General features: G+C 31.3%; 10 protein-coding genes, 5 non-coding genes and 3 pseudogenes across 18 annotated transcripts; 10 read left to right on the forward strand and 8 right to left on the reverse strand.

Annotated features, from left to right (window-relative positions):
• Window positions 1-9400: 9400 nt before the first annotated feature.
• On the forward strand, window positions 9401-13042 carry SCL13 (SCARECROW-like 13). The gene is made up of 2 exons (XM_088116681.1): window positions 9401-9597; window positions 11076-13042. The coding sequence occupies exon 2, from the start codon at window positions 11284-11286 to the stop codon at window positions 12943-12945; it is 1662 nt and encodes a 553-aa protein (XP_087972807.1). The 5' UTR covers window positions 9401-9597; window positions 11076-11283; the 3' UTR covers window positions 12946-13042.
• Window positions 13043-14960: 1918 nt separating this feature from the next.
• LOC124839424 (uncharacterized) lies at window positions 14961-15819 on the forward strand. The gene is made up of 3 exons (XM_047315243.2): window positions 14961-15333; window positions 15425-15601; window positions 15677-15819. The coding sequence occupies exons 1-3, from the start codon at window positions 14961-14963 to the stop codon at window positions 15817-15819; spliced, it is 693 nt and encodes a 230-aa protein (XP_047171199.1).
• Window positions 15820-18979: 3160 nt separating this feature from the next.
• LOC124839459 (small nucleolar RNA SNORD96 family) lies at window positions 18980-19068 on the forward strand. Its single transcript, XR_007028939.1, has one exon. It is a non-coding gene; the product is annotated as a small nucleolar RNA SNORD96 family (small nucleolar RNA).
• A 205-nt stretch (window positions 19069-19273) lies between these two features.
• On the forward strand, window positions 19274-19378 carry LOC124839458 (small nucleolar RNA snoR109). The gene has a single exon (XR_007028938.1). It is a non-coding gene; the product is annotated as a small nucleolar RNA snoR109 (small nucleolar RNA).
• A 341-nt stretch (window positions 19379-19719) lies between these two features.
• LOC124839460 (small nucleolar RNA SNORD96 family) lies at window positions 19720-19808 on the forward strand. The gene has a single exon (XR_007028940.2). It is a non-coding gene; the product is annotated as a small nucleolar RNA SNORD96 family (small nucleolar RNA).
• Window positions 19809-20106: 298 nt separating this feature from the next.
• On the forward strand, window positions 20107-20232 carry LOC124839461 (small nucleolar RNA snoR86). The gene has a single exon (XR_007028941.1). It is a non-coding gene; the product is annotated as a small nucleolar RNA snoR86 (small nucleolar RNA).
• Window positions 20233-21586: 1354 nt separating this feature from the next.
• Window positions 21587-25622, reverse strand: LOC124839439 (thymidine kinase a-like). The gene is made up of 4 exons (XM_047315264.2): window positions 25184-25622; window positions 23170-23314; window positions 22831-22952; window positions 21587-22147 (listed from the first exon to the last, which is right to left on the reverse strand). Exons 1-4 carry the CDS (start codon window positions 25498-25500, stop codon window positions 21892-21894), a joined length of 840 nt encoding a protein of 279 aa, XP_047171220.2. The 5' UTR covers window positions 25501-25622; the 3' UTR covers window positions 21587-21891.
• A 1643-nt stretch (window positions 25623-27265) lies between these two features.
• Window positions 27266-27346, forward strand: TRNAL-CAG (transfer RNA leucine (anticodon CAG)). Its single transcript has one exon. It is a non-coding gene; the product is annotated as a tRNA-Leu (tRNA).
• Window positions 27347-29558: 2212 nt separating this feature from the next.
• On the reverse strand, window positions 29559-32213 carry LOC124839444 (uncharacterized). Its single transcript, XM_047315270.2, has 2 exons — window positions 30662-32213; window positions 29559-30185 (listed from the first exon to the last, which is right to left on the reverse strand). Exons 1-2 carry the CDS (start codon window positions 31970-31972, stop codon window positions 30123-30125), a joined length of 1374 nt encoding a protein of 457 aa, XP_047171226.2. The 5' UTR covers window positions 31973-32213; the 3' UTR covers window positions 29559-30122.
• Window positions 32214-43833: 11620 nt separating this feature from the next.
• Window positions 43834-45289, forward strand: LOC124839437 (cytochrome b561 and DOMON domain-containing protein At5g47530 pseudogene; annotated as a pseudogene). Its single transcript, XR_015786972.1, has 2 exons — window positions 43834-44688; window positions 45067-45289. The product of XR_015786972.1 is annotated as a cytochrome b561 and DOMON domain-containing protein At5g47530 pseudogene (transcript).
• A 9342-nt stretch (window positions 45290-54631) lies between these two features.
• LOC124839436 (cytochrome b561 and DOMON domain-containing protein At4g17280-like) lies at window positions 54632-56552 on the forward strand. The gene is made up of 3 exons (XM_047315260.2): window positions 54632-55458; window positions 55588-55842; window positions 55934-56552. Exons 1-3 carry the CDS (start codon window positions 54826-54828, stop codon window positions 56267-56269), a joined length of 1224 nt encoding a protein of 407 aa, XP_047171216.1. The 5' UTR covers window positions 54632-54825; the 3' UTR covers window positions 56270-56552.
• Window positions 56553-59100: 2548 nt separating this feature from the next.
• On the reverse strand, window positions 59101-65268 carry LOC124839448 (inositol-phosphate phosphatase-like). Its single transcript, XM_047315275.2, has 12 exons — window positions 65068-65268; window positions 64924-64979; window positions 64759-64809; window positions 61686-61766; window positions 61477-61580; window positions 61302-61386; window positions 60849-60903; window positions 60731-60774; window positions 60326-60394; window positions 60146-60246; window positions 60015-60071; window positions 59101-59367 (listed from the first exon to the last, which is right to left on the reverse strand). Exons 1-12 carry the CDS (start codon window positions 65084-65086, stop codon window positions 59271-59273), a joined length of 819 nt encoding a protein of 272 aa, XP_047171231.1. The 5' UTR covers window positions 65087-65268; the 3' UTR covers window positions 59101-59270.
• Window positions 65269-66917: 1649 nt separating this feature from the next.
• Window positions 66918-71437, reverse strand: LOC124839440 (putative MO25-like protein At5g47540). Of its 2 annotated transcripts, none has more exons than XM_088092006.1 (11): window positions 71004-71437; window positions 70271-70435; window positions 69984-70102; window positions 69637-69711; window positions 69274-69367; window positions 69117-69176; window positions 68341-68409; window positions 67845-67943; window positions 67495-67539; window positions 67350-67410; window positions 66918-67235 (listed from the first exon to the last, which is right to left on the reverse strand). In XM_088092006.1, exons 1-11 carry the CDS (start codon window positions 71121-71123, stop codon window positions 67177-67179), a joined length of 966 nt encoding a protein of 321 aa, XP_087948132.1. In that variant the 5' UTR covers window positions 71124-71437; the 3' UTR covers window positions 66918-67176. The 2 variants fall into 2 exon arrangements, with proteins under 2 accessions (XP_087948132.1, XP_047171221.1); XM_047315265.2 differs by having other exon boundaries at window positions 67308-67410; window positions 71004-71432.
• A 7654-nt stretch (window positions 71438-79091) lies between these two features.
• Window positions 79092-79714, reverse strand: LOC124839434 (cysteine proteinase inhibitor 5 pseudogene; annotated as a pseudogene).
• A 2609-nt stretch (window positions 79715-82323) lies between these two features.
• Window positions 82324-84840, reverse strand: LOC124839433 (tonoplast dicarboxylate transporter-like). Its single transcript, XM_047315258.2, has 6 exons — window positions 84225-84840; window positions 83663-84137; window positions 83483-83526; window positions 83277-83372; window positions 82652-83165; window positions 82324-82572 (listed from the first exon to the last, which is right to left on the reverse strand). Exons 1-6 carry the CDS (start codon window positions 84657-84659, stop codon window positions 82520-82522), a joined length of 1617 nt encoding a protein of 538 aa, XP_047171214.1. The 5' UTR covers window positions 84660-84840; the 3' UTR covers window positions 82324-82519.
• Window positions 84841-86810: 1970 nt separating this feature from the next.
• On the reverse strand, window positions 86811-91088 carry LOC124839446 (tonoplast dicarboxylate transporter-like). The gene is made up of 6 exons (XM_047315273.2): window positions 90380-91088; window positions 89277-89754; window positions 88157-88200; window positions 87956-88051; window positions 87371-87884; window positions 86811-87276 (listed from the first exon to the last, which is right to left on the reverse strand). Exons 1-6 carry the CDS (start codon window positions 90815-90817, stop codon window positions 87248-87250), a joined length of 1599 nt encoding a protein of 532 aa, XP_047171229.1. The 5' UTR covers window positions 90818-91088; the 3' UTR covers window positions 86811-87247.
• An 11018-nt stretch (window positions 91089-102106) lies between these two features.
• LOC124832970 (E3 ubiquitin-protein ligase UPL5-like) lies at window positions 102107-108102 on the forward strand (annotated as a pseudogene). The gene is made up of 3 exons (XR_015786632.1): window positions 102107-103775; window positions 105449-106035; window positions 107655-108102. The product of XR_015786632.1 is annotated as an E3 ubiquitin-protein ligase UPL5-like (transcript).
• A 654-nt stretch (window positions 108103-108756) lies between these two features.
• On the reverse strand, window positions 108757-110694 carry LOC124832982 (Vacuolar calcium-binding protein-like protein). The gene is made up of 2 exons (XM_047307337.2): window positions 110536-110694; window positions 108757-109571 (listed from the first exon to the last, which is right to left on the reverse strand). Exons 1-2 carry the CDS (start codon window positions 110548-110550, stop codon window positions 109089-109091), a joined length of 498 nt encoding a protein of 165 aa, XP_047163293.1. The 5' UTR covers window positions 110551-110694; the 3' UTR covers window positions 108757-109088.
• Between the last annotated feature and the right edge of the window lie 3921 nt (window positions 110695-114615).

The raw sequence follows: 114615 nt of genomic DNA on the forward strand, positions 1-114615 counted from the left end.
CCTTTTTAGAGAAGGGAAGGCTATCCTGCGTTGACGAATATAAACAGACAAAAGAGTATTCCTAATTGTCTATTGTGCTATCTGCACTCTGTTTCTCCATGCGCACAATTCTATATTGTCTGTGTGTTCTAATGAACATATTATTTGCATTAATAAAGGAGTACCTTTCTAAGAACTTGTTTTCAAAAGTTAATGAATTTCGATCTTAAAAGTTGCAGTATTCTAATCGCAATATATAATGCAGTATCATCAACTACCATGTGTAGGTGTATTAATAATTTAGTAATTAAACGGTTTAACTGCTTGGGGAATAGAATGGGAAAGTATGTGGTCTGATTTTACTGATTTTTACATATGTAATATTTTTGTTTCTTCCTAAAAGTTAGATATTGTCTCCATGATGAACACGATATTTAGCTTGTTGATTTTTTTATGATGGTAACAGTTAACAGCGTACTATATATCTAGTTATAAATTTACTTCTGAAATGAATTTTTATATTCACAATGAAAAATGGATACAGGATTTTCAAAGTATGAAAATTTGGCAAAGGCAATAGTAGTTTATTCAAACTTAAATATTTGAGATTTTTTTGTCATGAAATTGTATATTTTTTGTAGTTTATAATATTTATTTGTATAAATGTCATAAACTACCTTATTGTCCCAACTAATAAATTTCTAGTCGGCAACTGAGAAATAGGTCCAAATTTTTAAATGTTCGTGTCAGACAAGTCATTTCCTCCATTTGTGAATGGTCAAATTTGAAATGCCCATGATGACCCATAGATAATGCATTTCCTTGTTTGTCTGTCTTTCTTCAACATCTTTATGTTTGTACTCAATGGTAAGCCAAATTAGCACACCAAAACGGCTTAGTTAAGTTAAATCGTGCCTTTGTACTTGAGAATATCCACTGTGTAGTTTGAACCTTAGATCAAAGTAATGCATTATGAATTATGGAATAATTCAAGTTGAGTATAGTGTTTCGCCAGAAGAATATGTCATAATCAGAAAAACTGGGTTGATTGTTTTTGCATGGTTACATGACATGGACTCAACTATTATGAGGTGTTTAAATTTCATTTAATATGTTCACTTTGTAAAAGTGTGACATTCACTTTGTGTTCTATCTTCTTTCTTTTCTATGTGAAACTGTGTGTGTAAATGTGAAAACTGAGAACTGAAAACTAAGTGATGTTAACATCAGTTGCTGAGTTGGCTTGAGAAAGCAGTTCACACCTGACTTGTTGACTGTGAAAGGCGGTGAAGTTTGAGTGAATATTAGCTACTATATCTTTCTAATACTGAAACTATATAATGGATTTTTTATTTAATTTTTAATTTGATATTTCTTATATGAAAAAAATTATAATAAAAATTTACAATTGATTATATACTTTCGTAAGATTTTTAACTTTTAATTAAAAAAATGTCCACTTGTTCTCTTTCAAAATATTACTGATAATTACAAGTCACCCTTTTCGCTTAAAAGAAAAAGTGTAATTTGAAGGATTGATTGGACGAATTAAAAGCAAGTGATTCCTTCACATCGACATGGATTGAATTTCCGTTTTCTTTTTTATAATACGACATGTTTAGAGTTACAAAGAAAGTGAAAACACAAAAAAAAATTCCAGCAAATTGGAAATTCAAGATAAATAAATCTTCTGACAATTACGTCAAAAAAATACGCTCGTGTTTTTGAAATAATAATTTTAGCTCGTAAGTATAAATGATGGATTTAGGTTTGAGACCAACTCCTTTTCTTAGAAAATAACTTTCAAGTCATCTTGTCTCACTAAAATTATATATAATTCTGATTTATGTGTTAATGTCTCCTTTTATATATATATATATATATATATAATTGAAATTTTACTTAAGTTTAATTTTATTGAGCATGGGAGGATTTATCTTTGGTCAAATTTGAAAGTAAATTTTCATGATAGAAAATCACTAACAATGTGTAGTCTCTTCAACATATAAACTATTAAAGAAATAATATATCTAGACTTCACTGATTTTCAAATTATGTAACATTAAAGGTGAAAAGTGAATGAAAACTCTTTCACTAGTGAATCAATTACTAGTCTTTGATAGGTGTGCATGCTCTCTTTTAATCTTAAAAAAATTGTAGAGTTGTAAATTTTAGTTAAAAATAATTAAAATTCATCATAATGATAATTTTTTATGTCATAGAAAAATATTAATTTTATTTATGATTAAATATTATGTTTAATATCTTATATCCGTCACTTACTTTGTTTATGAAGTTGAATATTTGTATATTAAACATTCAGTAAAGAAGGTTGTAAAAATATAAAACCATTATATAGATTTGCATAAATTATTTACTTTGTTTTATATACATATATAAATATGTATATATCGTATATAAATAATATAAATGGTTTATTAACTCTTTTGAAGATTGATACCTATTTTATAATTTGTATATTATTTATACTTTATCTTGTTTTACATATGATTTGGTTTAAAGTATAAAACAATTTATTATCTATTTGTAAATTTTATACAAAAAAGAAAGTTTAAACAGTAAAAATCTTGGTAACTAATATTATAAACTAATTTAGACAATAGTTTATAAATTAATTATAATTTTTTATTCATTATAAAAACTATTTTAGATATCAATAATTTTTTAATTTATAAATTAATATTTAAAATAATTATTATAGTGATTTTTTAAAAATTTTGTTATTTAATGATTTTTTTATATAAAATTAACTTTTTATGGTTTTGTTTTGTTTTTCTCTTAATTATTTTGGATTAAAATGTATCTTTGTATTTATTCAAATGTTGAATTAGTGGGAGTTTGCCTTACATAGGATAATATAATGTTGACATGAAATAAAACATTGATGAAATAGTAAAACTGTAATAAATAAACATATATAATAACAGTTCTATATCTATCAATAATATTATAATAAACATTTATGGAGTGTTCAATATAACTTTAATCCCTCAAGGAGTTATAACATTAAACCAAAATCTACTTACATTCTCAAAATACAAAAATATGATGTAAGACACATCAATTGTTTTTTCATTATATATATATATATATATATATATATATATATATATATATATATATATATATATATATATATATATATATATATATATATATATATATATTGCAAAAAATAATTGATATATAGTACATCATACTGTATATATTATTAAAGTGGTGTAAAAGATTTAAATGGTGAATAAGGAAAGTATTTTCTTAACCATAATATTGATATAACTTTTTCTATCTTTAGGTTCTATATAACAAGGTTAACACACGTGTAAACATATGATAAAAATAAATAGATGCAAACTATATCAACCTTTAATGTATGGCATCAGTATATTTATTAAAATAATACAATTAAATATATCAAAGATAAAATAGTAAAGCAACTAATATTAATGCAAGGTAAATGTTTATGTCAATTAGTGGCTCATTGAGCTCAGTGGAGTTGTGAAATTTAATAACAGATTATCAATATTTTAATGGTTTTATAATAATCATGATTAATATATGTTGCAAAATTCAAAATTGTGGCTTTAAAAGAATTTTTTTGTTGGAACTTAATACAAAAATATAATATAATCCCAATTAATTTAAAAGATATTTTCTTAAGCAGTATATTATGTAATGAGATAAAAATATTCAAAATTTATTTATATTTAAGACTAAAGTTTATTGTTTTGTATTATTGAGTTTCGAAATAATAAGGTTGTGCAACAGTTTTTAATTAAAACTTATGAAAAAGAATCACACGTGCAATTGCATATATGCGCAAAGAACGTGACGTAGATTTTCTATTATTAAAAATTGAAAATCACGTGATAATAAAAGTTCTACCTAACCGAGTAGCACAAGGTAAGTATTCATACAGCACGTATGAAACGACCAAGATGTTTCCTGTATTTCATATATTATCTTTTTCTATTTGAATAAACACAAAAAATTGATATACTAATTAATAAATAGAAAACTCTTAGCTAAAAAAATAATGACTATTTTTCTTAAAAACGTGTTAATGGAAAATGGAAAATGAAAAAATATTTTTTTTTGTTTTTTAATATTTTTATCAATAAATATCACTTTATTTTTATATTTTGTTTTTTAGAAAGAAGATGGAAAACTTCAGTAGTGATGGTTTGTTTTTATGTTTTTAAATTTCAATTAATATACTTGCAAAAATATAATTATATTCTTCATTTTTTCTATAAGGAAATAATTAAAACATTTATTTTTTTAATAATTTTTGTCACAAGTTTGAAATCAATGATACTTTTATTCCAACAAAAATGAATGACTATGAATTAAACTTGTCCATGAATCACGGCACGTGTAATCAAAGACAATCGACAATAAACATGTAAAGTAGTCAAAATAGGGAGAATTATTCAAATGTAAACATAATTATAACTAATTATTCACGTAACTATATTTTCTTTTGAAAACATATAACTAATTATACTAATTATGTAATCTAATCAAACCATATATTGTAACAGATAACATAACAATATACAAGTGCATGTGCATGTGCACTCCTAGGTGGAAATTGGTTTAGGTATCTCTTGTATTTATATATAATTTTATTCTTTTTCTATTTGCAAAAAGTAAAATACCTTTTTTCCATGCAATTTACGGAGGTCTAGAAACAAGAATGAAAAGAAAAAACACTGCAGTTTATAGTCCCCAAAATCAATAAAAAAAAATACAAACAAAAAACCATCCAAAATATGGAGTATTTGACTATTTAAAATTGTAAAAGCATTTCAAAACCACTTGATAGATGTTATAAAATATTTCTAAACAAGTTTAATTAGAAAATCATTAAGTTTTGCATATACGTGTTTCTTTATACATATATTTAGGATTGTAAGTGGATTGCACTTAAAGTTGTCAATATGTCCAATTCCACATAATCCAATCACGTTTTTTAAAAATTAAATGGAGTTATCGGGTAAGATTGTGTAACAAATAGCATTAAAAAAAATAATTGAATTGTGTACTCAATCTATAAATGTCATATATATATAAACACCTAACTCAACTACATGATAAATATATAATAAACATATTTTTGTTTAATAATTTTATTATAAAAATAATTATATTTTATCTTAATTGTATAATATGGTATCCAGTCGGTCAAAGAGTTAGGATGACTATTTTATCTAGACGTCATGTCTCGATCCGGTATGTTATGAGAGGCCGCGTCATTTTCGACAAAAGATAATTAGATAAATGACAAATAGATATATAATAAAAGTTTTATAAAGCAATTGGATTATAGTTAGACTATTCAAAAAGAAAAACTGATAGCAAATAATGTATTTATTACTATAACAACTGTAATTATTATAACCTGTAAACTTAATTGTGGAAGTACCTTATGCAGTACAACAAATCGAATTAGACTACCATTATTAAAGACTAAATCTCAAGTGTCCACCAATTTTGCATAGATATTAATATTATTTATTTACATATTATAAACATTCTGGTAGTCTTATAATTATTAAGGAATATTATGGACATACTTAGCTCTTGTAAGATAGTCCAGATACTTTCCTAATTATAATGAAGCAAAGCTAATAAACTTTCACTCTAATAAATCCATATCAGCTTAGTCAAAGAATGGTGTTTCTTTGAGCCAGGTAACGTTCTTTCTTACTTTTAAGTATATTTTTTTTCACTAAGATATTTATGTTGGATAAAAACAAAAATGAGACTCATTCACATAGTGAAAAGAAGGGTCAATGTTTTCATATACCATATATTGAGGAAGAATGTCTTTCACCTTCACTAAAACTCCGTAAATTGCTCCAATGCACCAACCATGTTTCTTGTCCTTTCTTCCTTCCTTCATTATAAAATGAATGCAAAATGTGCAGCAAAACACAACTCACCAAGAATCAAACGGTGAAGAAAGAATTCAAGAGGAGAAAGAGAGAAAGCCACGAGTACTACTGTGAAGAGAGAAACATCACCGAGAGGTGAAAGACACTGTGTAATAGATACTGTGAGTGTGCGGAAGAGAGTTTTTTTGTATACCATCCGAGAGGGTGAGATTTATTGAGAGGTCCTCAGAGAGTGAGAGAAACACTGTAATCCTACTTTCATAGTGGAGATAATTTTCTGGACTACGTCCCGTGGTTTTTTCCGAAAGTATTTTCCATGTTAAAATTTCCGATATTATTTTTTCCTACGCATACATTTTTATTTTTACGCTTCCGCATAGTGCCCATTTTAGATTAGAAGAGAAGGGAACAAATACCGCTGTTGCCCAACAATTTACTGTCCTTCAAGTAAGTCACCAATATGTTCTGTCCTATAATAAGTACTACGATGTTCTTCTTTATAAAATATTTACTTTGATATATTTTTAAATAAATGATATTTTTTTTCAAAAGTTGTTATTTGAGTACACTGTGCTAAATAAAAAAACAAAGATAAATTCAATCTAATTAAATTTAACTAGATCGAATAAACATCAAATTAAACTCAAGTTAATTAGACCGTTATTCTCTGTTATTATTCATTATATCAAATCAGTCATTAAAATTTTGAAAAATATATATAAAAATGGAGTAATAAAATAATTTATTTTATCCGTGGAGCAATAGTGGTAAATTTTTGGAGGGGCATGGTTCTTTTAAATCCAAGCACTGTTTGGAAATATCCAACAAATGCCATGCGGTGTCTATGTAACCTAATATCAATTGTAACTTTTCAATTTTGGTTTTAGGTTTTTATATTTTGAAGATGATATTTAGTTCTTTCTGGAAAGACCACATTAGTCTGATTCGTAAGCCATTGTGAATAAGATGCAAAAACAAATTAGCTATTTAAGTTCATCAGTTTGGATAAGTTTGATTTACATGCTTACTCATCCAATTTTCTAATTTTACATTAATTCTTAAACATTTCATTATATATTAAATTTTTAATATTTAATTGAAATTAAAACATTAAAAAAATCATTGTTTTTTAAGTCATGTAAACTTGCAATCGTTTGAGATAAGTCAAACTAATTAACCACATTATGCAGGTTATAACTTGCTTCATCCGATCAAACAAATATAAGATTAGCTGAAATGAAATAGATTGACTCATGCTATCATTACAAGCGACCATGTTAAACTTTTTAAATCATTAAAAAGATACTATCTACTTTATCTACATATGTAACTAAAGTTTTATATAATTATTTACTTATGGTGGTTTTATCGTAATAATTATTGAAATTGGAGTTAATTTCATAATACATATATTTTAAACCTGCTCTGTAGGACCTCGTTAAAGTATATTTATATATAATATTTTTTAAAAATATGCATAAATAAAATTAAGTTTCTAAATATTAATAAGATGTTAAATATAATTATATTAAAATTATATTACATAAGAAGTATATCTTTACAAATAAGGTATTATGAATGAATGTATACTAACTTGACATCACTTACAAATTGTTTTTATTGGAGGACTCAGATCATGCATGTTGAATGCAGATTGATAGTACCCAAATATCTTGTATCAACCTTCCTTTTATACTTCCGAAATTTGGTGCGAATATTCTTGGATAAATTATAATTAAAAGTAAAATAACATAATTCGGATAGTTTTTTTTATTAATTTGAAATTGTCAAAGAAATTCAAGTTGAACTAATCTCGTTAAACTATATCAGTTGAATTTATTAGAAACTAAATCAACACAGGCAATTTAGCTTTTAAAAACACAAGCAATTTAGCTTTTAAAATAATTCTTTCATATATTTCTTTGATTAATTTGTTCAAGCATTGGTAAAAAAATTTAAACTGGGAGGGAATAAAAAATAGTGAAGACGACTCAGATTTATATTCATCATGATCGAGATTACGCATTCAATACCCAATCGGTATCGTTGGATTACACCAATGTCTTGATGATGCCACTCAACTTAATATTAAATAAACCGATTTTTCCTCTCTTTTTTCTTCAAGTTGGGTTCGTTTATTAGATTCTTATGTTAGATTGAATCCATCATCACCTCAAATGGTATTAATTAGGGAGGCTTCTTTTATAAATATTTACATTTGTATATATTTTTATGTAAGCTTCAGCTGCATTTTATATTGATATAACAATTTTTTTAATGAAATTAATATTTTATTTTTTACAACACGTGTTTGGTTTCAGCCAATTTTAGGCACCAAATATAGGGTGGAAACTTGGACGCGTTTGAATTAGTTTGAAGAATATTTTATGATGTAATTTTTGGACAATATTTTATAAATTATTTTTCTAGTTTATGAAAAAATTGATCAGAAATCTCTTTTTTTTTTCTGAATTTTAAACTTAAAAAAAAAAATCAACAACCGTCGAAACATTAGTATTTTCGATGCACCATTCTCAACTTAATATTTTATAAAATGACAAATCACTGAAGACAGCTGTTATATAAATGGAACATTGACCTTTACTTTAGTTTCTTTTTACATTTACTTATAAAGAAATGATATCGTTGGCACAAGACGATGTATATCGATTGGTTTACATTAAAGAATAATATTGTCTATACGAGACAATATCATCATCTCGTATTACTGATGTGATTAACGAAATTATAATTGATTCATGAAAGACTAAAATGAGATTGTAATACCTTAAAAATATTTAGTATGGACCTAACCTAGTTAACCCTCAGGTGAAGAATCATGACAATAATATAAAAATATATTATTCACGAGTTATTATTACAATTATTATTATACTTAACTGTCAGAGTGTTTTTACAAACACTCATTCTTGATTGAAAAGATCTCGACGGAATCGAAAAAATGATTAGAAACAACCCGTCTATTGAAGAAAAAAAAATCATGAACACTAAAAATTAAGGAGAGTATTTGGACTCTAAAGAACATAATAATTGCAACAATGTTTTGTTATATAATATTTATTTTGAATTGTTATATTTTGATAGAATAAAAAAAATTACAAATTAAAACATTATTATGGTAAAAAAGTCAGGGACGAGATAAGGTACACATAAAGACATGCTTTAAATTCCTTTGGCTTGTAGTATGACAAGTGAGACTGTGAGAGAGAAGATTTAAAATTTTGGTGTGCTCATAATGAATTAACGAGTACCTACTTTACTCGGAGTCGGAGAAGAAGCTTCTATTAAGTTCGGTTATGTTATTTGGTAGTATCTTTTTGATGGCTGTTAGCTAAGAATGAAACCGAGTGGTACTGTGACATGCAGGTCCCACGTAAGGGTTGTCACGTAATTATACTTCATTTCTAAGGCTGATTCTCACCATACATATTTATTTATTATAAATACATGTCATATGATCATATGATGCAATTAATGAACATTAAAATCACACAAAACGCTCACTGATTACCAATCCATTGTTTTTGGACTCCACACAAGCCTCAAACCTTTCTCTCTCTTTATCTCTCTATGCAAAACCACCCTCTTCCTTACCACGCATCTCTGCCAAACAGCACGTAACTCAACATATCAACCAAAGACCTGACTCTGAATCTGAACCTTCTGTCGACAAAAGGTATGTTCTGTCTGTCTTGTCTCCATAAGGTTGATGAGATGGCATGTGGTTTTCTCTTTCTGTTTATGTTCAACTTTGATCGTGGTTTGTTTGAGGACATGTTTGACAAGGGTTAATCTGGGTTGGTGTTATAATACGCTGAAACTTCTATTTCTGTCTATTTTCAACAGTCAAATCTGATTTGTAATCTTCGGAGATGTTTCTTGTTTCTTTAGCATTTTGGTTACGTTTCTTTGACGTGGAGGTTGTGGACGCGCTTCCACCGTGTTTGTGGTGGTTTTGTTCTAACATCCGGGTTATAGAGCATTGTTATTTGTGTTAGTTGTTTTTCTTTTGCCGACTTTGTTAAAAAACTGCTTTCTCTTTATTTTGGCAGTTACTTGCCTTTTTCTCTATCCTAAAACCTGGTAGAGTTTACCACCGTTATTGGAATATATGAATTTTGTTTTATATCTACCAATATTATGCTAGTCTCTCTGTTTCTTTATACCGGTGATTTTCTTGCTGAACTAATGGCTTTCAATTTTAAGAGTCCTCTCTGCTCTGTAAAATGAATTACGTATGTGTTGAAAACTTAGTTCTATTCTAGAAGGGAAAAGGAATAAAACTTGTTTTTGTCTTGCTTTATAATCTGTGCTTTTGGTTGCTAAGATCTTCTCTGGTTTCTAATTACATAATCTATTATTAGTTTCACAAGTGGATGATTTTTTTTTTTAAAGGTAATGCAGATTTAACTGTATAAGTTATTAAGAGTTTTGACAGCTACACCTCCTTGTTACATGAAATAAATCTTATTAGAGTGCGCATCTGTTTGTCCTTATCTTTTCCCTTACTTTTGACCCTTTCTAAATTTGACTCTCTTTGAGTTTGCATCTCGTGATTTCTAGAGCAATCGAATGGTCTTCTTCCCTCTTTCTAATTACTTTACCTTACTTTGCTTTTGTGGGAAAGAAATTCTGAAATAGATAAGATATTAGTCTTCTCAGTTCTTTCATCCTTCCTTTTGCACTTTTAGAAATTGTGAGAACCTTCCAAATCACAAGACTGGGATATGTTGCGAACTTGCTATAAGTTGATCTGTTGTGGTGTATTGTATAACATGGTTCATCACATACAAAAATCTCCTGGAATTGTTGTTTGAGTATCAAAAAACAGGTGTCTAATTAAAACTACTCTCTCTCAGTTGTCAAATGGTGTTAAGTAACCTTTTTCCTTTCATTTTTAGCATTGTAATTGCGCCTTGAGTGTTGGTCCTGATGGATTCTAGGATGATTTTAATTTTTTTTCTCTACATGGAAACAATTACGTAGAAACTCCTATGTGGACTGAAATCTTTGTATTATAGAGTGCATCAGCGTGTGCTTTTCTCTACTTCGTCTTCATTTGATAAGACCTTGCTTTGGCAAACTGTTAAAATTTATTTCTCGCTTTATTTAATCAGCATTGAATCTCCGTTGACAATTTATCTTACTATGCAGGTTGTAGACAACAATTTTTGCCGATATTTGAAGCATCTGGCAGCTGATCAAAATGAAGATTGATCATCCAACTAAACGGAAGTGTAGAGATATATGCATTTGATGAAGGGGAAATCAGAAAGAGTTAGGAAGAACTTTTACAACCACAAAATTTGACCATCATTATTCTAATCAATAACTCTCAGCTGAGCAAATAATTTCTTTTTAGATGCAAACGTCCCAGAAACACCCAGCTTCATCCGGTTTCGATTTATACCACCAGCCTGTGCAAAACGTCGATCCCTACACTCGTTACCAAGTATTGCAAAGCAATTCTTGCCATGAAATCCATGATAGCAACAGTCAGGGAACCACTATCTCGTTTGAACCCTGCAAGGAGCAATACTTTACCCTTGAATCATCCCCAGCACTCAATGATCTCATAGGTAGTGATTCTCCTTCCTATGCCAGTGTATCGTCCAATTCCAACAGAAGTCCTTTTTCTCCGCATGCTTCTCATTCATACCATTCAGACCAGCATCAGTCATCTGACAACAACTATGGATCACCAACGAGTGCACACTCCAGTGCTGATGATAGCTATGAACTGAAGCACAAGCTCAGAGAACTTGAGATTTCACTGTTGGGGCCTGATTCAGAAATTGTTGACAGTTGTCACTGCTGCTACGAGGGTGGCCACCACGGAGCATCTCCAATGGCTAAATATAATTGGGATCAGGTTGTAGAAATGATTCCAAAACTAGACTTGAAAGAAGTCCTCAGTCGGTGTGCACAGGCTGTATCTGATGGTGATATTGAAACAGCGGTGGGATTTATGAATAATGTATTGCCAAAGATGGTATCAGTAGGGGGTGATCCAATCCAGAGGTTAGGGGCCTACATGTTGGAGGGTCTAAGAGCAAGGTTGGAGTCTTCAGGGAGCCTAATATACAAAGCCTTGAAATGTGAACAACCAGCAAGCAAAGATCTCATGAGTTACATGCACATCTTGTACCAGATTTGTCCATATTGGAAGTTTTCTTATGTATCTGCCAATGCTGTCATTGGAGAAGCAATGCAAAATGAATCAAGAATCCACATAATTGACTTCCAAATAGCACAGGGCACTCAGTGGATGCTGCTTATTCATGCTCTTGCATCTCGTCCTGGTGGGACACCTTTCATTCGTGTAACTGGTGTCGATGATTCCGAATCCTTTCATGCAAGAGGAGGAGGACTTGACATTGTAGGAAAACGGCTCTCAGAATATGCCAAATCCTGTAGAGTTCCATTTGAGTTCCACAGTGCGGCAATGTCTGGATGCGAGGTTGAACTAGAAAACCTTGTGGTTCTACCGGGGGAAGCTCTGGCTGTGAATTTCCCTTTTGTTTTGCACCACATGCCAGATGAGAGTGTGAGCACAGAGAACCACAGGGACAGGCTATTAAGACGGGTTAAGAATTTGTCACCCAAGGTTGTGACACTGGTTGAGCAAGAATCCAACACCAACACTTCCCCCTTTTTCCAAAGGTTTGTTGAGACATTGAGTTATTACAGTGCAATGTTTGAGTCAATAGACGTGGCCCTGCCCAGAGAGGATAAGCAAAGGATCAGTGCTGAACAACACTGTGTGGCTCGTGACATTGTTAACATGATAGCTTGTGAGGGGCCTGAGAGGGTGGAAAGGCACGAACTTTTGGGGAAGTGGAGGTCAAGATTTTCAATGGCTGGTTTTGCACCATGCCCTTTGAGTTCCTCAGTCACCAATGCAGTTAGAAATATGTTAAGAGAGTTCAATGGAAATTATAGGCTAGAACATATAGACGGTGCGCTCTATTTAGGATGGAAGAGAAGAGCCCTCTGTACATCTTCTGCCTGGAGATGTTACTGACTCACTGGCATACATCTATCTATGTCTGCATCTTCTTCTTCCTTCTTCTCTTGTATTATCATCTACTCATTTTTCTCTAGTATCACCATTTTCTCAACAGGACCACTACCTATCAAGATACTTATGCATATTTTTTTCGATAACTTTTCTCTAAACCTTTATACAAGACAAACAAATTTTAAATTTTATTCAACTAAACAAGAAAATTAAAAATAAAAATCCTCTGCAAGTAATTATTATAGTAAACTTTGATTGATTGCTCTATACGTAAAACAAGAAGAAATAATTTTATAACATTTTAAATTAATAAATTGTATTATTTATCTTTTAAATACGTGAATATACACTCTCTTCGTATTTAAATTAAATTTCAATAAGCATTTTTTATCATCACAAAATTAGAAAAAAAAACGTTAAAAATGGATTAAAGCATTTAAGTTTAACCTTTTAATAACGATTTTTTACAATGAGAAAAAAATATTAAATTCAGTTAGTGTCTGAAAATAGATTAAATCGAGTGAGAGGAGCTTATGACTGGATTATATCAACTGGGCAAGGCTATTATTATAACATATTTAGTTCATAAGGTTACCCTCTAATATATTCAGAAATCATTTTAGGTCTAACAAATCAGCTTATTTAACCATATGAGCTAATCAAATTAATCTTATAGGTTATACAAAGTCTGAAATTAAACTTATAACATATTTAGTTAAGTCACACATTTAACGTTTTTTGCTGCAAATTTGTAATTAGTTTTTACGGATGTCACATTAGATCATAAAACTATCTTCATATTAGATACATTAAACTCAAATTTTAAAAGGTCTCAAATTCACATAGTTATCTATCTTGACGTGAAATAATTTTCTCTACATCTTAAAATAAATTAATCAAATTAGGCCTTTTAAGAAGGTATTTCTCATAGAGAAGTGAAATAATGTATTTGGGCTTGTACATGGAGTGAACCGATCAATGTTTTTTTTTTTTTCAATAAAAACTAAGGATCACAAGTTTTTGAATTAAAAAAAAGAAACACCTGGTAAAAATTGCGTGAAAAACAAATTTTGTCCTAAATAAAAAAAAATCCATTTCAGAAAACAAGATTCATCTAAATTTAAAAGGTTAAAAACAAAATAAATCTTTTAAAAAGTGAGAAGAAAATGAATAATAAAATAAAGGGTGAAAAAATAGCTATCATTAAACATTAAAAAAAAATCTAAGTAAAGGAATTTAAATAATGTCTCCTTTTTTCGGGTTATTCTCTAAATATAAACAAATAAGATTCATATATATTGATTACAACCTAAGTTCAGACATGGTGGACCTTGCGTAGTTTGAGATTCAGGTTTGGAACCATTGATTTGGCAAATTCTCCATTGAACCGTTATTATTGGACGCAGAAGCAAGGGTGGTCCACGAACCTTGTCATGCAAATCTCAAGCAAAAAACAAAAAACAACAACACTAATTAATTAAATAAAGAACACTATTTTTCTATCATTCACATCCCATGCTTCCTTTCATTTTAATGCATTATACCAACAAATTCCTTCGCTCTGTCTCCCCAGTATCAATTCATTCGGCACTGGCAGGTAACAAATGTCTTTTTTCCATATTTTCATTTGCCAAATCCACAAATAATACTAACCTTTTTCAAGTTCTTAATTTTGAATCATATAATTAGCCTACACAAATATCTAATCTAGAAACTGAATTTTCAATTTTGATAAACGACCCTCTTGCTATTCGATGCCTGAAGCTAGCAGTTTTAGACTTTGCCAGATTTTCATGGATTTTATTGTTATTAGATAAAGACAACAATGCCTTATATTTACAACATGAAATGTGCATGCATTATATTTACAAGTTTCATCTTGATACAAAATTCTCTTCCTTTTTTCTTGGTTAGGAAAGTGAATAATTTTCAACCTTTTGTTCACCCAAAAACAGAACGGAAAAGAGAAATGTGGGATGTTAAGAAGAGAGGTTTCAAGGGTGAGTGAGTGAGTGAGCATGGAGGAGTTTTCAGGGAGGGGAGAGTTAAGGAGAATGCAGAGGGAGCAAGAGAGAGAGAGGAGACGCATCCGTGACAGACAGAGGAGACAATCAATGACTCAAGAACAAAGGGAAAGACATCTTGCAAGACGCAGGAGAAACTACCAACTCAGAAGACAAAGAGCTGCAAATGCTCATCTTCCATACTCTTTTCCTCAATTTCAACCTCCAGAATCAAGTGCTGGTGAAGCCAGCACCAGTGATGAGCTTCAGGGTTTGCCTTCTCCAACCTTTGCAGAATATGGAATCTTTCCTCACGTCATTGGTTTCCCTCATCACCACCTCAACCTAGGACAACAAATGCTAAACATGGGAACCAAAGTCGTTCAAGGTGATTCATGTTAAGTTCACATTACCAATCTTTTGTTGTTTTCTTTTCAAGCTAACAAATTTATGTTTCATTCACTTTTTTTGAACAATAGGGTCATCGGTCCCCTTGGAAACTTTACTTTGTAAACCAGCCAATTCACCAAAGCGGATGCGACTAAATCATGTCAGAGGTCTTGCACGAAACCTGACACACTCCATTGTTAATCCTCCTTGTATTCGTTTGGTTGCATCAGAATTAATACCTAAGGAACATCAAGATGTATCAGTTGGTAAGTTTGGGGAGTGCTTTTAATGTAAAAAATAGGTTGTTAGCACCTTTAAGTGTTATTGTGTCCATTTTTCAGGTAGCACAGTAAAATCATTGCGTTTGAATTGTGTGAAGCGTCTTGCCCGATCAAAAAATTCTTTTTATGAGGAGACTGCATATGAGAATGACCTTAAATTTCCAGCAGGAGGGTTCAGTTACTTGCTAGCAAGAACTTCATAGTCTTTATTTAACTCACTGATATAACTTATGGCATATACATAAACTATATATGAATGTAATTTATGCATATAGAAAAACTTATGTTTGAGGATTGATTAATATTTCTTTTGGTAAGATAATCATAACATACATTTCATGTAGATGTTTGTCAGGTAAATGATAGATGATGATAGATTTTACTATATTCAGTTTTTTTCCTCTTTTAATTTACATGTTATTATTATATTACATAAGTTTAAAGTGAAACTTTGTTTTTCTGTCCCTACTTTTCCTTTGTCATAAAGTTGAGTTGACATTGGTTTGAATTTCCCTCCACACAAAATAATTTCACATTATGTAAGTATATTTTGCAGGTATAGCATGCATTTCCTTCATTGCTTTTATTACTATAATTTCTTTTAACATTTTTAACTTATTCAAACAAATGGCTAAAATGGCTAACACATATTGAAGATTAATTTGTTGACTTTTACTAAGATTTTAAAATGCATAGTTTAGAAATAAGGTTAAGGTTTTGAATTATTTTTTTGTACTTTTGACTATAGAAACTAGAGTTGTCAAAACAGTTAACCCGACCCCACTCTTCATGGATTGATTACTTAATGAGTCAACCCAACCTGACTTACTTGTTAGCGAGCTGAAAAAATTCAAACCCGGTCCGACCCACATGGATTGATGGGTTAAACGGGTTGGCTCACTAGCTCATTTAATTATAAGTTTTTTTAAGTAAAAAAATTACAATTTTTTTAAATTCAAATCTAAATAAACGTCACAATATTAAACTCCAAAACAATTAAAAAAAAGTATGAAACAATCCAAGCGTAATCCAAAAGCATAGACAAAAGGCGAACAAATAAATTTTTAATATTGATAACTTTTGTATTACTTGTCCATTTATAATATTATAATCTTAAATAGATAAATCTATAATATTTTTCTCTCTTGAAACATCTTTTTCTTTATCATCATCTACAATATAATAAAAAAAATGTTAACTAATAATATTGAAACACAAAATAATGTTCTGAGTAAGCCGAGTTGAAAACTAGCCCACATAAAAAAGTAACATTTTTTTCAAACTCAACCCGGCTCAAACTCGTGGTTAGTCGGGCTGGCTCGCGAGTTACAATCCATCTTGACAACACTAATATAAACGAAGGCGTTGTAGATATTAATTTCTCTCATATTTTTACAAAAACCTTGTTTTTGAAAAACAAAATCAAGAGGGTTTAATGTCTCAATAGGTCCCTATTTTCACCCAGAATTTGAAATAGGTTCCTTTCTTTTTCGGCATCTCAATTGAGTCCTTATTTTTGTAAAATTGAATCAAATAGGACCTTTCCGTCAAATTGAAATGACGCCGTTAAAAACATAACAGTGCAAATGCCACCTGGCACACCTTAATAGGTGGACTTAAATGATTTTTTAATTTAAAAAAAAGTTTTAAAAAGTTTGTGCCACGTCATCGTCATCATCTCCTGACAAACCCTAAATTATCTCCAAGAAACCCTAGCCGCCGCACCATCCAGCGTCGTCATCGCCATCCTCGCCTGCAGTCGTCCTCTCCAACACATCACACGCCACAACCAAAGCGTCTTCTCCCTTTTGTTGCACCTCCATCACCTCTACATCTCACCTTCGTTCTCGCGTCACGACCCAATGCGATCCCTTGTTATGCCACGACCACCAATCTTCACCTTGTTCACCCTCGCATCAGCCAAATCGTCGTAGCGCCAGCAACACTACCGTCCAATCTCCACCACATAATCGTCCACCACTAACCACCAGCTGCTGCAGATCGCAAATCGCCACTCTTCTCTACTACTAATCGCGCCACTGCTTGCCTCCACCTGCAACCACAATCAAACCTGAAAGCAAATCGTGGAGACCTAAGGTTTCTCGTGTTCTCATCGTATAGCTTTGGTGGTGGCATGTGATGCGTTGGAGAGGACGTACGAGGATGGCAGTAACGGCGCTAGATGGTGCGACGACTAGGGTTTCTTGGAAAGAAATTAGGGTTTGTTTGGAAATAGTGATGATGACATGGTAAAGACTTTTTTAAACTTTTTTTAAATTAAAAAATCATTTAAGTCCACCTATTAACATGTGTCACACGCTTATGAAATACCATGGTGACATTTGTAACGCGTAAGCAAAAATAACCAGATTAAACTTTTTTAACGAAATATGGAGTCTTACTAAAAGTAAGGATATGATGTATTAAACCTATATTTATTTATTCCATAGGATAATATAAGTGCAGTGCAAATCATTTTCTAGAATGTTACTAAAAAATTACTATTAAAAAAATGTTACGATAGCATGACTATAGAAATATTTGAATAACGGTTTCATAATTATTTTGATTATAAAGTAAAATTAGTTTGTAAAACTTCTCCTGTATTAATTTGTTGAAAATCTTTTTTAATTTATAAATAATTTATTCTTGTTAAATTATTAATTTTATTCTATAATTTCTCAGGATGAAATTTATTTAAACAAGTGTAAATAAGATAAAATTATTATTTAATCAATTTAAAAAATTAACAAATAGAAAAGGATGACAAAAAAATCAAAGGAAAAATATTCATCAACTAATTATTTGAAATCAATCTTACCAATCTCTGTCTTAATCAGGAATGATGAGACTTTATTAAAATTAGTTTAGTTCACAATTTTTAGGAGATCAGAGACTTTAAGTAAGTTTTATTTTATCCTTCAAAAAAATTCATCTATTTATCTATTTCTACCCGTTACCTTAATCCCATCTTTTTTCAATGAATTTCAAACCAAGGGATTACCAAAAATAAAAAACATTCAAATTAAGAAAGATATAGTTTTTTTTTATGTTAATGTAATCAATTTTTGACAGGTATTTATATAAAATGTTTTTTAAAATAGTTTTGTTAATTAAATCACAGATGTAGTAACAGATACTTTTGAGCAGAATAAGGCAAGAAAGATGGAGGCCCATAGGCCCAAATGACCAAAGTGTTGTATTTATAAAGAGCCCTAATAAGAATACCAAACCACAGCTTCAATGGGTATAGCATGGGAAACGTTCTTCTAAACCTAGTTTCTTTCTGGTGCCGCCTTTCTTTCTCTGTCTCTCTATTCTTACATATTTCCATTACCTCTGTGTTATTTCGAAACCAAAATGTAGCCGATGACGATATCAGTTACCAAACACCATCTTTCGGGACTGAATGGCTCATAAAGCCTTGTTGTTATTCTGCAATTCTGAGGCTACTTGATGTTGTTTTTTTTTTTTTTTATTTTGTGATTGTGAAAACGGCTTCTGTTCTAGGGATTGAGGAAATTGTCGATTTCTTGGGTGCAAAATCTTGAATTGAAAATTTGGTTATTTAGTTTGGAAAATGTTGTGGTTAGGCTGCATGTACCAAGGGAAGGGTGTGGGCTAAAAGCTGTGCCCTTGATCTTGAATGTGCCATAGTGGCTGTAGCTAAATCGAAACCGCTTGAGAAGCTAACTGGCCGGTTGTTGTGATATCCTTTTGGGATCTCTGTCAATAAATCTGCTTACCGAGCTTCTCACAATCACTTTTTCCGCTTAAAACTTATTTAATTTTTTTGTTTGTGACGAGAGGGTGAGAAGAGGAAAATAAGCCTAGAATTACGCTTTTTCCGAAGATCCTTCTCTTACATGTAACACCTATGGGTCACTTTCCAGGCAATCTGCCTTGATTTTCCAGCTGATTGCGTCAATAGGTGCCTACAAAACATACTATCGTTTTTTTCCTCTGCCTTCAATTTTCTCTGAATCATCTTTTTTTAGTAGGACCCTTATTGAATTTCTTTTCATCAAGCTGTTTTAATGATGTATGTCCACCATCTGACTTTAAATTCAACTCTTGGAATGCCTATTCAAACTACATAGCCAGTGTCGATGAGGATAACATTCACCAATACCATCTTTCGGGACTGAATGGCATTTTATGCCGTGCTGTTAATTCTGCAATTCTGAGGCCGTGGCTATGTTATATTAATTATTTGAATTAAACTAATAGATTTCAATATACATCCTAAAGTTTGTAGAATTTCCAAAATGTTTTTCTTATTTTAACCAGTAGTCATATAAATTTTAATAATCTTTAGACATCATTGTTATTTTAAATGATATTGCCTTCTTGAAATCTCGTAGAAATTTTAGATTCCTAATATTCTGACATGCTTCTTGTGTTCCAATCTAACTCTGACCGTTATGTGCGTGTTTGAGTGCGTTTTATTGTATGTTGTAAGTTTTTGCTGAAAAGAAAGCCAATTTGCAGAGCAAGTGCGTGTATTATATAAAAATGACGAAACTTGCATTGAAGGTTGGCGAAAAGAATTGCGATTCTCCGTGCCTATCAGATTCACTTTGTTTTGATTATGGCCTCGAACAAGTCGCTACATGTTCTAGATTTTTCTTTTTCTTTTGATCGATTATTTTCACTGATATTTTGCAGGGTTTTTCATTTTATGAATTCATCAAGTTAAAGGTATTTGGATGTGATTTAAGAATGAGAGAAACTCTTTAAATATTTATACTACAATGATTTGGTTTTCTAAAGCTCAAACTTTATAAAGTTTTAAATATATGGTTATTGAATTGTGATAAGTGTGAAATATATGGTTTTTTAAAATCTGGATTTTGAAGTTTATATAGACTGGAAAATATGGTCATCTATAAAGCAGATTGGTTTTCATATACCAAGATTGTGTCGGAAGATGACTAAATTGATCTTTTGTCCTCCATTCCGTTAAAACACATGAAATCTTGTGTTCATGCAGTACTATAACATTGGGGGATACATATTTTATTTTAATGTTCGATATGCTTTTTGCAAGAGTTTATAATTCAAAATGATACGAAATAGAAGTTAAAGGAATAATGGATTGAAAAAATGAAATCAAATTTGTTTGATAACTCTTAATAAGGAAAGAAAAGAAATGAAAAGAAGCTATTTGAAACAAACCTAAAATATCATGTTTCATACCCATTGGACCAAATTCAAATGAAATCAATATTGTTTGATGGACCAAATTCAAATGAAATCAATATTGTTTGATAACCGATAATGAGGGAAGAAATGAAAAAATTGAAATTTGAAACAGACCAAAAATATTCATACCCATTCGACCAAATTCAATTTTCCATTTTTGTTGATTTTCATAGAATATGACTTTGCCTTCTTTCTTACTCTTAAAGGCTTTGGAATATATTCCTTTATGTTTGAGCTCAAGGTTATCTTCTAAAAGATCATCTGATGCTTCAAAATTTTATTTTAAAAAGTTAAGTCATGATTTTAAGCACTCAAGTTAAGACCATATTGGAAGTAACTTAATTGATATGCTTCAGTAATAAAATGAATGTTAATGTAGTCTAAGTCATCGGAAGTTTGGTTAGACATTGTATTTTTGTGAGTATCAAAACATGGCCCTCTTCTTCCTTTTCATCCTCAAATTTATAGATGTCAAGGTCTTCAAACATATACAAAACTCTTGATCCGGAAGAAAATAAACCTTAACAATATTGATATGGTTGGTGTCATATTTGGTACCAAAGATCGAATTCGTGTGGATTTAATCATAAGAAAGATGCTAATCAAGGAAATTGAAGAATCTTAATTATAAGAAAGATGCAAACCAGAGAAATTAAATGATCTTAATCATAAGAAAGGTGCAAACCAAAGAAATTAAAGAATGTTAATTTGGAAATAAATGTAAGCAAAAACTTTCATTTTTAAATTTCTAAGCCAAGACACCAATGGTCAAAATATATTACCATAAATAATCTACAATACAATTAGTACTTTCAGATGGATTAGTCCAAAATCAACCAGCCTGAATCTAAAAACACAACATACACCAAATGAGATTTTCAGAAAACTATATTATATACTACCCGCAGGCTGTCTTCTTTGATCTGATTATCCAGCTTCATGAGATAAGAAAAATCAAAACCAGCTTTCCATTTAGAGATGAAAATAACCTAACCTACTCGATAGTTCCTTACAATGTAAATATGACACAATAATGGGAGACACGCAGATGCTAAGAAATGTAGACCAAGTTATGTATAGGAGCCGCATTCAAGCTTGTGGGATTGAAGGACATGTCTTGCAGCTTCCACGGCAACCTGTCCACTGACATAGTGCTGCCGACACACTGGCATGTAGACATCAACTCCACCAATCAATTCAATCTGTTTATCCTGTGTCTTCCTCAGGGTAAAGGAAGCAGGCCTTTTACATATTTCACATGTAGCAGTTAACTTGGTTACAGAATCAGCAAGGGGAATAATATCAATAACAGAACCAAAACTCCTCCTGCCAGTAAATACACAAACATTGTGAGACAGCAATAGACAAGTACAAACAAATGGAACTTAGATTGAACAATTCAACATTGTGCTTGAAATTAAGCTTCACTAAAATGTTGAAAATAGCTAATCAGGTAATGAAAATCAACTTTGAGTTGAAGTTCCGAAAGACAAGTCAAACTGTTCATGGAACAGATTTATTTATATTCTTAATCAATTCAAAATTTTAACAGGGTCATTTATTTATACTGGGAACTTCACCAATCAAGACTTCAGACAACACCAAGTCAATTTGATTTCTTGACATCATATATTGATTTAACATTATATTTTACTATATACTTTTCAACTAAATAATATCTATATAAATACAATACTACGTTATGCAAAACATTATATATTGACTTAAAAAACTTATTAACATATATCTGTTAAAAAATATACATTTGTAAAGCATGTGTAGGACACCATAAAAGTATTACTCAAACTCGTTTTCAAAACAAAATGTAATTGTTGACACCCGATCCCATCAGAATAAAAATTTAGGCCAGGCCAAGTAAGTTGAATGAAATGGGTCATGAACACGCCTAACAATACTAACTTGCCATGTCATAACAAAAGCATCTAAAACTTTGGCTTTATTTCAACCCCACCAAACAAAAGGGGAATTTTAAACCTATATAGTATTACCTCATGTAGTTCCCATCTAATCCTGAAACTATTACTGTTTTTCCATCATCATCAGCAGCTTGACGGCAGAATTCATAAAGATCATCGAAGAATTGTGCTTCATCGATACCAATCACATCTAGCTGTAATCATATATCAGTGAAGAGAGTCAAAACAAAAATGCAGGCAGTAAACTAGTATATTTTGGATATGGAGGGAAATTATCAACAGCCACTCATCACATAGTAAAAGTATATAATTACCAATAAGAATCCATGTCCACAACCACACATTGAATTTTTTACTGTTTAAATAGTAAATATAAATCATTAACATGTTCAGAACATAAAACTATGATACCTTCTCATAAGCATCAATTCCAAATTTCTGCTTGAATGATGATAAGTTTGCCAGTGCCCAACAAGGTAATTTAGCACCATCATGTGTAACAATTGAGTCTAATCCATATCTTGTATCCTTGCTTGATTTAATTACTGCTACATTTCTGCATAAAAGAAACATAAAGTTCAAATATTTACCTTATGAAATATTACTGAACCATTCAGTGAGTTTCCCGGAAAATAAACAAATATAACAATCCGGAACCTACGTGCTATACTTCAAGAGCTATCACAGCTACATAAGTTTCAACTATCATTCTCAGTATCAAACATCCCGAATTAACTTTCCTTGCTTCCCAAAAGGGATGAGAAAGTATGAAACTGAAACCACTTATATCTAATAACTAGGTGTTACTCGATTGGAAAATTGCACTCAAGATGAGCAGAATTTAAAATAAAAAACCAGCTAGAAGCACCTTAAGTTACGAGTAATGCAGTCAGGCTTAAGATACAGTATAGGGATCCAAAACCCACTGAAGCTCCTCATGCTCAGGGCCAAGCCAACATCCAATGCTGGGGGAAGATTAGATTCGTACCCAAAGGGTGTGATAGGACACCTCATTGTCTTACCAAAAAATACTTGTTTCAATTAGAGAAATTTTATACAAGAGACTTTTGTTTTTCGTAGGGGCGCAACAATAAAATTAAGCAAGGCAACATGAGTTCCAGAAACAGTAAATCTAGACCATTCAAACATGAGTCAACTAGGTATGTTTCTAAGAGAATATGAAATGACTGTAAATGGATATACACATAAAAAACTAAGTACAAAGAACTGGATCATACTAATTGACATGCATAAAATAGATCTATATACATACCTTGGAGGGGAACTACTTCTTCCAGGCATAAGCATTGCCAAGGAAGCATACTCTCCAGCATTTACACATTCAAATTTAAAGAAATCAATTTTTTTTGAGTCCAAAACACCATAAAGCTCGTAAGCCCCGAGGCATCCCATATCACTGAGTGCTCTTTAAAAATTACTTCAAAACAATTCATAGGAGTCTTGTAAGTGCCCATCATACACTATTGTTTGCCACTGCTGCATAATGTTTATCTTGTGGCATAATACTCTTTAATAAGTGATTTATAATATTTATGCCCTTCACCAACCGAGCCTGAAATCCCAAGCAAGTTGGTCTAAGTAATCGTGTTTCTAGTCACACTTATAAAACAGAAAATGCCCAACACAAATATAACTGCACTCAAACTATATTTATGTTAAACACTGTTGACTACGACGTTGTCTCCAATTTGACACTAGATGATTACCCAATGGGCTTGACTCTAGATTCTAATGCTGCCAAAGCTGCACAGACACTGAGAACTGATGCAAAGTCCAATTGGACTTCTCCAAGGTCTTCTTGAACATAACCAGATATAACCAAAAATACAAGTCCTTCTCCACAGAGTTGTTGAATATGAAGAGCAGTTTGTAGATATCCCAATTTTGCGTATAAATACAGTATTGACAATATGAGCTTCCAATACCCGTTATCCGACAACAAACATGTGCATAGTGATTCTTTTTCCCTCTTACACTATTTCCGGAATATGCATTGCTGCAGCATCAGAAAACAGGCTCTCTGCTGCGGGGTCAATCCAGTTCCGCACAAGAGCACATTTACCACCACCAACCTTCGAGATACACATAGCTCTCGTGACCTAACCCAAGCTGGGTTTTTTCTCCAAGGCTAACCTCAAAGCTGAAAATACCCGACCACTGATGATTGCATCCAATATGGCGTTGCAAAGAAAAAGTATTTCCAATTCAAAGTACAAAACACATAATGACTTTGGGCACCAATAGTTTCAAGCATGACACACCTATAACTCACCATGACAATCTACATTAAGCAACCAACTATTCAAGCAGAAAATTAAGATAAACAACAAACAAACAAAATACTTCAGGTAAAAGGGTTTTACTTTTTAATAATAAAATTACAGATAAATAGAAAAGAGTTTACCTGCCGTTGGCGGTTTCCAATTGAATCCGACGGAGGAGCGAGGTGGTTTTTCCAGCGAACATGGGCCCCACTATGACGTGGATCTCACCAGAGGAAGGTGGCGAGGGCTCTGTTTGCAAGCTTCGGTTTTGATTGGTGCAAGTGAAGTTATTGGACGAAAAGGGAGGTGGGTTGAGGCGGAGAAGACGATTAGGAATTCGACGTGAGCTGCTGGGGAAAGAAAATCGAAGCGTGGGTTGAGAAGGTAGTGAAAAGAGAGGAAAATGAGATGCTTTGGAAGATAAAGCGGAAAACTTTGGGTTGAGAAGGGACTTCATGGCGTTAAGGGGTTTAAGGGTTTTGGTACTAAGAACAAAGACTTGGGAATTTATGCAGTTTGAGCTGGAGGGAACACTCAATGTTCTAAAATCCTAGCTGAACTTAGGAATGTGTTTCACAAGAGCTATACGTAATATTTCCCCTATTGTAGGTCATAAATAATGGTCCTCAAATGCACCATTTCATTTAGATTTCACCTAGCCAAACCTTATGAATTGAACGTTGATTCGGCAAATTTTTGTGTAATTACTTTTTTTATTTCTATATTTACGTAAATTTCACGTTTTAGTCATCTTATTTTGAAATCTTTTATATTTTAGTTAATGCACATATTTTTTAATCGAATTATTTCTATTGTCATCCATTGTAGATATAAAATATACTACACTAAAAGCAGATTAAAAATGAACATTATAAACTAAATTGACTTATAAAAAAGTGTTTATACAGGAATTAAAACGAAAACAAAGACATGAAACTAAAAGTTAAAAATATGTAATGACTAAATTAATAATTAAATATTAACTTTTTTTTCAATGCATGTTAATCAATCAGGCCCTGTTATTTCAAAAGTATGTTTTGTATACTTAATCTATTTAGTTTTTTTTTATAATTACAAACTCAAGAAGTTTAATACCTTAATCACATTATGTTATTTCTATAATTATGTACCCAAATTTAATATAAATGAAACACCAACCACCGAAAAAAATATTGTTATTTGGTTGGTTATTTTATGAAGGTTATAAAAACATTTCATAAATTAATATTATTTAAGATGATTATAATAAGTTAAGGTTTTAATTGTTTTGAGTTCTCAAAAGACAAATAATAATAGAGATTTTAATTGTTTTCTTTAAATGTATATGATCTCCATGAATTAAGATACATTTTTCACCTTTGTATATTTTCTTCTACACTCAAATTTCTTCAAATTTTTCTTTCTATATTTAATTTTCCTACACTCAACACTTTTCATATCTTTTATTTTCTTTGACCACCCTCTAAGTTTGTCTTTAAATTTTTTACACATTCATCAGTTTATTCATCATCAATCATTCTTATTTCACCGATCAACAACATCGTCGTTATTGGTTCATCTATCATCGCGTCAATCAGGGTCACTTTGTCATTAAACCTAAGCATTATAGTGAGTTCATCAATCTAGACATACCGGTAAGTTCATCGGTCAATTATTGTTCGTTGGTCATTAATCGTCTTGCACTTGCATCATCTTCTACCCCAACATTATTTAGGATCTTCAAAGTATTTTTTTTATTCAGAGTATTCTTTAAAATTTTGATCCCAACTTCGAAAATATGATCTGAATAAAAATTTGATGAATGTACTCTTTATGTCTTATGTCTTATTATTTGATTAATCACAATAAACAATGAAAAACATCATACAACTTTTAGTTTAGAGATTTAGATTTCTTTGTAAGTTATTTATAAGTATGAAATAGCAAAAGAAAAAGAGTAAATTTTTTACTGAAACAGATTTTTTCTCTATGAATAATTGTTTTCCTTTCATACATGTTATTGTGTTCATAGTTAAAAATTACCATGTTATTTTGATGCTAAGTCATTCATATAAAAAAAAGGTATTTTAAAGACATTACATGCATTAGAATAAATTATATATTTAAATGTGAATTGCTTAAAATCTCACCAACTTATGTAATGAAAGTTTGTTTCTAGATATGGTTGGGTTGTGTGGTTTGCTAGAAGATTATAAAAAATTATTTTATAAAATAACATCAAAGTCAAGATGGCCGAGTTGGTCTAAGGCGCCAGTTTCAGGTACTGGTCCGAAAGGGCATGGGTTCGAATCCCATTCTTGACAATGGTTTTCTTTTTAATAAATGGCCACTTCTGCCACATTCCTCCTATTTGCAGGTTTCTCCCTCATGGGTCTTGGGAAATTGCTTCAAACCTTTCCCATTATAACTTGTTTCAATGAACTCTGGAAAATGTTATAATAAATAGCGTTTATTCAATCAATTTTCATTTTGAAAAATTATTACGAGAAAAGTAAATTTATGCTTAGACGTGTTAATTTACAAGTATTTTGGGATTTAGATGATTGCTCATTTGCTTTTATTATACAAAAAAAAAATATTCTTAGGGTGCTCCTAATTTTACACTCACAAAACTATAAGCATCCTAACAACACTTTTTATTTTATTTATTTCGTAGAACTTCACGTTATCAATCGTATTAGTTACTTTGTGATTGTACTAGCAAACAACGGTGAGACATTTAGTGTAAAATGATAGTTGTAGCTCGGCTGTTAAATAAAATGTTAAATAAATCTGAAGTCCAATTCGTGAAGAACATAATTTGAAACTTTACACTATGTTTGGAATGGTGGAAAGGAACGCAGAACAGATAAGAATCTGATATTGATTTAGAAAAGATGGGGGTTAGTAAATGGACCCAATACTTTTTAGTTCACCCATTTTGAACAGAAAGAGGAAAAAAGACTGGGTTTTATTTAGTTAAAATATCAAACCATCCTTATGGTAACAAACAACTAAATAGGACGAACTTTTTTTACCTTTCTTTCTCTTCAATTTTTTTTTTCTCTTTAGACAGCTTAAAAATTATATATACTTAATTTTCTTCTTCTTTTATTTTTTATTTTCACAATCTTTCTATTATAGACAAACACATCCTTTGTTTGAACAGATTTTGAGTAAAAAGTTTGCCAAAGTCGAGTATGAAAACTAATAGCTTATTATAATTAATTTAAAAACAAATGGCAAACTTGCTACTACAATTTTTAAAATAACAACTAAAAAGGAAGTTGTTGAACATCCCCTTTGGTACAGAAGCAGAATTGGTGGAAAACTTAGTCAATTATTTATATATAATCATCATAAAAAGAAATCATTTATGTGAGAACACTAAGACATCCCTTTAAAGAAGTTTGATTGGTAGGGATTGAATTACTGTTAAAAGATGTTGAATATATGTGTAGATGGAGATGGTCGAATTCGATTTTATTTACTGGTTTTCTATTTTTCATTTTTCTCTTGAAATGACGTAAGTTGAATAGTTTGAAAGCCACTTTTGAGTATAAGTTTTGAATAATACTATAGGGTAGCAGCTTAGTGATAGAAACGTAAGAATTCAACAATCTTCGTGAGATCTTCCTACGTTCCGATATGCTTTAGAGTTCAAACTTTTGTTAAGATAAACCAGTAGCATCTCACCAAACAGATTCGCCTTTTGATGATGCAAGCAATGAACTCCATACTTTAAAATGAATGAAAGAAAGAGAACACCGACACCCGATTCTTCAAAACCTTAGATTAGAAAGTGAAACCATCCAAACAAACTGCAGGACAAAACATACCTGCTCTGCCAGCTAATTGGTGATTATTATATGGGACAGGAAGATTTGAAAGGGAAAAAAGAAAATGAAAATGAAGATGTAAGGTGCTAGATGAGGAAATTTTGTACGGCAAAAATGATGCAATCTGTGGTGGAATTAAACTGCGAGGTGGGGCTATGATTTGCCATACAGATGTAACTTGGAACTTGATATGGTAGCATGCAGCGGCTCAGCCGCTTCACCACAAGGACGACGTACTCAACCCAGGGTCCTACACCATTCCCATTCCCTGTTTTCATATCAGTACCCACCTAAACATGTCCCAATCCCACCATGTACACAGCCTTTTCACTACCAAACATATCTCTCCATCTGGGTTAAGATCTTCCTCACTTAGATAACGCCACGATCTAAACGGTCTTAACTCAGTTATCAGAATCCTGCTTTTTACTCTTTCCAGACTATATTAAAAAAATGTTTTGCTAAAGCCTTTTCTGTCGTTTTTAGATTTTTTTACAATTTCCAGTTGAAGTGCCGAGAAAGCACTTGCAAGCCATCATAATTCATAAACCTAGTCCTTAAAGAGGATTCTCGATGCCATACAATTTCCTGCTTTACCCAGCCTGTGTTGTCGATTTCAGAAAGAACATATTCCATGTTTTATTTCTCAACTTTTAAGGCAAGCATATCGCAATACTCATGGCAAAGAAACATGAAATAAGGAATCAAATCAAGTGCTGCTTATAAAATATAAAATATTTGTATACGTTTCAGAGTACCAGTCGAATCGTCAAAAACACTACGCTCCACAGTCCATCTAGCACATGTAATACCCTGAGCAGTATCTGAAAAACGAAACCATGCTATATGTTGACCTAAAAGAGATTATGGACACAAACAATCCTGGTATTTCAGTAGAAGCTCTGTACTTTCATTACGAGAGCGCAACTTAATTACCATACAATAATACTATCAGAAACCCTTTTCCCAAAACTAGGGTCATATAAACAAAAGGAACCAACCTAACAACCCAAAAAAACAACCATGTAACACCAGGACACACGAGCAATCGAAACAAGGGAAAGCAAACTCCCATATCTAGCTATATCCATACATCTAAAAGGGTCAGTCTATAGCCGCTAGCTTCATCTAACTTCAATAAAACCAGCTCCATTTCCAACTATCATGGCCACACTGTACAAATCATCAAAATCACTATATATACAATAATCAATTACATTGTATAAGTACCACCTTCCCAAGTAGCAATGTAATCATTTAGCTAAGAGCTCGAAGTAGACGCCTCTTGTCTTGATTCCCTCAAATATCGAAGCAGCGTTTCGGCCTGTAAAAAACAAGCCAGAAGTTTAATATCCAGGTCATTCTTTAAGATACCACGAATCCCCAACAACTTGCATCATATGCAAATTAATGCTGAAGAAAATAATCAATCGAATTAGTATGTAGTAACTTTTTGACCGGGCTTTTGCAAAAATGATTTTGAATGAAATTTATTTTATAAAATTGACTTCTATTAGAATTTATGTCGAAGTAATTTTTTTTACGCCATTCAAAAACAACTACTTAGATTGCATAAACTAAAACCCAAATCTGGATCCAAGATTAATTTGTCAAAATAGAATTAAACGTGTGAACATTCACTTATAATTATGTTAATTACCTCGTCACTTTATTAATATTTTGGATGACTCGATGTAAAACCAGAACACTTAATACGACGATTGAATTGAAGTTTGTTAGTATGACGAGACTGAATACAAGTTATGATAAACGAAAAAGGGGGGGTTTGATTTGACTGACCTTGTGCTTAGCTCGAACACTGCCAGTTTGAGAAAGGGCAACGAGAGGAGGAATCCCACCCTCTCTGACAAGAAACCCTCTGTTTCTGATACTGTCAACACAGAGCTGAAGAAGGGTCAGAACAGCGAACTCCTTCCCCTTAACAGACCCATCCTCAATGGCTTCCACAAGAGCAGCGATCCCACCTTCTTCCACAATTGCGTCCTTCCCTTCCTGAATCCCTGCCAGGCTGTTCAGCACCACCATGGCCTTTTCCGCCATGCCGCTCCCCTGCTCCGCCACCATCTCCACCAGCGGCTTCACCGCACCGGCGCTCACTGCCCTCTCCTTGTTCTGCCTCACGGAACACAGCTTATAAAGGGTCGTCAGCGCGTCCTTCTTCCCTCTGCTCGAACCGTTCAGAAGAAGCGAAACCAAGGGCGGTATCGCTCCGGAAGCCCCGATGGAGCTTTTGTTCTCTTCCACCAACGCCAGGCTCAGAAGCGCGCATGCCGCGTTCTGCTTCGAAGTTTCCGTTCCCGTTTTCAGCACATAAATCAGCGACTTCACTGCTCCGGCATTGGTTATCAGCATTTTATTGTCCTCGTGGAGAGATAGATTTAACAGCGCGGTTACCGCATGTTCCTGCGTCCAAGGATCACTACAACGGAGAAGAGGAACAAGAACAGGCACCGCGCCGGACTCCGCAATCAAAATCCGGTTGTCGGCGCGGTTCTTCGCTAGCAGCCGGAGCTTCGCCGCCGCGGAGCGCTTTACCGCCACCGACTGCGACTGGAGGCCGTCGATGCAAATCTTCACCGTCGGCTGGAGATCCTCCGGCGAAATGCTCTCGATAATCTCCGTAGAGAAGCTCTCCCTCTGCAGGAAACCCGTGCAGGGCTCCGGCTCCGGCTCCGGCTCCACTTCTCCAGATATATTGTTCTTCTGTACGCATTGCGGTGATGGGAGTGTCGCAAGGCGCTGCAGCTCGCCGGAGATGTCGCTGCTACATGCGGAGAAATCACTGAAGGCCTGAGAGAGGTCGAGGAAGTCCTCCTCTGCAGGTGAGGACTTCAAGGATTTGTTGTTCCGCGACGCGAGCTCGCCGAGGCGGAGGTCGACGACGGAGTCAGTGAGGTTCTCCGATAGACAGGTGGATTTCTCGGTGAAGGAGCAGCTGCTGTCATCATCTTGGAAGAAATTGGAGCGTATCGTGCGCATGGACCTTCCTATATGACGCTGCGTTTTGGACGAAACGGAAGAGTGGTACTGATAACTTCTGGCCAAGGGGAAACGGCTCGAATTAGACCGTGATTCCTCCAGCGAAACCATTCTCGAAGCTTCCACGCGCACAAATTGGGAATTAGGGTTCCGTGTAGTGAGGTATTTACGTTTCTTAGCTCAGAGTTTCATAGTGAAAATAAAGGAAGTGAGTGAAGGCAGCGCCAGGTTGAAGACGACGAATAATAAGGAGAAGAAGAATAACTGTTTGATTTTTCTATTTTCGTTTTATTATTTGGCTGTGAATGGTGAACGCATTGGTATCCGGGACGGGCTATTCTTACTGGACGTTCAGATTTGTAGTGTAACGGTCGGTGCTGATAAAGCAGAATCTTATAAATCGACGGTTAGAAATGTGTGGGGGAGGTGAATGAATTGAAGAATGGGTTTGGGATAGTATCATGTGGGGTCGTGGGCGTCGGTCAGAACCGTCGTCGTTTTGTGGTAGCTTTTTTAACTGCAGTTGGTGTCTGGATGTAATTACTGAAAAGCCCTCGGCGGATTTGCCTTGGTATGGTTTGGTGACATGGGAATATTCTGGTGGAGGGAGGTGTACGAAAAGAGTCGAAGACAGTTGTTAAGTGTAAGGAACAAGTGGCACGTGTTGGCCTGATGAGGACAGGGGTTTTGCAGTTTACCTTAAACTTATTATATCTGCGCCGTATGATCTAGTGATCTGTATTATCTGAGTTATTTATTGCAAGTCAAAGTGTTTTTATGGGACGTAACAGAAATATGTTTTATGGGACTGTGCCTTTACCTTATTTAGCTATGACATTAGACACACAGGCATGAATTGGCATATTGCATGGACATTTTTATCCCTATCTTTTCTATTTTTTTTTATTTTTAAATAAACAATGTTTTATATTTTAAATTATAAATACTTTCATCTTCCTCAAGTTTCATTTTTTTCTTATCCTTTTAGGTCTCCCCAAGTTATTATAGCCACTTCACTTCTGTGGTGGCCCTATACAGCTCAAATGAAATCAATCCTGCTGAATCACCTACTACTGTGCAAATTATAGCTCACTAACTTTCTAATCAACGCTATTAAATGCTCAAATTTTACTCTTTTAACTAAAATTATTACTCCTTTTTATTCTTTATTCAACATCGTATTTTAAAAAGTGATTCTTTTTTATTTACTTTTTGTTTTTCTAATATTGGAAAATTTTTAATTATCATTTACTTTTCACTTATTTTTATTACTATTTATATCTATCATAAAAATACACAATCTGTTAAAAAGATTTAAAACCCCCAATCTAATACAAGTCTAAATAACTTGTGTCATATATTAATTTTTAAATTTTGTTAAAAATCTCTAGCTATGCCATTTAAACTTGTATAGTTAACAATCATTTAACTCTCTACAAAAACGTCACCTGGTGAAACATGTTTCTTCATTTTTTTTTTTAAGTCAATCATGTGTTTTGAATTTTCAATAAATATAGTCGAGATATTGAAGCTTTCAATAGTTCAATTACATCTTTTAAATGTCACACCAATGCTAAACATTTTTAGAAACTAAAAATGATGACTTTTTATGAGAAAAAAGTTATAGTTTACTCTAAACTAAAAAGGATAACGTAGCATTTAATATTTATTTAAATTAAAATATTGTGTAAATTTAGTTCATTTTAAATCAGTAATATAAAAGTTACTTCTAGAAAGACTTTAATCTTGAATTGCAAGACCAGTAAGCATTGAGTTTAATCCTATTGAATAAGATTTCAAATCTAATTAATATATATATATATATATATATATATATATATATATATATATAATTAAAAAATGAGATAATATTAAAAATAACAATAAATTCCTCAACAAAACTAATCATCAATAAAAAAATTAAAAAATATATTATGCTAATTATATAGTTGAAAATTTCAAAATTATATTAGATAATAGGAGATACATAATATTGAGTTCGAGTAAAATTTGTAAAAGTATTAAAAAAGTAACCAATTCTATTAATATGTTATTTATTATTCTGAGTATTAACAGGGCGATTTCTTTATCTGTTGCCTACATTTATTGACAGGTTTCATCTCTCAACTATCATACTATAACCAGTTTAAACTTTTACATTAATTATCTACCAAGTATCATACAAATTTAACTCTAATATAAAACCAGTGAACACGTGGATAAATATTCAATTGGAAATCCCTGTGCCAATGGTTGCTGCCCTGTTTTCCAAATTGGTGGCCTTCTAGATATTATGTTATCAACATCATTATTACAAATAACTCATCATATTGTTCCATTTTAAATTTTATCGTAATTTCATTTTCAAAAGTAATTTCAAACTAATAATTATCTGTAATGAAAAAAAAAATTAAGAGGGGAAATATTTTTTTATTCAAGTTAAAACAAGCGGGGAAATATATCATAAATTTTTTCAATATCATGAAAAACTATAATAAACAGGCATTTCAATATACAAATACATTATAAGGAGAGTTCATGATAGATAAATATATTAAAATAAACAAATTATATTGTTATTCTATAATAAAGTAATTAAATTGTCAAGTAATACACATCCCATATTCTTTTAATATTTTATTTGCCCTGAATAGATAGTAGTTGTTCTCCTTATTACCTTAGTTTCTCTTGTTAGTCTCCAGCATATTTCAGACTGGAGAACAAGTAGCAAAAAGGATATCCTTCATACCCAAACAGTGGGCATCAAGTTTTTAAATTTTTAAATTGGGTTAGAAATCTTTAAAATTTGACGTCGAATTTGAAATTTAATTTTATTTTAAATTTTAAAAAGAATAAATATAGTTATTATAATTCAATTTTAATAGATTTTTGTTCATAATGAGTTTTAAAATAATATTTGGATTGTTTACATAAATTTCAACTTAAATTTTAATTTAAAATACTATTTAACAAAAAAAATTAACTTAGTCAAGTTAAAATAATTATATTCATTTATTTTTAAAATTTAGAAGCTAAAATATATTAAAGTTTAAAACAATAATAAATTTTAATTTTATATATAAATTTATAAACTAAAAATATATTTAATTATTTTCAAATGTTTAATTTTAAAGTGAGAATTTGTAAAGTGAAAAGTATAATAATTTTAAAGTCAGAATTTGTAAAGAGAAAAGTATATTTTTTATATATTTTTCTCATTTTTTTATACTTTTTATACTATGTATACGAACAGTTACATATAGATTGTCGTGGTGTGATTGATCGTTCAAAACATAAAAAAAAAGTTATTGATCAGAATTAAAATAAGTTAAATATTTAATTAACATAAACAATACACTAATCAAATTTTAAAGAAATTAGATAATTAGATCGACCACAACAAAAATATCTAATTAGCATAAACATTCCACTAATCAAATTTAAAAAAAATGAATGATAATTAGGTCAATTATAATAAAAAAAATTCATAAAGCTATAAATATAAGTGAAATATATTATTATTTAAACATTAATTATGCTTTTATTATAACATTAACTACTGATCAATTTAGATTGAGTTTAGTATCAATTTGAACACACAATAAGTAATCAAACTACACAAGACAAAATAATTGAAACGAACCGATTTAACTTTAAGAAAACTGTTTTATAAGATTATTTACTTTAATTCAATTTAATTTTTTGAAATAACTATTTTTTCACAATCCTATTTAATGCAATAATAACAAAAATAATATATAATCTCACTAATTATGGACAAACTGAAAATCTTGGGTTATATCCAGAATATTACTTTTATATCAAAAGGAAACAGATACATGAAACGCTGTGTTATTCTTTATATTTAGTTATATAAAATTTACGAAAAATCTTCGAATCCGAAAATATTATCTGGCTTTGTGACTTTACAAACGCGTTTTTTTAACGGTTTAAAATAAGAGGAGCCGAATAAGTTAGTGGATTAAATATCTCCAACCTATCTTCATTAAAAAGTTGAACTAAATGAACTAGCTCAAAAGATCCAATTTATATCACCACCAATAATAATTTTACTATATATATATAAAGAGACTTAATTGTTTTTTGCAAGAAGCTTCTGATTTAAAGAAGGGATATACTCTGTGAAACATGTTTCTAGAATCAAGTTAGGTAGACCTAAGTGATTACATTTGACCACAGTCCCAAAGTCAATCTCAAACAATAGTTATTCAGAGATTTATAGCAACATGCCAAACTTGTGTTTAAAATTGCAGATTTATAGTAATGACTATGAATTTATTTCAAAATCACATCAAAACACAAAAAGACAAATTTAACATAAATTATTATAACAAAAATATCACTTCATAACTTTAATTCATAATAAATATCTGATTATACATACGATATTGAAAATAATATAAATCTATACATCATATACTTTGCACCTTTCAAGAATTAAATTAAAGGTAATAATTTAATTTGAATGTTATGTAAGGATGTAGCATTCTGAGCTGTCCACAACCCAAGTTGTATTTTAATATAAATATATTAAAACATAACTATATTGAAATTGGTTTTATCTAATGTAGAGAATATTGGTTTAATTCATAGTTGCAGGTTTCGTTTTTCAGGAAAAAATATTTTCCTTATAAGACAATGATATTACGCTGAAAATGATATTTTTTTGAGAATGACTGAAAATAACTGACGAATTGCGCAAGTTGATTTCTTACGAATAATGAACAACTTGTCGAAAATGAAATAATAATTTCAACATCTCCAACACTTTGCCGACTATATCAGCAATGGAGTTTTGTAATTTGCACTATAAATAGAATTTTTAATTCTAACAATAATTTGCACTGTTTTTGTAATTAGTGCGATTATTTAAAGTGGATAAACACATAATAAAATGAAAACACACTGAGCTTGATTTCAATGAAAACAAATACTACCTTTATAATGTTGATTAATTTTGGAGCTTTGTGACAGGGTAACGGTAGGGTAGGTTGTTAAAGCGTAATTAAAAGATTTAAAATGTTTAAGTGAGTGATAATTAAATAGACCAAGAAATTTATGCTGGAACAGGTGGTAATTAATTTCGTTGAGTTTAATTAGTTGAACTAACGAATGTCGTCCACGATAACGCGTGTTTGACCACAAATATGATAAAGCCACCAACTCAAACAAAGTGTGGTTAAGGAGTTGGGAAGTTAAACACGCAAAGAAGTGAGATCACCACGTGTGGGTTATACAAAATAATTTAATAACATTTTTCTGACAATTTAATATCGTGTCTCGGATTCATCATATTAATATTTATAATAATTATTATTTTTGATCAATTATACAATAACACAAAATAATATTAAAATATTAAAAAAAAATGTTATGAAAATATTATTATCCTTACCGTAATATCTATCATTAAGAAGCCAAACAGTGAATTATTGTATTCACATTAACAAACTTACTTTTTCAACTTTTATCTATTCTCTTTATCAGACTATAATCATGCCTTTGCACACTTACTTTTTCTTACCACTCATTGCTCTCTGTGCTCGCATTTCTTTATAAGCTTTTTCCAAACAAAGAAAAACTATCTACGAATTGGTCGTCTTTCAACTATGTTTTCAACTTTACAAATCTCGAATGTTCTATTCTACACCAACAGTTATCAAATACTACTATTTATAGTAAGAATTGGATAGGAAAAGTAAAGTTAATACAATAGAACATGATAATGGTTTAATAATACAAAAGAACTTTCAACCGAAAATTCATGAATTGGTGACCACGTTTTATAATGAAAACTGATTTTCTCTTACTATTATTAGGATGACTAAATTTTAGACGTATATTTAAGGTTTGTATTTGTAAATTATTTTGACATTAATTTTAATTTTTCCAACATGTTTTCGGATAACACAATAATGTAGATTTGTCCCTTTCTTAATTTAAAGCTTGAGTGCAACATTACTCAACTCCAATGTCAATCTATATCATCTGGCAAGTGTGTTATCCAATGCATACTCAATCAACGTCCAAACCCTACCATCTAACACAGATTTTGGATTGAATAACTTTTACTATGATCCTGCATTATGTTTGACCTTTTTTTTTCACTTAGAATTCATTTTAAAGTTAAAATTCAAAGTGCAAAGTTTGATTATTTTTTTCTTACTAAAAATATGACCGAAGAAAAAAATGCGGAGAGATGAAAGAGCAAGAAGAAGAGATGAGAGACTGGTAAAGTGAGAAAAGTGGGAAGAAGAATTGTGGGAGCAAAAACAACTATTTTCTCCTCAAATTTCTTAACCTTTTACAAATTTCCTCTTTCCTTTTCTTTTAAATTAAATATATATTTTTTAAATATGAATTATATTTGATGTTATTATTTTAAGTCTTAAAAGAAATAAAAAAATTAAAATTGAACTAACATCGCCTAGATTTCTTATTTAATTTAAAGAAACGAATTTATTTATAATTTTACACAAAATGCGTGAAATTAAGAGAACGATTCCTAATAAAGAAAAGGTTGGCAATAGGTCAAATAATCCGATAGATATTTAAGACTTGGCCTGTATGATCAAGTCAAATATTTTTCAAAAGAATAAACTAGTAAACGTTTTTAAAAATATATCTAGTTAAGATAGAGAGCTTCAAACTATTAAAAAACATTTTACATACCAATACATTCAAATAAATATAAATAAATTTTAGTGTAATTATTCTTTTTATAACATATTAAAATCTAACATTTCTTTATATTTTTAAAATACCATGCATGGTAATTTACATAAAGATCCAAGTCTATGAGTTCATTAAAAAAATACGGTGTTGTAATAAAATCGGTTCTTAAAAGTTTACCAAAATATAGATTTGTACCCCTTATAATAAAATAAATTTTAAATAAATGATTAGGATGACCAGAAGTAGATTTATATGTTATATTTATTTAAATATTTTTTAAAAATTACATAAATTTATGTTTAATAGTTATATATATATAGTTGAATTTTGTGGTATTGTTAAAGATGGTTAGGATAAATATGGCATTTGAAATGAACAAGGAAGTGTTGACATCGCAATATATTACGTGGTCGAAAAATGAAAGAGCTTAGAATGCTACGGACAACCTCTCATTTACACCCCACGTGGGGGCTGTGTATCCAACACCTATAGATTCATTTTCCTTCCCATCCATTCAAAACGTTTATAGGCCACCACTACCATAATGCCTACGAATGAGATTGTGCTTCCTTTCTGTTCATATCCCACACGTTTTGAACCATATGCAATATAAGGATTTAATAAAAAAAAAGTTTTCTTAATAATTTTTTAACAACAACAACCTACGTAATAATTTATGATTGATCTATTTTGAATATACGAACTATTAAAACAGAAATACATAATTTATTGTAAAAAAAATTGTTAAAAGAAATTGTTAACATAATCCTTGATAAAATTAGTTTTAAGGAATCGAGTTATTAGAAGTGGTTGGCAATAAAGTGGTAAAAACATGGTGATAATATTGTTGACTTTTACAGTGTTAGTGAGTTAGTAAATATCCATAGCATGTTGTAGAAAAAAATTGCATGATTATTTAAAAGAATTAGTTCCGTACATAGCGTGTGGTATTGGGGCGTACCAAGTACCAGTCGCGTATAAAACAAATCCCTCCCGTGTTGTCCTTTGCATCTCTTTATCTATTTCAACTTACAACTAAGATACACACTATACACTATTCTAAGACAATATAACTTCCATTTTCCAATTTTCTATGCTGTTTCTCAACTTGCTCTAACCATCACCACACTCAACTAACAGCGTCAGGCTCACTATTACGACACACTTCCTTTTATCCATATTAATCCACCAAAGATAATAATTATTTTAGTTCTTTAAAATGTTAGTTTCAAGACAGCATGTCACAGCAACTTTTTTTTTTTGTACACTCGTCTTTCTCCTTAATTTTTTTCGTGATCTCTGCAGTTGTCCCCACGAAAGCGTTTATTTTTGCAAAAATATGAAAATGAATACCAATTCTTCTTTTATCATAAAAAAAGTCTAGATCCCGAATCGAGTTGTTAACTTTTTCTGTAGCCCATAAAGAGATACAGCTATATGATCTCTTGATCAGCAATTTGGTGCATGCAGAAGAATAAGAAAAAGTTCAAAGCGACAGATACACGAATGATGTATGCAGAAGAACAGAATCTACAATCCCATATGGAACAGTTGCATATGGGCCTGGTTCCTGAGACACAAATTAAACAAATAGAGATTTTGTTCCTCTTCCGATTGTACGAATCTCAAGCCAAAGATAATGGCACCAAAAATTGGGACAATTCATTGGAGATTTTTATCAATTCAACGTATTAAAGTACTGAAGTTAAATCTAAAATTTGGTATTATATTCTAATACTGTACTAGAGCAGTAAATCAAACATGATTGTATCTAACTAAGCCGACTCAAGTATAATTTCAACATACTATGAATTGATGTTATATTTGTAAGTTACAACCCAATCTTTAATTAAAATATGTTGTATGATGAAAATATGTAAGTGGTAAAGTCTCAAATATCTTAGGATAAACAAATGAGCGAGTGTGATGTCTATATAATAGATAGATTCTAAGTCTATTGTGATTTTTATCTTAAATTTAAGATATTTTTGAGTTAGAGTTTGTTTTTTTTTAATATATTTTTGTATTCAAGTGTGATGATGTGTAGTTAAATTTTTGTTTTAAGTATATGTATATTTGGAGTCAATAGTAAAATGACTGAGAGTGTTTTCTTTCTGATGTACAAATATTCACATAATATTATTATTTGGTTGTTTTTAGATAATAATTGTAGTTTTGTTTTTCTATATTGAAATTTTTTACATTATATTATTTGTATATTCCTGGGTTTATTTATTTATTTATTAGTAGGATGATTATAAAAAATAAAGACGATACAATTGTTTTTATAGGTGAATGGAGTGATGGTAGAAAAATGGAAACAAACTTTTGGAAGATTCAAATGCAAACGGATTACGGTAGGTAAACTATGTAGATTTAATTTTTTTATTTTATAAAGTGAGTGTTGTGTGTACTTTTAACATAATCAACACTTCTAACAACCTCTTAAATATTCCTTAAGAAACAAGTGCAAAATATTTACTATTTTTTTTATATGAAGAACTAGTTAGAGATATGAGTCTATATTTTTTATGGAATGTTTTGTGTTATTCTCTATTGAACATTAACAATACAGGCATGTTAATAATTTAAAAATCCTTTTAATATATTTGAAAATATTAAAATCAATCTCAATGATTATATTTTAAAGACAGAGTACAAGACCAGCACACAAAAAGTAAAAAATGATAGAAATATAGGTATATAATGAGGTTTTTTGGTGAGGAGTAGGCCGTTGAATGGCATGGTGTGGTCCCAATCTCAGCTGTAATTATAATGTGTTTTGAAATGGTGTGACAGGTCCCCACGCCCTTTTCCGGAACGTCATAGTTAGTCCTACCACTCGACCAAAACAAAATTACCAATCAACCATGCATAATGGAAAAAGCCCATCACTTTTCTCACCAAAATTGGGGTGGTCCAAACTCACCCTATCTTAAATTGGGCTTTCTATAAACTACTTTCACTTTCTCACTTTCGTCCGCACAAACGCCACTGTTTTTTTTTTGAGCTCAGATTATTTTTGTGAGAAAATGTGTTTGCCTTGATTTTTATCTCCTCACATCTTCACGTGGAAACACTACACAGTCGCAAACAAATAATAGAGTTATAAATGCACAGTGTTAAAGCGTTTTTAGATGGTGATTCTCCGCTCTACTACTTTGAGAAAATAAATAATTTTGTATCCATGTTCAGAAAGTGAATGAGTGAGTACGAGGTTTATAATGCGGTAAGTCAATAACTTAGCACGACTGATATGCTTCGGTGCTAGCCTACTCGGTTCCTTCCATAATCATGAGATATTATGCTCGGAGTAGAATGTCAATATATAAAGGAGGTGCATTTATGATTCCAACTCCAGGGTGTTTCAGAGGCCTTCAAGATGTTACATTTGCTAAGAAATAAAATAATTTATAGTATAAATAGAACAAAACTCATCTTATTTATCTGCTTTAATAGAGTTGAATTGGACTTAAATTTTATTCTTTTCATATTGTATCAAAATTATTCAAAATCTATTTAATAGAGTTGAATTTATTCTTTTAATATTCTGTTCTCATGTTTCATATTTTTGTCAGTATTAAAAGATGGGTTAGAGATTTCACTATCTATAAATACAATACATCTTATCTAATGAAATTAAATTAAATTTAAATTTCACATTCTTAACATCGTACGAGGAGAAACATTGGGGCTGTTTAATATTTCTTTCAATTCGGGTAGAGGTTTAAATAGGATGTAGGGTGCCAAGAGTTAAACTCTTTCCAAGAAACAATGTTGGTGTTGACAATAAAAGGAAGTCAATATTATGTTTCGTTAAATGGATCACTGGGAATAGTACCCAACAATTACCGGCATAATGGGCTACGAAATTGGGCTTCTCTAATTTATTATTACCCAGAAAGTAGTATTTATTCCTACACCGCCCATATTTCTTCATGCATCCCTACATTTTTTAAAAATTTTAAAACTATTTACTTTCTTTCAAAAATTCAACACCCCATTTCTTTTCTTCAACGGATTTTAAAATTTGTTAAAAGATTTTTCAAACCTTCATTTTAAAAAAGAATTTAACGGATTTTGAATTGTGGAAAAGAAAAAAAAATGTGAGATAATATAAGGAGAAATACTCTTCCATAAAGTATGTTTTGACTTTCCCATCATGGAAGGTATTTTGTAACATAATCTTTATGGAAATATGGGACAAGAAAAAGAAATTGTTTCTTTAATTTTGAGTCGCGCGTTTAAGATGCATTGGTACCAAAGTTACGAAAACAGAACTGTGTGCAGTATTAAATATGGTGTTATTGATTTAAAGGGAAAATATAATTACTAGAATAGCAGTAGATTGGGACATGAGAAGAAAGAAAAGGGTTGTTAAGAAGCCCGTTATACACGCGAAGCATTGCTTTGACCTGTAAAAACATTTCGCACAGAATATTTCCAGCAATAAATTTTCTTTTGAATAATTTGGTAGGTTCAAATCGTAGCTTCTAATAGAGATTCAACCGTTCCTTGGTCCTTTTTTCTAAGAGAAAGATCTCACGTTGAATATTTGATAACAGATCATCACGTTAATCTCCCAAGCTACACGCCACTCGAAGGAAAAGTTGATGCGGTGCCGAATTCTATGCACAATATTCAAATAATGAAATTGCTAATTCAAAGATTAATTCTTTATCCTGCTTTAACTGATACCAATTGCTTTATATTTTTCTTTCATCAACAAAATGTGAATATATAAACATAACGGGTGTTTGTCCATACACATGTGAAGACACAACCTTCCCTAGCTACGTCAGAGGGGTTACAGCCTATTTTACCTGTTAGGCATTTAAATGTTATAATAACCAAGGAAATGCTGTACAATATGAACCTATCTGTAGTAGCCCAATATAAATATCTTGTTTCAACATATTGAAAATTTCATATAATAAAAGAATAAAGAGAATTTGAGATTTATCTAAAAAAAAAAATAGGATGAAGGATATCAATCCCGGTTGATAAAAGGTATTCATGCACTTTACTTTATCTTTGTTGAATATTTCCTCTTAAAAACACACGAGTTATATTGTCTCCACAGATTTGAAGACCGTAACAATCTCCATTCAGTTTTCCTTTTTAATCTCAACCTGAAAAATGTCAGTAATAGTACATTTTCTATTCATTTGAAATAGCAGTAAAAACATTCATCCAATGGTAACAGTTTTGTCATAAACATGGACAAATGTTCATACATATAAAAGCCTTTTATTTGAATAAAATGTTAAACCATTAGACAAGAGACACTGAAAATGAGGATTAACGTTAATTCATACTTTACGAAAGCTGAGGATGTTTCTCTTTTTCTTTGTGTTTTTCTTCTCACAGACTAGTCTAGTCATCCTTGGACGTTATACAGACGAAATAACCCACAGCCACTCCTACAATAACCCCTTCTTCCCTCTCTCCCTCTTCAGAACAAGGAGATAAACAAGGAAGTGTAAGGTGTAGAAACATGGTTGGAAAGTTGAAGCTTGCGTTATTTATGTTAGTCTCTCTTCTTCTCACATCCTCAGTACAGTCACAGACATGCATGAACCACACCTTCACAGACAACAAGGTCTTCACCTCATGCCGCGATCTTCCCCACTTAACCTCGTACCTTCACTGGACCTACGACCAGGCCACAGCCAAGTTGGACATGGCATTCAGACACGCCGGAATCAACGCTTCGGATAGGTGGGTTGCATGGGCCATCAATCCCAACAACAACCTCGATTCGGCTATGGTTGGAGCACAGGCTCTGGTGGCTATCTCAGAATCCGGTGGTGCCCCAAGAGCATACACTTGTTCCGTCCAAGGTTACTCAACCCAGTTGGCAGAGGGAAACATCTCTTATCCTCACTCTGGCCTCACGGCTACCCGTCAGAACAGTGAGATCACCATCTATGCCACCCTCACTCTTCCAAACGGCACCACCAATTTGGTCCACCTTTGGCAAGATGGTCCTCTTTCTGCTTCTATTCCTTCACAGCATCAACTTGCAACTTCTAACCTCCAAGCCAAGGAAATCTTGGATCTTCTCTAGTTCAATGCAGCCAAGATCAAGTGGGAAGTATATATTCACTTAGAACAAAGAATAAATTAATGTAAGTAACTGGCTTTCGCAATCTTTTTTGGGTGCTTGTTAATTGATTTGAAAGATATTTTTTTTATTTGAGTGGATTTAGAGTTAGCAGATAATGAATTTGAAAGTAATTTTTTTTAATATCTCATGTTAATTAAATTTTACACTAATTCTCACAAACGATATTTCTATAATCACTCTCGTTTATCTCTAAATTCACTCAAATAAAAAACAAAAAAATTTTATCTTCAAATCCTCTCAAATCCACTCAATTCCTTTTCAAAATCCATTCCAATAAACATAGGATTAGTTTCGACTTCTAAGAGACGAGAGTTTTCAAATTATATAAAGAATAATACAGTTCTATAACCTGACTCAAATTGTTATGTTTCTTTTGCAGGCAAATAAACAGACACCCATACATTTTGTTCCTTTCCTTCTGCAGAATAATAACGATGATACATCCCTCGTGCAGCCAGAATCTATAACCCATGAGGAAGTGGACGTTTTTCATTTTTCTTTTGTATGATTCAATATATAGTTACATTTATAAGACTATAATAAATAACACTTGATCTATATGTATTCATAGATATATTGAATATATTATTACTATTCTTAAATGTGATATTAATTCACGCATATTATTATATATATATATATATATATATATATATATATATATATATATTTGTTAGCAAACAAAAAAAAATGTTAGTAGAAAAAGTCGAAGTAATAATTTTATTTAATAAAAAGGAGGAGCATCCCTTACCCAACCATTACAAAATTAAGAAGAGAAACGAATTCATATGACTAAATGGTTTTTTTACCCATCTTATGTACCTTTGTTTTTCGCTAAAATACCATAATGAAACCATTTTTTTTAGAATAATATTTTTTGACACACCTAAATATTTTACATTAATTTAAAATTATCCTTTCTTGCTTTTCACTCTCTTCTTTCTTGAAAAAATACAAAAATTTATAATTTTATGACCAATTTATTCTTGTATTATGTGTCAAATGAATGTAAAAGTGTGACATAGTACCATTAATTCTTTTTTTTATCACAAATTTTTGGTATAAGTCGTGGTTTGAGGAAGCGATTTTATTATAACTTAAGTAAAAGTCGTGAACTATGATTACAATATTTGCGGAAAAAGAAAAATATTGTTTTAAGGTTATACTTTGCTTAGTGAAACAGGGAGTATTGGACACAAATTCCAATTTTTTTTTGGCATTAGAAGCGTGTGTTTTGAACATAACTTGTAACATGAAATCAAACCAAATGAGAATAACTTTCCATGGTTAATTTTTAATTGAAAATTGTGATATGAGGACACGTTTTTATTACACCAAAACCTGTAATAAAAAAAAATTGTATATTCCAATATTTTACAAAAAAAAAAAGTACACCAAATAAGTAAATTTGTCATACTAAGTGGGTTAATTGATCCCAAGGTAAATTGACCTTATTTAAAATATTTGAACCAAATTTAAGTTTACTTATATTTATTTTGAGTTAAATAAATAAATTTAACAAAGTATTTAATTAATTAAAATTAAATAATTAACAAATGATTTATTTCGTTTATGCTTTTATTTCTTTTTATCAAAATCATGTTAGATTGAACGTTGATCACAATGTTAAAAGTTATAATATTTAATTACGATGCAACATTTTCTATTTAAAAACCTAATAGTCTAAACGTCATAATTCAGTTTTAACTTCGCACGACAATTAATGTTACATTAAACAAATAATACTAACAAATATTCTTCATAAGGAAAAACTAACAAATATTAAAAGTAAGGAAATATTATACAAAATATTTAATAATATGCTACTATACGCAAAAAAGTTAAAAGATTGTAGTATTTGTCTTTTAAATATAGCTATTGTATAGGATTCAATTGAGTTGGAAAAGAATATACTTTTTATGCATGTTTTTATTTATATTTTATCATATTAAAAGAATAAATTTTTCAGAAAATATATAATTCTACAAGAATAATTTAAAAGAATGATTATTTTATGTAAAGAAAATATATATTACTTTTAAGTGGAGAATTTATATAATTAATTACATTTTTTATTAATTTTAATAAGGACTAAATATTGTTTTGATTAAAAATTTAAATTAGTTAATCTTCAAAATTTTGGTGCAATTTAGTTCCTCAATTCTAGAAATGTATGTATTTAATCTTTTTAATCAAATTTTGTTAAGTTTATTTGATAAATTTATTTGATGTTTCAAATCTATTTTATGGTAAATATATGTGTTATTTACATTTTTAATTCAATATTATTTGAGAAACGCATTTAAAATTTTAAATAAACTTAACAAATGACTAAATAAATTAAATTAATCCAAAGTTTTGAAGAGAGATTAATTTTAATTTTTACATTAAAAAACTAAAACCATATTTAATCGTTTTAATAATTATGAAATTGAATTATTTGTTTTTTTTCACTGTAACAATTATTTATGATGAGTAATTTTTAAACATAATTGAGTGAATAAAGTCGATTGCATTTATAATTTTAAAGAAAAAAAAAGTGTGAAAAAAAATGCACGTTATTAATTATGAAATAGTGGTCAGATTTCCTGAACACTTTTAATCTAAAAATAATGTTTGAATGTATTTGTGGGATATATTTTGTATGCATGTTTACAAGAAAGATAAAAATTTAGCGAAAGATGAAAATAGTTAAACAATATGTTTGATGTGAATGTGATGAGGCGTATTGAGTAATGAATAGGAGTGAAAAATGGTGAGGATTGAAAGGGAGAACACATGAGAATTGTCTTGTAATAAGGGTGAGAGAAGAGAACAAGTAAAACAAAACATCAACCAAAAAAACATAAAAGACATTTCTAGAATGGTTGGAGTTAAAAGCACTTGGTCAGGATCATAAACTTCAAACATTGAGTTAAAAGTGGATTGATAGAGATGTTACACGAACCTTGTCCAATCCACCAAAGATCTTCTTATTCTGAAACTTTCAGCTCACCTACCATTTCGCACACATAATCTCCTTATTAACTATTACTTGAACGCAATCAAATATTATAAGGGAATGTTAATGGACAATTACCTTAAACACTTGAGACTTGACTAAGCTATCTTCTACAATCCCTTCGAATTTACTAATCGTAACTTGTAATCAAGTTTTCACCCTAAATTTTCCACAGGTCATAATTAATGAGTCAATTTTCCAAGCAACACGCCAAAAAAGCAGGGTTGTGCTGGGACGAAGAAAAAGTTGGTCATCTAAAATAAAAGTCTTCCTAATAATATATCAACGAAGATGACGAATTCATGGCTTAATATTCAAATGCAACTATTTTGGAGCTTTTCAACTTTTCCGCATCTAACATCTTTGGACTATTTTATTAATAATTTTCCCTGCAAACCAAATATAAGAAACATCTCTTTTCTTTTATTGTTGAGAAGAAAATTCAGAAAGAGTTAGACCTTCATAAATACGGTCAAACTGAACAAATTTAAAGTAAGTTCAGTTCAATATGAGATAAATAATATATAAATAGAAGATTCTAATTTTTTATTATAATTCCTTATACATTTGTTTGTAATTCATTACTGTTGAATTTTCTTAATGGCTATTATCAAGAACGGTTTCAGAACTTGATTTATTTTAGTAAAAACTGAGAAATTTAAAAAAAAAAATGAAATTGTAAAAATATTTGTTGTGAATATATATATGAAATTGGAGTTTATATATAGTATAAAGTAGATGTCTTTGTATTATAATTTTTCTCGTGATTTACATAATAATATAGCTTTTTGGATTGTTCTAAAAAATCTAATTAGCTACAAACATAAGAAGGAGAAGATGCATGTAGTTTTCTAGTTTATAGAATAGAAGTATCAAACGTTACTTTTCCTTTATTTTTTGTTGGGTTTGAAATATTCCCAATAGAAAAAATGTTTAAATTAGAGGTATTAAAGTAGATTCTGTCATCGTTAATTAATATAAAGAAAGATATTATTTAGGCCATTAGGGTCCCCTTCTACATGTTTGCTTGACTTCCACAAATGACTTCAATGTTTCCAGTAAGCGTCTTTCTTCCGTTACTTTTCTTTAATATTCGATCAAAATGCATGGTTTTGAAATTCTAAGAGTCTTACTAAATATTTGTTTAACTCCAACTTGGTTGATAAAATCTATTATGACTGTCACAAATATTTACACTTTTTTCTTCAATGTTAGAATCAGCATTCACGTAGTGCTTTCGAAAGTTTCTGTCACAGATTCATAGTCTTACAATTACGTATGCATAAGGCTGCGCAACGTATTTACATGTATATGGTCATGGATCATATGGTTGAACAAATCAAACAAAAAACTGAATGAGAACTGAGATTATATATCAACTATTAAGAAGTTGATTTCAAACTCAATTTAATCTTATAAAATGGATTTACCCAGTGATATTTGTATTTATTTATATAATATAAATTTATTCATGTAGATTTTCAATACATTTTTTTACCTCGAAACATATATTAGATATTAACATTGGTTTACAGTAATCCAATAATAAATGACACATATGTCTAACTATCAAATAACAAATTAAATTTAGTTTAGATAAATTTTATATAATTGTAAGAAACCTGACTTTAAATTTAACTAAATTTTATAAAATCAATTTAAAAATAAAATTTACAATCACCTTTTATATATTTAAAATAATTTTATATCTCTAATTAATATAGATGTCCGACATTAATTAATAAATGTTAAATTTTAAACTTCAGTCTAGGACTCTACGTAATAAAATAGAGTTAAAACGCTTAAGAACATGAACGTGTTTAGATAACTTTTAGTTTTTTGTTACTTTAAATTCTAATGGTTTTTTAAAGATGATAAAAACTTCAGGTGATTTTTACCTTTTTATTAATTTCATAATTAATAAAGACATATATATTATTATGGATATTTTTATTTAATTTTATTATCAATGTAATGAATAAATAAACTGATTTTACAATGTTATTTAATCATAAATTATTGATGATATGAGTTTTTTGGGTAATTATTATAAATTTTAACAAACTTACCGAAATTATTTTATATTTTCAATGTATAATATATATTTTTTAATTTATTTAATAACGTTATATCAGTTATCTATAATTAATTTTAAAACATATGTTTTTCAATCATCGTTATTTATTATATCATTTTTAGTCATACTTCAGTTCATTTTAATTAACATAATAAAAATATGATGTCTTCTGAAAAGTATGTTATTTTTGCTTTATTTTAATTTTAAACCACATATATCTCAACATATGTAATATAACACGAATAATATAAATATCTTTATAATTGATGTATGAATGTAAATGAAAATATTTTATAATTAAAAAAATAAAATTATGAAGACTCCAAAATATATTTTTATCAATGAATTAAAATAAAAAAAAGTACATAAAAGTATTATATAACATGCTGTCATTTTATATTTATTAATTGTTTTAATGAATAACTTTGTTAAATATTTGTAAATTAATAAACTAATCTAACAGCTCCTATTTTTTAGTTAGTCTTGTAGTTTCAATTATTTTTGTGAAAAGTATGGTTCAAGTCTGTATGTAAGACTTGTCCCAGACGCAGTATTATCTAAAGTTAAAAAGTTAATGCCTATTTAACAACTTAATAAAAAATAACTTGTAATTTGAGTCAAGTTACTTTTTAGGAAGACTTTGAAGATATTATCTAATTCAAAAAATTTACTGAGTGCATTTTGATCCGAAATTTGCAATCTGTTATCGTTTAAAATAATTATCATGTTTTTCTGATATCTTATCTGTTTTGGAGAGTAAAATTTTATTATGATTTGGTGTTAAAAAACATCTTGAAAAAATAAAAAAGATAAATATATATTTAAAATATTTAGATCTTAACTTTTAAATATTAATAAAAATATATATTTTTAATCTAATTTAAACATAATGTTATCGGTTCCACAATAAATATCCATTTTAATTTTACTAAATAACATTATTAGAATTAATCATCGCTATGATAAAAATATATTAATTATAATATTATTTTTGATATAAAATTTTCTACATTAACATGATTCTTATTTATTCATTGCATACATTATTAATAAAAAGGTAACAAAATCAAGAAACTATATATACTTTCTTTTTTCTGAACATTTATTTTAAAGATAATGATACTTTTGACAACATTTTTTTATAACATTTTAACATCATTTATGTATCATTTTCTGATTGGTCCAAAATTACTCCACAATCAATAATAATAATAATTATAAATACTAACATGGATCAATTACAGAATGACACAATTACAGAATGACACGTAAATGATGTTAAAATGTTGTCAAAAGAATGTTGTTAAAGTATCATTATCCTTATTTTAAATATATGATACCAGTGTTTATACTTTTCACGAAAAAAAATACTAATTGTAATGATTTATTTATCTAATGTTAGAAGTTTAGATGATAAACAATGTTAATAAAAGAAAAAAATCAACTGACCAACTTTAATAACTTTGGTAAAATTACTGACTGGATAAGTATTTTGTTACCTCAAAAAGCCTCAAAAACATATCTTCCGTTAAAATTATTTTAAAGATTAAGAAGGCAACCCTGATTTTGAAGGCGTTAAAAGTTAATTAAGGTAAAGGCGAGGCATCCCCTCTTACTTTGACGGAAAATGTGAAACTCTTTGACGCGTTGACGCGCTATGTGTGTCGTTTAAACTTTCCACACGCAAACTATACTTTATCTTTTTTATATTGCTATTAACCACCTTTTTTTTATTAACTTTACGAGCCACTAATTTTTGCCATCAATTCACCCTTCTTTTATGAATTTATTTTTTATGACATTTTCATCACTTAAACTTCACTATATATTTAAGGATTTTGAAAACCAATTCCAAACCATTTTTGTCAGATTAACCTCAATTTAATTTTTAAAATATATTTTATTGTAAATAGTCTATAAACGCTAATAAAATATATTAAAAGAGAGACTGAATTGATGAGTGTTTAATATTTTTTATCTCACTATTTTTTCTTATTTATTGCGTCGAGTACTTTTACCAACAACTTTGTGAGTGTCAATTGTTTTACTTTACCAATATTTTTACACGACAAAAATTTCAGCATTATCTTAACTTGTATACTCTTATTATTTTAAGAACTATTCAATATAATATAATAGTTGAATCAACACAATGTTATGAATTTCTCATTTCCTCCTCTTTCATTCACTACCAATTTTTATTTCCTCAATATTTTTTATATTTTTAGTAAATCATGCACTCTTTTCTTCTTAAGAATTTTCACAGATCATAATTATATGATTTCCATTCAAGAAGATCGTATGGTATTTGATAATGACAAAGAAAAGAAATATAAATTTTCGAGTATTTTTATTTTATTTTCCATATATTTTTTATTTTAAATTGAAAATATTTATTTTTATTATATTTTTCATTTATTCATGTTCAAATTTCCTTTCTTTCTAGCAAACCCAAACAAGTTAATTAAAGGACGCGTAAAGAAAAAGTTGTGGAAATTTTATAAAGCACTCACTCAGCACTTATTTAATTACCAGACAAATGCATTTGAATATACGATAAATTTAAAAAGCGTTAAATAAATAAATAAAAAAAATCAATCTCAATTTATACTGTGGAAGTGGTAATCTACGCGGAAGCTTTCAGTTTGATTCGAGCAATAATAGTGTTTATCACTTTAAATCACTTCAAACTATTCATGTCATGGGCCAAAGTATAAAAAGTACTTTTTCAGGGAATTCCTGTTTTATTATTACCCTATTTAATACTTAAATATAAAATACGTGACTTTAACCTAATTTTTAATCCTCATAAAACCACGGTCAAGTTTGATAGTAAAAATTGGAACAAAATTAACTTATAAGATAAAATTTGATAGTAAAAATTGGAAAAATAAAAATGTCTACTTAGCACTCGTTAAGATAAGCTTTAACTATGACTCTAATACTATATTAGAAATGAATTTTTAAACTTAACTCAACCCACAAAACCAGTTTGTAAACTCACTTATATATTATAATTTGATCTTTATCTCTAGTCGATCTGAAATTCCAACAAACATATAATAAATCTAGATCAATATGAATTGTGAATTATATTAATTTTTAAAATTAATGTAAACTAAACGACACGCCTTAAATTAAAAGTAACACGAACACGAAAAACAAGACTCAGAAAAATGTAACCATAATAGAAAGCTAGTACTTTCCATCTGGTTCTACACTACATCAGAATCCAAACTGATTTTCTTCACGCGATAGACTGAAACAAAGTATATTCTATAAATACTTAAAACAATCAATGCACTTTTGCTCAGACATTCAACGAGCTTTACCAAATGGTCATGAATAAAAAAATAAAAAAACACTTCTGCATTGTTTATTCAGAAAAAAGCATGAAAAAAAATGCAGCATTATTCTTGGAACAGGGATACGAAGTGTTCGTGGGCATCGGTAATGGTAATTACGGTGACTAACCTAGTCCTATTTGGTGTATGGATTTGGTTGCAGTAGCTTAGTTCCGCTTGCATTTCTTGACTTGCGACGCGTATTCCGATTTACATGTCACTGTGATATCTAAGTTTGTTGACCCACTCAATCAAATGGAGCAGCCACAAATGTTGAACTAAATTACTCACAAGCACTTCATCACCCCATTCTCTCACAGTTGACTCCCACCCATACTTCCGGAAGGAACAAACACTAAGAATCTTCAAACGTTGACTACCATATTTTGTTACACTTAACAACCATCTTTCTTAATACAACATGCTTAGATTAAGATCCCATTATTACTCAATCATCGCTGCTAAATTTATTCCCAGTCACATGGTAACGGTGTACTGGACAACAACTCTTATCTTTGCCTCTTTGCTCCATTAATGTAAACTATTCAATCGCTTAATTATGATTAGTTTCGGAACGACTTTAAATTTCCGGTTATTTTTTAAATAAATTTACAAGTTCATGTAATTTATAATTAGTAATATCTGAGAGAACGTAAAATGTTTTTTTCTGTATCGATGCTTACGAACTATGATTTGTAAGTTAAGAAAACATGTTGATCGAGAAAATATATATTAAAGTTGAAGCGAAGGTTGCATAATGTATAAAGTTAAAACTAAATATTTATCCGTATGTCTACGTTTTGGAGAAATACGGTCAACCTGATGGGTTTTGGACTGACGACATGGCTACGCAAGAAAGACGAAAGGGATGATGAAGAGGTTGCTTTTCTGTACACATACACACAGTACACGTGGAACCTGTTTGGTTAAACCGTCCAACAATTTTCTCATTTTTCACTTCAACCATCAAAATCACCGTTCCAACTTTAGATACGAAAAAAATATAAAAAAACGAAATGTGTTGCCAAGTCTTAGGTTGCACAAAGAGAGAGATGTGAAAAGGTGGTGATTTCACAATGGTGGAAAAAATTGTCCACTTCACATCACAGGTCGGAATTCCAAATTTCCAACTCTTGTTTTTGGAACAAATCAAATTGCTTCTACATGACACACGTAATGGAAGCTTCCTCTTTGGAGAGAAGGTGGACCCGGTAGGGAGACATAACACGTCGTTTGTGTAATTTCATAATTAAAGGGGTTTCTTTGTCAATACAAAAACTTAGACTTTTTTTTTTCCTATTTGAGAGTGCGAATATCATAATGCAACATCAATTCATACTTTAAACGAATTAGAGCATCTAGATTATGCGTGCTTTTATTTTAAAAATTCAACTTTTTTTTTTTTTGTGTTTTTTTTTTCATTATGGTTTTCTTGTGTGAGACTTTTGGTCATCTTTGGACATCAACTACTCAACTACCTAACCCCACCCAGTCCTATAATAACCCCCATCTTCCCTCATTCTCTTCCACAACCTCCTCCATTTCCTTCATCTTGAGAGGGTTTGTATTTGCCAGAAACCGAAAACGAAAACGAAACAGTCAATCGAGCAAATTTTCAACACCCACTTGCTGTCGGTTGAGATCTCCCAGCAGGAGCCAAGCAACCTTTTGAGGATCAAGCAAGAGAGTTGAAAGGGGCTGCGTAGTTGGAGAAACATGGTTGGAAAGCAGTTGGTGGTGAGGCTTGTTTTGGCCATATCTGTGTTGAGCTCTCTCCTTCTGATAACCTCGGCACAGTCACAGACATGCTCGAACCATACCTTCACTGAGAACAGGGTGTTTGCCACGTGCCGTGATCTTCCTCACTTAAGCTCTTATCTTCATTGGACTTATGATCAGGCCTCAGGCAAGTTGGACATAGCATTCAGACACTCTGGAATCTCCGACACAGACAGGTGGGTTTCGTGGGCTATAAATCCCAACGGTGACCTCACTTCATCTATGATTGGAGCACAGGCTCTGGTGGCTATCTCACAATCTGGTGGCGCCCCAACAGTACACACTTCTTCCATCCAAGGTTACTCAACCCAGTTGGCAGAGGGAACCATCTCTTATCCTCACTCTGGCTTGACGGCTACCCGTCAGAATAATGAGATCACCATCTATGCCACTCTCACTCTTCCAAACAATACCGCTAGTTTGGTCCACCTTTGGAATGACGGTTCTCTCTCTGGTTCTACCCCTCAATCGCATTCTATGTCAAACGTTCAATCTAAGGAAAGTTTGGATCTTCTTTCTGGTGCCAGTCAAGCAGGATCAAGCGGGGGTTCACTTCGAAGAAGAAGAAATGTAAGTACCTATTTTTCTGGTTTGTTTCCTTGAAAATAAAGATTTATTCTACATGGTTTGCCAAGGAGGTGTTTGAAATATTTTTCGATTTTTTGAGAAGTTGATTGAAGGATGTTGGTTTGTTGTCAGGTCCATGGAATTCTAAATGCTATGAGCTGGGGGACTTTGATGCCCCTTGGTGCCATCATAGCTAGGTATTTGAAGGTGTTCAAATCTGCTGACCCTGCCTGGTTTTACCTTCACGTTACCTGCCAAACCTCTGCATACATAGTTGGTGTTGCTGGTTGGGGAACCGGTCTCAAGCTTGGCAGTGACTCGGTTGGTGTTACGTACGACACCCATAGAGCACTCGGAATCACCCTCTTCTGCCTTGGAACCCTTCAGGTATGATTTATGAGATGCTCTTCATTTGTTTATTTCCGAACCCTCTTCTTTTAAATGCTATGGGGACTCAAAGAACTACCTCTTAATACAGGTTTTTGCTCTGCTTTTGAGGCCCAACAAGGATCACAAAATCAGAATCTACTGGAACTTCTACCACTACGCCATCGGATACGCCACCATAATCATCAGTATCATCAACATATTTAAAGGGTTCGATGCATTGGAGGTTTCGGTAGGGGATCGTTACAATGACTGGAAGCATGCTTACATTGGCATTATTGCAGCTTTGGGTGGTATCGCTGTGCTTTTGGAGGCTTACACATGGTTCATTGTGTTGAAGAGGAAGAAATCAGCGAACAAGACAGCACATGGCATCAACGGAACAAATGGAGTTAATGGGTATGGTTCTAGTGCACAGCATGTGTAGGGAAAGTGACCATATAGATACTGGATTTTTGGCTTCTGAATTCTATCTATACGAGTTTTGTTGTTAACTCCATTTCTGTCTGTATATTTGTTTACACGTGGAGTGTGTTTAGCACACTCCCACTAGCTTAGAGTTTGGTTTTGATATGAAATTCTTTGATAGGATGGTTAACGAGTTCCTGCTATTCCAGAGGATACTTTGTATCGGTTTCCATATTTGTATTTATTTACCTCCATCTCACTCTTTTGTGGTTAGATAAAAGCTATTGCATTTTTCTCTGTTATTGTATGAATTGAATTTCTCTCTGCACCTTTGAATTCAACCGTTGAGAGCTATAAAGAGTACAGGCTGGACATGAGATGTTTGGGTGAACATTATTGACCTAACATGTTTGGAATGGTGTGAATTTATCGAGCCGCGGGGATGGATGCATTATGCTCTTTTTGGACTATTCTCTTCCTATCTGCCTTAAACTAATGCGTATCAAATCAATATTTAATACACGTTCATCTCCTTTTTCTCAGAGTTTGAAAACCGAACCCCAAGTAGGTGCGCACGCCAGCTTATTTTTATGTGTAATAAGTTTCTACTTGCATTTGTTCTTGTATTTCGGCCAAACTCATGCGAAAAGGCCAAGGCACTATGCACTGTCCGTATCATAGGAAATTAGAAAAAAGAGTTTATCGGAAGTCTCCACACCCCATGTGAATGGAATTAATTTAAAGAGGTTCAGTTTTTTTTTTTTCTGAATAACTTTTCTGAACGGTGTTATTAAACTGATATGCACTTCCACACGTATAACTTCTGGAATAGTTTGTTTCCTGATTTCCACAATTAAAGTACCAAAAATACTCCATAATGATCTCAATCAAATAAACTGAATTTCGATGAATAATTGGCTAGATACATTTTCACCAAGATTCTTGCTTAATTTTCTTGTTTCACGCCACCATTCCACCTCGTGTGGGGACAATCTTTTTTAGAACATCGTTTAGTTGATCTTGTGAAACAACAAATATGGAAAACAGTCTTGCCCATGTGATATATGATGAAGTGGTGATATTCTTGTCTTATCTCAATATAATAAAATCGTGTAGTGCAGTTTTATCCTTAATAATTCACAGACCCCATTTGTCATCTTGTGGAACTATGCTTTTGCACTTGATCGTGGTCGTGATTAAGCTCTTTCCAAAGAACATGAAGTAAACCTTTAGTTTCTCACCATTTAAGGCATTGTATGTGACAAGTAAATTAGTCTTCCAATAACTAATCTTTGAAATATCAATCTCAAATTTAATTTTCATGAGATACTTAAGGAATACGATAATATTTTCTGCTTAAAATCTTATGACTAACATACTTGTAGATTTCTTCTTGTTACATGTGAAGCTGTTGGTTTGTTGGTTGAATTTTTTCGTTTTGAAGATTGATTAGGCCCAGGAGGATAAAAATGGATGAGATAGCTTGAGGTTTTTCATAGGGTGTGGTTGCTTGTGATCCATGCGAGCATATGCAAAACATGATTAAAAATCAAGAGGAGGATCCTCCATCAAAATATCACTTCAAGCTTGGTTAAATTCAGAATCTAGACCACCAAAAATATTAACAACAGCTGCATCGTTAACACACGAGACATTGAACCAAAATTATATTACATGTGTTCAAACAATCACATTCTCCCCATAAAATTCTATTGTAGTGCTGCTTTCACTAAAAGAAATATACAGAATAAACGAATTGTTTAAAAAATTGTTATGAACTTAAGTAAAAATAACGTTAATAAAATATATTATTAGATTATTTGTGTTAACCTTGCTACATAATTTAAATCAGCAGTTAAAGGAGCCCATTCACTGCACAATAGCTGATGTAATGGACCTTAATATTGGATGGGTTAATCAGATACCCGTTGTTTGGGTTCCATGTTAGTTTGGATTGTTTGGATAAGTTTATATTCAACCAATTTTTTTAAGATTTTTTTTACTTTAAATAAATGAAATAAATACAATGAATTTTTAACTAAAAAAGTAATATGTATAATTTTAATAATGATTTTTATAATAAATTATGATTCTATTTCTCGAGAGTTTAGATTTTATATAGTTTATATTAATTTTTATGAAAAAATACACTAAAAATAAAATTTAAAATATAGCATACAAATTTATAAATATAAAAACATAAATTATCAGATATCATAAAATTCTAATTCAGTATCTCAATATATTACTCAATTTTATTCATTTAAATTTATTCGTTTACCCTACCCAATTCGATTATATGTTTAAATTTTTAATTTCTTTTGAATCTATTATATGTAATGATACTAAAACGAGTTTGAACCTAAAAATCAATCCGATCCACCGTGGATTCGGACTGGATTAACTCACCATCCAACCCAATTTTTTTTAAGTTATATTACAAAAGTAAAAATCTTAAACTTAAAATGCTCTTACTTTTCTAAGTTGAGACTTTGCAAACGCAGACTGCATCAGATATCTTTGTAGATCGTGCTTTTCCAGGACGATATATGGCAGAAAAAATATTATTCTTTTGGGATTGAAGAAAGAAATTTATAATTAAGTGAACAAACTTGTTTAATCTACCGATTTTGGTGGACCGGTTGGGTTCAAATTTTTTATACTCCCTAATAAATTATTAATCAGGTTAAATTAATTCACTAAATAATTTATTCATGATGACGCCAGGCCAGACTAAGTGACTCATTTTGACATCCTAATGAGATGCGGATGTTTTGCTTAGGCCTACGACGTCATAAGAAAGTGCACTTCTTTTAAAGGATTTAAAGTGATTTATTATGCAAAAGAAGATTTGTCATCGAGCACTTTTGATTCATATAAGAACTTAACAATTCTGATAACTTTATCAGATCACTTTTACAAAAAATGTAGAATCTTAACCATTAAATGACCAAAAGGTAAATAAACTAGAAAAGATGGCTATACGATAAGTTCTTGCCATTGATTAATAGTAAATTTGCTCACACCATATGGCGCAGAGCATCAACAAATGCATCCTTTAAGAAAGGGTTTGAAGCTGCTACTCGCTGAGATGTTATGTCAAAATCTGCACCAGACCTGAAGCAAGCGAAACATCGGATGTTGACGTAAGCATGAAATATTTCCAACATATCTGCAACTGTGTTTGATAGCACAAATACTACAAGTCCTAAAGCTCCTATCGAATTGGACTTTCACATTGGAACTAGGCCTAAGAGGAACGTACCAATCCGCTACAGACACTAGAATCCCTTGGGTTCTTTTATTACAATTATAACAGATTCTAGTTTTATTTATTCTGCAATTCTGTTACGATGTCATGTTACTGCAATTTTTTTTTATTCCGTTTCCTTTACTTGAGGGCCACCTAATGACCTGTACTTTGAGTCCAGCCAATTATTACTTTGATATGAATAATAGAGAAGAATTCTGAATCGTTTATTATTTTCTTTGTTTGGACATTCTCCTAGTTATCTTTGCATTCAAGGAATATTAGTTTCCCTATCAGTATTATAGCTTTCTAAAGTGCTAGTAAGTCCTGTTAACTGTTTCTACAGTATGTCACAATGCATGTCCATCTAATAATGTGAGCATAACTGTCCACAAGATGAAGATGCTTGCGAAGAACCAACTGCACTATGTACCTAACTGGGCAGAGAGACTACCTAGAAGTTAATACTTAGTCCCTTCATGAAGAATAAGGATATCTAATCAAAGTTACTTACGGATCAAACACAACTCCTCCAGCTTCTCTAACAATGACAGCACCACCTGCCACATCCCTAGAAAAAGAAAGAGACCTTGTAAATTACATTACCACATTGCCTAACATTAATGTAGTTTGAGATATTCATACCAAGGACCACCAAAGCCAAGTTCAAAAAATATGTCCAGTCTTCCACATGCAATTCCACATAGATTCAGAGCGCAGGAGCCACTCATTCGAAGAGATCTCACCTAATATAGAAAAGCTGTTACAGCAGAAACAGTAATATCACCTTAGTCCAGTAGATTCCATGGAAAATCCCAGCTTTACCTTGAAAAGCAAGCTTTTAATCCTATTGGTAGATTCATCTACTGTTTCTTTGTCACGTTTTGTTCCAACCTGCTCTTTCAGAAGAGAAGAAAAATGAGTTTCAAATTTGTCTTGATTCAAAATGCACAATAGTTATGAATCTGACCAATAATCTCAGCGTTCAAAGTTAGAGTGAGATAACCTTACTAACCAAAAAGGACCAGATTTGTAGTAAATAAGCAGACTAATGCGGGTAAAACACAAAAAATTCACTGGGGATACAACCTAAAACAGACTTCGTAATCACAACTTACAATTTGCTAAATGATCACATTGATCTTTTGGACGTTTGCACAAGTGCACAGATATGCGGAAAGATATATAAGAATGGATTTCACGCCATAAACTATAACAGGCTTGACTTACCTCAGTTGCAAGAAGAGAGCTAATCAGTTCAGTTTGTGACGATACTGTGAAATTTCAAGGCATCAGCATAACATTTAAATTAACAACAATCAATAAAAAAAATAAACAGACGACACACCTTTTATAGGATTCCCATTTAAAAAGGCACCCTTTCCACGGATTCCAGTAAAAAGCTGCATACAACAATCCCAAATTTTAGTTTGTATACTATGCAACAAAGGAAAATGAATTAAAAATACTACAAAGTGTAAAATGTCATACGGGTAAGGCTAATTTACAGATATATTAAAGTCTCATGTTCCTGAATGAATTAAGTCAATGTCTACTCTCAAACATGTCTTCTATAACATTAAGGTTAGAGGAAAGAAAACAACATAACAATTGATTACAAATATTCCAATAAAGTTCAATATTACCCTGTCTACATTTGGACAGTATCCCAGAACAGCTAAGATAAAACAGCACATGCAGAATTTAACGTTGTATAAATTTTTTAATATTTCTAACTGAAATTTTAATTGTTTTATAGTCAGTCACTTGTAAACCATCCGCAACAGGGAAGATTTCTCACCTCATTAATAATTGGATTGTATACAACGCCAATTGTAGGAATTTTTCCAATTGTGAGACCAATGGAGACACAAACGAAGGGGAACCTGCACATAATAGAACTCCAGTCAACCAATATGGACATATCAGTACATCACAAATCCACTGTCACCCTAAACATCATAATTAATTATTACCCATGCACAAAGTTAGTAGTTCCATCCAGGGGATCAACTATCCATGTGGGTTCATCTGTGAGTTCGGAAGTGCCATAGGCAGCTGTGGTTTCTTCACCAATGAACTAAGAAAACCAATTTCAAAGAACTTAAAGGAAAATTATACAGGCAAAAAAGAGAAAATAGTAACTCATCTTAAACTTGATTAATGAATATATGTACAGTTCAACCTTGTGAGTGGGATAGAGCTGTTTGAGATGATTAAATATGAGCTCTTCACATGCTTTATCGGTTTCTGTGACCAAATCAACCTGTGCATCATGCAAAAAAGTAAAAGACAGTAAGCAAATGAGATATTGAGCAAGTTTATTATTGTACTTATTATTTTTTTTTAAATAATTGATTATTATGATAAATTAAACAGATTTCTACCTTTTCATGTTTGTCCAATCAGCTTATTTAAAAATAAGCAAATCTTATGCTCTTCTTAAATAGGCGATTATTTTTAATAGATCATTTCAAAGACGCTTATTTTAAGTTTAAACAAATTGACCCATAATCTTTCATCATTTTTTGCCATGATAATGTCCATAACACTTAATTAAATTTCAGTCTGAACTTCTTTACAAGAACATAGGACAGTTACACCAAACTTCTCACTTAATTTTTCCTATAGTCGTTCATATCCCACCTTTTTGGGCTTGGAGAGTCTTGGTTGCTTAGACATTGATAAGAATTAAAAATTAAAAACAAAAAAACACAGAAAATTAACCAGAAGTGAAACTTTTGGTTCCTATTTAAGATGATAATTTTACCTTGATCCATACATGGAAAAGAAAAAGTTTTCAAATCAGTCCATACGCATGAAATAGTTTTCAGTTCACTCACCGCCATCTACAGCTGTTATAACACCATCTAATCATCCCTCATGGCTAGAACAGACTATGACGTTATGTCAACATGCGTACGACTAGATCTGTTAAGGTTTTGGTCTCTACACATAAAACTATTTTCAACTTGTGTTTGTACATCAAAAAAGACGTTTTCATATTCATCACTATATGTGAAATCATTCACTCTTTGCCATGAATACTAGTGATAATCTAAACAAATTTTATATTGCTTTCTACCTTGGCTCGAGTAGCATGAAGAAAGAAAAAGTGGAATGCTACATGATAAACTCTAATACAACTATAAAATGTCTAATCCCGGGCATGAAAATTAGACCTAATGAAACAAAAGTAGGGTGGCAAACCAACCCACAATTTCCATGTTCCCCACTCAAACACTTCCTTACTTGCACCCCGTTGATAATCAAGACTGAAGATCAGTTTCACACTCTTTAATTCTTGCTTTCCATATCTTAATGATAATCTCCAGGACCAGTTGTTAAATAGGGATTCAAATCATAAACTGAGAATTATTTCTGAATCATGAACTGTGGAAATAACACAAGGGCAATTCAGGAAATGGACAAAGATAAGAAATTCTGTTGTGGAGAATGGACAAGTGTCAAACGACCCTGTGATTGTGGGCATTAAAAAAGTTCAAAGATGAGGATGGTAAGTTCATGCGTGCGGATTATGTATGAGGTAACAATTAGTTATATAGTAGCTTAGAGGAGGGGAGAAAGTTATGGTCTTGTTGCATTTTGTTTCTTCTCTCTAGTGTCTCTGTAGTTGCTATTGCTGAATAGCAACCTTTTACTCCATTGACCCACCGCTACAATAATACATACGGAGCTTTAACTGTAATTGCTCATTAATTCATTATTTCACTGCTTAAGTGATTTTTACCACATTACACGATGTAAAGAATAGTAAGATTCATAATCAATAACTAAAAATAATATATATATATATATATATATATATATATATATAGAGAGAGAGAGAGAGAGAGAGAGAGAGAGAGAGAGAAATAGATCTATATAGCTAGAAAAAACATTAAACAAAAAACTAAAAAGCATAGATCTAAGAGTGTTTCATATAAAGAAACAATAAAAACATCAATATATTGTCATTTTAAAGTCCAATAACTCGTTGCATACCTAATAATGTGAATTGTAAACTTCAAAAGAAATCATAATTCAAGGAATAATAGTCAAAATGAACTTCAAAAGGGCTATGTAGGAGGACGCTTGCTGGCTTCCTGTAATAACTTAAAAACCCCTTCTCATGGTGGCTTCACAAAATAACAAACTCTTTCTCTTTATTTTGACTCATTTTTCACTCTTCCGGCACACACAGCCAGAAACCAGAGTGCTCGCACTGGGCTCAACGAAAAAATAGAGAGATAACAACAGCAGCAATATACAAGAGTTAGACGTAGGATACCATTGGCCTGGCAGGAATTTGAATAATGAATGCAAGCGACAAAAATGGATACACAGAATATACAAAGCATGTGCAGTGTGTGGGAGGGGCTAGACACAATCGAATTGATTATGAATTGACACCGGGTGAATCATGGCCCCTAGTTTGAGTTTATTAACAGGTGAATGCACCTTGGATTGTGATAAGAACGATATGCCTAAATGTGTTGAGTGCATAATAATCAATGGTAGTCTAAAGTGTAAGAGAAAGGTATCACATAAGGATTGTCTGAAGTATTGTCTCTTGAATACATGTACTATTTCATTCGAAATCAAATTTAAAGTTTGTAATGTGCTCAGTAAACTAGAGTATAAAGACGCGAGAAAGAATGAGAAACAATGTTGTGTAAATAGTTGCAACACGGAAAGAAGAAAAGCACTAACACAAAAAGGAAAGAAATATATGACATGCAGATTGCCTCGCAGATTAAGCAATGAATACATCATACAATAACTCCCAAAGAATGGCCCGTTTTAAGACTATATTCAAATCCAGACTTTAAAGATTGTTCGCAATTGCAGCCGCAATGTCAAGCCTTGCAATGGCAGTTGTGGCCCCACCGGTTGCAATTTCACAACATTCAGGGTCATGAAAAAACAGCAATGGTAGCTGCAATCCCAATTTAAAACCTTCGTTGAAACTATAGGGTTTCAGGTAGAGAAGACGAAAAGGCAGATAAACGAGACTGCAGAGCCTAAAACAGACTTAAACTTCATGTGTTGTTATACACCAAAATGTGATGATAAAACATTAGCTATGATTCTTGTTCATAAGTTTCTCATAAACACGTTACGTTTAAAATAAATTTATCATTATTAATTCGGTTTATGCATAAATCAAACCGAGCCGCATAGTGTTGGTGAGGAAGAGAATGAAGCGAGAAAGGTAAAAGAAAAGAGAGTACACAACGGAGAGAACGCAATCAAACCTGTCCTTTGTGTTCCACGTGTTTGGTCTGGTAGAACCCTTTTCGAATAATCTGGAAACCATGCGCGTTCAATAGAGTAAGATACAGGAGACAAACGCGTAGAGTGAAAATGAACGGAAAGAGAAACGAATCAATGGAGAGATTTTGGAATGAAAATGAAGTGACCTCGCCAGCTTTCTGAGCCGCGTGAACCGCAGATGCGAGGAATTCCGAGAGCGAATCTACAGTTCAATTTCGGTGAGCAGAGTTTGCAATAAATAACAATTAAGTGGAGAAAAGGATAGAAATTGTATTGGATGGAACAAATACCATTGTCAATGTCAACCATTTTCTCCTTCAATTGTTGTCTGCGAGAGAAAGAGACTGAGAGTGAAGAAGGTGGCGAAATGAAATGATGTAGCAGAGCCTGTGATTTTATTCTTGAACTTGTGTTTGCATGTACCGCGCTATCCAGCGTTCACTGCACTACCACACCACCAACGATCAATCGCACTTTTTCAATAACTAAATTCACCCGTTATTAAATAACTATTTATTCTACAACTGGCAATTTATAATAAAATCATTTTCGTGATTCATTTTAATCTTCAATTTTCTTTAAAATTGAACTTTTATTAGCAGTGTAGTCTTCAATTTCTTTTTGTAATTGAAATTTTAAAAACTATGTAAAAGGTTTTAAATTCTCATTCAGACGATCTTTGGGTCATTGAGTTTAATTAAAATAATTGATGTCACAGCATAGACACAGAAAAATTTGAGATTAGTATAGAGAGATTTCTGACGTCATTAATTCAGGCATATTCAATTTTCGAATTGCAGAGAGGGAACTCAAAAAGAATCTCAACGAAAAGTGTACTTTTTTTAATTTGTTTGTCATAAAAAAATGTAAAAATAGCTGTATTGACACAAATCTAGATAATTCTGAAAGTGTAATGAAAAAGTGATTTTTTTAGAATCTAAATAACTATTGGTAAAGTAGCAGTGATGAAAGGCATATGGAATATGCCGGAGATTATCCTGATGCTTTGATTTGTTTTTTGGCCGCACACTTTTCAATGTTTTAGGTTCCCTGGTTGTGTCCAAATAGGTACCAAACATGTACCTGAAGGAGGGGATGTGATGTGAGTACCCTAATCACGCTCTTCTTTTATTGGTTTGTAAAAGCCTCCTCTCGTGTATGAGCCACAAATGAAGAGGCCCACAGCCAATCTCAATGCTGTTGCAAAAATAGGGAAAAAGGCAAGAAGAAGTTGACTGCTACCTCTTCATTCCAGGAAATGCAATTATGTATTCATTTTTTGGGAGCTAAAGTTGGAAATTGCGTTATTTGAAACGAATTAGCATTAAGAAAACAACTCAATAAAACCTGTGGAGAGTGCAAACTGCAGACACCCAAACCTTTCAACTGCAATGCTAATGATGAAGTGATGCGTGCACCACCCTGCTTCCCACACTCAACTCCTTCCTTATATCATATCATTACCTCAATTATTTCACAAAATAACATTAATCTATCCGGCTAAATTATTTGAGCTGGATAATATTTTAAAAACTATGTAACTAGGTAACTCATCAATTTATTTTTCTTTTTAAATTTTATGTTGAAATTAGCACTATTTCAAAATTTTATTTAATTCGCTTAGAAGCTGTATTGAAAAACACAATTCCAAGTATGCTTTTTTCCAAGTTTAGGGTACAGTTGAACTCCCAAACATAACTTCATATTTTCATTTTACTCTATAATTATACTTAAAAATACAATTTTGACTCTTTAAATTTAAACTAAATAAGTTTGTAAACAATATTTTAGTGAAATTAAAAACATTAAGGTTGTGCTTACAAACACAAATTCACCATATTTTAGAAAGAAAACTTAAACTTAAAAAGTAATATTACAATCTTGCTACAAAACCAACTTCTACACAAAAAGAAATAATAATAGTTTATGTAAAGTTACATCACCTGTGTACTTTGCTGACAAAGGTGTTATCTAGATATGATTACACTAAATTAAACTTCTCCCATGAACTAAAATCAACTCAATTCTTGAACAAATTAAATGAGAACCTATGAAGTTACGGAAACTAATCTTAACTTTTTATTTTCTTTTTCTAAACACTACACAAAATTTAGCGAAACAAATATTTTGAGATTGCATGACCTCGAATACCTTTATTACTTATAGACACCTACAAAGACATAATAAACCGCACGTAGCTCATTAAGCAATTTATTTATCTACAATTTTTAAAGGGCGTAATAAAATTACAGCAAGAAAGCATCAAAGTCTGTATGAAATGATAGTCCCATCATGATAAAAACTAATAACTATTACAATACACAATTCGCTAAAGTGAAATGCCACATGGTAACGTGCTACTTAGCACAATATGCACTTCAGGTGCATTGTTCCCTGGGTTAAAGAGCTTCGATTTCCTTCATCACTTGAGCTTTGTCAGCTTCAAATTGTTCATCCTCTGCACAACCACAACAAATAAGTATCATGAGAAACTGATAATTGATACCACAAAGAGGAAGGCATCACTTACCTTTATCAATTTTGAAGTCTTCCAATAGTCTCAGCATCTTACTTTTGTTTGCGACAAATATACTGACGATATCAGCTGGTTTATGTTGGTTAGCAGCAAACAACTGGTGTGACAAGCAAATATCAATAAACGCATGATTCAGAACAGTCATTTCCAAATGTGTGGTATAATATTATTACAGTAATACCTTGAAAACATGAAATGCTTCAATTTGTATGCTCTTGCTTGACTCCTGTAGGAAGAAATCAGTACGGACCATTAAAATCCACTTTAAACACATGCCAAGGTTCTTAATCTTCCCTTCAATATATAATACTATCACCAAAACTTATTTGAACATTAATCTTTAGCATTGTAATCTTGACAAACTACAATAGTACTAGGGTGAAGATAATTTGATGGAACTGATGCACTTCCACACGTTAAAAACGGCAAAATATATCAAGTGTGGATAAGGATTGGCAGACACAGATGAAGCACACAAACAAAGGTACATAATAAGGCACGTCATTCAAGTTTTGTGTAAAGGGCTCATACTCTTAGAAGATTCATTAAAATCCTCAAGTTGTCTCTTGAGCTCACATATCGTGTCATTACTGCTGAATTTGATCGGTCAAGTAATATATCTCCCAACAACTGTGTACGAGAAAGAAATCAACTCAGTAATCATAAATAGATCATACTCAAATGAACAGAAGACTGTAAAGACCAAAACTCCAACATTCAGGGGGGGCGGGGATGGAGAGTGAAGAAAATTCAATAGCAATTCAGGAAATTTCATAGGTCAAATGAACTACAAATGCATGCATGAACAGGCAAAGATACTACCGAAATCCACTAGGAAAGTATCTGTTGACTAGCTGTGATACTTTTGTTTACAATTTTCAGGAAATTTCATTGGTCAAATGAACTAAAAATGTACACACAAGGAGGTGTACGTTTCTCAAACCCAAATTTAAGTTTTCAACAGGCAAGAATTATAGTTGAGATCAAAATTAAATTTATATGGATAAACCAAAAACACTTATAGAACCTTGACAGCTTGGCGCCTTGTAATGTAATTGGAAGATTCCAACAGCTTAGTGTTATATTCTGCAAAAAACTGAAAGCAGCAATAACAAAGTGAGTATTCGTTGATAAGTAATGGGCATTAACTACTTGAATAAACCAGGTACAAATAAAACATGTTAATATAAACTGACAACCATATAATTATGTCAGCAGCATAAAGTTTTAAAACAAATGTTCGATAAGGTAATATTTTAAAAAATCCCTAATTACAATAAACGAACATACTTGTGAAGTTAATAATCATATAAAAGAAATTAAACACGTGGTTAATAATCACAAAAACTAAATGACTTTTTGATAGAAGATATGTTCATCCACAATGCATGCAGAATAATTTTCTACAATATCTCTTATCAGTTCAGAAACCAATACTTAGAAGTTAGAAGCAGAGAAACGAAAAAATATAATTCTATTATGGTCATTTCATATGAATGAAAAGGATAAATTTAAAATAGTATCAGAACTTGAGTTTTTAAAATCGTTTGTCAGTTTATTATAATTTATATCAAAGACACTAACCTTTAAAAACTCTATAAAACTAAAACAAAGTCGATATCATGTTCATACCATCAAATTATAAGCTGTTATATGAGAAATTTAACTAAAAAAATAAAACTCATGCATATTATTTAGCAATAGAATGTAATGAAAAGATAAAGGTAGCATGGATGTGAGGTGTATAAATTAAAATTGAAATGCTACTTTATAAAAAGATTGAACTTTGAAGGGGTAACCTACCCATTCATAATTCTTGGAAAGGAATTCGGATACAGTAGATTTATGTCTTGTCAAGAGCTCCTGAGACAACACAAAACTATGTGTCATGAACTCTGTTCAAAAAATGTGCATTGCACAAAGGAATTTGTAATCACAAGTTCTTTCACATGAAATGCACCTTAAAGGTAGCTGCAGCATCCGCAGCAATGTCAAAATTTGGGAGTTGGATATAGTCAAAGAATTTCTTCATAAGTGGTGAGTTGAGAACATATCTGATATAAAAATATGAAGAATTAAACAACACTATAGTTATGATGTGAGGGGAAATTACATGTCCTAGGTCTTTTTTTTTTTTCACAAACTTCACACACAACACCAATCATTTTGTATGAATCAGAGCACATATAAGAAAAGTATAGGAAATGCAGGGCTATTCTAACATAGATTACAACCTTAACAGTAGTTTCTAGTATTCACCAATCATTAACAGCTTGATAGTACACACACAAAAAAAATGAATCATCACATTCTTTTTCCTTACTTTGCGACAATTTGATGTCGAATACACTCCCTTAGCATTGCACCATAGTGTAAAGCCATATCTGTGTTTTCATAGCTGAAAGGCAGCAATTATTAGTCAGTTGCACAGAAATAACATAGGCATCGAAATATGTTAAGAAAAGAAGACATACAAGTCACAAAACTAAATTAAAAAATCACAAAAATTCCCTGAGCAGGACGTGAGATTATCATCATGGCTGATTTACAGAAATTAAAATTTTAAGGTTGACAAAATAATTTATTTACAATCATTTGATTAAGCAGAAGAGTCCACCGTACCGATTGCAAAGCTAAGAAACAAAAGAATGTCATCCAATGTTTTCTTACCCAACTATCAAGACATCCATAAGATCCAGATTTTTTTCCAGGTAATCAGATGCAATCAACTTAAACTGAACCTGTTGCCTTTGTAAATTTGCAACAACTTGAGTGGCATCTTTTCTGGCCTGCAAAAGCCCACAGTCACCAGGTTAGCAAATAGTACACAATCACAGTACAACTTCTGGATAAACATGTGATTCTACCCCATCCAAATTTTTAATAAGCATACTCATCCTACAAAGGGTACCTAAACCAACGGCATAATCAGGAGGTCAAATAAATTTCCCTAATACCTCCAGATTCAATTTTGGAAGACATTTGATAAACAGACGCAATGTGTCCTCCTTAAAGAACTCCTGAGTCAACTGTGCGCAAGCTTCCGCAACTGGTTCAGAATCACTATTTCCATACAGGATTTGCTTAAGCTCCCTGACGTTTTTAAATAGCTCGGACATTTGCTGTTAAATGGACCACACAAACATCATAAAAATCAAATAAGAACTCACGAATTCCCGCACAAAAAGCCAAGATCCAATAAAAAATCATCAAAGAAAATAACTCCACCGGTTCCAATTTGCTTACACAAATTCACTACAGCTCCGACAATGCATGATGATAGCATATCAAGTTTAATTACTTTTACCACTAAGTTCCACCCGCCAAACCGAACAAACCAACAAAATTTGCAATATTAAAATACAATCGAACTATTAAAAAGCAACTTAATAACAACCACAGTGATTGAGCGTACCCTCTAAACTAAAACTCTAGCGAGAAAAAATATCAACCATGAGTTAAAGAATGTCGTAAACAACATGCAGCTGTTTTCGTGATTCACAAATCAAGGCCCTAAGGTTCCAATCAATGGTGAAGTATTAAGCATTGGGAACTTCTTGTTTATTTTAGTTTTCCAGTCAACAATCACAGTGACAAAGTTAGTTGAGATCAGAGAATCGGGAAAATAAAAAATTGAAAAAAAAAACAAAAAGTAAAAAATGCGATCTAAAACTAAGGGAACAAGCGAACCTTCTCTTCTCTTTTGCTTTCGCGGGATTCGGAGTTCCGATCAACGAAGAGTAGAAGATCTCTGGTGTGACGCACTACATCTGCAGGAGTGCGAGGTTTAGACTTGAAGAGACCCTTCATCTTCTCAAAGTGCTGTTGTAATCTTTCCTTTTCTCTCTGATCACACAGTCTAGTTAGGGTTTGGGATTCTCAGGGAGTGGAAGGGATGGGCAAAATAAGAACAAGATGAATCTGGATATTTTAATTATTTCCAAATATAATGATTATTTATTTATTTATTTACTTCTGAGATTTTGTTGGGGAATTATAGAGGAACTGAACATGGATGGAAGAAAAGGATGAGGTAGAGGATTGGGATTGGACCTCACACTAATACCAGAAAAAACAACCTTCCTCCTGCTTTCGTAATTCATCAAACTTTTATTTACTGGCTCCAGTTTCAGCCAAACACAAAATACACTCACTTAGCAAAACTTAACTTACTATTATAAAAACTCGACTGCTATCATAAGTAACCAAATTAACTAAACAACACTTCAATTCCATCACTGTCAAACTTATAATATTTTTTAATGTATAATTCCATTCTAATCAATTTTTAATATATAGATTTTTAAATAACATAATTTGTGTTTATTTTTAATTATTTTCTAAGAATTCAAATGTTTGCAAGCTTTTTTTTAACAGGAAGAGAATAATATATGAGGCGAGAGATAATGTCAGTTGTAGAAAGTAAAATATAATAGATAATTATTTTAACAAAATATAATTAAGAATATATTTTTTTAAACTAAAAGATATATTCGCTTTTATATATCAAGTTTTACGTAGTCTTTTTTTATTTTAATTCAATCTTTTTGTGGACTATATAGATAAAAGTGTATTTGAGTTAGGGAAAATGACGCGACAATATAATAACAAATTTAAATTGTATTACAACAAGATTTTGGTTTTTGCAACGAAGGTTTTTTGTTCTTAACTTGATTCTGTGGAAGGCTCGCGGAGTAAGTATTGGACCAAATTTAATGTGGTCAATTTTAGCTAAAGTATTTTGAACTAAAAACATGACCTACCATTTTCTCTGCGTTTTTTTTCCTTGAACAAACGTTGCGTGAGACAGATTTTCTTAATCAGTCTCTCTCTTTCTTTTTTCTATGCTCAGATTTATTCATTGTTGCCTAATTTATCTCGATCATATCTCGATCATGTCTGACAACATTTAATGGTATAAAAAGCATCAACGTTTTAATTAACAACTGTATGACTGAATTGTTTAATTTCAAATCATTTTAGCCGTTTATTTTCATTCGTAGCTATTTCAGTCCATATCTTAGTTTATTTAATTGCATCTTTTTTAATTTTTAGTGTTAAGCATATTAGCCTCGTGAATGGAGATGTACAGACAAATAATACAAATTCTATAATATTTTTTTGATAGATGATGTAGTGACATTAATTTCTATCTCCCAACACCGTAACACTGTAGAAGAACCTCTGCAATATTTTCTTTTTCTTTTTCTATTGACAATTTGTAGAGTGGCTCCAAGCTTTAAAGTTTTTAAGAATAATATTCTAGGAAAAACTGATTGGAAGCATACGATTCGTATTATTCATGATTCATGGATGTATTATTCCTAATTCTTGAATATACTATACTGCTACAATGAAATGTATTATTCACTTAGTTTTGACAATGAAATGTAGCGGTTATTCATTTATTTTACCAATTTCATGTTGTTGATTAATAAATCCTCTTTCTTGTGTTTCTTTTTCACTTTTTCTTGTTTCTCTATTTATGTTATAATTGTTTCTGGCTGATCTCTCTCTCATCTGGTACCAGTGTGCTTATGAGAAGAGGTTTAAAATACTTTTGTTTTGAACGTTGCAAAGGTTATCATGGCTTGGACTACTATCATTTATTTAGTAGATTTTTTATTATACCGGTTGTAATATTAATTGATTTAAAAATTGAAACCTTTTATATTATTTATTTTTATATTAGTTTTAGAATCGATATAAATTTTTTAAAATAAGTTTTATATATTAACGATTAAAACTCCAACAGACTTTTACTTGATTCAATAAAGTAATTCGCATTTTAAATTTATTTTAAAAAATTATACATATGGGTCTTATTTTAAAAAAATTATCTTAAAATTTAGAATCCATGATATATAAAGATATTTTGGTCTATTAAAACTCGATACACATTGTTAAAATATACCAACTTAAAAACAGGCGTATGCGCGTAAACAAACCCATATATATATATATATATATATATATATATATATATATATATATATATATATATATATATATATATATATTATAAAATATGCAACTATTAATACTAATTTTTTTATTAATACATTTTTAAAAAATATTTTTAAATATCTTTTACAAAAAATAATTCTAAAATAATTACAAGTATTGAAAAATAAAATTATGCAAATAATAGATACTTTTCTAATAATATATAGTAATATGAATTATATATTATTTATATATTAACACATAGAAAAACATATGAGATAGTAAATAATTATTTTTTTATTTTTAAATATAAATATAAATAATAATTTTAATTATATTGAAGTTGTTAGATATTATAATCATTTTAGTTCAAAACCAAATTATACCAGAGTCACTAAAAGGGATGTCAATTTTAATTCAAAACCAAATTTCACTCAAAAATAATGACTTTAGTTCAAAATGTATGACATTAAAATCGTTATTATTATAAACAAATTCAACTCAAAATTCACTCACACTAAAGTATGAGAGAGGATGACACCTTTAATTCAAAATAAATTATATTTAAGTCGTCAAAGATAAACATGATTTGAGTTAAAGTACAAATTTAATTGAAGTTGTCACTAATTAGCGTAAGTTCTCTTTTATAAAATGTTTATCCTTAGTGTGATTTCTTCTTATTAGCATTTAATCAAAATAGTTTTTAATCAGATTACGATTTTAATCAAATTATATGAAGAAAAAAATGGAGCTGAACTTGTACAAAAATCATCATCTCGTACTTTTTCCAAACATGGTCATCGTTATGCAACATAGCTTAACCATTTTTGTAATTAAAAAAAAAAAAAACCCATATGTATAGTTTTTAAAATAAATTAACCCCGTTTTGGAAAAAAAACCCAATATATCACTAGACCGATAAGGTTCTTTGCAAGTCCTCATTCATATGTTTGAACTATTTATTTATTCAATTATTGCCCTATCCTCACTCACTTCCTTTATAGTAGGTTTCCCTTTATATTACTTGTTACCCATTTTTTGTCATAAAAAAAATAATATTAATCTAATTAAAATTCGAACCACTACTACTTATTTAATAAAAATATAATATAATTTATTTATACAATTTTTGCGTATTAATATCTAATTCATGAATAAAAGTATTGTTTAAAAATTAAAAATACATTTTTAAATTATATTTTTTAAATTGAAAAATATATATCTTTTAAATGATTTTAAATAAAAATATTTAATTAAAAAAATAGCTAACCTAATATTGATTTCCTATTATAATTTGGAATTTAATTTTGACAAATAATAGATACATACTTATTTATCTATAAAATTAAATAGACATATTTAGTTCAATTATTTTTTATAATAGATAAATTGGATACATTTATTTTAGAGATGAGATCGATAATCCATAAATGAGTTATTTTGTAATCCTACTTAATATTATAAATTACTTTTTTTCTTAGTACTATATTAAGTCTAGAACCAATTTAATGCAAAAGGATCTGCCTTAAAGAGTCACAATCAGAAAGGTATTTTAGACCAAGAAAGTTGTAGTCATCCTTAGAAAGGCACTGATATATTTACAAACACTAAAGTGTTAAAGAGAAAGTATTATTGTTAGATATAATTAAGATTCATTTTTGCGTCAAGTTTTCTTTATATTTGTGCTTTAGATAACATAAAATTAGTTTGTGTTTTTTTTTCTGTTTTCTTACTTAGTTAAAAGAGGACTATTCATGCTTAACTAGAAATATGTTATTGTATGAGTAAGGAGAAATACAAATAAACGGAATAAAATATGTTTCGATTGAAAAGGATTGAGAGTTGATATTTTTTCTTATCTGCTCTATACTTCGAAAGTTCAATCTCCTTCAAGAATGTTATCCACATGATAGATTGTTAAGCTGTAAAAGATACTCTGACGACATTAATCATATATTTATAAATCTTATGACAAATAAAGTCGTTAATTAATCATTAATATCTGTTAATATACCTATAAATTGTTCATAAATAATCATTACATTATTAATTAGTCTTTAATTATCTAAAATAATTGTCTTGATCAATCTGTAAATTGATTCTTAACACCAACAAGTATATTTCACATAGTACAAAATGTAATATAAATGGGGTAAATAAATATAATAAAACAAAAACCGCATTTTGTTCTCTTTGACATTTTATAATAAACTATGATAAAATCATCTTTTCACCATTGAGTAAATAATATAAAAGAATAATTATAAAACTTTATTACATCATTGGTAAAGTGAATATTTCATATTGTAAAACCCTATATAATTAGCAATAATAATTCTGTGTTAAATCAAATTAATGCACACTATAATCAATGTTTATCTCATTAAAGCCCACTTCAAATCTGCTAAATCCCTCTGCTGTGCACTGAAAACCGTGCCACATCATTCTCTGAAACACGCACCACGTCACACACTCAGTACATTAAAAACGCACCAATCTTTGCATGCAAGCACGCCACGTGTCGCGGGAGAAGCTTCCAAAGCAGGGTTTGGTGTGCAGGTGGCAGGCTGGGAGACGCTCGTCCGTTTTGACGTGGAAATCCACAAAATCTGAGTTTTGAGAAACTCTCTCTCTCACTTGCACGCACACTTCGTCTTCCCCAGAACCTAAAACCTCCATTTTTCTCCAACTTCTCTCTAAGAACCTTCATCTTCTCTCTACCATTACTCATTTCTTTCAACTCCAATCAACTTTCTGAAACCGTAGGAACGTTCACGGCGTCGTGAGCTTTCACTGGAACCGAACATATTAGAATTCTGCATCCGGTAAGCTTTCAAACCCTAGAAACCCTTTTCTGAGTTGCATGCGAACTTGATGCAGCTGCATGTTAGAATATACACTAAGTTCTCCTTCGTTCTTTTTGGTTAGAGTTAGTGAAACACTTGAGAATCACGTTGCGGGTAGGAAATTTTGTTTGGACAAGTTAACAAACGTTCGCGTAGGGAGTTCACTACTAGACCAGGTAAGGGAAGCTTATATGTTTAATTTATACTGTATGTTATATGTTCTGATTTGCATGTATGATAAATCTGAAGTTTGAGCTGTTATGGAAGATTACTGATATCTGATATGATTTCTGGTTTTGGTTGATCTGTCATGAACAAGCACTGTTTGTATGTATTATATATGTGTTGATTTTGATTGAAATGCATGTTGATTTGGTTACGTATGAATGGAGTATGGTTATTGTATAATTGGAATGATTAAAATGTTGAGATCTATATGATGATGATATTTAAGGTGAATTAAATCTGGAATGAAAGTTATAAAGTTTATAAATTTGAAATCTGAAAAATTCTGTTAAGGTTGAAAAATCTGAAACTTTAAATCTTCCCTTTGATAAATGACGCTCGTCATCGTACGGTCATAGATCGCTCGGTTTTCCTTAAAATAACTAGAATGGGATTCCTTCATTTGGAAAGAATTCTGCTCGTGAACGAGCGTCCCCAATTGAATGTCTGAGCGTTCGTGCAGCTTAGATGTTTATAAATATTTGAAACTTTATAAATAAGTAACGCTCGGTCTTATACTGAGCGTTAGTCCTAAAGAGCGCTCAATTCCATATTGAGCGTTCGTCCTATAGAGCGCTCAATTCCATATTGAGCGTTCGTCCTAAAGAGCGCTCGGTTCCATATTGAGCGTTCGTCCTAAAGAGCGCTCGGCTTTTTGCCAAGCGTTCGTCATGATTTGTGCTCGGTCATATACCGAGCGTTCGCTTTAATAAAGGGTTCGGTCTTAAACCGAACGTTCGTTATTTTCTTTAATTCCTTACCAAACGTAAATAGCGTTCGTCCAAACATTTGAAAATTTTATATTTTGCGCGTCCGGTCTTTGACTGGTAGCCTGTTCCTTCCGAATACAAAGTTCCTTATATATTCAAGTATTCTCTTTAATGTCTATTCATCTAAATTGAGATAATCTGACTTCTTAGTATTTAAAAATATTCTGGAGTTGATCTTTTGATTCTGAAGTCTTTGAGATTTTAAGAAGTTCTTTTAAATCCGGTTTTAACGTACGTCCTCTTCCTTCAGAAAGTTGAACGTCCGTCTTTTTCAGAGAGTGGAACAAAGAATGAGAATATTATAAACATGAAATGTTAAGAGGTTCGAACACTGTATTAATGAATTATACGATTGTGGAATTTGAACGAGCGTTTCAAGGAGGAACGTCTCAGACGTGTTGAATGTGAAATTTGGTAAAGTATGAACCTGGATAAGTTAAGCCTCACGGTCCATCCTGATATTCCGTGATACTCCTCTTCAAGTAGAAGGGGGTAGTCATGCGTGGGAGTGGCAGGAGGCCCTAGTCCATTGAGTACTTCGGACAGATAGGGTTAACCTCGAGTGGCAGCTGGGAGATTTGATCAGTTACTACACCACTCGGGTGCAAGGACGCTTGTAACTACATGGTTCATACAGTCCGGACGGTCTGTCTTATATACGTATTTCTATGATTGTTATTTGATAAGTTACATGTCGTATGTGTGAATTGAAATGTAAATGTATGTGTTGATTGTATAAATTAAATATTATAAGCTTACCCTTGCATTTCCATTGTGTTGTCTACTGTCCATGTACTTTCGTCTTGTCAAAATGCAATGATCATCCGTCGTGGGTGTGAGCAGATGGTGGTGCATCCCTTGAACAAATGCTGGAAGAAGAAAATTTGGATGAAGCTAATCTGGTGGAAGTTGAAGTAAAGGCAGAGCCTTAGAGTGCTCGTTAGATCAGGACTGTAAATGTTAGTGTAGTTTGAACGTTCGGCCAAGTATTTTGTTAGGCCGTTCGTCTTAATCTTATATTCCTCTATTTTGACGTACGTTGTTTTATATATCAAAGAACGTTCGTTCCAGGTTTTCCCTTGTATGCGTTATGCGCGTTCTTTTGTACTGATGCCGTTCGGCTTTTAATCCTGATTTAATGCAAAGACTGTTTATGTTACTGTTAATTGTAATTAATTCTCAATTATGGTAATTACTGTATTTTGGGATGTTACACATATCTTTTCTCTCCTCGGTCACTCCACTATTTTTATGGTATTATAAGTATAAAATGTAATTCGAAGGAAGGAGAAATTTTGCTTAATGAAAAAAATGTGTTCTATATCTGATGCGTGCTGCTTTGTTATCTGGTGATATGTTTTTTAGTGAATATTAGGTGACATGTTTCTGTCTCTATTCATAAAGCGAAATGATTTATCCTTACTAATCTGTCATCATAACACGTTCAGGGACAATTACGACAAAAGAAAAGAAAAAAACAGAACAAGTGATTGAACAGTAAAATTGTTTAATAAAGAGTGTACATCAGAAGTGAATAATAATATTAATATTTTATAATTATTTTGGAAAGTGAAGGCATGATTTTGAACTTTAAAATTAAATTAAGAATTAATATATTTTTAATAACGTTTTTTAATTGATATTAAACAAAGATGAATTATAACTTATTTAATCTATAAATTAAAATTAATCATTTGGAAGAGGTTTTAGCCACTGGAGAGTATGATCTTCCTGGTCCACTGATTTGGGTGACTGTTCACCGTAGAGTCCGCCATAATTTAATATATCACCAACTCCACACTACACGGCAAAGAAAAAAGCCTTGGCAGGTTTAAACGGAAATGACCCTACACGTTGAAACCAGAGGCGCTAAATACCACACTAATAATAATTCATTTCATCATCAAAATTTACTCAATTTTAATTCACCTTGTTCAACAATCAAAACGTTCAGACCAGATCAGAAATCATAAATGAAGGCAGAGTGGGGATAGAGGGATAGAAGAATTCATTATATTATACACGATAATTACATTAACTATTACAAACTTAGCACATCCCAGGTTTATTGAGGAAGAAAAACAAGAAATTGGGTGGGAATGGATTTGATAATAGAGAAAAGAGCACAACTCGACTGGAATGAAATGAAGATGGGGATTGTTATCTAGGCGGGAAGGGGTTTAAAGGAAGTGAGGTTTTTGAAATTGAGCCAAGGTTTCTCCCACACGACGGCCTCGTAATTGGTGGCGGCGGATCCGCCCTTCGTCTTCAACACCAGGCGGTAGTTGGTGCCGGCCACCACCTGGGTCTCGCCCTTCAACACGCTCACCAGCTTCAGCTTCGCACCAGAACGCTTATCGTACTCACTCACTGCATACACCGCGATCTCCACCACATGCTGCTCTTTCACGTCCTTGATGGGCTCCCACCCCCCCAGCGCCCCTTCCGAGCGCGTAGCGTAAGACACCAAGATAAGAGAGAGGAGAAGAAGGCAATGGTGTTTCATCGTGATAATCATAGATTTGGATCTCCGTTAAGGAGAGGTTGTTGGTATTTATAGCAGAGGAAGAAGACGGTATATAATGGGGTTTTGTGTGAACTTTCTAGGTCTCCGAGTTCCTATTGTTGGTTAAACCGCGTTTCTGTCCCTGTTTCTGAAATGGTTAAATTCTGCGTTAAGGAATAAGATTATTTTAGTTAAAAATAATAGTGGTTACTTAACATCTAAAAATATCTAAAAATATCTAAAAATGAAAAAGGCTTTTATAACCAATAACTAATTTTTTGCATCCTTATAAAAAAAATATATTTTCAGTTTTAAATATCTTAATGTAAATTCATTTTAAATGATATTTGTTAAACAATTATTGTAAGTAATTATTGTTAAATATGTATTATTTCTTATAATAAAAATAAATAAGAAAACATATTCAATAAATATACATAAACATTTTTCTCGACACCATTTCTGACGTTTTTTTTAATTATTAATTCATATCTAATCGTCAAACTCATTCATAACTTTTTGAAATTTCTTCTCTGTACATCACGGTCGGAGACAGTAAAGATGTTCGAGTTTTATGATAATGAATTTAAAAATTATATCTGTAATAATTTTTAATTAATTTAAATTATATCAAAATTAAATTCTTGTTGTATTTATCATGTAATATGTAACGTATTGATATTTAATGTATTTGCGTAAGGTTTATGATAAAGTCATATTAGCAAAGGCCATAATATTTACTTGTCTTTATCACCCAGACAACCTGGTACTTGTCAAGTTACGCATATAACCCAAAATAAGGTTTAGGTATCGTAAGTAGTAAGATAAAATCTACAGTATGGCCGTATTCTTATATACTTTTCTTTAATTCATTCACTTATCACTCGATAAAAAAAAGTTTAAAGAAAATCAACCTATTGAGTGTTTTCAAAACAAGTTTTAACACTTCCATTTAGTAATAAAAAGTAAAATTGCATCATAAAATAATGTTTAATTAATCAAAAACACTTCTTTGTTTCTAGGGATGGGATGTTGGATCCATGGTAAGTTTGTTGTCTTTCAAATGGTTTTAGAATTGGTTTTTAGGAAATGAACGTAAAAATATGACATTATTGTATTTTAAATATTTTTAAAAGATGCTTTAAAATATTATTTATTCCTATAATCAAATATTTGAATTAATAAAGTATTTTTTTATATAGTTGAAATTGTCCACATTTAACTTAATAAATTTTGATAGTCAAAATAATGGATGGGTATGGAACAAACCATGTGCACTAATGAAAGAAATCACAGATAGGACAAGTTATCGTAATAATAACTAAAATAATAATAATAATAATAATAATAATAATAATAATAATAATAATAACTAATGTAATGTATGGATAAATTTGGAAAGGAACTATGTGCTAATCAAGACATCCAACTCCACCTTCCTCCCTATCACATAATCACTATCCACTAGTACACGCCAGAATGAGTACACGTTTTTCTGAATAAAAATAAATAAATAAATAAATAAATAATATATATATATATATATATATATATATATATATATATATATATATATATATATATATATATATTCATGCTAAAATTAATTTACTACAAATATTATAAACCAAATCTAAAAATATCCCTACTTGACTTTAATCTGTAGTTTTTTCTTATTTTGTTAGAAACATTTATAAAAATATATCATAAATTACATTGTTTTATTCCTGCATAATTCTATTGTACTTAATCCTCTCTTTAATTTGTATATAGTAAAGAAGTAGTTCTGCCAATTTGCGCAGGTATATATATGTAATGTGTAATCATAAGATGATTTTTATTTTGTTTATTTCCATCTTCTATGAATTTGACTTTATTGTTGATGCGTAAACTATTAATTAGTAGTTATTGAATAAAACAAGAATTTCAAATCTTAATATCGTTATTAATTATTAGTAATTTATACGCAAATATTTTCTCAATACTTGTAAAAAAGTTACCGTAAAATCCATTACAAACTAGATTTAAGTAATTTATTACTGCTAAGTAAAAGCTATTGCTAAACACATTTCTCCACCTATAAATATATTTCCTCGTAAATACATCTTTCTCATTTTCACTTTTTTTTTTTATTCTCAAGCGACACTTTTCGTCTTTCATTCTTACTTTTTTCCCCATCGTTTTACTCTTCTCTTCACAATGATGTTGTTCTTCTTTCACACTATTCTTTGACAAAGGTTAATATGAACATTATAATAATAACAATAACTACCAACCTAGTACAAAAATAATTTAAAATATAAGTATTAATTTAAATTAATTATTCTTTTATTTTTATTACTATTATAAGAGTTAAATATTTTATAGTATTAAACTTAACGTAAAATTATAATTTATATATGTTCCAATTTAATACATTTTAGTTATTAAATTTTAGAAATTAATTCATATAATCCTTTAACATAAAGATATTAAATATTTATTATGTGTTAAATGACATTTTATATTTATATTTGAACTCAAAGTACATAAATAATTCAACCATCAATTTAAGACATCATTTCACATGTAAAAAAAATTAACTCACTTATAATTTCTAAAGTTTAACATCATTTAAAAGATTGAATTTATTTATTTTTAAAGTTTAAAAATTGTTTAAATTTTAAGACAAGAAATTTTAATTTTGCACGAAAATTTAATGAATAAAAACATATTACTTATGCAAAGAAATACTCAATTAGGAGGAATAAAAATTGTCCAAATAAAATAAAGATGTGAATTTCTATGCCTACTTTGGTTGTTGATATCTTCTTACACGCCGCTTATTTAGTAAATAGAGCACGATGCATCAATGCACGTGAAAATGTTCTGGGAATGATAATAGAGGTTTTTTTTACAACAGTGGATGAATTTTCAGAAGAATATCAGTTGTTGAGTATCGTTATTTATTTCAAAAACAATAGTTCCTGCAACAACGAAACTTGATTAGATTCAAAGACCACTTTTCAGGCAAAAGCATTTGTCCATGGAAGGTAGGAAACGCACCTAGTGACGGCATGAGAAGAGACAACACAACAATCCCAGCCACTTTGAGCGGCACACCTACTTTGAGCATGTCTTTAATTTCTATGTGTCCACTAGCGATTCCAAGTGCATTTGAGGGCGTTGAAGTTGGAAGCCAGAAAGCAAACTCTGTTGCTATTCCTCCAGGGATGATGAGCATAAGCGGATGCACATGCATAGTTATGGCTATTTGATAAAGAAGTGGGACAAGAAGAGTGACAGTAGCAGCATTCGAGGAGATGAACTCAGTAATAATACTACATATTACACAAACAGCAGGAACAATGACCGTGTGTGGAATGTCTTGCAAGCAATTCAAGATCCCTGACAAAACGTCTGCTAAGCCACTAGATTGTACGCCATCAGCTATGGCAAAACCAGCTCCTAAAAGCAAAACGAGGTTCCAAGGTAGCTTTTTGCAGTCATTCCAGCTCATTAGCTTCTCCCCCTCTCGCTTCATGTTTGGGATTATGAACAATAAGACAGCCACCATAACCTGCATTACATTGCATATACAAAAAAGCCTTATTTTGTTTCATCAGTTTAAGATCAAATTTTTGTGTGATGAGTTATATTTATGAACTATAAACTCTTAGAGACTACTTACACTGACACATCCATCTCCAACAAGTCCATGGAATAAAACTCCCCACCCAGGAATGTCGTCGGTGATTCTTCTTGTCATCCATAGTATTATAAGCAACTGTATTTACCATTGTGTTTTCATAATGTGGTACTTGTTTATTTGAAAACACATTAAGGTCCTTCATCATTAGATATGAAAATTCATAAGGCATATTTAGGTATACATACCCCAGATATAGACATCACCATTTTCTCAGCAAAAGTTGTGGGACCTACAAACAAACCATAAAACAATTCCATTTGATTTAATTAATTTGATTACAGAAATGGAAGTTTGGCAGAAAGAAAGAGAAAGGATGAAAGGTGGAGAATTTGTTGTGTAGTGTATAGGGTTAGGGAGAAACTTACCAAGATCTTGGAGGTCTCTTCTGAGATGAACTTTGCCCAAATAAGAAGACAGAGTGCGAGAAGTTCCTTTAGGCAGATAGAGGAGGCAGATGATGCACCAAAAACAAATGAGAATGAGAAGAGCCGCCGGGAAACCGAAGAAGAACCATGTGTTGAAGCTTATTGCCTTTCCCTCCGGAAAAAGATTCCACATCCCACTTATTATCAAGTTCACACCGGTACCCGTCAAAGTGCTCATCCCTCCGATCGGCGTCGCGTACACCACCGTCAGAATCACCGCTTTGCAGAACTTTCTCATCTCCTCCGACTGCTCCTCCATCGGCGGCAGCCGCTGCAACATCCCCATCGCCACCGACATCATCATCACCGCCGTGGGCACGTTCAGCATCCACATGCTCACCAAGAATATCGTCGCACATAGCCCCAACAATAGCAGCGCCGGATTCAGCGGATCGGTACAAAACAGCAAAGTTACCTGTATGCTCCACGTGATGTTGGCTCACAAATATATACTAATGTGTTAAACAGAAGTGGAAGGCAACAAAAAGAGTGAGTGACTAACATTCAAGGCCAGTCTCCGGTGAACGTTGTATCGTTCCACGGCGAGAGCGAGAATGAAGCTTCCCAAAATGAGCGTGACGAGATCGTTCATGTAGGAGTGCGCCACGCTATCAGCCGAAGCAATTCCGAAGATGGGGAAGAGAAACAAAGGACACAAGGAGGTCACCGGAAGCGGTACGGCTTGCGTTATCCACCACGTGAACACCCAAGCAGCCACGCCAAGCATTTTCTGGCTATTGGGAGGTTCGAGCTTCACGAAGAGGCATATGACAAGGGTGAAGAAAGGTCCCAAAAGGACATAGAAGTTTTGTAGTGTTAGAATTGATTTCATGGTGAAAGAGACAGTGCTCTGTGTTCCTTCCGTCGCCTCCTGAACAGGGAGAAGCGGTGCCCCGTGACCATCGGAAGCAGGTAACGGAGTTTGTTCTCCGATCATCTCGGACAGAACTAGAAACTGTCGCCGAGGATGGATTTGCCGGGATAAGGTGTTCGGATTAAATGAGATTAATTAGTGTCATTATTATAGTTCCTGTTACAAATAAACTGTTCCAGTTATGTGCCTTTTGCGTGGCTATAATTTGTATTGGATTCACGTGATTATTTATTAATTGTTCTATGGAGTTTCTTGGTCAATGCTAATATCCCACTTTATGAATCTTAGTAAATGAAGCATCACTTATATCTTTTTCAAACATTTTTACTTACATTTTTTAAACAAGAGTTTTTCCTTTTTAGTCTGATTTGAGATTGGTAATTCTAAAATACTAATACAAGTTATTGCAAATTTATTATTTTAAGTTAGTTTTCTAATTTTCTTAGAGGGTGTGAATTTATCGAAAATAATATTACAAATGGGGATGAAATTATGAAGTAAAAATCATATCCTTTATTAGAAGCATATACAACTTAAGATTAAATATAAACATTTAAAAGAGAGAAAGAAATTATTAAAGCCCACATGTAATAAGAGAACAAAAAAGAGATCAAATATAATATGAAAATAAAAACAGTAACAAAATTAATTGCTTTGAATTGTACATATAATATATTCCTGCTCGAAGAACTAGCCCCAACAACAATAATAATATAAACTAATCGAAATGTCATTCTTGCGTAAGAAAATGGTCTTACTATTTGTACATGTTCCCACTTGGAATGCATATAAAAAATTTGCATACATACAATAAAAAAATATATAAAACTTTATACCTCAAATTTTGAGTTGACCTAATTTGTTAATAACTACTGGACAAGTACTTCTTCGTAAAGCATGCTGTTATGCATTATAGATTACAGCTTGAATTTTAAGTAATTTTAAGATGTTATTTACTTTTAAATATTTTAGTCACTAGTTTTATAATTATACATCTTTAACTCGTTTTATTCTGAAACAGCGGTCATAAAGCAATTACCATATTATTTAAGAGTTAAATTTGTTTTATTTCTTAAAATTGAAATCCATTTATGTTTTAATCATACATTTTAGTATTTAAACTTTAAAATTAAATAAATATAATTTTTTAACTTTTAAAATTATTTTATCAATTAAATGATGTTCTAAATTGACATTTGAATTATTTACAATATTTATTAGAATTCAGTTCAAATAACAATCTAAAAATCCTTTAACATGAACAAAAATTAATATTGTTAAAGGTTTAAAACATTTCTATTCATTTATTTTTAAAATTTGAAAACTAAATTATATCAAATTTTGAAAAAGAGAAATTTTAAATTTTTGTTTTAAATTTAATAACTCAACACATATTTAATCATACCATCACTATTTTGTATTAATATTTGATTCAATTATAAATTATTTGTTGAAATAATTCAATTTCAAATTTGTGAAAGTATGGTTGAGCTTCTTATATTGAACACAACTTTAGATCTTAAATATGCAGGTCATTTTGTAATCATGTTAAGAATTTTCAATTTTCAATTTTTTTCTACCCAAAGAAGATTCAGCTAGAGAATAAATTATAACATTATGAATTTGATGTATCAAAAGATATCAGCTTTCTTTGTCTGTTATTAATGAACTAAGTAAAAAAATAATTTGGAGCGTACAATCAAATATTTTACCCTTGGTAGACAAATTGATGTCATGTCAATGACAATAGAACGTGCCTTTATATATAGTAATAAAAAAGTTATAAAAACAAGATTAAGTGATAAGACAGTTGAACATTTTTACTTTATCGTTTCTATTATCATACTTTTACTATTTTCAAATTCATCGTTCAAATTGTATATTAGATACTATTTTTAGCCTCTTGTTCTTTACAGGTTAATTTCATCTTTATTTTTCAAGTTTTATAGTTATTTTTTTTCCTGATTTTTCCTACCGCTTAGTAAAACTTGTATTATTGGTCAATATCTCTTATAATCAAAATATATTTATTAAAAAATAGTTATAAATCAATTTTTTGCATTATCAAATTTCTGTTTTGTTCATGACCCTTTTGTATAGTCATCGCAGAACATAAGTTAGTTGGTTAAGGATACGCCTTTCCCTGGAATGTTGAGATGTGGAAAACAAAATTTGGAAGGTTAAAAACTATTACAAAGCCAAAATGCAAGCAGATCAACAGGAACTTCAACACCTTGTAATCAACAAAATGCATTTTACATAGAAAAAGAAAAGAAGAAATCAATTCCCTTCTTCTGGTACTGGTATAAAGTTTTGCAATAGTTGGAATCTCCCCTGTTTATATCCTTATATTTATATGATGTAACCATGTAAAAAATTATAAACAAATTAACAAACAAATACAAAATAAAAGCAACAAGGAAAGAGATGAAATTGTTTCTATCTCTTCTCCTTTGCACCCTTGATATCTCCCCAGGGTATCCACATCGCCTAGGTATTAAGGCCCCTGCACATTTAAACTTCCCTTCATCTCCCATAGACAAACAACATTTTGCAAAAACTCGTAGACAGACCAAATTTATAAAGCAAAATGAAATTCGGAAAAGAAACCAATCTCCCATCCGACAAGAATGTTCCTTTGGCAATGTCACTTATGGATTTGCTCCAAAAACAAATGTCCCTGCAACGACAAAATTACTTGGACGTCAGAAACATTATTGAATTTTCTTAAAGCATTTCTCTACCGGAACAGATATGGTAGCTAGGTAACTCACCCAGTGAAGGCATTAGAAGAGACAACACAACAATCCCAGCAACCTTGAGTGGTACACCAACTTTGAGCATGTCTTTGATTTCTATGTGTCCAGTGGCAAAGCCAACTACATTTGAAGGTGTTGAAGTTGGAAGCCAGAAAGCAAACTCGGTTGCTATTCCTCCAGGTACCATGAGAAGAAGCGGATGCACGTGCATAGTTCTGGCTATGTGATAAAGAAGAGGCACAAGAAGGGTAGCAGTGGCATCATTGGAGGTGATGAACTCAGTAATAATGCTACATATTAGACTAACAGCAGGAACAATGGCCAAGTATGGGGCATCTTCCAAGAAATCCAAGGCTTGTGAAAGCACATCTGCTAAGCCACTGGATTGTACTCCATCAGCTATGGCAAAACCAGCTCCCAGAAGCAAAATCAGGTTCCAAGGTAACCTTTTGCAGTCATTCCAGCTCATTAGCTTCTCCCCCTCTTGCTTCATGTTTGGGATTATGAACAATAAAACAGCAACCATAACCTACATTTTCATTCTGTCTCATTAATTGATGACTACAATTTTTTATCCCATGAGTCAAACACAATACTTACACTGACACTTCCGTCTCCAACAAGGCCGTGGAACAAAGATCCCCATCCAGGAATGTCATCTGTGATTCTTCTTGTCATCCACAATGCGATCAGCAACTGCATTCACCGTTTCACTTTAATTAATGCCTTAATTGAAAACACATTAAGCTAATCCGATATTAAATTTAGTAATTTAAAATGTATATATTTAGACTTGCATACCCCAAACACGGACAGCACCATCTTCTCAGCAAAAGCCATGGGACCTGCAAAAATCAGTAAAGTAATGCATTTGCTTTAACTTTTTGGAGGACATGTCTAAAGTATTTTTCTTTTCTACCAATACAGTTTATTAATCGATAAAGCTGTAAAGGACACACGAGACGTGTCGATAATGTGCATCGTTAACATGCACCGAGCAACTTCCATGGGATGGGATGCTCATTCCAAATATGTCCACTATCTCTCTCACCTACTTCGTACGATGAGGTCGGCCATGAACCTCTTCAATAGGACAACTATATATGTAAATAATATTGAAGTAAGAAGAAAAAACAAAAGTTTTAAATTTTACTTGCTTTTAGTGTGCCAGTGTCTTTTTTTTTCACTTTCTATCTAAATTTAAAATTTAACAATTTATATTCAAAAACTTCATCAATCAAATTATACAAAAAAATAAATAAAATAAAGAACTATTAAGTTCTGTAATAGTTTTATAAGCTGTTATATACTACTCATTGGAGCTGTATTTCTTGAAAAGTATTATTAACTAGTTATTGAATATAACTTTTTTATTATAATCATGATAAAAATATACATTAAAGATTTCTCTGAATTACAGTAAATATCCTAATTTTAATGTTAAAATAATATAAAAATTGTAAGTCCTTAAAAAAAGTGGTATTGTTTCAAAAAAGAATGTCTTAACGTGTTCCACGTTCCTAAATTCCTTGTATTTATTTTCCATTATGACAGTGGATAATTGAAGTTGACGCTTTGTGTGCTAGGTCAGCTAAATGTATTAAATGTCATGTTTTTACAATTAAAAAAATAATTAATTAGAACATATTTATTTTTGTAATTTTTTGTGGAGAAAATTGGTAGATTGAGTTGAGAGGTGTCGTGCTTGCCAGATAAGCACAAGATAGTGAATGGAAATGAAGAACAGGACACGTATGATTAAAAGATGGAAATGGAAGTAAAAGAAAAGAGAGAATATATATAATAGGACAAAGGAAACGACAAGGGTGAAGCTTGGGAAGGTTTTTTCTGCGCCTCCAGCGTTGTATTTCTAGTTGCATAATCTGGTGAGTAAAGTAAAGGGTTGAAGTGAGAAACTTACCAAGAGCTTCAAGGTCCCTTTTCAAGTGAGTTCTATCCAAGTAAGAAGACAAAGCACGAGCGGAGCCTTTGGGCACGTAGAGAAGACAGAGTATGCACCAAAAACAAATGAGGATGAGAATAGCCACCGGGAAACCGTAGAAGAACCACGTGTTGAAGCTTATTGGTTTTGCTTCCGGGAAGAGGCTCTTCCACATTCCGATTATTATTAAGTTCACGCCCGTTCCCGTTAGAGTGCTTATTCCCCCAATCGGTGTCGCGTACACCACCGTCAGAATCACCGCGCGGCTGAATTTGTTCACCGCCTCCGACTGCTCGTGCACCGCAGGCAGCCGCTGCACGATCCCCGTCGCCACCGGCATCATCATCACCGCCGTCGCCACGTTGTGCAGCCACATGCTCACGAAGAATATCGTCGCACATAGCCCCAACAGTAACAGCGCTGGATTCACCGGATCGCCGCAAAACACCAACGTTACCTGCAGGTTCACAAATCATATCACACTTCCTAAGACAATGTTTTCTCTTTGCCACTACAGAAAATAAAAATAAAAAAAGAAAATAGAACATAGCCTCTTTGCCTCCACCTAATATATCTTATTTAATAAAATATCATCTCACATTTTAAACCAGTCACAAATAGAAAAACACTAATTCCATACTCTCTATTTATCTTCTCATAAATCCTTCCCAATGCTAATTAAAAAAACAGTACGAAAGATTAAATATAATAATTATTTTTTTGTGTTTATTACGTATTCTATTTAATGATCACAACTACTTATAAGTAAAAAAAAAAATTTGAATAACTCAATACAATTTTCTTCCCCTTGCTTAGAGAGAGAAAAGTCAAGAATTCTATTATTTCAAAAGCAAATAATTGAGTATACGTGGCGATGAAATCGTCTGCCCAAAATAATGCCAAAACACATAACTTTTTCTTATCAACCAGAATAAAAGTTTGAATAATCATAAAAAAATTCACGAAATTGAATCAATAAAAACTCCGGATCGCCGATCGCTGGCACTGATGAAAACTCAATTGTGATGGTAAAATAAGTTCGAAAATTTTGACGAAAGTGAAGGCAAAGAGGGGTGACTCACATTCAAGGCCAGTCTCCGGTGAACGTTGTAGCGTTCGACGGCGAGAGCGAGAATGAAGCTTCCCAAAACGAGCGTGATGACATCATCCATGTAGGAGTGCGCCACGCTGTCAGCCGAAGCAATCCCGAAGATGGGGAAGAGAAACAAAGGACACATGGAGGTCACCGGAAGCGGCACGGCCTGGGTCACCCACCAAGTAAAAACCCAAGCAATCACACCAAGCATTTTCTGGCTCGTGGGTGGAGCGTCGAGCTTCACGAACAAGCATATGAAAAGGGACAACAAAGGTCCCAGAATGACATAGAAGTTTTGCAGTGTTAGAATGGATTTGAAGGTGAAGGAGACGCGGCTCTGTGTTCCCTCCGCTGCCTCCTGAATGGGCAGAAGCGGCACCTTGTGGTCATCGGAAACATGTGACTCCGTGTGTTCTCCGATCATCTTGCAGAGAAGCAAGAACTGTTACAGAGAATGGTTTGGCCGTGGAAGCTTTTGTTGGGTAGAAATAAGGTATGCGTGGAGGTTTAATTATTGAATTTTCAGAATTAGTGGACAAATTTGTTTTCTTTTTTTGCTGTGTTATTCTTATCTGGATGAGAATGAACGTAAGAATAGTGTTGTAATTATAATTACTTACATCTACAAACATACGACATAATCTGATGTCGATGTTTGTTTAAGGACGTGGCACATACAACATAATCTTAATTTATTTATGAAGCATGTTTTTTGTGAGGTGGAACGTATTTTGTAAGATAGGGTATTTCATCCATTTAATGAATTCATGTGGTGGTATAGCTATTATGCTAAATGTCGAAATTATTTTAATACGATCGATCCAGAGAGGAAAAAACACGAATAAAACATTGAAAAGGTTATTCTGTGCGGGTGATTTTCAACGGGAGAGTATAAGGGGTTTAATTTACGAAGAAAGAACATAATATTATTATGAATTTAATTTATAAGTATGTGGTGATTAGTCTTGGCACGTGAAGAAAAAAACTAAATGAGGTCTCTTTCCTCTTAGGTGTCGTACATGGATCGCATTGCTGTTGTTCTCAAATTTGGAAATCATTATTAATTTATAGTTACTTTCACGTGATCACTTATTAATTTATATGTACTATAAAGTGGAAATATTTTGGAAAAGGAACTCAAACATAACTATTATTATTATATTTTCTTAGCTTTTAAAAATTATCACTTTTGTTTTTTCCTTATATTTGTTAAGTGTTTCTGGTAAGTTAATTTAAGATTATAAATAAAAATATTAATTAAAATAATTAATATAATTAGTTTACCTTTAAGCTTATTGTTTCAATTAAGTAATATATTTATTATATTCTACAAGTAAGATATTTGTACCTTTTTTATATTTTTATACTACGAACAATAACTCCAATAATATTTTTTTAAAATAATCATTCCTTTTTTGTAAAATATTATTTAAAGAAGCATATTATCATTTTATACGTACAAATAATAAAGAATTATGAATAAAAATATTTATATTAGCTTTGAATTGAGTATAAATAGAAAAATAAAATAGTAATTTTATGTTATATGATTAAAATTTAATGGTAGAGGAGTGTACTTATGTGGAAGAGACTTACCTTTGAGGAAGAGATTGTTGAAAATCGAGTCTAAGTCCCACGTTAGATATAAATGAGAAAGTAAAACACTATATAAATATTTGAAAAACCCATTAACTTATTGGCTTAAGGTTTTGGGTAGAGAGTGGTGTCAATCTCTTATATAGTTTATCTCATTTGGTATTATGTCTCCAGGATGAACCTCCTCCTCCATAGACCCAACAATTTCTTAATTATTTAAGATAAAATATTTGCTTATTATGTATTAACTTAACCACTCAAATTATAATATAAAAATTAATATATAAAAAATTATAAATGTCTAAGTAAATTAAAAGTTGCTATTGAACGCAGCAAGTATTTTATTGTTATTTTAGTATTCTACAATTCTATTTATGCTAAATTGAGGATGATTTATGTTTAGAGGAGAATTTCTTGAGGTTTAAATATTTGTTTATATATTATAAAGGTACATCAATAAAAAAAAATGTACATACGATCCTGTTCCTGTTGATTTTTTTCATACTGAATTTGTTTTGAATAAAATGAAGTTTTGTGGTGTTGGATAACTATGACCCTATTTATGGATTTTATTTTAGTGGTTGTGGCACAACTAATCTACTTGTTCAATATAATTGGTCAATGTTCATCTTTCTCACGGGCCCAACCATTCATATCACGTTCTATTAAAAAACTGCATTTTTTTTCTATATAAAATCATTAACGTTTAATATTAATAATAATATTGTTTATTTTTAATGCGGGTCCGAGATCTATGCTCCACGTATCTCCTCTCCTCCGTTGTGCAACTAACAGTTGAAATCTCTCCCTCGAATCGGTTCAACAAGGTGTAACCTGCAAGCAAACATTCTGACGCTTAAGTCAATGAGATGTCCTCTAACGTCTTTTTGTAAAACTCAGAAAAATCAAATGTACCTGGTTATCAGTGCTGTATTTATAGGCTTTGTAATTATCTGGTCCATTGGGTGTCATTAAATGGCCTTTAATGCCACACATCTTGTACCTAATCATTCAACCTCCTTACATTCAACATAGTGTGTCTGATATTACTTATTAATTAGCTGTAAACGCCCTTGCGATATTACTCACCTTTATTGCATATTTATGCGATTAACTCTCTACCGATCAGTTATTTCTTGTTGTGTTGATTGTCTTGGTAGATCGTCCATGATGTCAGGTACCGATCATCCACACCATATAGTACAAATATGTACTAAATTAATTTCGTCTACATCAATGCATCCAATAAATTGTCTCTTCAAATTAATAATATTTTTAATTTACATTATTATAACAATCTGTATTATAAAAGGATGTGACCATAACCAAACACCTGTGTGATGGTAATGGTCATCGAACACGACTTCATCCATGAAATTATTTTTGTTATTTATTAATACTCTGTAAAGTTAATTATCCTCTCGTAAGAGGATTAACATATAAGTTATAATTAAATGAAGTGACACTGGTATGGTTTTTATGAAGTGGAAATCGAAGACTTAACTGTCACTTTTATGAATGAACACTTTTATCATATTTCTGCAGTTTTTTATATTATACTATTACATTTTTTTTTATGAAAAAAGAGAGTATATTTGTAGACTTTGTAGTTTTTTTTTTCATAATATTATTCATCTTTATATTTTTAAATTAACGAATTCAGTTCTCCAAAATTTAAAAATAAGCAATTTTAAATGTTTTTTATATTTAAATTTAACTATTACGATAATTTTTTTACTGTTACGAAGTTTATGAAATGATTAAATTTACATATATTTTTAAAGTTTTGAAAATTAATTCATTAACTTTAAAGCACCGGAATGAAAACCAAGTTTGACAAAATAAAACACATAACACAAAAATCATTTTTCTTATTTTTCAATTTGTCAATATGTTTGATGGCAGTATCAGTAAAATTATGTTATTTTAGTTTTTTTTTAACATTTTTAATACCAAACCGTCCTTCTATATTTAATATATTACTAAAATGCATATAAATATATATTAAAGTATTTAGGTGACAAATTTATGAAGCAATGATGACTGAGTGGTAAAACATGTGACTAAAATAAAACTGAATAATGATATAAAATATCTATATTATACGAATTAAATGTATGATTATGTATATTAGTATTTAATTTATGTATTGTGAGTAAAACTTTTAGACAGGGATATCTAATAAAATAAAATAATTTTATGACATTATCGCATACATGAATCAGGATAATGCGGTCAAAGGAATAATATTTAGTGTTCACTTATTTGGAAACCGATATACATGATGTCATTGTTTTAATAATTTGAAAGGGTGGTATTTATTTATTTATGTAAAAATAAGTTATAATTGGTGAAAAGTAAAAAGGATATTAATAATAAAGGGAGAGAGTGATAATGATGCATGATTGTGTATAAGATATGTGGGTGTGGTGTGAGATGTGGAGCCATGATCTTAAACTGCCATGTTGGAATGAGAGGCACAGAATGGAACACTGTGATGCACTTAATATACGTGGGACTCCGAGGTTGGAAATTGCATATTCAGAACTATTTTTAACATTTAATATCAACGTCATTTCATTGTGCGTTGAATACTTACAAAAATATAAACGCGTTTATCGTCTCACCATGTTTGGATTTTGGACTAAAATCAATTGGAGTATATTGATGAAGATTGGATGATACTCAATTTGGTTGTTTATAATATAAATTGTTTTATGTTGAGTTAAAAAATGGAAAGTCTAAATTATTATGAATTTGATTTTAGGAAAGAAAATTCAAACATGAATGAAGTTTTCAAAACTGATTTTAGAAGTTTATGATAATTGAAAATGAAATGAAATTGATAAACATTTAACACCCATATACGACGGCGGCTAGTTGCAGTTGCAGATTCGGATATGGTCAAGCCGCCTATTAGCAGCCACTACGAACCCGTGACTACCAAGCGACTCCAAAGGTTATTATAAAATTTTAGTATATGATAATTGTCATTTTCATATTATTTCGGTTTTTTAGTTAAAATGTGCTTTCATGATGACAATTACTCTTATGATCTTAAAGTATTATACATTTCATTCAACAATTACGTGTGTTAAAGTGTCTTTTCTTCATTACTCTTATTTAATTTAATGTACTAGAATTATTTATATATAAATATTCTCATTTTTATTATTTAGATAATTTATTAGTAGAGATATTCTTTTGTTATGAATAAAGATCTATTCATTCATCTAAATTTATAGGTATTAATTAACATAATATAACCTTTTTAATAATAGTCCTTCGAACTATAAAATTAAGCAAAATTTATAACTAAATTTAACATTTCATAAATATAAATATAATGATTAAGACCGTAATAAGATCACATCCATAAATTTAGGTAGATTATTGCCTTTTCTTTAATCAAGCGATTAAGATTTCAATTAGATTAGAATAATAACAGGTCGGATCGGCACATATATTATCCGCAATTCGACTCAAAAAAAAATTCATCTGTTTTCCATTCACTATCCATACATATATCTGTCTAAAAAATACTCGCGGATACTTGTGGATACTTGCGGATATCCGCAAATATTTAAAAATATATATGTTTATAAATTATTAAAATAAAATTTAAATAAAATTATAAAAACTATAAAAAATATAATATAATATAAATTTAATTTTAATTAAATTTAACCTTATAAAATATTAATTAAAATTTTATTTTTATTTTTTGCACATAACAGATATGCGCGGATACAAACAATATAATACCCGCCGGTTTATAAGTGCATATTAAAATATCTGCTACCTGCAACCTACAGGTAGTAAATATCTATGGGTATCAACTATCCGTCACGAATTTTATTTACGAATACCCTCACGCAGAGGTTTTTTTGTCATCCTCTAATTAAATACTCGTTTTTTCTTCTATCAAATGATTAAGTATGCAATCATACCAAATTTCACAAACATAAACAAACACTTACTTTTCTTTATACTTAAACATGTCTTGTTTATTATTTACTATGTTATGTTATGTGTATCCTTTTCTTTTTACTATAATGAAAATTTTATTAAGTTATGAATGATTTTTTAATTATTGAAATAAAAAATATAAATAAATTACAAATTATTTTTTTTATCAAAATTAATTGTAAAAAAAATTATTAAAAAAGTGAAAAAAAAATTAAATAAGGAAAGCATCCATAAAATCCAAACTGTGAAGGTTCGGTGGGAAACAAAAAAACAGAAACTAAGGAAAACACTAAGGTTGGAGCGAGTCTGACAGCCCTAGAAGGGGATGCTCTGGCGGAGTTTCGACAATCAGTAAAATGGATTGAGTTACCAACATTCAATGGCGATGACCTTGCGGGATGGATTTCGAGAGCGGAGATTTGCTTCAAGGTTTAGGAGACCAGCGAGGTGGTGAAAGTAAATCTGGCTCATTTGTGCATGGAAGGAAGGGACACTCCACTTTTTCAACTCGTTGTTAAACGATTATGAGGTGCTGTCATGGGATAATTTGAAGAAGAAGTTATTCGAATGAAAGCGATCATGGAAGAGTTGCGTCTGCAAGCATCTCAAAATCATTCAGCACTAGAAGAGATGAGGAAAGAAGCTGCAGAAAATCAAACAAAAATGATGGAGTTGATGACGAGGAGTTTTGGAAAGAGAATATAGAAAGGATCACAGATCATGTTTCATTGAAATCAAGGAAAAAACAGAAGGAATAACCCTACTGCCCAGAGCTAGGCTCCTTAAGAGACCAAAACGGTACTCTCCACTCTAATTTTGTTCAAAAACAGAATCCCCACCCCCACACACTCCCCTGAAACTATAAAGGTAATAAAGAAAAAGGAAATCTTCTAGGATCCTCCAATTCTCTCTCTCTAACTAATTTTGTCCACCTCAACCCCTTTATTTTTTTCTCCTGCTATAAACTTGTCCCCATTTCCTTTGCTCTTTTGTTTCTTTGTCCAATATATTGTTTGACCCAACAGATATTTGGGTTGTATCAGATGTCAACCTGTTTCTACTCCCATATAGCTAGGCACAAAATTTTCCAAGACAGAAGGGAAACCTTATTCAGATGTGCATGCCTATAGAAGACTTCTTGACAGGTTACTATATCTAACCAATACAAGACCAAATTTATGTTTCGCTATTAGTACTCTCAGTCCATTTCTTTCCAATCCTTTGGAAGATCACTATGCAGCAACAATAAGGATCCTGAGATATATCAAGAACAATCCAGGACAAGGATTATTCTTTCCCTCCAACACAGAACATGCTCTCAAGGCTTTTAGTGATTCTGATTGGGCTGCTTGCCCTGACACTAAAAGGTTTGTGACTGGTTTTAATGTGTTCTATGGTGCATCATTAATCAGCTGGAAATCCAAGAAGCAAGGTATTATATCTAGATCATGAACCGAAGCAGAATATAGAGCCTTAGCTTCCACAACATGTGAAATTCAATGGCTTCTGTATTTGCTCCATGATTTGAAACAACCTCTACCACAACCAGTTCCTCTGTTTTGTGACAATCAATTTGCTATACAAATTGCACAGAATCCAGCCATGCATGAGAGGACAAAGCATATTGAAATTTATTGTCATCTCATAAGAGATAAAGTTCAAGCTGGTGTAATTAAGCTCCTGCCCATTCCTACTTCAGCACAACTTACATACATTCATACTAAAGTTTTGTATCTAGCACAATTTCAATCTTTGTTGTCCAAGCTGAACATTAAGGATATATATAATGGAGCTTGAGGGGGTATTGGATTTAATTTATTTTCTGTTTATATCTGTGAATTTATGTTCATATATTTATATTTTGTTTTTATATTTATATTTTGTTTTTATATTGTTTCAAACAAATATATATATATATATATATATATATATATATATATATATGTATATGTAAATTGTACTCTCTCTTTATCATGAAATAAGAAATATAAATTTCATCATTTCTTTTCTCATAATAGGAAGAAGAGAGTTTGAGTCGAACGGTACGAACAGTAAAACCGAATGGTAAAGGGCCAAACAGTACTACTATTATCAAAAGTTTAATTGATAAAAAAATTTGCATCTTGTGAATCACTTCTTAATTTTGTTTTATCCTTTTCTTTATATTTTTCTTATGACGTTAACCTTCTATTTGTTATCATTTTTTGTTAAAAGAATGACCTCATATAAAAATAATATGGCATAGGACCAAATTTATCTATTTCACCGAACATGTTGACCAAAAATTTAAGTTTAACTGAAAAAAAAAATATATGAACAGAATTGACAAAACTAAACCAAAACAATAAATACATTAATATTTAAAAAAATGTGACATTATAATAAATTTACCTACTCAGAGTGTGTTGACTCTTCCTTCTTTGTCATTGTTATTTAACCAAGGTTAAAAATGAGACTAACAGGTTAAAAATGAATAAGCTTTGGCAAACCTCACATGTCTAATAAAACTATAGATATAATCCACACCACAAAACAAATAAATCATAGTGATTTTCATGTCTGCCAGCCGTTGACAAAAGTTCCTCATGTTATTTGAAAAACATTCATATATTCAATTTCTGCTTTAAATATAAGAGAGAGTTCATTGATTGCACTCCACAGTGAGAAAGACAAGCAACGAGGGCCACTCAAAATGGATCATCCAATTGGGTTTCAGTTTAAGATGGCTTGCCCCAATTCAAATTCTTAAAACTCAATTTTATGATTTAGATTCGCGCAATCATTCATTAGGTCACATTAAATTATCTATTATATATATAAATGAAATTAATTAATTAAATTACACATATATATATTTTAGTAAATATTATACATTAATAACCTTTTCATCAAAAATAAACTTTGTAAATTCAATTCTTCAATTATAGTTATTCAAATAAGTTTTCTAAAAAATTTAACAATAATAACAAAATGATACAATTTTTCATATTTTAATATTCTTTTAAAAAATATATATTACGTTTATTTTAGTGTGTGTGTATATATATATATATTATAAATTTGAATACATATATAACTTTTAAAGAAGTTTCAATCTAAGAGTACTTCATTAAAGAAAAGTACTAGAATGATGTAACTTTAGTTCAATTTTAATATAAATTGTGTTAAGGTAATAAAACTTTAATTTAAAACGTTCTAAATTATGTCACAATGACATAATTTTAACTTACAAATATTTTGAATAAAACCTTTCTAAATATGTTAATTTTAATAATTTTTATAAAAAATTACATCAAAATGGTGTTTTGCCAGAGTTACTGTTCACTTTTAGTAAAGGGCAGTAAATGAATGATTGAGTATATATAAAAGATTGTTGATTAATAATCTATTTTTTATTTTCAAAAATTAACGAGAATATAATCATTATTTAATGAATTAAAATTAATTTAATCATTTTGTAATAATTAAATATTTATTACATTCATTTTTTAAACTATTTTAATTTAATTTTTTAACTTTTTAAAATATACCTTTTAGAATATGATTCTAAAAATAAAAATAAAATTATTTTAAGTAAAAATTGGTTTTCAAAATATGCTACATTGAATCCTAAATATAAACAATAAATAAAAATACTCTTTTAGAATATAAGAAAGATAAAAATAATTAAAATGTATTAATATTTAATTATTGAATAAAATATCCAAATAAAAAAATATATTTGACATTACCATTGTTTTTATTTTGTTTATTTTTATTTTTCATTAGTATTTTTATTATCACTATTTAGATAATTAAGGTTTTTATTTAATAAATTAGAAAATATAAATATTTAGTTTTTATATATGAAATTATTGTGTAAATAATTAAAAATCACGAAAAATTGAATAATATTTCAACAAAAATCTTTCAATTACAAACATAAAATAAATATGAATCATCAAATAATGAATAATATATTAACAAAATCAATTATCAACATATTTAATTATTTTAATTACAAAACATCAAATGCAAATTTTATGTTAGTCCAATTCGAGTAAACTTACATGTTCAAAATGTATAAAAGTAAATATTATATTCATAATTAAGCATTTTGTGTAGTTGAGTTGTTATTGATAAATATTATGGTTATAAATATGAATCATGCTATTTTTAGGATTGAATCTGAAATGTTTTAAAATAAAATCAAGTTTATGTTTAAGCCTTATTCTTTTAAGTGGGAAACTCAATGTAATTTCAATAGTTAAACAAAAAATCAATGTGCTTCTTTTGTTAATATATTATTACAATGCCTAACATCATAACAAAACTTCAAAAGTATACGACAAATTGAAATTAGGTGCATATTGTGTGAACTGTATATTAATTTAGTGAAGTGAAAAATATCTTATTTTTGTGAAATTTAAAATTAAAGTATTTTGTGGATTGATTGAATATTAAATGTTTGAGACATTTGAAACTGAATTTTTGTAGTTGGATGTTTTTCCATTCACTTTCCAAGCTTGGTGCAACTTTGCGATTATATGACTAAATAGAGTTTGTTGTTTAAATGCTTGAGAGATTTGGAAGTAACATTTTAATAATAGATAACATATATCTTTAATCTTCCAATGAAAAACTAATTGATACGTAATTACGAATAATTTATTGATTTTTTTTCAATATATATATATATATATATATATATATATATATATATATATATATATATATATATATATATTCATATTACAATTTAATTTTAAATTAATTTTTTTTTCATATAGACATTACAGTACTATTGCCTACTAATACATTAAAATGAATAAATACTCCAAAATCAGGTTTTTTACTAGCTTAGTCCCACATGAATAATTTTGTTTTCTTTTTCTCTTCACTTGATTATATATTTGAAAAACTATTCCTATACAACTTGCTGACAAAAAAAATTAAATATATATCGCTAGTTTCTTAATTAAGAACGTTTGGTTTTTTAATTTATACATATTTTTTTTCACTTTATTTTTTTTTTTTTTTTATTTTTTCACTTTAATTTATATATTTTTTTATTTATATTTTTTTACTTTAATTTATAAGGTTAATACCCTATTTTGTCCCCAATTTCGCTCGACAATGTCAAATTAGTCCATCCTTTAAAAAGTGTGTCAATTACATCCGTTTGTACGGATTTAACGGAAGAGATTTCATTGATATAAATTTTATTAAGTAAGGACGTAATTGACGCACTTTTTAAAGGATAGATTAATTTGACATTGTCAAACGAAACTTGGGACAAAATAGGATATTAAGTCTAATTTATATCTGTGTATTAGACAACACTTCTTTCAACACTGATCAGGAAGGAGGTGGTATATATCACTAAGATGTTTTTTCTCATCAGGTTTATTATTTGCTTTCTCTTCTTTTTATATTATTAATTAATGTTTGATTTTGTGTTAATTATTTATCTGTTCAGATATAGAAAATTTGTTGTATTTTTAGTAGTTTTATTTTTTAATTATTTAAATACGTATTGAAATATAATATCTGATCTGTTGGTTACTGTAATTTAATAACAATCTGTTAAAATATTGTATTATAAAAATTTAAATATCATAAAATAATAGACATTGATTTTGAATATGATAAAATAATGACATTTTTAAGTAACTTTTCACTAAAGATTTAATTTAACTAGCTTTTCCACATGATATTGAATATAAGAATTCCTTTCGCTAATGATAAAAATCTTATTGTATGACAATAGAAGAGTAATTGGTATTTTTCACAGTAGTAATTTATCATATTTTCCTATAATAATTATTTTGAAATTATATCGATTTTTATCTTTTAATAGTATTAAAATGTACATAGAAGTTAATTTTTTAAAATAAAGATGAGTCTTATTTTTCTATCATGAGAGGATATAATTCAGTACTGTTGGGAGCACTAACCTTCTTAGTATTTTTGTAGCATAATCATGTTAAAAGTAACAACAATTATTAAAAATAATTAATTTCCTTAATTAATAATACTGGTTATTAGTATTATACAAGTAAATATACTGGTTATTAGTATTATACAAGTAAATACACTGGTTATTAGTATTATACAAGTAAATATACTGGTTGTTAGTATTATACAAGTAAAATCCTTACGAAGATGACAGTGAGGAGGCCGTGACGGACTTTAACGTTTTGTTTTGACCGCAGTAGCCGCCGTCAATAACAACCGACCATTTTCCGGCGGCGCCATTAATGTCTGGCGCAGAAGAAGAATCCGCCAATCCGTTGCGGTGGGCATTTCAATTCTCCGTCCGTACGGTGTCAACGAGGTCCAGCATGGTGATGACTGGTTACCCGGAAGAGTCCGTGAAGTCTGTCCTTGGGAAGATCGCGTGGGTGACGGGAATGCCGCTGAGAGAACTAAGAGTGATATACAAGGGAAAGCAACTTCAATCGGAGAAGACTCTGGTGGAGTCCGGCATCGAGAACGATTCCAATCTCAACATTGTTGGTCACTTGCGCAGCGGATTGTACCCCGCGGCGTCACGCCCTATCGACTACGTGCTATCCCTGCTTGCGCACGTGTTTACCAGCAACACACGGAGCGCGTGTGCGGCCTTGACGACCGTGAAGGTTCTCACCATGCGCCATTTCAACCTCCCTGGTTTTGTGGAGCTTTACGCAGCCTCTAATGCCCCCACCATGCTGGCTTCGATCTACCACTCGTCACGTGACGCCGAACCGGGCAATTAGCTGCGTCTTGCATAATCAATTTCACGAGTTGCGTGAGCACGAAGAATTGGCAGGGGGGTTCCATTGGCGCGGTGATGGAGTTTTGCAAGCAGCTTAGAAAGTTTGGGCATGGAGACCATGATTATCTGTATCTTAAGTGTAGAAACACTTTGGGGCATTTGTTGAATACAATTGGGGTTTCCTATGATTCTGGGAGTGTGAAAAAGAGGGTTTCGCTTCGCAATGTTTTTTCCTTTGTTCCCGAGCTTGTGGATTCGTTGTTAGTGAGTTTAGATTATAGTAAACGGTGTGGTAACACCATCCTCTCCATCACGGGGCCTTCGCCGGCAGAAGTTTCGGATTTGATAATATTCTTGGCCCCTTTGAGGAATGCAATTATTCTGCAGAAGAAATTGTTGGGAGGTTCTGTGAGTGGTGATGATGAAAAGTGTAGTGTGGAGAAGGATGATGATCAGTTGCTTGAGGAAGAAGTTGATTATCTTCGGCTTGTGTTTATTCGGTTGTTGAGCAAAATGGATGAGTGTTTTCGCTTCATTGCGGAATGCTTGGCGAGCAAGGAATCTGGTGGGAGGGGTTTTGTTCTCAATTACTCATGGTCTGAGTATCTTCGTATCTTGAAGGATTTGTATGATACTTCTAAGGTCTTCGATGGTGCAGAGGAAATGTTTTGGACAGTTTTGAGGTTTCATAAGAATATGCTGTCTGCGCTTGTTGTTGCGTTTGTGAAGAGAGGTGGTGATCATTGGTGGGTTCTTGATAACAAGGGTGTGACCAATTTTGAGTGTAGAAGGCACTTGGCGATGATTCTGTTCCCTGCTGTCGAGGAAGACTTTGACATGCTTCATGAGATGCTTATTGACAGGTCTCAGGTACTGGCGGAGTCCTTTGAGTACATAGGACGAGCGAAGCCGGAGTCTCTGCGTTCTGGTCTGTTTATGGAATTCAAAAACGAGAAAGCTACAGGACCGGGTGTGTTACGGGAGTGGTTTGTTCTGGTGTCTCGAGAAATATTTGATTCACGACATGCTCTTTTTGTGTCTTGCCCGAATGACTGTAGGAGATTTTATCCGAATCCTGGTAAGTTTTATCTGGAAACTAAATTTATGTTATTTTCTCATGCTTACTGACTATTTTCAAATAGTGACAACCTTTCTTAAATATGTTGAGCTAGTGTTTAGGGGTTAAAACCCTTGTTTATTTAAGGGAAGTTGAGAGCTGAAACAAATCCTACTTATTCATAAATGGCTTCTAACTTAAATGCAATAAAAAAAATTGTGAAAACGTAGTGCTAGTTGTTGACTGCAGCTGAAGGGTGGCAAACATGGGGGTACGACCACATGGTTTAGTTGAGAATAGGTCTTATTTGTTAATTATCAGCAATAGTTCCCCTGGCATGTAAACGTGATCCGGTAACCTTCATCTTTTAAGGGGCTCCATCATGTAGTAATTTTTTTTTTTCTGAACAGTACTTCTCTCCGTCATTGCCTGGGGGCAATGCGGCACAGCCAAAACAGCTATGCTGTTCAGATTGGATCAATTGAAGGTTATTAGCCATCAATTGATTGTAATCATTTGTAATGTATTTTTCCATTTACTGGCTCTGCTTTGTGATATCTGCTATTGAGCATCACAATTATGTGCCAGTTATTATATAATCCTATCCTCTTTTTTTTTTTTTTTTTTTTTTTTTTTTTTTTTTTTTATCTTTCTCAGTGGCTTGCTATGCCAAAGTGTCATTTTCTTTCCCACATTGATATTAACTTCATACTATTTTTTTGTTGATTTTGGCTGATCTAAAGCGAAGAGATGTGTAAGTGAGGTTAACAATTTTAACCAAAACATTTTGTGAACGTGATACACGTTAAATCAGTGGTAGCGGTAGATAGACCATATTTTTATCATTTTACACGTCTCTCAATGTTAGACAAGCTAAATTATGCTTTTTCACTCTCGGTAAACGTATCAAACCATCAAGCAATCGAAATGGGATAAATGCTCTCATCAGTAGTAATGCTGTTCTCTCTTGTTCCCACCAGACTAGTAACGATAGTGTCATTCATTCCTTTTACTTTTTTCATAATCACTTAAATTAATGTTACTGTTGGAAATGTTAGCGAATTTGACACATCATTGATTTTATGTTTCAAATAATTTGTTTGAAGTTCTGAAAGTATATACATTCCTCTTTTCTTCTTATTATTTTTTCATTACAATAAATTTATAAAATGTTGACACCTTGTCTTTTGGGGGGTGATTACTGGTCCAATTCAACCAACCTGACTCTTTTTTCCAAAAGAAAAATATGTGGATATTCAGATTATGTCAGATTCGAAGGGGTGTTGCCTAATGAACCATACCTTAGTTACTTCGGTTCCCCTGGCCTCTTATTATTTCTACGATGTGAAATCTAAAAAAAAAAAATCCATATTAAATCAAAATCAAGTTTCACTTATTTTAGAAAAGTCAAATGTATATCTTCTGTATCCCATGAATTGTTATACTTATATATGGTTGTATTTTTTAGAAAACTAAAATGTTGACCTTCATCAGTACCAATATTCTGCATTGTGTAACATGTCCAATGATTAGCATTTTGTCTCTAAACTTGAGTTCCCATTAGTTAATACTAGGTACCATGGTTGCATAGTGTTGAGTACTGATGTGTTTTGCTATATATCTTTATCAGTAGATATTGTCAGAGATCTTTTGCTTAATCATGTTTAGTTTATTCTTTGTCTACTTAACTGCAGCATCTAAGGTACATCCTCGACACCTTGAGTACTTTAGGTTCGTTGGTCGGGTTATTGCATTGGCTTTGTTGGAAAGGGTGCAAGTTGGTATTGTTTTTGATCGTGTATTTTTCGTGCAATTGGCTGGAATTCGTGTTAGCTTAGAAGATATACGGGATGCAGATCCTTGCTTGTATAGAAGCTGCAAGCAAATATTAGAGATGGATGCTGATTTTATTGACTCGGATGCATTGGGACTGACATTTGTTAGAGAGTTGGAGGAATTAGGATGCAGGGAAGTTGTCGAGCTTTGTCCTGGAGGGAAAAACATTGTATTTAATAGTCAGAACAGGGAGCACTATGTTGATCTTCTTATACAGCATTGTTTTGTAACATCCATATCTGAGCAGGTAGCAAACTTTGCCCAGGGTTTAGCTGATATTCTTTCCAGCTCAAAGCTTCAACAGTTCTTCCAATATTTAGAGCTGGAAGATCTTGATTGGATGCTGTATGGGAGTGAAAATACAATCTCTATCGAAGATTGGAAGGCACATACCGTGTACAAGGACTATGAAGAGTCTGATTGTCAGATATCCTGGTTTTGGGAGGTGAGTAGGTTATACTGGTCTTCCCTTTTTTTCTTCTTTTCATAACATATTCTTACTAATATAATTTCACAGAACTTATTTTAACATTCAAGAAACTATTGAATCAATTTCCCCTAATATGATTTTATTTTATAAGAAGGAAGGAGTGGCTTTATTGGGCCGCAGTTATTTATTGCATGTGTCCCATATGTCTGTCTCCGTTTCTATTTTGTCAAGTGTAGCAAAACGCCATTGCTTCTTGGAACACCATCACCATAAGCTCATGTTAGGCATCACTGCCATAACATGAATATTTTAATAAAAAATAAGAAAAGCAAAATAAACAAGAAAACCTACAAACCACACCAAACTCAATGATAAAAATATATAGTACATATAGAAAAAAAATACCTATGATGAAAAAATTAAACCAATGCAACAACATTAGAAAATTAAAACTCAATCATCAAATTCCCCATCATATTAAATTCGCTCACAATCCATAAAAGCCTTTAAAACCTATTATAGTTTTCTAGAAATCCTTTTGTAAGATTTAGTATTAATTTTATTTGGCATGATTGAGCTTTTGGACCAACTTTTTTTCATCCTCAGAATTAGAATTTTTTCATCCTCAGAATTAGAATTTTTTCTCTAATCAAGCATATTAGCCTATTTAAAGGCTATTTTCAATCCTCTAGAAAAAGAGCTTCCTTATATGTCAAAAAAGAAGGATTTGTCTCATAATTACAATGAGACAAATCTAAATGTTATAAACCCTGCTAACTATCGATAGTGAGAGTAACATTCTCTAAAGAAAGTATATCAGTCAAGAAATCATAATCTACTACTACATCATCACCATTAGAAACATCAATATTTGTAACAATAGAAGATTCATGTACAATATAAACATTACCATGATTTGACTAAGACTATGACTAAGCAATAATATCCAGCATTGGCTCCCCCACAGAGTCCACTATAGGGTCCATCTAAGATCCACCATAGGCACCACTACAGGCTTCATCATAGACTCCACAGCGGGCTCCAAAACACCATTGCTGTCTTGGCTATTTATAAAGTTTCACCTTTCCACCAAGGCATTGTTTTCTTTGTTACACCTCAAAACTACAATTTTCTACCAGATCATCAATCATGTTCTCATCCGTGTTTATTTAAATGATTTCTAGCATCTAGCCTTCCCTGACAGTTTCAGCATTTGATGTGCTATGTACAAATGTCTTCCAATATATATATATATATATATATATGAATCATGAATTATAATTTTGATACTCTACCTTCAAACATATTTTTCCTGTGCTGAAACCTGACTAATAAAATATGTTTCCCAACAATATGAATCAACTGTTTTAAAATTGAATCGCAGAATCTTGTTAAAATTTTGTTATACAATGGTGAATTCATCAAAAACACCCGAATGTAGTAGTTTCATTGATATGAGATGCAACAAATCTTACTAACAAGTTCTTCTGTCTTGTTACCAATTACCATTAGTATTAGTTAATTGGGATCTTGTTTTAAGTGGAAGTATTTTAAATCACTCATTATTTCGAGATTTGATTGGAGACGCTATTGTTAATTTTTAATATAATATTTTGTGGAAAAAAACTTGTCAGATTGTTGGGAGAATGTCAGCACAACAAAGGAGGGTTCTGCTTCTCTTTTGGACATCTGTGAAATATTTACCAGTTGAAGGATTCCGCGGTTTGTCTTCCCCTCTATCCATTTGCAGGACTGCAGAACCTAGCAATCGCCTGCCCTCATCTCACACATGTTTTAACCGTCTGTTTTTACCGGAGTATTCGTCTATTGCTGTTATGGAAGATCACTTTGGAGTCATCACTCAAGAACACATTGCTAGTAGTTTTGGTCTTAGTTAAATACACCAAATGTAGGTTCTCAATATCTGTACATATTATAGGGTAGGATAGGTTTATTTATCTCTAAATGATAAATTGAAAATTTTCGTCATTTATGTTTGTTATATCAGTCCTGAATGCAATTGCAATGGCAAGTGTTTATATCATTAATAGTGACAATTTCTTAAAAAGTGAATTTTAAATAAAAACTTTTATAAGTTTTGTATTTGACAATATTTCTAGTTGATGACTTCACTTTATAGACTGCGACCTTTAGCACTTGATGATAATATTCACAATTAATAATTGTTTTCTGATTATTAAAACAACTTTTAGTTAAGTTTTTTTTTACAGAGCATAGTAATATAGCTTTAAAAGTTCTAATCCATTGCCATATAATATTTATTAGTTAAAATTTGCATAAGTTTTTAATGGCTTTACCATCTAGTTTCGGAATTAAATGTTAATGCTTGAAATTTTTTTAAAACAATAAATAATCTCTATTAAATTAGAATTATAAAGATTTAAAATAAACATTTAATTATGTAATTGGAAAAGTTCAGGAACATATATGATATAAATAATTTGGGATATATCCATTTATCTCTGCCCTTCATTTCTTTTATTACTTTCCCTCCAATTACCTGTAATTTTCCTGGAAAATGAGGCGTGTACAAAGCAGAAAACTCACACATACTTTTTGTTAATAAATAGGTAAGTGTATTCATGTTCATTAGAATCCACACCTATAACTCGTTTTGATTAAAGACATATATTCAGATACAATCACTTTGCAATATTAAGAGTTTAACGTGGACGACAAGTTTGAAAAGGAAAACACTATTATGTAAAAACAGTATAACTTATAAAGTAAATATTATTTATTGAAAGCTAAAGAAACACAATAACACACCATCACAAAGTCATTTAACCCAGCCAATAAACATCACTCCTAAGCTCACGCATGTCATCCCTTGCCAAGCATGCTGATGTGGAGCCAAGTGTCGTGCTTACACGTAGGTATACCCTCCATACAACCATCATAATATAATAATAATAATAATAATAATAATAATATAAAACTAAAGAAATAAAATAGGAGAAAGCTTTTGAACTTGGCATGCAAAATGGTAGAGCCGATCCCCACAAGTAGGACCATTTCAAACTTCTTTTCTTACACTGTCCATAGGTCTATGCTTCAGTCTTCTCAACAACAGGAACCTCTTCCACTGCCTCAGTGGGTTTGTTCTCTTCCTTTGTGACTGCTGCTTCTGTTTCAGTACTTGCTTTGGTCTCCTCTGCTGTTTCCTTTTCTTTCACGTCCTCACTTTTCTCTTCTGCTGACTTCTCTTCCTCTGCCTTCGCTTCCTCTGTCTCCTTTGTCTCTCTCTCCTCGCTCACAACTTCAACTGGAACTTCGCTTTTTGTATCATCTGGGCTTTCTTCTGTAGTTGTTGTTTCTGCTGCAACTTCGGTGGTTTCCTTTTGTGCTTCTTCGGTGGTTGATTCTGGGTTAGGAACCTCATCGGCTGGTTCTTCTGGGGCAGTAACCTCGGCAGCTGGTTGTTCTGTGGCAGGAACCTCAGTTGCTACTTCTTCCGGGGTTGTTTCCACGGTCTTCGTCACCTCGGTTGCTTCTGTATCTTGCACTGTTGCTGGTGTTTGCTGTGCAACCTGTAACATTTCTAATTATATTTAACAGAGTCTTGTTCCAAGCTTAACTAAGGTGGACCCGAAGCAAGAAAAACCAATAAAGTTGATGGAAGAGACGCTAGTGAAAGATCACATAATCTCCACTTTGACGTGTTATAAGATAAATGTAAATCGTTTAATCGAACTTAGCTTATAAAGTGAGGTGATGGAATTAATTGTTTTCCTTTTATTTTGAAGTAGATGCTCAACCTGGTTTCGAGCGAGTTAACTAGCTTCAGTAATTAGTTGGGTTACGTTTGATTGAACTTTACAGAAATTAATAACAATCTACTTATAGGAAAAAAATAAGGTTACGTAATAAATTGATCTATGATGTTGGTTCGATGATACACAGAACTGTGATCTTTATACCACAAAATGAAAACGAGGTCCAGATAAACTGTTGATCGTAATCCAATTTCACACACCAATGAATATCTCAAAGATATTAGTCAACTGGAAAAAGGTTCGTGATTCATATAAAAACAAATCAATGATGAAAAAAACTATGGAACACGTTGATCCATGCAAATCTCGTGCAGTTGAAGTAGCCGATCGCAGTTATAATTTATGGATTGTATATATTGAGATTATCAAATATCGCAGCAACAAAAACAAAGATAGATCGGGATAGCAAAAATGAAATTAACATGAAGGTGCTTTATAACAAGACTAGCTATTAATTACCATCGGAAATGCAACGTATATATGTATAACTTGGTAGATCGCACCTCAGCACGTAATAAAAAACCGAAGTGATTCTTTGATCGATATATAGTGAATAAGACAAGTATAAAGAAAGTGAAGAAACGGTTATTATGTTAAAGTTTTTATTGTCATCGTGTGCATGTAGGAAACACAAAAACTACTGCTACACACGTGAACCAGAGTAAAGGAATGTACAAAACCAGAGGCAATAAAGAACGAAACTGTGTCTTTGAATTACCTCAACACTGGCCATTTGGAAAGGAGAGGGGGATTAAAAAAAGCTGAAAGTTGAAGGTTGGAGGATGTGTAAACGAGCGAGGAAGACAGAGAGAAAGAGTGCTTGTAATTGTGAGTGAGGTGATCAAAGCGAGAGAGGTTTATATAGAGGTGCAGTGCGATGAACAGTAGATGCAACTCCAAAGAGAGAGAGTGTGTGTGGTGTGATCAGTTGGAAGAATCTTTTTCAAAGAGATGGCTGATATCACTGACATAAAATAAAAGACACTAGTAGTATGCCCAGTTGTCAATGTTTTTCCTTTCCATTGTTTATCTATTATCTCTGCAAAACAACACAAAAAAATATGTACACACTTACCGCTACAATTATTTGAGCTACGTGTATAATATATATAGCAATTCAGTAAAACTTTGAGAGCATTCCTTTTGATGGTTCATTTTATCAAATATAGTATAATTCCTAATTGTCATTTTAGAACCAGATTTCTCTTATAAATTACTTCACCGTAAAAAGTGTTAAATGAACTGCAAGACAACTCGCAGACTGAAAACGTTCTTATCAAAGATTTTAAAGCAAGTAGCATTTTCTGTCATATATTATTCATTATCAAAGAATCAAACTAATATCGCTTGTATTTTACTCGGATTACAAAATAAAAGAGCCTGTTTCCCAGGTGGGGTTGGAGTTCTATTACTTCAAACCTATTATTTTTTACTAGGTTGTTTTGGTTATTATAATTATTATTATCGTACCACTTATTTGATTTAATATTTTCTGTCTTGGTGGAATAATATAGTAGCAGTTTAAAATATGTGCTCTACGCCTCTACTCTTAAGAATGGACCCAGCTTTTCCCTCGATGAGAAAGGTAGCCAGCTAGGCACCCAAAATGGAGCAATCATAAATAATGGAAAACAAATAAAGAAAAGATATAATAATATTGAAAGACAACAACAACACATGAAAGCCCTTTAATTGAAACCGTACCGAATCACCTCTCTTCTCTAGATAATCAGCATGGCTATACACCAAAATCGGGTATTGGTTAATGGATGTTGTACTGATTGAAGTAATGATGTTTCCTAATTGTAGAGCTAATTAAATGTAATTAAATCAGTGGGTGTTTGGAAACTCTGGCATGTAGTGTTATGACGTTAAAGAAAAGAAGGGTGTATTTCTGGTTTCCCTGTTCTGGTCAAGTGAAGCTGTTTAACAAAAAAATTTAAGGTTAGAGAGTTTCGGTAAGGATGAAGGAAACTTTGAAAAGGACGTTTGGGAAAATGGCCAATGAAAAGGCAACAAAGGAAAATAGGGCGGTGGTCGATGTGGGACCCGTGATGAATGGGCATCATTAACCTCCAAACTTCAAAGGAAAATGGTGGAGCCAGGTGGGAAAAAATAGGAAAGAAGAAACAACAACAGAAAGAAGAAGTTAATTGCGTGGACAACTTTTGGTTCCCTGAATCGGCCCATTTCCATTCCTCACAGCCTTGGGAATCCCCATTTTCAAAAAGATTAAAACTCCACGTGGACCCACATGCCTATGCTTTCATCTCCACGTCACAGCATGAATTACTTCTCTCTATTCTCACCTCTCTTCTTATAATCCTTCACCTCTGAACAGATATGAGATTAATATTTAAAATATAAGTGGATATATTAATTATTTTATAAATTGGTTACTTGAAATTGAATTAAATTTAAAGTCTATATTTTAACATGATAGTTAAGTTATCATCAGAATATATCTTAACGATCATAAACGCAGAGAATATGATGGAAGTCTCGTTTCTTAAAACTATTATCCCAATTTTCACTGTTAATCTATGGAAAGATGACAAAATTCTAAAGGTAATACTCGAAAATACTTGTTCTATTTATCATCCTTCTCAATTGGTCCTCACTGTTTTATCTGTGACCACCCGCATCTGTTTTTTTGGTTTCTTAAATTCCCCTGTTTTATGATGAATCAAACATGAATCATATCATTCCGACATTCTACCAATTTTTATAGTATTAAAGAGAGACACTAATGTTAGGAAGTGATGGCAATCCGAATTAGGCTTTGAAAGTAGCACAAGGCAAGTTGATTATGGAGGAGTGTTTTTGTTTGTGATATTTACCACAAGAAAAAGGTTACAAGGAATTGGCTGTAAAGCGACAGATTTTAGCTGAAAAAGTTTAGGGGCGGTGGCGAGTCCCCACTCCAAAATAGACGCCACCCACGCAAATTCTTCCATTTGATACCCTTCAACCAATACAACCCCGCCACGTGGATGCTAACTAGGATTACACCTTTGAATGTGTTCACGTTTGGCTGTCTCGGCATTATGGTCCTCATTCTCTCTCTCTCCCATAGTAACGTGCAATGCTCGGTTTTCCAACCAGGTGACTGAATCATTCCAACGTTGATGACGTGGACCAATCATCCCACATCTCATGTGGGCCTATCTTCTCTCATGGCCCACTCCATCTCAGATTCCCTTCCCGCGTCATCATCCTCGTATATTCTACTATTGTACCTCAACTCTTCCTCTTAATTTACTCATTCTTTATTAATATTATTAAACACCTCTATTATCACACATTCATGTTTTGCTTTATCTTTTAAAAATTCATAGTATATTTTATGTGTATTTTCGATCTGAAAACTGTGGGACTTCACGCCTGTATCAACAAAGAATCATATTATAGGTGTATTTGTTCGATAATAATAATAATTATAATTTGATTAGGAATGCATAATGATGATTAGGATGGGAAATGGAATCAGAAATTGCTGCTGCTGACGCTGCAGAGGTCGTGAATCGTAGTTTGGCTTGAGACAGCGACCTGTGAATTTCCAGTTCAAAATGCTTTGCCCCTTTGTAACGAGGAACAAGAAAGTTGGCCAAATGCACGTTCATACATAATCACTCTCTTTTCTTTTTCCTATCTATCAATAAATAATTCTCATCACCATTATTACGACAATACAACACACTCATCCATATCATCAACTTCTCCCATACTCTTTTAATTCAAAAACAGATATTCCAATTTATTAATATATAAAACAGTAGTCAATTCTGAGTTTTTGTTTTTTCTTTCTAACGATTTATAAATTTTTAAGTGCAATAAACAATAAAAGAGTATGTATATTATATACAATAATAGGATTGAAGAAATCACCTAATTAAAAGAACAGGTAGACTTCAAGAACTTAAACATTTGTTAAAAGTTGTGAGCCTACATGAAAATGAGTTTTTCATTAGTTTTGTCCACATTTTACTCTTTTACTGACGAAATTATTAATTTTCTCTGTCTAGTTTTACATACTTAAAAGTTTATATTCAGCTCTTATCTGCAGGTTCAAATTGATGATTGTTTATAACATCATGCAAAATCATCTTTTGTGTAAGGTTGACCTGTATTATTACCAGGAAATACATAATATTTATATGAAAGTTTCAATTGATATAAAAAATTACAACAAAAATAATTTCACAATAATCTAGTAGTTTTTTTTTTTTTTTGTGGAGCGTATATCTGTTTCACTTATCATACGAATACGAAGGTGCAACTTTAATCCCCTTTAAATTCAAACAAAAATACTTTTCCTGTTATAGTAATTACTAGGCCGAATCATTGGATTAGAGTGAATTCGGATGGTAAATTCAGTATAATTCAAATTTAATATTTTAACATTTATTTTTAATTATTTAGTTTATTAAGTTAATCAAATTCAGATTATTCAGATTGTACATATATTTTGGGATTAAGTTGGGTTTTATAAAGTTTCAATTGAATCTGACCGCACATATCAATTTTACTAAATTTTATTTATTAAATATTATCTGTTTTCAATTCAATCAAATCCAATCGAATACCCAAATTTATTTCAGTTTTTTTTAATATTCATGCTTTTTTTTTCTTATTTCTGATAATTACATTGGAATCATTTATGGTATATTTGGAATTGATGATAGAAAATGAAGGAAGAAATGAAAAAGATAAAAATAGAAAATGTATTTATTTAAAAAAAAAGAGTGAAAATTATTGGAGAATAATATATATATATATATATATATATATATATATA

The sequence above is a fragment of the Vigna umbellata genome, chromosome 5 (assembly GCF_029865625.1).
Source record: "Vigna umbellata cultivar VRB3 chromosome 5, Vumbellata_1.0, whole genome shotgun sequence".
Classification (NCBI taxonomy): Eukaryota; Viridiplantae; Streptophyta; class Magnoliopsida; order Fabales; family Fabaceae; genus Vigna; species Vigna umbellata.

Bases quoted from the DNA above. Each gene is read 5' to 3' on its own strand.
- SCL13 (XM_088116681.1), top strand. From the start codon at position 11,284: ATGCAAACGTCCCAGAAACACCCAGCTTCATCCGGTTTCGATTTATAC.
- LOC124839424 (XM_047315243.2), top strand. From the start codon at position 14,961: ATGGAGGAGTTTTCAGGGAGGGGAGAGTTAAGGAGAATGCAGAGGGAG. The intron at 15,334-15,424 runs GTGATTCATGTT...TTTGAACAATAG, and splicing joins GGGAACCAAAGTCGTTCAAG to GGTCATCGGTCCCCTTGGAA. The intron at 15,602-15,676 runs GTAAGTTTGGGG...TCCATTTTTCAG, and splicing joins ACATCAAGATGTATCAGTTG to GTAGCACAGTAAAATCATTG.
- LOC124839439 (XM_047315264.2), bottom strand. From the start codon at position 25,500: ATGAAGTCCCTTCTCAACCCAAAGTTTTCCGCTTTATCTTCCAAAGCA. The intron at 22,953-23,169 runs GTATCATAGTTT...ATATGATTACAG, and splicing joins GAATTGATGCTTATGAGAAG to CTAGATGTGATTGGTATCGA. The intron at 22,148-22,830 runs GTAATACTATAT...ATTTACTGGCAG, and splicing joins TTAGATGGGAACTACATGAG to GAGGAGTTTTGGTTCTGTTA.
- LOC124839444 (XM_047315270.2), bottom strand. From the start codon at position 31,972: ATGGTTTCGCTGGAGGAATCACGGTCTAATTCGAGCCGTTTCCCCTTG. The intron at 30,186-30,661 runs GTCAGTCAAATC...TGTTTTTTACAG, and splicing joins GTGTTCGAGCTAAGCACAAG to GCCGAAACGCTGCTTCGATA.
- LOC124839436 (XM_047315260.2), top strand. From the start codon at position 54,826: ATGGTTGGAAAGCAGTTGGTGGTGAGGCTTGTTTTGGCCATATCTGTG. The intron at 55,459-55,587 runs GTAAGTACCTAT...GTTTGTTGTCAG, and splicing joins CACTTCGAAGAAGAAGAAAT to GTCCATGGAATTCTAAATGC. The intron at 55,843-55,933 runs GTATGATTTATG...CTCTTAATACAG, and splicing joins TCTGCCTTGGAACCCTTCAG to GTTTTTGCTCTGCTTTTGAG.
- LOC124839448 (XM_047315275.2), bottom strand. The intron at 64,810-64,923 runs GTCACTTCATTT...CATGGTTTCCAG, and splicing joins CGGCTCAGAAAGCTGGCGAG to ATTATTCGAAAAGGGTTCTA. The intron at 60,904-61,301 runs GTGAGAAATCTT...TGTTGTATGCAG, and splicing joins ACAATCCAATTATTAATGAG to CTTTTTACTGGAATCCGTGG.
- LOC124839440 (XM_047315265.2), bottom strand. From the start codon at position 71,123: ATGAAGGGTCTCTTCAAGTCTAAACCTCGCACTCCTGCAGATGTAGTG. The intron at 70,436-71,003 runs GTTCGCTTGTTC...TCCATTTAACAG, and splicing joins AAAGCAAAAGAGAAGAGAAG to CAAATGTCCGAGCTATTTAA. The intron at 69,177-69,273 runs GTGCATTTCATG...GTGTTGTCTCAG, and splicing joins ATGCTGCAGCTACCTTTAAG to GAGCTCTTGACAAGACATAA.
- LOC124839433 (XM_047315258.2), bottom strand. From the start codon at position 84,659: ATGATCGGAGAACAAACTCCGTTACCTGCTTCCGATGGTCACGGGGCA. The intron at 83,373-83,482 runs GTATGTATACCT...TGGTAAATACAG, and splicing joins TGGTGATGTCTATATCTGGG to TTGCTTATAATACTATGGAT. The intron at 83,166-83,276 runs GTAAGTAGTCTC...AATGTAATGCAG, and splicing joins TTGGAGATGGATGTGTCAGT to GTTATGGTGGCTGTCTTATT.
- LOC124839446 (XM_047315273.2), bottom strand. From the start codon at position 90,817: ATGATCGGAGAACACACGGAGTCACATGTTTCCGATGACCACAAGGTG. The intron at 89,755-90,379 runs GTGAGTCACCCC...GTGAACCTGCAG, and splicing joins ACCGGAGACTGGCCTTGAAT to GTAACGTTGGTGTTTTGCGG. The intron at 88,201-89,276 runs GTAAGTTTCTCA...TGATTTTTGCAG, and splicing joins AAGGGACCTTGAAGCTCTTG to GTCCCATGGCTTTTGCTGAG.